Raw genomic sequence first — 127,074 nt, forward strand, 5'->3', positions numbered from 1 at the left:
TGATGAGTCTTCGTTCGTTTCAGTCGAAAGACGTCCACTGCTGGAGAAAGGCCTCCCCCAAGAATTTCCACAAAGACCGGTCCTGCGCCGCTCGCATCCAGGCACCTCCCGCGACCCTCACCAGATCATCGGTCCACCTAGTGGGAGGCCTGCCCCCGATGAGTCTTATATCTCCCTAACTATCGCAAATCCTGAACAACATAACACTATTTTACGGCAACAACTAAATAAGTCCCATAGAAAAAAAGTAGCCAGAGAGTAAAGTATGGATCAGCGTGCAATCTAGCCGTAACTTGGACTCCTTTGTCCTGATGGCAATCTCCATAAACCAGCTAAACACCTCCGAGATTCCCCTCACGGTCTCCGGGGAGGGGGCGCCACCCACTGGGGCAGTGTGGGGACATGACCAAGAGGAATCGATTGTCGATGTTCGTTTATTGATGAATAATCGATTAATTGGTAATTTTTTTTTCATGTGACAGGAGGCAAACGAGCAGACAGATCACCTGATTTTATCGATTAGATTAATTAATTATGATTTCATGTATTTCATTATACATTTATTTTTAACTTAACTGATAGTAATAAACTAGTGTGTATGTGAGTGCCAACAAAGCTGATGGTCTCGAATATTACTAGCGTTTTAAAATATTTGCGCCCAGAATACCTACCACCTAAGCTCGAAATCGTTACTTTATTTTATTTTATACAACCTTATCACACAAACGATTTCGATCACGGATAATCGTAACAAGAGCCGTGTGTAAGCCACTTGCCAATTATCGATATTTCGTACTTAGTGCTCGCACATCACTATCCTTAGTTGTGCGGGAGTTAAAGTGCCTTATGATTTCGCGACTCCGCCGCGAGGGATGGAGTGATCCCACTCTTTTATTAATCCATAAAATCACGGCCCGCCCATTCGCGGGTTTGGCGTTGACATCAAATAATTAACTTTCGCACACGCACTTGTTTGTTTATTAATTAAATTAACAAAATCTTAATGTTAAAATTTAGTTTGAGAAACGACTCTATTCGCTAAAAAAATTTTAATAATAAAATCTTACTTTAAAAAGAAATGCTTCTCAAGTCTATTGTGTGATTTTTAACGCAAAGTGTTATTAATTAATTTTAATATTCCACGGAGTCATTTTGTATCTAACAAACATTCAAATAACTTTTTAACCAAATGCATTGATTTGATAACAATAAAAAATAACTTTGATCCTTTTTTGCTCACAGCTGGATATCATTTGTAATAAAAATTAGATTCAGTGAACACTGTGCTAATACCTAGGATTTGAAATGAATTTTCAGATCGTTCTCATATTACAAAAGCTGTACGCCTATTGTAGAGCTAGAGTGAATCGAACTCGTTAGACTTTTATATCTGAAATGACACTCGAAAGTCAAATTATAACTATTGCTTTGGAAAATGCGTCTTCATCTCTATTACTTTTCCGTTTGATTAAGATGAGCAAATTTTTCTTTTTAAAGCTGGGAGTTTTTGTATGAAAATCTGGGTGAATTTTACAAGAACTACCTTTTTTACCAGACTGCGCCAGAAAGAGGGTTATGTTTTTAATGTAAGAAGTAGACTAAAGTAGAGTATTATAAATGACATCGTTATGTTTCCAAAATGATATGTGATGCCAATTCATACAGTGGCCAATTTGAGGTCACGGGTCGTTTCCGTTTGAGATCAATGGTTATTTGTATTGTTATTGTTTTTAACTGACTGGTTAGACTCATGATGAGATTATCATCACCAGCTCACTTGGTCTCTACTGTCGGATAAAGACTTTCTAATTTACCAAAGGCGTAAATCCAAACAAAGCTGTGGGAAATAACTAGTCGTGTTTAAGAAAAATTGCGTAAACATTTGTATCTTCAGTGCGATTCTTCTTCTTCTTCTTTTCAGCCAAATGACGTCCACTGCTGGACAAAGTGCGATTATGATGACTTATTTCTTGTGTTTATTGTTACAGGTCCCCCGTCCCGCCGCGAGAGTGAGTTCAAGAAGCCGTCGCACGCGCCGCAAAATGGCCGCATCCACCACCGCCCCTATAACTACAACAAGGTGAGAGATTTGTTTGTTTGTTTCTTTATTGCGACAGTTGAGGCCAAACACTTGACATTTAATATCGCGATCGCTTTACGCAGAGAAAAGTATTAAAAAGCCTTGGCCAATGCGCCGACCACTATGCGACAGAGGGTACACTTCAGGTTTTTAGTGAGTTCGAGCTATCGTGTATGGACAGACCATTTTCCAGAGTCATAAAAGGGAAATGTGGTTACGTAAAAAAGACAGATCGAAGTGATTTTGGATAAAATGATTTTAAGGTTACTTTCTCTATGGGAGTTTTTGTCAGACTTCATAAGCATGAGCTTAAAGCACTTTAAAAAGTTGTTAAGTACTTTTACTGAACATGCAATTTATAATAATCGTTCTGTAACTATTTAAGCTACGGAATTTACGTGTCACATTACATGTAATAGGATGATAGTTCTTATGTCCATCGTTAAGATCACTCAATCGTTATTTAAAAACACTGAACGAGTAACCCAATTACGGGCGGCCTTGAACCACTAAACTGGTACACTTGACCTGGTTAGTTGTAGTACTCGTGTCGGCACAAGAGATACATGCTCAAGAGATATAGCTCTCAATTATAAATAATATTGCGACATAACTTTCAATACTTATCGTTAGAAAAACCGCGATTGCACCACACGCTGTAACCGATACGAAAATGTTTTGTTGAACCTGATGATTCAGTTTATCAAAGACCAATCACCCACGGCACATTCAAAAGATCTTTACACTTACATCAAGTTGCGACGTGCATATTTTCATAATCGATTTAATCGCGATATCTCGATTACCAACTTCTGTGAGAAGACCACACGCTCTATCTCTTACCGCGCGGATATGATTGAAAAAGACAGACATCAGATACATTAAAATCGATTTGCAGAATCGATCCATAGGTATGAGGTCACGGTCTTCCAAGCTGTCAGTTAGCTATTGTGTTGCATCAATAATAGTCTTCTGATTGAACTTCTAGTGACCCAAAATCGTTTCGCTGCCAAATCATACATTGCCCATTGGCAATCGACGCGCACGCAAGCACCATAACACTCGATGGCGATAATGTTAAACAAACGTCTCAATTTAAGATGATTGTGATAGATTGCAATACTGTCAGATCAAAAATAACTTTCAAGTGCACGTTTACAAATTATCTGATTAGTTTATTGTGAGAGTGGAATGTTCCGTTCGTAACGATTCTATTGTTTTTATAGTTACAAATTATTATATTTTATGTTGTAATTGAAAGAGAATAGCTTTGCATAGATTAATTGTTTATTGAGCGTATAATTACATGCCTATCAATCTATTTTGTACTAGCTGACCCGGCGAACTTTGTTCCGCCTTAATGGCAATAAATAACGGGATAAAAAGTATCCTATGTCCTTCTCCTGGCTCTAAACTACCTCCCTGACAATTTTCAGCTAAATCGGTTCAGCCGTTCTTGAGTTATAAGTGGAGTAACTAACACGACTTTCTTTTATATAATAGATAGATTAGTTTCTACAAGTAATATTTATTTTAAAGCTCGTAAGTCCTAAGTAAACAGAACAATGAATAAATAACTTGCCATTTATTTAAGATTGTGATATATCTCCTGCAGTCCAGCTTTTGAGCACACTAAATAAAGTATGGCGCATACTCGATGTGTCGTACGGTAGCATTTCACGAGCTCTGTACGGTAAACTTAAATTTTAAACGAGCCACGCGCATGCAGTTCCGTTTGTTCTCCCAAGAATACTTTAAGTATACTCAATGTTATCATGTCTTTTTGAAAAATCGTACTTTAGGAACAACATTCGTGCTGGATACCGGCATGAATACAATAATGTCTTTGTGTATCGCTTATTCTGAAATGCAGTCGTCCTTTATCTTTTATGACTAAAATTAGTAATTATACGTTGTAGAATATTTGAGACAGTATTGATTAGTGTATTTTTAATTGACGCATTCATAAGTTTTTATAGATAATCAAAGTGACAACAATTAATTAGTATTGCATAATTATGTAATTTTTTGCTACTAGAAGAGAAAATACGCAAAGCACCAATTAAACACGGCAATAAACTCTACACTGAACGACAGTCTTGTAAGAGACTCGAGTTCACTTCAAATCCCCTAGAATTCGGGGCTCATTTTCACAAAATTAGCATCGTGATTGTGTGGCTTAACACTGTGTCAGGCTGAGGTACAAGAATGGGGGCTTATTGCTGGGAGTAATCTCTCTACAGACATCATTCTGTATTAAAGATATACAAGTGCGGGGAACAAATTGGGCCCTTTTAACTATAGTAGTATTTAAGTAAATAAATGCGAATACAGAGAAAATAAACAACAACAATATAAGTCGTGCGATAGCGGAAAACTCGACAAATATTTCAGGTGTATTCTGAATCCAATTTCGTATATGATTTTACCTCGTATATGTGTTTGGAATACAATCTAGATGTGGTACGATACAATCAGTTCATAAAACGATATTGTGGGAATGTCGTGACATCACGTAAAAGATTATCAATACAAATACATAGATTCTACTACTGAGGTCTAAGGCAACCCTACAAAGAACCAGTTTACCTGAATAACTTGAGGAAATACTTTCCAATATATCGACAAAACCCAGATTATAAGATTGATTAGCTGTTATTAGATAGCACTATCGTTAATCGTCATAATATGTGATAACTGCAGACATTATTGGCATGTACTTAATAAATTATACGTTCAATATGTGGATTCTGTTTTAATCTCGTAAGTTTTCTTTTATTATTTCTTTCTTTCTTTCTATTATTATTTATTCTCACACTCGATCTAATATAGGTACAGTCGCGGAATGAAAAGGTTCGTCACCTTAGTGTCGGTTTTCGCTTGAACTAGGTACTGTAAGAGTCAAACCTGCCAACATAACAGTGCAAGAAACAGTGCCGCTAACATTTAAATAAATATGACGTTTGCTATATAACGAATAAGGTTTTGCTTGTTTATTTTTCTATCCCATCAGTGCAATGCAATGATGACATTGACCAATAGGCTAGTTGCCTAAAAAAATTTTTTTAGTCCGTAATGTTTAATATCAAAAAATATTGGACACGTATATTTTTATTTGTCAATCTAACAAATAATTACATAGTTATGGTGCGTTGAAGTTGCGCACGACGTCACAACGTGCGGCATTTTTAAGCAAGCGTTGACGTCACGGGCCTCTTCTTATGAACTTTGGGGCGCTTTATCTCTTTAAATTTTCATTAGTTTGAAAAAGTGAAAAATACGTGTAGAGTATTTTTTGATAAGTTAACTGACGGACTAATTAAAACTCTTGCTTTTTGACCCAGGCAACATCCCCATTGACAAGAGTTTTTTTTATTTAAAAGAAATAATAATGGCAGGTTGAACCAACAAGAAGGTTTTAGTTTATCAATCATAATAATCTTCTTGACAAGATAAATCGTCAAACAATTTTGATCTGAATAATTTTGAACTTTACTGACGAACAATTAAAGATTATTTTCTCTAACTCGAGATTATTCTGTAACATAGTTTCAAAAGGTAATATGTGCTCGCGATTCGTTGAAGGAATCAATTTGAAAACTGACGAACCTTTTCATTCCGTGACTGTACATCGAAATTAGACGCCTATTTTCTGATCGGTGTGGACTGTACGCGTTCAAGCTGGAGATAATTTAAAAAGTTTACATATCGGACTATCAATTCTAGTTTGGAGGAATGGTAGTTCGATTCCCGTCGATCGCTGAAATATGAAACTGAAGTGTCCCAATCCTAACTTAGTTTACTTGTAGGGGTTAACAGGTATATTAGTTATTTATGTACGTCAAATAGCTGAGTATACTACTAAGGCCTTTAAAAAAAGATAAATATACTGATTTATATATTTTTTGTCACAGACCGAGGCTCCCGGCTCGACGGCTGCGCCGTCGCACCGACCGCCGCATCTTAGGATACAGAACGGATTCCAAACACAGGTAAAAACATTCCCTATTATTGTTTTATGGTGAGTACCTATAGACTGCAGCTTTTGACATTTCATAGAGCGGCTCGTTGTTCTGTTCTAAGTGCTCTACTCTAGTCTATACTCACGCAAGAATAGTGAGAGTTTCTTGCGCTGCTTCTTCTTGGCACTGGCCCATTTATTGTCCCGAAGCAGTGGGTTAATACTGGGACGTGTAAAAGTGATTTTTAAAAGCTTATTTGCAAAAATAAATGAGTTTGGTGAGTTTATTTTTATGAATGGTTCGATTCATCAAGAAAAAATATCGGATATGTATTAGTAAAAGCCCATTAAAAGAAAGTAACTTGCAAGGTTGTCCTGATATTCATTCATACAATGTTAGCTTTTGAATTTATTTCTTATTAAGTAAAGTTTCGCACTGAAATAAATATTATTCTGGTATTTGATAGGTAGAAGTATCAAAATACTCTAACGAAGTAAAATTAGCGAAAAGTTTTTCAAAGGAGAAAACGAAGACAATTTAATTTACTTGGAAGTATTTATGTAAAAATTACATTAGTAACAAGACATATAATATAGACGTGAGTGAGATATGACAGTATGACGGCTAGTAATTACTAACTAGTGCTAACAGCTAATAAATAAATTAAAACAAGCTGTTTCATATAACGGAGCCGCAGTGGAGAATTAGACTCAGTCTGAACTCCAAAGCTGCCTCCCACGCCTGTGTTCGGTTCACTTGGAAACTTGTTTATTTTCATATTCAAAGGAGCTTGGGTGAAATCATTTTAATCGATTTTTTGCAGCATGTGACAAGCTTATCCCAACTAATATTATAAATGCGAAAGTAACTCTGTCTGTCTGTCTGTCTGTCTGTCTGTCTGTTACGCTTTCCCGCTTAAACCTCGCAACCGATTTTGATGAAATTTGGCATAGAGATAGTTTGAGTCCCGGGAAAGAACATAGGATAGTTTTTATCCCGGTTTTTGAAACAGGGACGCGCGCGATAAAGTTTTTCTGTGACAGACAAAGTTCCACGCGGGCGAAGCCGCGGGCGGAAAGCTAGTATCAATATCAATATAAATAAAACTCTATCATCTGAAATGGGTGCGAGCTTGCTACTGAAATATGTTCTGATGTGTCTAAATGTACACAGGTGGTCCCCACACTTCAAAATGAAAGTCCAGGCTATGAAATGGTCATATTCAGTACACAATGGTCTCTAAAATATGCTTGTATCTTTCGTTTGGAATTTCCCAATAAAATTATGAAACATTGTACAGCCACGCGAGTGTAAACCACAACAAGTCTTAGTGCTATCCAAGCACGCACTTGGGATTCCTGCGTAAATTCATCCTCTCGCTCACGTTCACCGCTTTAGAAAGAGACAGGGTGTCATCAACGTTTAGAAATGTTTTCCGTACGCAGATCCTCCAACAATAACAATACTTTTACTGCCCCTAGACCGTAAATCACGAAGCATTGTAGCTATAAACGGACCCTAAATTTAATCGCTGTACTCGCTAAGGAGGTGTAATGCGTACTCGTAAAATGTGTAGTTTTATATTCGACTGTGCCAATGTGTCCAAATGCATAATAAAAACAAACGCAGTGGTCTCGACTGTGTCTATTCATAATATTTACCTTTTCAGTTACTACGTTAAAAGCTCTGAGTAGAAATATTTAAACGTGCTTTTTTTTTACCCTATTGGGTCTTTTATTTACTGTAAATGATTAATCCCTATCTTTAAACCCTCGCTAACAAATTTCAGCAAAAAAAAGCCAAGTACGCGCCATCTAGAGCATCGTAAAAGAATGAAAATTATTCATCTAACGCTATCTACATTCAGGCGCTTGACTTATTGGAGAGGGATCTTTTGATTGGTACAAAGGTTCTTTTCTGCCGCCCTTATTTTACTATGAGTAAGAGAGATGAATAGATCAGAAAATAATGAAAAGGCTCCAGTGCCAGTAGAGCTGAAAATAATGAGATGGCTCCAGTAGAGAGATGACGAGTTGTAGAGAGCCTACTGTGTGTTTTATCTATATTGTAATGGTTTACAGCTTGCGCTTATCAAACGCTACGTACACATAACTCTGCGGTAATAGAAATAAAACGTTCAACATAAACTGCTTATCAATGCAGTACCTAAATTGAAACGGTGCCACTAGCGTAAATAACGACCCAGTTAAGAGTTATTTCTTAGTATGTAAACATTTGCCCTTGTGATATTCTAGATGGTATGCACATGTTATTGCTCATAAAAATTATACTATAAAAAGCACGTTTTGTTTTTCGTTTATTCATTTATTCTTAGGTTGGCTGACGTGAATTAAAGTATCAACACAAGTATCTTGTTAAATGCACATTATTTACTTCTCACATATAATTGTGAAGATACGCAGTATAATTATTGCATGTAGTAACAATTAGTAGAGTTGACCTTCCTACCAATTATACAATAAAGTTTAACAACTACATTAGATACTTGTCGTCAATACACATCATTTATGAAAATTATTTCATCTAATATTTATACAAAAACAGTAAGAAAGAATATTACCATTTAACTTAATAAGGCGGTCATTTTAACAAATTCGTTGAGCATTCGTATCAAGCACGAACGAACTTTTGCTCGCGTAACAAACTCGAGTACGGTAATTCGCAAACAAAAAACTGATATTATGGTACTCACGACAGAATGTGCTCTTTTGACATACTCCGCTTGACGAATACTCGCAAACCAAATGCAGTGAGAACTACCGCCACCCGCGGCATCTTGCGACTTTTGTATGAGATATTATCTGGGCGTGGATTATACAATATTAATACAATCTTAAAGTAACAACTAAGCTGAACGCAAGCGATCATATCCGAGCACACCTTTCAGGTGTTACAAAAAACGTATCACCGGAAATGCCAGGCTTCTGTAGCGGTCAATGTATTCATGATAATTTATACGCGAGGAATAAAACAACCATTGAATGATATTCGATTTCCGAATAGTAATCGGATCATTTTGTTCGTCATTTGCGGTTTTGATTAGCAGATGTGTTAATGATGATGATGTATTAATAATGAAATTAACTGCTTATGTTTAATGAAATCTATATGTTTGTAGATAATGTTAATTTTGTTTTTTAAAAGTACCGATACTTAACAACAGTCTATTTATTCCATCAAATTCATAAGCCTTTGATAGAGAAACACTGACTGCTCATAAACTTTCAGTGTGTTGTTTGATTTTCAATTTCAGTTTATCAATTCGTAAAATCAAGCAAGGTTATGTATTTTCATTCTTTCTCTTAGAGCTTGACTCTATGTACAGATTTCCACAGTATTGCAACACATTCATGCAACCTTATGGCGCCTCGTAGATAAGATGAGTGTTTTATGAATTTACAATTTATTGATTTACCCGTTTTATTGTTTGCAGAACGCAATAGACAGCAGTCAGCCGCCAATAGAAAGTATACTAAAGGTATGTTACTTAATCTTTATTATAGCTTTATTATATTTAAGCTTATCTTATCATTTATGTACCTATTTACTTTGCAATCTACTTATTTACTTATCAAGATGCTCACCTTTTCTTTATCTTCTAGTATTTCTTTTTATTCTTCTAGCTTTATTTGACGCTTTATATTATTGCTTTGTTTACCAATAATGTAACTATATTATTTATCTTTTTTTACACTTTACACTGCTTATTATAGCTCAATAACAAAATGATACATAAATATATCTTATCTTTCATACGAGATAGATAACATTTTATGCAAATATGCTTGGTGGATAAAAACAGTTATTTTATTTTATGGAAGTAACTTAAAATAGAGTGGACGACATCATATCAAGGCACTTCTTTATCTACCTAGTTGTAATAGATTTTACAACAAAAATATATTGTCTGACTACATAATTATGTTGGATTTGCAAATGCTATAGATAAGAGAAAGATATGTAATGTAATTCAATATGATATTATCGTATTATCCAGATGATTTTTTTAATAAAATTTGTCCTTTTTTTGTTCGATTTTATCAATATTTTGTCCTTTTTTTTTCAGGAAATGAAGTCATTGCCAACCCCTGTGTCCGTCATAGCAGCAACGCCTCGCAAAGAACTTGAGAACAAGTTTATTTTTAACCCCTACACCAATAAGGTAATTAAATTTTATTAATAATCTTGTTTACGTATTTTTGATTTCACTTGACAGTAGTGTCAAGTTGAATGAAATTTACAAAGAACTAACTAATTGATGATTAATAATACAGCAGTAGATTAATAATACTTAGTAAATTTTTGCTTGATAATGTTTAAAAACTAAAGTCTTTAATTAAGTATACTTACTAGTATGTACTAAATAGTCAGTTTGATAGCTCTGACGTGACTATTAACACTTTGAAGGGTAGTTTAGTGTGCGTTTAGCAGAAATGATCAATTATTCAAATAGTCAATGGACTTGTATACATATTTTTTGCTATCTTTCAAAGTGTTAAAAGTTTATAAAACTTATCGGCAAATTCTAATTTGGGATTTTTCGTTAGGTGCAAGAAAACCCTCAAATAACCAACAACGATCTCAAAACGCCTCTTCCAAAACCCGGTAAGTGCTATTTTTAAGTTAAAATAATAATTATTAGAGTAGGCGCACACCGTTGATTTTTTTTTATACTGATCAACAGCCCGACTAAACTATCGGCCGACGAAAAATCAACGGTGTGCGCCTACTCTTATTCAACCTCTCCAATGATTACTATTAATAATCAATAGTGAATGCAAACATAGTTGTCAATATTATCAGTAAATTGTCTCTCTGATTGTTGTGGTATTGATTGTGCACTGTGTACGTGATAGATAAGATATCGTATCAAATGAAAGGTATACAGTTGAGATAGGACGTCCGTATCTGTTTTTTAATCATAGCGAAATGGTGATTTTCTTGTCACGTTCAATTTCTCGACGGCTGATAAATTTATTAAACAGACGGCTGAAATAAATTTAATTGTTTATCTATATTATGAGAACTATTTAAATCAGTACCCACACATGCAATTATGTTTTATGGGAGCATAAAACACGACTAATCATTTGGCTTAATCCTTAATTTCAAGACCGAACACTAGATGAACTTGTCTCACTATTAAGTTCTCGAACTGAAAAATGGTGCTTATTGCTAATTGGCTCATAACTTTGCGGTCTTGACCGCTAGCCACGAATATTGTACACGCGAAAAAACTCTACTACTCAATTGGTGCGAATGAAATTAGCTCCCTAATTAGACATCAAAGCGTATCCAATAGCATGAAATCTTTATTTCAAAGTAAGCCGATATTACGCGAAAAGGTATAATAACCCCAAACACGAGAATCTTTCATGAGTAAAATCAAACCAATAACACTACATTCTATTTTCGATGCTCTAAAAATACGTTTCAAAAACGTTGCGCGCGCGTTTTGCAGCGTTCTCGGGTCGAGTGCACCCAAATAAAAGGTGAAATGAAATATTAAGAGGCAGTTTACACGTATCGCGGCGTAGATCGTCCGTCGGCGGCACCTGTCGCCCGAGCGGATAAATAAATTGTGAAAAAATACGCAAAACAATGAGAGACGCGAGCCGCGCGCACTCGGTTAAGGTTCGGCCAAACCAACGCGTGCGTTCGCGATGGCGATCAGTCACATGCACAAATACTTGTATGTAATAGAAATGTTGAATTGTTCAATTTGATCTAGAATTGTTACATAAAGATTAAAGCACAATAAACATTCCCTGCAATGATGAAATAAATGAGTGATGTACTGGTGAAGTATCACAATTTTTTTTACCTTTGTATGTAAACCACAGTAATTTGATGATACAGCACTCATTTTGTCGGCTGTCTTTAAGGATGATTTAATACCTGATGCATTAACGGATTTGTTGCCGAGAGATTAAGTTCCTAAGATTAGGTCATTATAAGAATATTTCAGTCAATTTAAACCTTATTATCTTCATAAATTCATAGTTAAACATTTCCATATGCTGTGCCTCTTCTACAGATATAAAACAGGAGGCCGCAGTGAAAATATTCGCGCGTGCTAACTGAATAATAATGAATATTCGCAAAGCGGACATAACCGGAATTTGTTACAATGTAATGCCGCCGGCTTTGTGTTTGTAAACCTTCCATTTCGATTGGTAAATTGACTTTGTACGCGTATCACTTATAGTTTGTTGAATGAATATTTCACGCGCTAATTATTATGCATGTAATCATCAAACTAGAAATTCAATGTTTTGTGAAACTGAATGTTTCATTGATTTTGTTATTCTTAAAAGATATAAAGCTATTTCGTTAGTTAATTACTTCTTGTGCTTGACCTTGATGTTCTTGTAATGCAGTAGAAATTAGCATGATATCATCAATATAGTCCGCATATTAAAAAAGTTTCACGAGTGTTGTTCAGTCAGGGCTATTAACTCGTCAGTGTCGTATTATGCGAGGCGGCGCAACTTCTAAAGTTGAAAGGTGTCGTTAAAACTGTTTCTGTTCACGTGCAGAGTGCAGGTAGATGTGGCGACGGTAATTTGCATATACGCCATCCGCAAGTCCATCTAAACTAAAGGTTTAATAATATGAACTTTTGAAGAGGAAAACACTAGTTAATAAAATGTTTTGTTCTAAATGTTTTAACGCAAAATATTTTTGTTTCCGAATTTCGCATCATAAAATATCTGGTCATAATACACATATTACTCTCGCAAAAGTCAGTTCGTGTTGCTTTTACATTTTTCATTGTTGTGAGAGCTTCCAACGACCCTACAACGAACCGCGGCGCGACTAAAGCTTGAGTGAAAAATAAAATGCATGCATAGTGCGGATTAAAAACGTACGTCGCGATAACGAGCGAGTTGAGAATAAAACCGATGTCCTGAATAACACGGTTATTTAGTTTATGGCGTTTACAATTTAACGGCGGCTTTGTTAAATGAAGTCGTGTAAAGCCAATTGTGCCAAGCTCTATTTTAATGGTTTTCATTTAATATCTTTGAGAAATTTCTTATTTCTGTCTACATTATGTCCTATGGTTAAATCATCTACAAAATGTTCGATATTTTTCATTCCAATTTCAAAAGTGAATACAAAATCTGTTTTAGTACCAAAATGTAGACGCAGCAAACGTATTCATATTATTTTCCGCATTGTGAGTTTAATATGTACCCGGACGTCTCGGGCCCGCTGACTAAGCTATACTTATACTTACATCGGATTCTATTTCGCTCACTAAATCTAAATGTGAACACACTCAAGGAAATATTACATTGGAATGTATTTTTCTTCATAAATTTGTATTTATCGCCAGTGCTACAGTTACTTTAACCATCATATTTTCTACTGGTTGATACCTTTTTTCTGGACAACTGAAAAATGTAGTCGGAGAAATAAGTCGATGTGCAGTCAACTTCACGTTTTGTCCAATTTATTTATCCATCTGGATAGTTAAGTGGTGGCACTATATCGGGATCGAACGGGCCTGCATGTGACAAGCCCTCGGGAACTAACCTCGAATTAGATTCGTTTTGCCAACCCCCTGAAAACTGACGACTATTTCTATTTTCCGTCTGTTTGCTAACGGAAAAAAATGCAGCTGAAAAGTCCGAAAGGAATGACAATACCAGCCTTATTGCTTGTATTTTAGGGGAGTGGTGAACTCTGAATCTATTTGTCTTAAATTATAGTAATAAAGCATCTTATTTTCTAATCTACTTGCGCAAAAACTGCGAAAGCTGAATTCCAAAAGTTTAACGGCCGAATACTGAAACGCCATTTAAATATTTGACGGCTTCTCAAATAGTTAAGCAGCTCCTAAACTTACATTTCGCATACTCAAAACAATATCTGAGCAGTTCTCAATTTTTAAGCACCTCTCAAATTAAGGTGCACTCAAGGGCCACTCAAATGAATTTTCGTATACTGAAACGCCATTCAACGGTAAGCATTACTCAAACAACTGTCAAATCGTCTTAAGCAGCTGTTAAATTTGAGAGTGCTTGCGCGGTATCTTAAATCCTATTCTTATACCTAAATCGACCTAAATAGTGGTAAATAATGTGTGTCATCGTTATCATTTCTTTCGAGCTTCGAGAAAATACCTAGATCTAATCGCAGGAACGCAATAAGGCTGAACGCTATTGAAAAATATTATTATAATGACATGCAATTCCGAGCGAGATTCCGCGTCTCTAAAGAAACGGTGTTGTTTCTGGATTCATAATTTGGAAGCTCTTTGAAACCCCTCACCAAACGCCATACAACCAGTGGACCAAATACTTATTATAAACCCTACTGTTCTACGCAACGGGAACGTTATGAACGTGTACTAGGTGATATCGGGTTGTGATATGGGTATCTTCTACATCGAACAGCCAACTGTGCATCGTACTAATGCACAAAGTAACAACCAAAATAGCTGCCATGAAATCGCTTTACATAAACATGCCTATTGCTGAGGAATATGGGGACATCGCATAGCAGCATTTCCAAGAGTTGTTGATTTGTCAATTTGATACTCTGTCAACAATGATAAAATTAAATGTCAATTGTGGTTACGTTTCGGTCCACGATCGCCACTTAATAGATTTCAACAATAAAAAGTATCACCTTTAAAATTATTTTTTTAATTAAATAAAAATGCAAGCATTAATTTTTTTATATGATAAAACGAGATTTATATATAATAGAAACTAAAAATAAACTGTTCTATGTTAAGTTGATTGAGTATATTTCCATAAAAGACAATACATAACCAAACGATGCTGCGTGTAATGGATATAAAACGTAAAGTTATCATTTGTGTAAATGAAAACATACTTTTTTTGGTAAATGTTGCCAGTAGGTAAACATTTGAGAGCTGCTTAGCTGATCACGGCTTCAAATCCGTTGAGTGGCGTTTGAGATTACCATTTAAAATTGAAGGATACTTAAATTTAGGAGCCCGTCAGCTGAGTGACAGATTTGAGTAGTGTTTCAGTATTCGGCCGTAAGTCTCTGCCGTAAAAAAATTGACCAAATGTGTCAAATAAAACTCCAAAACAAATATTGCGTGCCACACTATAGTCTCTGATATAGACAAGATAAATTAATATTATTTAATCGCGCCCACTCGTATCTTCTATGTCAAGGCGAACCGAAATAGCGTCGCGGTCTTAATTCCAGATGTCAATACGTATTCATATAAATTTGTTCATAAACGTGCGAATCCGGCGAGCTGTTAGCTGTTACGCAAGCTAAATACTAATATTAGGCATTGACGACGCGTTTACGGGTTTCCCAACGCGTTATTTATTTCGTAGGACCGAGGGCTTTATGAGTGGCAGCCTGCCGTTATTAATGGCCGAATCTTTGATGTCCAGCCTTTATGAAATAGTTCCCGGCCGTACTTAACGCTGGCCTATATGGCCTAACCAGAGTTTCCCGTGTAGCTTTGCAATCATTTTCTCGGTTGACCAATAGCTAAGCTGGTGTATAATCAAGAGCATTGTTTTGGCTTAGATTTAAAGGTCCATCCCCATTCAACGGAACTGAAGTTTTATTATCTTCACGTCCCCACTTCATATTCTCTTCAACATCGTATAATGTTTTATCCTATTAAGAATTGCATCGGAGTTTCGAGTTTTGCGAGTGCTGAATCGTAAAGCGTGTGTCCGAACCCTCCCCGTGAGTTATGTCGGGGTTCGTCGCTGATAAATAAATCAGTATTTAGGTCATTCGAGAGGTGTAGCTAGTGTTGAAAATTACTATAGCGGCTGAATTTGATTTTGACTGACCGTCATTTACGGTCAAATTGGTCGAAAATGGTCAAGAACCAGCCATAAACTGTCAAAAACGGTCAATTTCGGTTAATTTGATTTCAGTTATAATAGTTTAGTACTTTTAAAGTTTTTTCTTAGATTTCGAGATTGATAAAAGTCTAAAACATCTTAATTGAAATAAACTGTGGTTTGTAATAATTTATTATAGTTAAATATTTTACAGTGAGTCTACAACTTCTGTATTGAAACAAAAAGTGTTTTGTAATGATTTATTGTGCTCTCTTTCTTTCCCTACGCAATTGCCCCGCACCCCGCTCACATGCATTATAGGTATGTAAATAGCAATGTCGCATCCGCTGCGCACGTCAACTTTGACGACGTCATATTTTCTCATAATTTATTACAAATTACAGGTAGTACAGTAATATTGAGTCAAATTGACTGAATTTGACCGTTTTTGACCGGTCATTTATGGTATTTGACCATCATGACCGGTCAGATTCAGTCAATTTACATCTCTAGGTGTAGCTACTAACTTTATGACGGGGTTTATGTATGTGCAGCAATAAATAAAGCGCCATTACATGATTAGAGCCGCTTCTCGTTCAGACAATGGCGGCCATTAGCAACATTGCCTATTTCAACACAGCTGTTTATGCGATACTGGCATTTGATATTTATGGTCGCAGCCACTGTGACGAACCGTGAAAAACAAGTAAAAGGTGGTCTGATGGACCCTGACTTGTTGAGTGCAGTCAATGTGTGACAAGTCTATCAAACAGAGGGCAACGATATGCCCTATGTGAATCGTTGTATTCTTGATTTAGGCTGAATTGCACCAACTTTAACCGTAACCATAACTGGTGTTTTTGTATGGAGTTTGCTTTGACACTTTTTATAATAAACTGCGCGTACGCGTGGACCCCGTTTTACCCCCCTAAGAGTTGAATTTTTCTCGAAAATTATTAAACATTTCTCGCCGTAAAAGCCATCCTTGGACTTCAACGAACATTAAAAAAAAAAGAAAATTGGTCCAGGCGCACATTTTGCGATTCATTTTTATATTATATATTTTATATCTAGAGTTTATGAGAGATTAATAGTAGAATCATCAAATAACAAACAATATTATCCCTTTAGGGATAGTTTGAGAACAGCAAACAAGTAATCGCCAACAACATTACCCGGCAAATAGTTCCAAAGGTATCAACTTTACGTAGCATTAACGAAGTCGGTGTATAATTAAATATTAATCGACGACTCGGTCGGAGTATTGAATTTAATTAATCAGTCAGCTCGCTCGGAGATGAGCTTCAAACGAGACAACTGAGCTCTGTAGACACCGTATTGGGCTAATTTCTTTTGTTTATTTAAATCATGCTAGATTACCTAAATATAGACTTATGATACTAGATAAACGCGGTCCAGTCAAAAGGCAAAATTAGTCCTATGATTTTTTATATGAAATGTCTAACAAACAAATCCAGATGTAACACTAAAGAGAATTGCGAAAACAGTAAATTTCAATGGCAATAATGGCACTTTCAGAACAAAAATGCAAAGTGAGGACATTAATCTGAAATATTGTGGCTTGATTAATCTAAAACCGATTGTGATATGCCAAACTCTCTCTTTGATGACATTACGGTATAAAGTTACAAATAACAACACCAACTACAAAGTACTTCTGCTTAAAAACTAGAAATCGAACCGCCCTTCCGCCACTGTAACGAATTGTAACGTTTTTCAAGACCTCCTCTCCCCCCAGATTGCATTACGTAACACTAGAACGCCCCCTTAGCAACAAATACCACTTCTCACTTTAAAAAAACGCTATTTTTGTTTTCACCCACCAGAATGGGTGATAATGGGTAAAAACCGGGTTTTTACCCAAATCACCCAGTTTAAACCCAATCGGGTGAAATGGGTTTTTACCCACTACCCATCTCTACTCACAATGTACCTAATTAATTGTATAGATACATTAGTTGCCATCTCTTTCTATTATATTATGGTGCCTTGCTCTTCTGTCTGGAGTTTTCATACCTTGTCTACTAATTAGTTTTATATCTGGCACTTAGTCAGAAGGGTATCTTGGACTTGTCATGCTCACTAAAATGTCTTTGGGGTAGTGGCGTGTGAGGCGGGTCGCTACATTCCCTACAATATGGTCGAGTGAAGCGATGGCTGGTTCACACGTCATGTCTGTGAACAGGCGCTGCCTTCGGGGACTGGTCAAGACAAGATATACCTACCTTAAATTTCTTAACATAACAATTAACAATCAACTTAGACAGTGGCACGGCACTAAATATAAGTAAGTATATACAATTTATTTAAAACTACCACACGGTTTTGTTATGGTGCCTTGCTTTTCTCTCTAGAGTTTTCTTGCCTTGTCTCCTAAATAGTTTTATATCTGGCACTTAGCCAGAAGGATATCTTAGACTTGTCATGCTCACTAAAATGTCTCTGGGGTAGTGGCGTGTGAGGCGGGTCGTTACATTCCCTATAATATGGTCGAGTGAAGCGATGGCTGGTTCACACGTCATGTCTGTGAACAGGCGCTGCCTTCGGGGACTGGTCAAGGAAAGATATACCTGACATAAAAATATATGTCTCAAAACGCAACAATTAACCTAGAAATTAGCACGGCACTAAAGAAATATATTCAAAACTGCCACGCGGTCTCGTGCTAGATGGGCGTCTTAAAGGCCACCTTCTATCAACGGGAGCGCGTGGTAAGTAACTTGCTTCTGAATGTATGTAACTTCCTACTTTTTTATATTTTTTTTTTATATTTTTTTATATTTTTAAACCGGCAGACAGTGGTGACTGAGTTTGTTGCGGCGCTTCTTCTCAGCACTTGCCAAATGTTTGTCTCGAAGCGCTGGTAGGGCAAAAAAAGAATGAGACATGTATAGGCTCCTTAAGAGCATTTGACGATTTGCAAGAACTAATTTAATTAGTCTAAACAAATAAAGATGATTTTGATTTTGATTTGATTTTGATAAATTGAAGTTAATATCAAAGTAACAACTAAACGAATTTCTTTTTATTTTCCCTGTAAAAATTCAAATTAATATTAATTATGATGAGGTGTTGCCTTCCCTCTCGGTTTATTTACCTTATTAACCGTCTATCGAGCTAAGTGGTCTGCGATCTCAATCGAGACGGTTATTAATCGATTCACTAACTACGGCGGATCGGACGGAGTTTATTCCTTGTTTAGACACTAGATACACCTGCTAACTCGCTCGGTTCAATTGGACTCGATACGATATTATCGCGTTCGTGAATTATAAGGATTTGGTATTGCAATTAATTTTAATTAGATCACATTTGAACAAAGAAAATTAGAAAAAAATTGAATGGTCCATCAACAAGTTTGCTAATGGCACTATTCTCTCATCATCTCTCGTTCTCACCGCTGCAACTCCTGTGTAGCCAGGGTCTACAGCTTGACCGCCAGTAAAAACCCAACCAGTAAAGGTCAAGTTTGTCCCGGGAAAAAGTTAAACTGTCATTGGACCCGCAACGAATTTAATCAGAAGAACATAGGAGTTCGAAGTTAAGGTTCGACTTCCCTTCAGTGCTAAACGGATGACAGGAAACAAAGGTTTAAGTAGATAGTAGGTGGCTTTATTGCTATGTGAATGTCTCTATCTTCAAAGGAACCGTTTCCCCATACGGACTCAACAATGTATTTCTTGGCCGCGTAACAAATCACCTAAAGAGGCCAACAGTTGTATTGTAGCCCTTTGACATTTTATTAGCTTTTAGTTTTAGTCTAAAGTATTGCTATGGTCCAGCGGTTCCCATATATTTTGCAGTATGCATTCACCAAGTTATAGTCCTGTACATTTGTAAAAGCCATTATGTAGGTAGATACTCAATTTTAAACCTTGGCTGTTCAGGAATAAAGTAGCTATTCATCTTTTGTGGGTTACTGTACTAAGTTGTTAACTCGAAGGCACTCGCGGCAACTAGATTAAGTTGGGGACTTTCTGATTAAGCGTCAGTTGGAATAGTTGTGCACCTAAATAAACTTTCTATGGGTGTTTTAAATTCAAGTTTAATTATTTATTAGAATTATAAAAGTTGATATTATTTTTAATCATTGTTAGTTCGTAAATTTTTTCATTCGCTTAATCTCTAAATTTCGATTAATTATATTATTTATTATGATTTTAAAGATAATTAATAGCTATCAACAAAATGGATTCCTAAATGTGGCCGCGATGGGAAACAGTTGGCACAAATTGATGGAGATTTATTTAAATTGGGATGATTTATGATTATAATGGAATGTAAAAATTGGCGGTTTAACTTTTCAAATTGAGTGATTCATTGTTTTTTAGGGGAAGAGTGAATGAGAGAGAGAGAGAGAGAGAAAAGAAAGAGAGCTTTTGGAATTGAAGGACCGACCATGTGATAGCGTATTCAATGCTTGAGAGTTTTGCCTAGTTTTGTCAGGTAACTTACCTTTACAGAGAGTGTGCGTAACTTTCAGATAGCCCCCCTACCCCCTACCTTCACAAGACAACAAGATGTACGCTGTCTACACCCCCTCACAATTGAAATGAGTTGATGTTGATACGTACAAAGGGATTTGCTGGTATGTTTATCGTAATTGGCCTTCTCTACTAATGTCTTGTCTTTCTACGGTCTCTTGTCTTGAAGTAAATTATCTGTGCACCTCAAATGACACTTAAAATTAGATGATAATAATGTAAAAATATTCCGTCTCATGTAATATTGGGGACACTGAAAATCATCGTCGTGGCCCAAGTAATCGCAGGTCATCATGACAATGCAATGAACATCGCCATTGCATCAGGGTTCAGGGTGGTCACTGCTCAGTTCTATTTGTGACGATTTCGTGTATAATAAACATAATATTATTACCTAACGTATGATTGGCAGAGCAGAAATTACAGGGCTTTTCTTTCTAATTTCCAAAAAAATATTACTGATATCTGTATGTTTTAAATCAATTTCCATACGGTTAATATTGTGAAACAATATTTGTAATTAATGCAGCTATAATGGTTATTAATGAGGCTTTTGTTTGATCATTATCAACGAACAATATTGGTTGAAACGTTTTACAGTTAATTAGTAGTTTGTAATTATTCGGTTTACGAATAAACTGTTCTTTTGTTTAGATAGATCTAGACTGAATTTTATAGATATAATAAAAACAATCCAGTAATGTTATTAATATAAATTATTTCTAATTAGAATTAAGATACATTTATCTGCAGCATACAACTTTGCATAATACGAGTATAACAGAAACGGGACTACCTCAATTCCAGTTCAGAAAAGAACGGTTAGGAATATCCCGGCGCCAGTTTTCGTGTTTCCCAAGTAATTTTCGGTACAGTCCCAGTTTAGTTTTAGAGTAGGGTCACCAAACTTCAGAATGTGTACGGACAGATTCGGGCATATTTTAATGCTTAGCTAAGATTTTAAAATCTGAGTTGAATTGTGTAAAAAAACATGTGCAGGTAATAAGATCATATGGGTAACTTGCTCAGAGTTTTACTGGAATTTTTCAGGGTTTTTCAAAAGGGTGGTAACTCTATCCGGGAGTGCTAATTTCCCTCCGCGCCGAATGGAAGTTTTATTTATTCAATAACGTGGTTGCCTTATCTTGGACAACTTTTAATTAATGTGTTTAGTTCGACAGCTGTTTCAGTTATAAATCTGGAGTGTTCGAGTAATACTGCAGTTGCTCACCGTCATGACAATCCATGATAACTATTTGTATTATTTCTGTCGAACTCTTCATGTGTTTAAAATTTGGTCTTTGTCCATTGGCCCTATTTTACGTTAAAGGATATTAACATTTTTCTCGAAAGATATTTTGTGATATCAGAGTTATTGATGAAAATGTTCATACAAAAGGTAAATTCTCACGTCCAATAAATTTTATAAAACAAAATCCGTTCTCTTATGATTTCTGTGAAGCACACCTAAAGCTTTTTTCACGAATAAATTTATCCGTCCAACTGGGAATCGACAAAACTGGAAAATTCCAATATTTCCCATTTAAATTACACGTTTTAAAAGCTCAGAATATTTCATACAGTTGTTACAGTTTTAATTGGCGTATCGTATTTAAACGATATCGACTATCGATAAAGCGTATGGATAGCTAGCGATAAATAAAAAATGAAATCGGTTGGGAAATACTCCTCGAACGGAAAGCCGAGGTTGAATTGTGAAGTTTAAGAAAAAGTCGTATTTTTCCCAGCGTTCGACTAGTGCTGCGCGGTTTTGAAGCGGCAGAAGTGAGAAAGTCTTTAGAAGTAACCCTAATGAGACATAATGACTTCTTTTATTTGTTATCATCTGAGTGACTATATTTGTGACTCTATTTTTCTATTACCTTTCCTATACATATAATTATTGATGAATAACATAAAATATAATTTCGATATGTGATAAACGGAAAATACTTTTATCTTCATAAACATTCTACATTAAAATAACATGTGCATACCAACAAATTGAAACGTATTTGTAAAGCGAGCTTTTGTAATTAAAAAACGTATTACACACAATACAGTACACAGAATAATAAATCCGCTGAAATTGTATATTTTAAAAATCATAAAACAGCAATTTAAATTTTATTTAATAGGTTCAAAGTAATAGCATATTTAACAGATTAGCAAAACTATAATATCCCAAGTATCCTGACGTGGAGTGAGCATCACTAGCGATCCGCCCGCAACGATCGGAATCTCAGACACGCGGAAATTGAAGGATACGCTGCAGAACTCCGGCGGACTTTTGCCCTGATATGATAGACCTTACGTTTCCATTACGTGTTTGTTTCTCATTTGGTAGCCGTTTCCGTATTTACTGTCAAGTATATTAGGAACAATTTCGCATATATTGTTGTTTTTTGTGATAGGAGTTTGCGCTCTTCTTGTCTTGGTGACTTTTACATAAAATACAAAGACTCTTTAAGCAAAATCTCTCATAGCACCTCAAGAAAAGGAAAATAGTTGTAATTGCGGTTTAGGCAGTTTTATCGCGATCCTTTCTGGACTAATTATGGGGCGGAAGAAAAATGTGTAAAATTATTATTCACGGCACGTCAATCTTCAATAATTAATTGTATTTTAATAACCCACATGGTATGCGATAAGAAATGCAACTCATGTATGCAGTGTAAACACGAGGGTTGACTGCATGTAGAGTCATTATGTACAGGTAATCCGTAAATAATATAATGTTTTTTGTAAAGGGCAGACTAAAGGTTCCCCTGATGGCGGACGATTACCTTATTGTATAAACACCTGTCTTATGAGCTACGGATTTGAATCCCTTTACAAAATAGCGTAATATGTTTCCTTGTATATCTTCATACAAGCCAGCTAAGTTTTTTCTAATAACCAACTTTACTAGCTTTGTAAAGGTTTGTTGTAGACTCCTGGTTTAATGTTTGCCGCAGTAAAAATATTATCCGCTTTGTTCATCAATTTTCTCTCCCCGATAGTAAACTTACTTCGGTAAAATGAGCTAAGTGATAAAGCGGCGGAGTTTAGAAATATATGACACAAAAGCTGAATATATTGTGCACAGGAGAGCGGCAGATTATTTAAATCTGAACCAGGTGCACACTGCTTACTGCTCACTCCTCGGCGCCATTTATAAAACGCCATTTGCGTATAACGCTGTACCGAGTACACTGTTTCAATTCCCGAGTACGTCGTTTCTCAATATGCCAATTTAATCGCAAAGCGCCATCTATCGACCCCATACACACACCATGAAGGCTCTACCACGGGGGTGAATGGCAATTCTGAATGTCGGAGGTCGGAACTAACGATTTCCGAGCGCCCATTCATTACGACGCGTTTCGCGGAATGCCGATTTCGATACTGATCTAATTGGACTCCACAATTTTTCACTTGAATTTTATTCAGTGAAATTCGATAACCGTTAAACCTTGAGAAGGTAAATCAATGTCGCAATTAAATGGTCCCCGATTATATTGTCAAGGAAAGGGAAGCGACGACGAATGCCTGCGAATATTGCGCATTTCGCCTAACGCCGCGAACAAAGGGAGGGTAGATGAAGTGAAATCACTTCTGAAGGTACAGTCAGCGATGTTATGTTTTATAGGTAGACGAGCCGGTGATAAAACGCGTATCGTTATGTAAGGAAGCGACCCCAACCACTGGACTGTGAACTGTAAATATTGTCAGGTTATTTTATGCTTCATATTTCCGAAGTATCGTTTAATGTTGGGGTATCAAATATTGGTTACCAGTATTATGACTATGAACTTATGAAGCTAAGTCTTCATGCTCAATGCAGTTATCGCTAGCGTGGCTTATCGTGAACCCAAGGTTGTCTCGAAGGTTCCATTGTGCTTGTGTACTCGTCCTCAGCCGCTGCACATCATTCACGGTAGTATGACTCTCGGAGGGCGGTTTTATTTGCTAGCTTTTACAGTTGAAGGCTAATGATGTCATCTGCATAATAGTGTAAGATCGAAATAGGTGACGTAGATAGACGAAGTAAAATAATTCCACTCAAAGTACCGAATGACCGGTGACAAGTTTTATTGTAAGATGTTCAAAACAGTTGAAGTGGAAACTTCTGACAGTTTTATTACAACAGCACCATTTTACTCGTAGGTATATCCATTGCTTAGTAGCGAAACAAAGAAATGTCAGCTTTTCATAACACCAGTTCCAAGTGTCATCGTCGCCACATAATGTGTTATCCAACATCGTTACATCAAGTCTAGTGATAGATAGTTGAAGCGTCAAACTCATTAATTTTAAAGTACACCAACACACTACAAGATAAAATACCTATATTTCCATTACACCTTCAGCAAGTGTCACCACATCAAGCGACTTCTTTTCCGAGTTCAATGAGGCTAGGATGAGCGCCAAGATAGATTTTATCGACGATTTTAGTCGACAAATGTATGGACTCATCAACGTCGATAAACTACAGGATAAAATACCGATATTTCCATTACACCGTCATCAAGTGTCACCACATCACCCGACTTTCTTTTCCGAGTTCAATAAAGCTACAATGCACGCCATGATTAAATCTTATCGACGATTTTAGTCGACAAATGTATGAGCTTATCGTGAAACATCGATAAAAGTTTATCCTAAACCTACAAGTGGTAGAGGTGTCGTCGGAGGCTTTCGCATTAGGATGCAGCGCGCGCGCGGCCCCACACACTCTGGGGGCTGAAAAGGGCGATCTTCCGTTACGCAACGGACACGACTACACTCCGTCAAGATTCCGTGATTATCGTCTTTGTTGGTCCCGTGACTTTCATGGCTTGGCATGTAGATCAAGTAGTTTTAGAGCTGGATGAACTTGCGAGGAAAATGCTCTGGGATCTTTCAGAGCTAGTGTGTGTATTACAGACAGATGACCTATTTTCCAAAATTACGAAAACTGCTTTGAAGGCACTGGTCGACTGGTCGTATTATTATTACTGAACTTTACCTAATAAATAATTTTCTTATATTAGTAGTAAACAGGTAAATTATAGCAGACTGCGAACTGAAAATACTGCCAGACGATATTTACAATGAGAAGAAATCATTTATTATTCGATTAGCTAACAACAAGAGTGCATCACAATAGAAAATTGAAATGTAAAGTTTAGAATAGAAACAATCTCGTATCAAGGCGCTTCTTTGTTCGTTCCCTCGCTTCCAATAAGAAAGACGATTCGTCCCCGCAAGGACGCCTATAGCCCACCACCTACACCGCTCAATGAAAAGCCACAAGTGCGTACAAATAGAAATATCAATATGCACCCTATTGTCTTCGGAAAAGACCGGATTTACCCTAACTGCTCCGTTTATGGACATTCAGTATGGACATAAAAGCGTCCCGAGCACGATGGAATTTCAACCCTACAGAACTGTCCTCAGGTCTTATTTCACATTAAAGCGATGGCCGGTGTTGCGGAATATTCCCGAAGTTAATAGGTACCGGATGAAATAATGACGTCTGAAAGCTGAAGGCGAGGCGTCACACTTCTCGCTTCCTGGTCGAAAGCTATTTTTTGTTTAAAGTTTGTCAGCTCGCTTAGCTTTTCACGTGGTTCATTGTCACGGTTTTAAGCAACCTTCATACACGTTCTAGTTGCCTTTGACGTGAAATGGAATTTTAAATATCAATTCGAAAATATTTCGCTTCTATCTATCCTGTGTGAAAAGGAACAAGCGAGCAGCCTTAACTATAGAATTTCGAATAAACGCCGCGCCGAACTTTGAGATATAATTCTCCAACTTTAACGATTTGACCTTCCGACGGTAATCGAGAGTCGTCGCTGCCAGTTTACACGTGCCCTACTTAGGAGTCTGAAAGTCTTCGCCTAGAAGTTAGTAGTCTTCGTCCTAATCGATTATGCGATGTCTGTAAACCCTTTTCTCACGCTAAACCCCCAGTCACGGTCGCGGTAAGCTGCTATAAATTATATTTTGATACTAGGGTACACACACAGGCCGGAGTTTCTATTGACCTTGCGCCATCCCCTTCTAAACACCGGATGAGGGGTGCAAGGTGGATTTCGTATAACGCAATAAAATCAACTATGCTAACAGACTACATAGTGGCAGTACATGTGGTTATTATCTACTTTACTCGTCGCATTGCCATTAAACTATGAGGGGAATAACATTAAGCGGCCGATTCTAGAGTGACGGTAATGGGTGGTCTCGACAAGGCTGTACAGTATTTATCGCGTTCGGTCGGTTCATACGAGGGCCGGCGCCAACGCGGCAGATTGTGATATGCATACGGACACAGCCGCACGTTTGGTGGCAGCGGGCCGTTTAATTTGGCCGGGTGATATTAATTTTGGGGTAGTGATTTCGCCGCTATTCGGGCGAGACCAACCCCCACCAATGTTGATGAACGTTGATTATAACGTGGACATCTCTTTTGTTAAATATTTAAGTTCATTTGGCTTAATTTTTGGTAGGTTCAGTGAAGCTTCGTTAGTGAATTCAACTGTGAAAAACGTTCTTCAATAGCTCTCTTTTCATAACTATTAAAACATTCTGAAGTATTATTTTATTTAAGTACTTGTTTACCTAATAAATTTAATAAATATTCCTACTTTTTACTGAAATTATGTAGAGCTTTTCCTTTGGTATCGTTTACGTTAAATACGAAGCCATTTTGAATTTAACTGAACACCATCGTGTTAACGCTTTGTAATTTTTCAAGTAATTAACCATCCCAGCGTTCAATCAAATTTAATACTACAACGTCAATCCCAGTTAGCGGGGTGAAACACCGTTCCTTCAAAAGTTTCTTCCTAAGGCGGGGGCGGCTTGCGTAAACGGCTGTACAAATGAAACCTTTAAAACTATGAACTCCGCTTTGTAAGCCTCCAATTTGTTTACCACGTGATTTCATTATTAATACGACGATTAATCGGTCGCACGTTTGAACGAACCCATTTTGAGCTCAACAAGTCTATTTTAACTTTCCATAAGGATAATATTACGTGATAAACTCTTGAGCAAATTACAGTATCCTCCTCAGTTTCGCTGCCAAATATACGCGTAATATTTGTTTTGTTTGTGGAAAGTACTTGCAAACGTTTATACAGTGTGAGTCACGTTAAAGTGTACATATGAAAATAAATGAAACTAGACCTATTTTTATCGACAAAAAAGAGGTCAAAAATTTTTTGAGTTTTTTTTTTAATTTTTTATAGAATTTTTTTTCTTTCAATTACTTATTGTAAAGAAAACGTAATAACTTTTAAACTAAGCGGTACATCCTGATAAAATAAAAACAGTAATAATGCTAAATAACAGGCGATACTAAAAAAATACATAAAATACACAAAAAATGCCAACAAATAATAAAAAATGATACTTTTTGAAAAAAATCTGCTTTTAAATTCGTGTTTTTTTGGTTATTTGATAAATTTCTCCAAAAAATGCCCCTATAACAGGTGGTTTTTATTACTTTGTATTATTCTCTATCGTATTACCTTTGTATAACAAAAAATCGCATGTCTCTATCCCTATCACAACGTTTGCAATGATCGTTTGAACTAAGCCTCTCCGGGCGCGCCATTCAACGCTTCGTTAAGAACGAAACTGAAAATGGCTCTAGATTTGTAATTTTGATAAGGACAAGTTAGATTTCAAATAAAAACAAAAGATTTCAACGTAAAATAAGCATTTAAGTTAACATTAAAATTGTCTCTACCTGTAGCGGAGAAAAATGTTGTTGCAGGCCTTTGTTCAAACGATCATAGCAAATGTTGTGATAGGGATAGAGATATGCGATTTTTGGTTTTACAATGATAATACGATAGAGAATAATACAAAGTAATAAAAACCACCTGTTATAGGGGCATTTTTTGGAGAAATTTATCAAATAACCAAAAAAACACGAATTTAAAAGCAGATTTTTTTCAAAAAGTATCATTTTTTATTATTTGTTGGCATTTTTTGTGTATTTTATGTATTTTTTTAGTATCGCCTGTTATTTAGCATTATTACTGTTTTTATTTTATCGGGATGTACCGCTTAGTTTAAAAGTTATTACGTTTTCTTTACAATAAGTAATTGGAAGAAAAAAAATACTATAAAAAATTAAAAAAAAATCTCAAAAATTTTTTGACCTCTTTTTTGTCGATAAAAATAGGTCTAGTTTAATCTATTTTCATATGTACACTTTAACGTGACTCACACTGTATTGTCCTTATAATTGGTCGGACGGTCATTAAGACATTAAAGGAGGAATGAAAAAACTTCGGGAATGGCCTATAATTGTGGAATACCCGCTCGCACCGGCTCGTCAATCTTTTGTCCTTACCGTAGACTCTTGGTCGGTGTTTTGTACTGACCCAGATACGCCGTCGTCAGCAAAAAACCCGCCTTTTTTAATGCCAGCCAGCGCCATGTTTGCGATATATTTCGTGTCGTGACACCGTCCTGAATTTTATTTAGGTTTCACGACAGAATATTTTGTCGGTATGAATAAATCAACATTAGATTTAGAACATAGAGCTCTGTCCTATGCGAAACGTAGGTACATTTTCAATTTGCAGACAAGTTGTTGATACTTTGAGACACTTTGCCCTTTAAAAGTTAATAAACGACTTACAAAGATGACTGATGTAGAATCACGATCCACTCGACCAAACAATTTGCTTCTAGACTGTTTAAGTTAAAACAAAAATGGTTTTACTTAAAAATGTCTAAAGGGCGCTCCGACGACCTTCATATCACCTTTTGATCGATGTCCTCAAGGCGCACACTCGATCGTAAATCAATTATGAACTCGAATATTTGAATGGACATCTTTCAGCATTAAAAAGTTCGCGCAAACTCTAAAGTTTATCATTCTGAAGAGAAAATGAGGCGCTTGCGTTTTCGGAATTAGGTGTATTATGATTTATGAACTGCACGCTTAACTTTTTAACTTATTACAGAGGGTCTTGGTGACACAGTAACTTTTTATATACCAATCATTTTGATTAAAACTTTCGAGCAATAATCAGATTTGGGTGCTTGGTGTCATTGTTGCACCTATTGTTTAAATTAATGGTGATTAGAAAATAAGCTCTTGTTTAGTATTGAATCCCATCTATGGGCTCTTAATGCTCAATCATCCTAACAATAGTAATTTAGAAGACATCAATGTTCGTAAAAGACAAATCCTTCTAGTGCTTCTGGTATAACAGCGCCTCCTTGAACCAACTCCATCTCTATCCCATAAGTCTACGTAACTAACGTAGTCTCTTTGTCCAATCGAAATATTAGACATCCCATATCGCCACTTCAGGGGAACATCTATTGACATGCCAGCTCGGATCAAGCTCAGGCAACGGAATAAAACATATGCAGCCGGAATGTTCTACGGAAATAGACGGTGTCGGCACCGCGCATCCGCGCTGCTGCGACCAGATAACGGGACATCTTGGGATCAGGATGGGAAATAATGGGATGTATCATCGGATGGGTCGTGTGGTTTAGGAATATTTTGATGTTCAATGGAAAACTATGGCTATACAAGCATGGCGAAGTTGGAAATGAAATCGTGATCTTTGGAAAAGCTCTACCGGAATGTCTTTGAAATTCTACGAGGTTTTGTTCTTATTATTCTCAGTTAAAATTAAGGTGTGTTGATATAAACAGTTTCGTCATCATAACATCATGAGACCATTTAGTTTCAACTGCAGCAGCACTTGATTAAAGATTTGACTTACACTCTCCATGTTGACCAGACGGTGGGGTTAATATCGAATACGTTAATTAATTTTGTTTTTAAATTAAATATCCTAAGTCCAAATCATGGGCACCCTCGTTGCCTAGTAATCGGCATGCGCCGATACCGCGTTTGTCTGCGCCTACGACGATCCTTCATGAGCGGTATTAATAGCGTCCTTGCTCGCTGGAGATTTACTGGAGATGCTAAGATGGATGCTCTGGCTTGTGGTATTCTAAGAATTAAAAAAACAAGTTTTTTTACAGTTGACAACACAAAATTGTAAAAAAGACGTGTTTCGAAATTTTTGGCGACTTTAGATATTAAGAACTATTGATTGACATTGACAACGCGGCTGACTGTACCATATAAAACTACAAAATAAATCAAATAGGAAAAAACTCTTCGTTGCTTCATTTAATTAGTATGTAACTTGAAAGTATCAATTTGCGAAGTCAGAGAAGTAAACAAAAGAAAGTCCATTGTTACATCAATTTCCAATTGCTCCACGTACGGCCATCAAACGCTGTGACTCGGCGAAACGACATATCAATTATGCGTTCGCATTAATTAGCGAGATTAATTGTCCGTATCCTTAGTATTCTAACGGCGGTGCATAGTGCAGTGCCGAGCGCGGTCAGTCCTCCCGCGCCCGCCGCCGCCGCCTGCCGCCGCCGGCCCGCCGGTCCGACCCACGTGCGCTCCAAAACAAATAACGCCGCGCAACGCGAACCTTGACTTTGCCGCAAGTCACAACACTAACGTTTTCCAATCGGAAAAATCTGTGCGACTAATAAACGCTAACAAACATAACGCTGCTAATTTCACAGCTGTAAAATAAGATATGTACATACACATACATGTTGAGTGTTTACAAACGTTGACTCACAAACATTGACTTTGAAAACATTCATTGACCAGAAATCGGTGTGATACGTTTCAGTGAAAATTCCAATCGGTCAACCGTGAGAATTAGTAATCAAAGGCCCTGGAGACCGGCCGTCTCGCGAGTCGAAATCGATGAAATGCAAACATGTTGATGTGCGAATATCAAACCCCTATCCAACCCCCCTAGCCGAGCAATAATAGCGGCGGGGGACGTGCACCCGCTCACGTACACCATGCATGCACTAACCCGACTGCGATTGGGATATTCTGTAAACATTCAGATGTCTCTACAAACAGAAAAGAATCAAATATTTATAACAGCAAACACCATGACTTTTATTGTTATGGGTGACTGAATCGCACTGAACATCATTTGATTCATTTGAAAATCAATACGATCTTCATGTACCCTTTATTAGTCACTTTGCACTTACGCAAGTTTATTTTTATGAGCACGTGCATGTTGATGTATTCAACAGAAAAATATTACGTCACGAACAATGGGATTCGAGAATAAGCCCGCGAACAAAGTTGAGCGATGGGTCGGCCGAGCGATCGAGTGACTTGTAAGTGAATAGAGGAGGGGAAGTTGGGGCTCCTTTGTCACCACCTGTCCGCGGTAAGCGGTAATAGCTATCGGAAGACGCAGTCGCAACCAGAGCCCGACTCGAGCGCATCTGTCTTTAGTTCGCGCCAAATGTGAACATGTGCGGTGCGCACGATACTAAAACACCTTTTATGGACCAAATGACTTAGTGCCAAATGGGAATGAAGTGAGTTTTGTGTGCAAGTGCTGTGTTGTGAATAGTGAAAATGTTGGGATTGCTCACTTCGGATTTCGGCTATCAGAACCGATTGACTCTACTCCAGCAGTTGATCGAATGCGGAGATGTATTATTGGGGAATGAACTTGTATGTGGTACGTATCTTCAAATGAAAACTCGTAATGTAGAGTTATTTACATTCAAATTGGACTCCACTCAAGTCCCAGACGTTCAACGAATACAAAAAACAAAACAAACGTTTAGCAAACGATTCAATTGCGAAGCTAAACAAACAATCAGCTTTAATAGTGTCGTTTCTTTCCACAGCGCACACTCTAAAACAATAACTGCTTATTTTTCTACTCGAGTTAACGGTTATGAGTTGGCCCTTCACTGTAATGGTTCGTCCACACCAAAACCTATTGTGTGTAATAAGCGCGCAACATCGAGCATTCCACCGATGTTTCTGTTGAGCGCGTAACAAATTCGATATCTATCAACTTTTAAACTTGAATTGGAATTTAAATAAATTCGAGATGATTCGATCATTTTTAACTTGTTGCATTTTCATTCTTATACGAGTTTCTCAAACAAATAATTTGATAATTAGGTAATATTAATACCTTATTGATCTCGAAATTTTGATCCACTTGGATGAATCATGATTGTTGTGTACATACCTACGTGGTTTCATAACATTCGTTGTTCTTGACGAATCATAACTGACAGAAGTACAAAGTGGGCACGCACCTTAACTATAAAATGAACTTGTTAATTTAAAACAAGGTGCGTACACCGAGTAGGTACATAAACTAGTAATTTCTTTTAACTGCTCAATAAAGTTCAAAGCTGCACTTTGTGCGTGCCGACACGTCGCGTTGACAACATTTATCATTCTATAACCCAATAATTAAGAATTTTTCTACTACAATTATGTTGACGATACATTTATGTGTGTAGAGTTTTTGTATATGAATTAGAATTTATGGTGTAAACAATACCCAGTAGAGTGACTAACGTGATGATGTGTTCGATCTGAAATATCTGTACACAAATGGTTGCAATTAATGCCAATGATTTATGAATGTTAATAAAATAATCCAATATCTTCTAATGTCCTATAATCTCGTTTAAACAGGCTGTTTAGATGGTAACTGTTATGTATTCATTACCGGCCCTCACTGCGCGATATTAATGTGTTATGCAAGATGGCTCCAAGCTGCGCGAATAATTGAATATTATAATTTATCGCAAACACGGATTTAATACTAAATAATTTTGCACTTATCTCGTGATGTCTATTTCAAGGCGACAATAAACATACAATGCTGTTACATTAAATTGTTGGAGGTGCTGGCAGCCATTGCGAAGAAATATGCTTTATTTGTTTACTTTGTTTAGCGCTTAGCTAACTCAGTGGCTAAGTTATGGGAGCGGCATGGAAGGGTGTTTTCGAGATGTCAAACGTCAGCAAATCTTCAGATCTCTCACAGATTTGTATAGATGACCCACGCTGAACTGTCCCACCAAACTCAATGACAAGGGGGCGCTACCATCGTTCAACTATATGGTTTCCAACATGGCAAAAATCGGAACTAGCGATCCGGTATTGACGGTGGCGCCCCACTGTCAATGTCATGCATAGGACAGTTCAGTATTTTGGAACTATATGCTATGACACGTCATAATATGTATACAGGGTGTTTCTTGTAAGGTGTCAAGCCGAAGGCAGGTGATAGGTGAGGACTAGACCTATCGATTTCACCCCCATGTATGTTCTACGATTTTTCGTAGTTTAGAAGTTATCGTTAATTTTGATCTCAAATTATTTTGGACCTATGGAAATTCTTTTTTTTTCTCATACATTTCAATTGAAAATTTTAGAATGTTCTGCTAAAAGCATATTTTTTATGTTTCTAGCAAAAATTTTGTATCTTGCATCAAAGATAGGAAGATGATTATTTTTTTCAAATATCTGCAACTAATAGGGAATCTGTCAAAAAAAAAGAAATCTGAGAAAAGTCAACCCAATAAAAAGATAAAAAAAAATTAAGCCACTGGGTCATGAAATTTGAAAAAATCACAAAATTAACGATAACTTCTAAACTAAGAAAAATCGTAAAACATACATGGGGGTGAAATCGATAGGTCTAGTCCTCACCTATCACCTGCCTTCGGCTTGACACCTTACAAGAAACACCCTGTATACCCCAGGCACTGACTTGAGTTAAGCACTCGACTTATAATATTAGGTACCCATCAATATCTTTTTTCTCTATCACGTGGACTAACGACTGTCAAAGTTTACGAGCTATATCCGCCAGACATGACTCGATTGTTTGTCGACATCAAACATTATTTTTACATAAATGTAAAAGTGCTTGTAAAGATATTCTTAACACTTTCACCACAAACATATTTATGATGTTGACTCTACCAGCGTTATCTTTCTTATCAGGAAACTGGACCCTAACTACTTGTATGTTGAGAATCACATATTCTTTATCGCTTAGCGTGCATCATATGTTTGTAAAGCTATATTTCTCGATAATAATCCTTAGAATAACCTGTTCTGAAGAAAAAACCAAGTAAATGGTATAACTGACCAATAACACAAAATAAACTGTTGCATCAAATTCCCAACGTGTTTATCATCATAAAACTGCGCGCGAGTTGATGTACCCACGGTGTATGAAGTGTGAACGTTACAATGCAATTATCGCTCCTATCTCGTACATAATAAAGGTGTTCGTAAAGATTGTTTTTAAAAGGTTGCTGTGTGTACTCGTAGTGGAAATGCCGTGACGTAGCGGCGCGGAAAACCGGCCTTTATTCTGTTACGTAATCTCGTAACTGATTTTAATTTTCACGTGGTTTTAGTAAACGATTATAATCTGACATTGTAATGTTTTCATAAAGTTCAATTATTAGTCGCTCTACTTAAGTTAGGTACTTTACAAATAAACACACCTTTTTTCGATTATATTGCTTCGGGTTAACAATTTGTGATTGCAGTGCTGAGAATAAACTCAATCAAATTAATTTATTCCTTCCAATGTGAATCTGCTGAATATCTTGAAATGAAAAGTAAAATTAAAGTCATTGACAGAACATTCATTACAGACAAAAAATAAAGAGTGCTCTCTTTACTGGTGTAACAACAACAAGTATTTTAAATAAGAATGTCTCTCTCCGATTTTTAATCCCATTAAATTTAATCACACCGCCCCATCTGGAATCGCTACCACTCGGCCCGCGTATCAGCGCACGCGCCGATGCGCCGATAGTCGGTGCGCACAATTCACGTCGCATTGTGTCGCCGGCGCATCATAAAACACCGCTAATACATGCGCGGGCGCCTCATTAGATTGCCTTTCGTGGAGATCTAGTTATACTTGTTTTACTAAAAGATGACCGAGTTTTTGCACTGCTTCTTTTCAGTATTGGCCAATTTAAAGCAGTGGTAGGGTTAAAGCAATGCTGGGACATGTAAAAGAGCTTTTTAAAAGCCTAATTGGAGATCGATCAAGTTGGTCAATTAATTGGAATGGGCTGATCAGTTGTTGAAATAACTTGAGTAATGCTCGTCATCATATCATCAGGTGAATTCTCCATTGCAAGAGCACAACTGTCTATTACTTTACCAGAGACAAATGGAAAACATGGATGTCTAAGTGCTTAGATTATTATAAAAGGACATTAGGTAGACAGCAAATTGAAGAAAAGAAATAAGTGAATATGTCCTCATATTGACAAGAACATTCTCAGTCAAAACATATAACATTACCACAATAATGTCAAGCCAAAGTCAACTAATAAGTCTTTGTTCATCCATTGTACCTATACTCGAATACACGAGTAGTTGCCTGGCCGGCTACACTACAGCATCCGATCGTAAATTACTGCGCCATTTGTTTAGGACCATTACCTACATATTGCCATTGTTTAGTTATTACACTGATTGTGAGGTTCTGTTTTGTTTACGTTTATAAGCTGCCATGTCGACAGTTTCACAAATAATTTGAATAAAATATGGTAACGATTAACAGAAGGAGTAGCCTTAATGAGAAGTAACCCTAATCAGAAGTAGCCAAAATGTGAAGTAGTCCATTAGCGAGTCGGTTGCCATAGTGAGAATTTGCCCTAAGGGCCCTCGCCCATGGCGACTTTTTGTAGCGATGCAGTCGGGATGCTGTAGCGAGTTTGTAGCGCGTTGGCATCACTTCTGTAGTGCGTTGCAAATGCGACTAACGCGCGTTAATAGCGAAACGCGCGACAAAAAGACGCCGTGGGCGAGGGCCCTAATGCGCCTAAAGGAAGTAAATTATTCTTAAAACACAAGAGAAAATAGCAAAAACGTGTCAATAGTAACTCTGTTTGACTCCGCTTTCTAATTGCGTACGGTAACAAAAAAAAGGTCGGAATGTTACCGGTAAATCTTTAACCCTTTGCGCAATATAAATTGTAAGCTTTGGGCGTGCTTGTGTAACTTTATAACCAAAACAAAGAGCCGAGAGTTGGCAACGAAGGTTGCTAATATACAGACAACGGCAATATAAAGGGACACTGGGCTCTTATGTGGTCTTAATAGATACTATTTTGGAACAGTAATGTGATGTCTCTGAACTGTACGAAGTACAGCACAGTGGTTCTACTAAAAATATTTGCTACCTGTTAAGTTTCGGTTCTAGCTTTGTTCGCGGCTTTGGTTTGAGAAATTGTCAAGGAGTACTTAGGATTATAGAGTCAGAAACAGTGTTTAGAGGCTATTATGATGCTATATCTAGAAAACATTTTTTTGGTAAAACACAATCAATTTGTAAGAATCTGTATATTTACCTAACTTCTAAGAATTTAGTAAAAATAAACTACATTTTACTACTCTACGCTTTTGATGCCAGTTATGATAGCAGTTCAATTTTATATTTAGCATGCTATTTTAAAGATCTAAGAATTCGAATGAACTATACTACGCCAAAATATTTATACCGGCTCGTAGCTATTTTCGTAGCAATCGTACTACGACATAAATAGATATTATGTTTGTTATTGAATATGTAAAGTCGCGTTCGATTGTTTTTAATCTCAACATTGATTTTAATTTTAACAAGTTGTAGGTCGCGGCTACAAACCGCATGTAACATATTCGGAAAATCCAAAACGTTTTATCTATTTATGACTGTAAAACACGTGATATCTATGTCGTTGATATAAGTGCTATTTTACTGCAAAAGTTTGCTTTCGACTGGACGTATTTTCGCATACATTTACTTAACATTTCGGGACGTTGTCATCCTGGTACCGGATAGCGGCGGAAAATTCGCGCGAGTATTTAAATACCATATCTTTATTGCATTTGCATCCGCTCATTCCTTAACGTTTTCCTCGTGGCCTCGTTCAAAATAACAAAACACACAATCCATTTACCTTTTTTGTTTATTTTCACTTTACGTTGCCTTGGGAATCCTCAATGTAAATAATTTTATTAGCTTTATCGATGGTTAACTGTTTTCAAGGCCGTGACTCAGAAGTTAGTAATTTGTAAGTCAGGGATGGTAAACCTTTAGCTACTTCTAAAGAAAGACGTGCCGTCAAATTGTTTTGACTTGGTGATTTTGATTATTCGGAAAATGATAATTTGGATTCGATCGATGCCGTGTCGTAAATTCATTGTCGCATGCCATCATTGGCACGCGTGCCATTGGTTCGACATTGGTGTCTGTATGCAATCCATGGAACTTAAAGCAAAAATTGTCCTTAAGAAGAAAAAGTGTTCAAATGTTGAGGTGACATGGTATTATTTTTAAGCTCCACCGTGAAAAATCCTTGTAATTAATACCTACACAAAATCGGGCGGGCAGAGACAAAACAAAATGACACGAAAGAGTTTGTTTCATCCCATTATTTCTTGGAGCGACAATGCATACATTAGCGCAGCGCTTTATAACCATCAGCATACAAAGGAGCGGGTGACCGCTTGACCGGCATTCATTATGTCAGCCCGCCTTCGCTAGGGCTGCCAAAAGTGATAGATGGCAGCTAAATCAAACCTATTCCTGTTCAATGGCCGTTATTTTCAAAATACTCCTGGAAAGCTTTATTTGCTTGACTTGTCAAGGTGTATTTATTTTCTTAAGGTACCTGCTTCAAAAGCCTTTTTTTTCCAAAGTGGTATTGTTCTTGATCAGTACATGTATTCATTTTCATATAGACCACAAAATCGAATCCGTCGGATAAGATCAAAATCCTAGATATTCACGATTTACTTACCGTAATAGAGATATACATACATTTGACACATTTATATTTGTAGTAGCTTAAATTGTGGATAAATAAGAAATTACTTTGACAGTCTTTTGGAAGTTTTTGCGCTAATATTTGACAAAGTAACAGCCCTATCACCACCTCACACGTGATTGAGCTTGATGCATGCAGCAGCATTCGTCACGGCAGCCCTACAGTTCCCGACCAAGACGGATTACGGTTATGGCCCTTCGGACCACGCTTTCCTAATTACTTAACCATATTGTGTTTTGCTGCCAGGTTAGGGGTCACAGTTTCGTAACCATGAGTAATTAAAAAGTTTAACAGTAGGCACTGAGAAAGTTCGATTTCCATGAATGTGTGTTTGCTGAGGAGTTCTTTCATACTACTCTACTGATAGCGTTCGAACCACATTATGGTAGAGTGCTTAAAGCGTATAGAAAATTATAAATGTTTGAAAAATGTTTGTGTCAATATTCGGTTGCTTAGCTTGTGAATAAACGGCAATTCTTATTATTCTGAATTGGTTTTGAAGTTCTATCATTTCTTATTCTGTTTTTACATTTACCGATGTTCTAGCACTTGTCAATCAAGTTTCAATAGTAATTCGTTTTCAGCCAAATGACGTCCACTGCTGGACAAAGGCCTCCGCCAAGGTTTTCCACAATGAACGGTCCTGCGCTGCCCGCATCCAGGCTCTTCCCGCGACCTTCACCAGATCGTCGGTCCACCTAGTAGGAGGCCTGCCCACGCTACGTCTTCCAGCCTGTGGTCGCCACTCGAGAACTTTCCTGCCCCAACGGCCATCGTCTCTACGAGCTATGTTCAATAGTAATAATACGGTCAAATATTAAGTGACATAATTCCCAAAACAAACACCCGTTTCCTGCATTAAACTGCAATATACGAGACTATGCAAAACGAAAAATAATTATGCAATAATGCCGTCAAGCGCCCAAGTCCCTATTCAGAGCTAAAATTTATTGGTTCCTTCGTCCACAATGCGGCGAGCGAAGCGATGGCGATCACGTTCGCGGGTCACGTGAGCAGAACAACATGGCCACCGGCGGCGACCAGTCATTTGCATTTACACGCTGGAAGGGAACAGCCAGCACAAACTGGTCTTTGTAGCCCTAGGATATAGCACTTATGGTCTAAATCGACGCCTTAGAATGAAAACCTCGTAAGTGTAAAATAAGTAATGTTTCAGGAGGAAGATTTAGAACTAATATTATGTAAGATTGACCGAAATGCATAAATGTGAGAAAAAGTGCATTCCCGAGTTTCACTCTAAGGCGACGAAATGTGACCTTATTAAGATTTAATGTGGGGGTGCACTGAAACTAGTTCGTATCGAGTCTGAAATGTAATAAGTTCATTAGATAATCCCGATTTTGTTGAAAATGTAGAGCCATTTATACAAACCTATGGCATAATATAATTCTAAACAATCTTCATAATTATGTAATTTAAAGGGCACACACAATGAGTGGACTTACAAATTAGAGAATATTATGTATCTCTTTCCGTGAACAAATAAACGTTAACCACTTGACTGAAATACCAGTAGAGAGGGTCAAGGACTTACTAGACAAACTGTTCCCCATGGACTGTGATAGAGTTCGCAACGGGGCTTGGTGACGTCACAGGACAGCAGGCCTTGGATGGTCGATAGTGTATGCGCTCACGTTGACTTGACAGCCTACTACTTAGTTATAGTTCGCAGAATCGCAGATGTCAACAATATCTAATATATTTTTAATGTTATAAAGTTGGTAGGTATATCTGATTTAAATTCTGGATATGTAAAGTCATAAATTCGTTAAGGAAGTTTATTACTCGGTTTCCTTTTAGTATTCAATTCATTACGACATCGCCTGTAGTAACCGCCACTTATAACATATCATTGCATTGGCTTTATTTTGAAGTAGGCAATAGGTACTTTTAAAGTTCAGCAGAACCCAGTTAATTCTTTTAAAAACGCCATTTGCTACGAAGGTGCTGCTAAAATTGTCATATGCACCAGCACACCGCACTCTGAATAAAATTCTTTAAATAACTTTAAAAAATCGAATAGCCTAAGGAGGGAATTGAACCCATGACCTTTCGCTTGCAGACTGCTCTCACCATCTGCGCTACTTAGACATTGGTAAATTCTAAATAAATAGTTTTATTCCATGTCCTTTTCTTATGTCAGCAGAACTTCAGAAACTAGAAATGTCGATATACAATTATTGTTAATCACACAAAATCAAGCGTCATTAAGCTTTAGTTAATTTATTTAGTAGGTACGTCATTTAACTTGGACTGCAGCGTGCAGACAAGCCAATTTGGAGTCAGACACGTATAGTGTCTAGACGGGTTTATTATACGTTAGAATCGAATCAATACGAACCTTGAACTTTTGTATCCTTTATTTTCACGAAAACATCGATATTCCCGTGTGATAAAAGTAAATAAACTCCTTCATTTCCATCTGTTAAAAGAGACTAAATTACTCAATGATGATGTGATAACTTGTAAATAAACTCAGCCTTTTATAACAGGTTTGTTATGTTACGCAGTTATGACACAAACCCAGAAGCATTAAATTATTCGTATACATTATTGGGTTGTGCATCTCGTTGATGCGTTCTTTCCCAGATTGTTAGGGTTGTCAACTAGTGCACTTTCATCCAAGTTCGTCATAGAGTTTTAAATTTTCTTATTAATCAACAATTTTTTTTGCTATCCAAATTATACAACTTTTCGGAAGTCTCTCCGAAAGTCTCTACTCCCCGGTATCACCCACCAGTTAACGCAAATATCTTCACTAAGTTAAATCTGTCCTAACGTCTACAGAGCATGGCAATCAAAGAATTATATGTTTATATTTGATAGGTAGCTGTCAAAAGTAGGAACGCAAGCATTATGCAGGTAACTGCAGCAGCCCTACATCTCGTCAATCGCTCAAAGACGTGGGAAAGTAAACACGCTATCGAATCGTGACTCGGAATCGTGAACCCTGATCGACTGCCGGTGGTCATCCAGCCATTTGAATCGATTAATTAATCGAGTCCAAATTATAGTCCTGCTCAATATGACGTTGAATGTGAACTTTAGTGATACCATGTAGAGCGAAACTTTTCGACATTAATTGAAATGAGTCATGATTTGCATACAGATATTATGTGTATGACTAAGAAATATTTAGCAGAATTTACTGTGATAGTTGCAAATACTTCGTAACTCATGTTAAAGTATGTTATTGTCAGACTGAACAAATTTCTATTCCTGGCATTAAGGTTGTTAATATGAAACAAATAACTGCTAGTTTCTCTTCTCCTCCTCTTTTATCTTTTTCCACCATCGCATTTGATATTCCATTTTTGGATCAATATTGTCTTTTATTGTTGCAGTTTTACACTATTCTGACTTTCAGTCACTTCCTAAGTGTAAAGCCAGCCGTAAAAGACGTGGGTGGTCAATACGCTTGTTAGCGCGTCGGATTCGCTTGCAGCGACGCACGCGCATCTAGCTTCCCGATACGGGCGACGGGTATGAAAACAAGGTTGATTGAATGAATGTGGTTGCACAGTTGACTGTTGCTATGACGTCAGATGTTTTCGCGAGTCAATCATGGAAAGTATAGCCTGACCAGGAACATAAAAACCCTCGCCATGTTGCGGAAAACTAATGGTACTAATTTCTTTTAATGGCAACAGTAACTGAAAACTTCATTGAAATGTCACCTTGCATGTCAGTCTATTGCTGTCAAAGTGTAAACAAACTTTATTTTAAATGTGCGCAATTGATTTTGTGAATTAAATTGTTAAAATATTTTTATAGTCGTGAAAAAAAAGTGGTTCACAATGTGTTAAAGTATTTGTCGAAGAGAAATACTAAGAGTTCGGACAATATTTTCATTGAATTATGTTTCCGACAAAGGTTGTCAAATTGACTGACATGTTTATCGTATAGTACAGTCCACTATGAAAATTAGCTGTGGTTTGTTTCAACTACCTATTTTAAAAAATTTTGTCACTTTCTAAGTGTTGAATTTTATGGAATTGGGAAAGAAGTACCGAGTTTGAAGCGTTCATGAGCAGACATTGCAGTTGAATATTCAAGTTCTGAATTTGATTATTGATGAATAATAAAATAAATCCTACTAGCTCGATTGATGGTTTCATTTAATTTATTTAAACCAGGTTATCTATAATAATATTTTTAGGTCAATTTATGAAAATATCAAATTAGCCCGTAATCCTGAATCCTGATACATAAAGTGAGCCTATTAATTTAACACAAGTACGACTGTACTCAGTGTTGCACTATCAAATGCAATTGACGCGCCTCTATGCCAGGGTTTTTATGTTCCTGGTCAGGCTATACATTGAATAAATTTCTAAAAGTTTACTGATGAACCATGATGATGAAAGTGTAATCATTTTAAGCAGACGCATGCGCATTCAAAAGGCGTGGTTCGTTTCTATCGAATCATCGCTGAAGTCTCGTGAACTTATAAACGTCAATCGCCAGGAGTGACAAAGATTATTTTGGTGTTTTCTAATTTAATTAGGACATGGTTGCTTTGTATACGCGTCACAGTCTGCTTCGAAGGGCACATTAAATCGACCTTTACGTGCTATATCAGATACTTAGTGGTTCATAAAGGATGAGTGTCATTAATATTTCAGAATAATATTTCCTTCGTGAATCTTTTTCTATTCAATCCTTTATTTCTGAAGTTATTTTTATCACAATGTAACCTTCTATAAAAAGGTCCTAATATGAAATCAATCATAAGGTCACGCTCACACTCGGCCCTAGGCCGAATGACCTCTGGTTAAGGCGATTAGAGTCCTCAATGACCTTGGGCNCTAGAAAATTAATAGCGCTATTAATTTAAAGTCACCGCAAGGATCTCAACCCGACCCAATTATTGTCTGACACACAAATAGGTCGATCCTAGCTCGCTAGAATACAGGTTGTCCCGAAAAGCAGTGTCAAGCCGAAGCCCAGAGGTCATTATGGCTACCCGAATCACCGCGACATTTAATAGTTTTCGAGTTATGTTCTTTTTATAACATACAGGATTTCAGCTAGGCCCAGTATAATAATAATAATAAAATCAAATCAGACATGTACCTTATCTATTCGCGCTACAGTGACCAAAAAGTTTTAAAACATTTTCAACTTACGAAATCACGGAACATAACATGGGAGTGATTTTTGGATAGCCCTAATGATGCTCTACCTCTGTGCTTCAGTTTGACACTACTTTTTGGGACAACCTGTATACTCGGGCGACTGAATACGCTTGCACAAACCAAGCACATGTATGCTGTTTAAACAAAGGACGTGTTTGGTAAACAAATAGGTACACAATGTGGACGCTTGTTATTCGCAAAATAATTGCGCTCTTTTTTTTCTCGACATAACACTGCTTTTTACCCGACTGCGCCAGAAGAAAGGTTGTGTTGACGAATATTGTGTAACTTCATTAAGAACTGTATTAGTTTGTTCAGTTTTTTCTTGTCATTTCCATAGATTTACGTACATTCGCGTCTTCTAAATATTTAATGAAAGTATTCAAGGTCAAAACTCAGACAAATGTGGTTTTCAAAGATACAAAATGTATTAGCAATTAATCACAACATCGCAAAATCCAATTAATCGATTAAGCACATCACTCGAAGTGTCGATGTTCTCGAATCCTGCAGTCCAGTCGGGCATCATCCGTCTGGCACGGGTCGCGGGTCGACGACCCCGCTCGAGCCCGCCGTACAATCGGAGTCTGGGATTTTCCAGAGCGCTCTGGAATTTTCTTGACATACCCACCGCGCTGGCCCATATTAGGGTTTGGAGTTTTGAAGTCTTTTTATTGGGTTATCAAATGCAATCTTAACTTAGTGTTTCAACATCTTTAATGTTTCAACATCTAAAGGTTTATTATTGAAACAAGAGTTACGATTATTGAAACTGAAAAGAAATGCTTCATTTATCTTAACTCTATGAGTTGTAGTAATTTTGTAACGGAATCTACTCTCATTAATTTTAATGAATGAAATAATGTAGCAGCTACTTAATTAATTAATTATGATGCGTTTTTAAACTTTTAATTGAAATCTCGATGTTTTTTTCATGAAAAAAGGGACAGGTGACATCTCTAAATAAAATCGAAGCTCTGCGTTACACAATACGATTTGTTTGATTGCTGTGATTCGATCGGGCGATAACGAGCGGCGCGGTGTTGTTTGCGAATTAGATTCGCGTATTGATTGACAACCCTTTGTGTGGTAAATACAAACCAACCTTTTACTACTATTAGTTTAAAAAATTAGGACGCTAAATATGTAAAGCTTTGCACTAAAACCAGAGTAGTTTTCGTCCTTCAAGCATAAGAGTCATTACTTGCAAAAAATCTAAATCAGACTTTCACCCTGTCATCATCTTCAACATCATTTCAGCCACGGACGACCACTGCTGAACATAGGCATCCTCCAATTACTTCCACATGACCCAGTTTCAACCTTTAGTGGCTCATAAAATCTGACACTAGAGAAATTAATTATAAAAACTAAATCACCAATTTAAATAGTTTAAAAACCATTCGTTTCAGTTCATTATTCCAGATTAACTCTCTTAACTCAAAATGCGATAGTTTAACTGATTGTGTAATCAATATTGTCTGATTATACCTCCATAAGCTTTTGGATTATCGAAACACTTTGAACAATACGGTAAGGTTGACCCCAAAACCTAAGTTCCAATATAAGTACTAAGTTTGCTCCAACTATGTCTGAGTTGTAGCAGACATTATTGGATCGTTAGCCCTATTGACAATGTTTAGTGGTTCAATAAATTGCTATTGCCTTAACAAAACATGGTTAGTTACTTTAAACTAAGATCATATAAAGTGTCCAGTTGATAAAATTATTTATCTACTAGCTGACCCGGCGAACTTCGTACCGCCTTAGCGTAGAGATTTTCTTAATATTTTTTTCCGTAAGAACCATCCTTGGACTTCCACAAACATTTAAAAAAAAGAATTATCGAAATCGGTTCAACCGTTCACACGTGATGCCGTGACAACGCGAAACGGGTTTCATTTTTATATATTTTATATATATAGATGTTTTGATATGCCTTTGATATTCCCAATATTTTCGTGGTCATGTTTACTTGTAGCATTAAAATCGTTTACACAAATAACCGCTGTGAACTACAGACAGATTTGTACGTTAGACACCGTGTAGGTAGACCACTAATCTATACTTTTGATAACAACTAATTATTTATAAAAAATAAATACCCCGGCTCGAAGGACCAAAAATTGCAATATTTGGTGTAAATAGAAAACGATCAATAACAATCATCATTGGACTAATAACGATAGTATGTATTTCTATATAAAGTATAAAACAGGACATTGAAGGAATCCAGGCATTGTTCGTTATTAATTACAAAAACATTCACTCACGGGGTGCCTAAACGGCTTAGTAGTCTATGACCCAGCTCGTTTGTTTACACCGCCCGGGTATTGGCCCGGAACCGAACCCGCTACCGGCCGATAGCCTAACCTCAGCGTATGTGCAATGTTTACGAGCCTCACGCCAGCACAATTAAAACTCCTATTTTAATGGCAATAAAGATTAAATCGCCTGTTCACGGCTTCACACTCGAATTGGTTCATGTGAACCGTTGAGCGATGTTAATGCGGTGTTAATAGCACTTATGTTGGGCGCTGTAAAGTTCATTTTTTACAAATAAGGTGTTCACGTTGGTGGTACGCCCAAGTAAACACGGCCCTTGGTGGAGCCCTCGCTGCACTTTACACTTGTGTTTGTTATTCATAGAGTTATTAGTGGACGGTGTCACGGACTATGAATATGAGATTTACTCTTTCGAAACGCCATCGAGCTGGAGCATTTGTCTCCGATATCTGCTGTGAGACATATGCACGAATGATCACTCCAAACGGCAAGCTATTTTGACATTTAAAAAAGGAATTAATGAACAAAACCGTTGTTATAATAATACTTAATGGCAATTCCTAATTTTTGGTCACCTATTGGTCGTAATTATAATTCCTATTTTTGACTGAATCAGAGACAATTTACTTGGATGATATTTTTGACTATGTTTGTATTATGGGTATTTTTTATGTTTTTAGATTAGCTATATGATTTTTTTCTTTTCTGTTACAGGTTTAGACAACCGGATATCAAACTCCAGGAATTCCGTATCACCGTAAGTACAAGATAGACTGAAAAATAAATAATAAATACAACTATATCAATGTTCGGGACTTGTGTAGAAGCTTTAATTCTTTTCAGTTCGTGAAAAACTTTCTCACGAACGTCAAACTTCTTTCTGCTCTTGGAAATAAGTTTCATTTTATCAAAGTATGCTAAAATTGTGAACTAGAGTTTTACTGAACTGGTGTTCAACTCAAGCGAGTATCGTTGCATACAACTATGTAGTTAATGTTACTTCTAGTAACCACTTACGCACGTATTTACAAACGATCCTTGCTTAAGTGAAGCAACAAATCGAACGCAGAGCGTTTTATAGAGCTCTATGATTGGTTCGTGTGTCACTCTGTGCGTCCACGCGCACTGTGAGACCTCATAGTAATGTTTGTGAATACGGGCGTTAGTTGAGACCACTGCAGAGTAAGGTCCTGTCACTCACCAGTGGTGTCAACAGTTGAATATAAAAACAAAATCCCTCATTGATAGTTGAGGATATTCTATGTGATTTATCATTGCAGTGATGTGGTGAACAAGGACCTTGGGTTGTCAGAAAGCGATGATGAAGTCACAGCCACCACCACTACGTTAGCGCCGTAAGTATATTTTATGCTTAGAATTATATTAATCTTTTTAATCTTTAGCTTATTAATCTTTAGAATTATTTAATAATAAAATAGTATAATACTTGAACATTTTACACTGCGCCTCTAATCCCAAACTAAGCGAAGTTTGTTTTGAGACCCTGTGCAGTTATGCCTTGAATTCATATGTTTTTGATTAACCTATTTTCAAAACTACTTGTCACCGCTCTCTTATATTAATTAACTGCATCTATTTAATTAACTGTTTTAGAACTTGAAAGGAAAATTATTCTAGATAGATAATTATAATGCAAATATTCGAGGGAAAAGCTTCGTAACGTTAGACTGTAAATCCTACTAATCCTACTAATATTATAAATGCGAAAGTTTGTGTGGATGTCTGGATGTTTGTTACTCTTTCACGCAAAAACTGCTAAACGGATTTTGTTGAAACTTTACAGTATTATTGTTTATAACCCAGATTAACATATAGGCTATAATTTATGATGATCTGTGACCAATTAAATTTCACGCGGCTTCACCCGCGGGCAAAAGCTAGTTTTCAAATAAAAATATCATTAATATTTTGTAAATCCGCAGTCTCATTTCCCCAATGGTCTCCGCGAGTCCGAGCTCCGGTAGTTCCTCTCCCTCCGACTCCGAGAGCGAGTCTTCCTCAGCGGAGTCCACGGCTGCGCCCGCGCCGGCCGCGCCCGCCCCAGCGCCACCGCCCGCCCAGCGCTCGTCGTGGAGCCTGTCCAACTTTGCGCCGCCGCCCGCCCAGCCGCCCGACCAGGCCTACGAGTCGAAGGAGCTGAGGCATGCGCTCGCCGACGTCAAAGGAAAGCCGGTGAGTGATACAGTCAAGACAGCTCCTCCCTAGGACTCTAAGAATCCGCCGCCGCCCGCCCAGCGCTCGTCGTGGAGCCTGTCCAACCGCCCGACCAGGCCTACGAGTCGAAGGAGCTGAGGCATGCGCTTGCTGATGTCAAAGGAAAGCCGGTGAGTCATACAGTCAAGACAGCTCCTTCCCAAGACTCTAAGAAGTCCGCCCCACGCCGCCGCCCAGCCTCTGCCGCCGCCTGCCCAGCGCTCGTCGTGGAGCCTGTCCAACTTTGCGCCGCCGCCCGCCCAACCGCCCGACCAGGCCTACGAGTCGAAGGAGCTGAGGCATGCGCTCGCCAACGTCAAAGGGAAGCCGGTGAGTGATACAGTCAAGACAGCTCCTCCCTAGGACTCTTAAGAGTCCGTTCCTTGCCGCCGCCCGCCCAGCGCTCGTCGTGGAGCCTGTCCAACTTTGCGCCGCCGCCCGCCCAGCCGCCCGACCAGGCCTACGAGTCGAAGGAGCTGAGGCATGCGCTTGCCGACGTCAAAGGGAAGCCGGTGAGTGATACAGTCAAGACAGCTCCTCCCTAGGACTTTAAGAGTCCGCCCCTGCCGCCGCCCGCCCAGCCGCCCGACCAGGCCTACGAGTCGAAGGAGCTGAGGCATGCGCTTGCCGACGTCAAAGGGAAGCCGGTGAGTGATGCAGTCAAGACAGCTCCTCCCTAGGACTTTAAGAGTCCGCCCCTGCCGCCGCCCGCCCAGCCGCCCGACCAGGCCTACGAGTCGAAGGAGCTGAGGCATGCGCTCGCCGACGTCAAAGGGAAGCCGGTGAGTCATATGGTGTAACATTTTGTCATACTCATACAGCTCAAGGGGAAACTAATAAGTGATAGGAGTCAAAGTAACCAATATACCAGTGCCAAGTAAGTGCTTATTCATTCTGATGGACAGGACTCATTCTTCTACCAGCTACATTATTTAAGTCAGCACAGCCTCTCATGGTGCGTATAAACAATTTTTATACAACTTTTTGTATGGTATTGGTATGTGTCGCATTAGTGCTTAGCGCGGACGAACGTCGCGTTAGAATAAGTGAAGTGACGTGCTGTATTATTTTTGCTCAAGTGCGATTTGACCTTTACAAGGATAAGAACCTCACACTTCAAAGAATCAAAGGAAACCAATATTGTGATATTGAACTTCTGGAAGTTCCGCTTCTTGGAACGAATAAACAGCTGGAAATCCCCATAAACCCCTCCTCAAAAGCAAGTTCTGAATTACCATTAGTGCTAAAACACCACTCTTCTGGGAACTAGCGCGCCTTCCCGCAAAATACCCAGTCTACCCACGCCTTGTGTGACCTTGCGACGGCTGATATACATCTTTCGCTGAAGTCGCCTTGATTTGCTCGGCGTTCGAAGAAAGACGAGTTGATGACTCACGTATATACGGTTTCATTGCTGTTATTTACTGGAAGTGGTATATAATTACATTTTCTTTTGATGCGCAATTCAATAACTGTCTATTTATTATATTTACGATTGTGGCTAAAATATAATATTTCCATCAAAAGTACTTTATTTTAATTAGATTGTGAGTTTTGGAAATCATTATACGTTAATAATACACACAAACACGTGATGTCCGTACAACCCTTCCCCCCTCTTACCCAGCAAGTACTCCAATTAGTTAGTTCAGTTTTGAGTGCTACCTACGTGCTTTATTTCTGCATCAAGGAATGTTTTGTTACATTTTCCCCTTTTGCCGGAAAGATCTCGGAAAATTGACAAATACTAAGTAGCGGTACAATCAGACCAAAGAGTTCCACATAGAGAGTCAAGATAGCAACAAAATCTATCCCTCAAATGGCGATGATCATATTTAATCCATACCTAGAAGCCGTTGAGGTCATCACATTCCGTTTGAACACCGAATCCGAATAAATATCGAAACAACACGTGCACGCCATGAACTTATGACACCGCCTCAACATAACCCGGCGCGATAGAATATCACTTCGCATGGGATCCTCCCTTTCCCAGGTGTCGTGTTCCAAAAGGTAAACACTTCTCCGTACAAGGGAACCGAGTAAGCAAAAGTATGTAGCGATTATGCTACATTGTCTCGCCGTGACACTCGGACTATCACTAACAAACACTTATTTGTGTAATGAAGACGTTTCGTGCGATATTAAAATGGAAAAAATAATAGAGGCGCTGCACCGAATAATAAACAGACGGGAGGAGGATTTGAGACAGAAATGGATCAATTTGGCAATGCTAAAGTGCAACTTGAGGCAAGTGCTCGCGGACTTCGAAGCAAGTTTGGAGTGCCGCATGCAGGGCCGCGACAGGCGCGCGGTCATTGCACAGTTCCTCCTACTGAAGGATATCTTGTGGCAAGCCGTCGGCGCCGTGCACGGAAATCTCTCCGCTATGGCCATACCATTAGAGGTTAGATCTTCATTCCGCTCCTCCATTAAAAACCTTGTTAAACGCTAGCAATAACTTCGTTTTACGTGATAAAAATATCAAGCCACTAGATATTACGCTAATAAAATTTTACAGTGTTATCTGAGTAATGGCTTGTTCTAAGAAAGTACCAACTGGGTTGTCCAAGTTAAAGAAATAAAGTGCAATTTCGTAGCAACGTAATAAGGCGATAAAAATAAATTACGAGGAGAGGTTATCTCGGATCAAAAAACTTGGTCCGCGGAAACCATACTGTGCATAAAGTTCAACGCTAACTCGATAAGATTATGACGTCGCGTCATGTTTTTATATCTGTGATGCCGCGGGTTCTGTCGAGATTTTTGCCAACTTAAATCATCTTTTGATGTTTCTGTAACGTTGTAACGTAACTTTGGACTTGCGAGTTTGTTAATTTGTCGCGAGTGGTAGGTGAACTTATTATTATTTTACATAATACCTTGAAATACTGAATAACTAAATTAAGAAAACTAATTAGGATAGTAATTCTGTATGTGCAAACAATTTGTTAACATATTGCATACAAATTCGCGTTTACACACTTGCTAAAGCTTTCGAATGAAAGTACAATATGTGAAGCTTCAAACTTTCCTCCGGTAAATCTCTCTCGCACTTTAAATGAGAATCTTCATTTAAATGATGATTCTTACCAATTGATTGTGGAAATAATGCCTTAACAGTTTCACAGTCCATGTGCTACATACATATTTCTCTTAGAGCGAATACTGTAAGTGGGTGTGCGAGCATTACTGATAGTAAAAGAGTTTTCGCTACCATATTTTGAATTCTATTGATTACATAAGTTTCAATACCAAAAAAGAGCAATTTTTATGTACGCTGGCGGTTAAAAGGTTATTCAGGTGGCAGTCCACATATTTTGTCCGTTGTCGGCCCTGTATCTGACGCGTGTCACTTTACCAGGGTAACAGTTTGTATCCGTAACGATACAATTGCTACAAATACACGTTACGCCTGCTATTGGCTGTCCGCTAACATTGTTCTCAACGTGATCACTTCGAATGTAAAGTCTAGTTCATACTTTTATTTACTCGGCGAACTATCCAGAGATTTAAATTTCGCTTGAATCAGCATTGGAGAGTCCTATTGCATGGGAGAGTCTGCCCTACACTTCAAATAATTTAAAGAGTCTCTTAGCAAGGTAAACACTATTATGGATTAAACCAACCAAAAACTTGGAGTGGATGTGGAATATGGATTACTATTTAGTAATCCATATTACTTACGTAATTTTACTGTATAAACCAACTTTAAGCTCCAACCAATTTATTTCCATTTTAATTCATAATCCCGTTTCAATTGTCCAAAGCGTGTATTCCCAGCAGTGTCCAATATCTGACATAAGAACATGAAATCAACTGCTCCAGCATTTTTAACCTTATGTCTTTCTCAACAGAGTCCAATATCGGAGTTGTCGGACTCGGAGGCGTCGTCGCCATCGCCCGGTCCCACGCGCCGGCGCCGCTCGCTGGCCCACCGCGCGTCGGCGGCGTCTAGCGACGATGAAGCGCCTAGGCACAGTCAGGTAAGCACTGTTTTAAGTTCAAATTGTTTATATCTTTATAGGCAAAGACTACAGAAAACATGATAAAACAAATTTTTGTCAAAACATTTTTTTTTTATGCATAACAAGGCAGGTATTTGACCACAATCGCACCTGATGTTATTTTCATCATCATCTTGCCATTTTGACTGCAGGAGCACTAGCCTCTTTTTTATGACGAGGCTTCTATAACAATATAATATGTAGCTTGCTCACCATCACTGCAGGACCACATATCGATATTGGTGCTAAGAAGTGACTGAATTATATCAGTTACGTAGTTATCTATCATTTGTTTTGCACTAGGGATGTCGATCCTTAACACGTTGGATCCTTGCAAGGCTTACCACTAAGCCTCGAACATTTTCTATTGTAATCCAGTTTCTCAGCACTCATAAATTTCAAAAGTCACACTTACTCGTATCGTATTTGCTAATTATACGTACGAGTAATAGTTACTGGTGTCTTCCTCATAGCGTTTATACACCTCACTATTGAGGCCATAACAATAATTTGATCCTCATTTTTCCAGGCCACCGCCTCGCCGCCAATCCAGCCGCAGAAGCGCGGCCGCCCGCCCAAGCCGCGGCCCTCAGAAGACCAGCCGGCTAAGAAGAAGCGCGGCCGCCCGCCCAAGCACCGGCCCGCGTCGCCGCCGCCCGCCCCGCCAGACAGCGATCCAGAACCCGATCCACCGCCGCACAACCCATTGCAAGACACAAAGACGCATATCTTCCGCAAGGTCTGTTAAAATACAATATTTCACTTTAACACACAGGATTAGAAAAATTTAGAAAGAAACATTTATTGCAACAGGACATCACAGAGCTATGAGAAATATCACATTGTATTTTATTGTTAAAAAGCGTTTTAAGAAAGTGCCGCACACTAGCAATATACGTTTGTTGGCATTTTACATGCATCGGACATCAACGAGGCTTCAAGCAAGGATGCTATTAATACGCATATCATAAGTGAAACAGAAGCGAATCCGCCCGCCCAAACGTGTAGTCGATATTTTTAAGTCGTAATTTAGATCTTCATACAATTTTTATACAGGAACCCTTTATGCAAGACGAAATTTATCGAAAGTTCAAAGATCAATCTTTACAAAAACAAAATAATCGCACAATTTTATTATGTTTGTAATTGTCTAGCATTCCTTTCATCCTTAGGTCTTCACGCCGAAAAAGGGCGACGAATGCGGCGGGAAGGGCGGTAAAGGGGGCAAGGGGAAGGGTGGTAAAGGCAAGGGCCAGGTCACCATAATCGAGGTGACCGCGCCCGAGTCAGGCGCTGACGATGACGACCGCGACCGCGACCGCGACCGCAGCGCCGAGAGACGCCACCAGGAGGCCATAGCGCGCGTGTCGCCGCCGCGCGAGCCTGATACGCTCACCAGGTTAGTGCAATGTGCAAATGCCTTATCGTAATGAAATGTCATTTCAGAGCTAATATAAATATGTAATTATAAACATTGATTCGTCGTAAGAGGCGACTTAGGGACTACACATCAAACAGAGAACGGGCAGCAGCGCTCTCTGAAAAACATCAATCTTTTAAACTGCGATCTCCAACCCGCCTGCCAAGCGTAGGGATTATGGCAAATCCTTCCACTATAGTGGAGGAGGCTCATAGTCCAGCAGTGGACTGTAAAGGGCTGTTGATGAAACATTGATTAAATGATTTGCATGCTATTTTTAAGTCTAAGCAAGAGCACAGTAAAAAACTAACATCCTTATACCATGTTTGAAGCAAATAAAGATATTCTTATTCTTATAATGTGTTCCAAAATAGCACGTATTATAAGGTGCTACGTTATTACTTTGATCTGTCGTCGCTCATCGTCTGTATTAATAGACAGGCAGTGCTGAACTAAAGTTGAGTCCTCACTAAGTTAAAGACACTTATTGATTAATCTTTCAATTGATTGCCTGTGTCGAAGTGTTTGGTAGCAATTCTGTATATTAAAACGATATTTTTCTCTAATTAAGGCGGCGTGAAGCCGAGCGAATCGCCAATGAGAGAATACAAGAACGCATCTCCATCGAGAGGACGGACCACAGACGCTCCGCCGACCGGCTGCAGGCCGAGCGGCCGCCCAGCGACCGGGTCCCGCTCGACCGGACGCCCAACGACCGGATACAGGTCGACCGGACGCCCACCGACCGGTTACAGGTCGAGCGGACGCCGAACGACCGGTTACAAGTCGAGCGGACGCCAACAGACCGGTTACAAGTCGATAGGACACCGACCGAGCGCTTCCAAGTCGACCGGTTGCAGGTTGACCGGACGCCGACGGAACGGTTACAAATGGACCGGACGCCCTCGGAGCGGATACCGGTGGACCGGACGCCGAGTGATCGGACGCCCAATGACCGGCCGACGGAGAGGACGAGGCCTGCCGACCGTATTCCGAGCCGGTTATCGGGCAGCATACCTGAAAGGCCGGAACGGGTTTCCGGCGAAAAGGTAATTAATATTTTCATAACTGATGCTGTAAAACTGTATACGAGTAGATAGATACTTTTTATTACACAGCGGGTGAAGCTCGCTTCCACCTTCGGCTTGATCATCACTTACCATCAGGTGAGATACAGGCCAAAAGCTTCCTCGTTGTGGATCAAAAAAATAAAGAAATACAAGACGGTCGCTATTATGATTTTTGGGTTACTTGGTTGATCAAAACTATGTACTATTGTCGTATTCATGTGTAATAACAAATTACTAATAATCTTTAAAAAAAAATGTTGGTTTAATTGAGGAACATACTTTCTATCTAGAAGATAAATAAGTCTAGTTACACTTTTTTGTCGAATTACTGAGTATCTCTACAATATTTCTCTAAGCTTATGTATTTTATATTTGATCCAGCGCCTCACTAAACGTCCCATGAGCCAATTTAATCTGTATTTGTTTGTATTCAGGTGTCGTACGAGAAAATGTCGTCTCACGATCGTCTGTCGAGTGACAAGATCGATCGCAAGTCGTCCCACGAGAGAAGCGAGAAGATGTCTCGGCTCTCCGACGACAAGATGTCCATCGAGCGTCTGCACGAGGAGAAAATTGAGAGGTAGAATAGAATAGTTTTTATTTGAAAGAAAGACATACAAGCAGGAAAGACAGGTACATAATGAAAGAGATACACAAATGGACAGATAGCTGCTTGTGCCCCTCTGACAAAAAGGCACCCGCTCAGCATACATCAAGACCGCGCCAGGGCTTGTCTCGAAACCGATTTTTTTAGTTCACTGATTTTTTTAATTCACCAGGTAAAGGTATGACCTTTACCTGGCGATGGCAGAATTCATCATCATCATTCATTTTTACAATAATTAGATTCAAATTGAACTTGTCAAAATTTTTGTGCTATAATATTCTAGTGACTTCCAACCTCTCGTTCCCACCACTGCAACTCCTGTTTAGCCAGGATCTACAGCTTGACCGCCAATAAAAACCTAACCAATGAAGGTCAAGTTTGTCCCGGGGGAAAGTTAAACTGTAAACCCGCAACGAAATTAATCAGAACTCCTTCTTCCTTCGAAGTTAAATATGAGGGGTTCGAAATTATGCTATGAGAGACGAATTATTAGTGATCTTTGTAAAAACCTGTTTGCTTAAGTAACCAAAACTGGCTGTACATACATTCTATATTTTGATAGCTATATTTGAATATGACCTTTGTACTGTTTATTTATATCTGTCACTTCTCTCTCTCTAAAAATACACGGTCTATCTCTCATTACTCTCTTCCTTTTCTTTAAATCTTAATTCTATCAGCACTCTGCACTTCTACTAGTGTTTCTAGTTCCTAGAGTTCCTAGAATCTTAAAATATAAATAATGTATTTCGTCATCGCCAGGTTATCCCACGACGTGAAAATGGAGCGGGAGTCGAAGCTGGAGCGCGTGGCTGGCGACAAGGCGGAGCGCTTCGTGCGCGCCGAGGCCGACGTCGGCGTCGTCAAGCCCGGCCGCGGCTCCGAGCGGCTGGATGACGCGCCCAACCGTGAGTACACAGCCTTATTTCTCTCTGTTTCTTTGTTTTTATCTAGCTGAGAGGTGCTGGAGAGGCTCCAAGCGGCTCGATGACGTTCCCAGCTGGCTTAATTTTTCGTGATTTTCTTTTTTTTTTCTTCTTTTTATCTCTACGGGAAGCTATAGTCTGGTCCGGGAGCATGTAGAATTTTGTCCAATGACCCCAAGCTACCCATCCTTATCGCTCACGCGTAATTATGTTGCTGTCGTGCTCGCACACTCACTGCGGGCGCCCGTCGCACAGTCGCGCATTCTACATTCTACGTGCTCCCGGACCAGACTATAGATAGGTTTTAAACGTCTGGATGACGCTTAGCCGTGAGCACCAGGCTTTATTATTATGTCTTTTGGGGACATTCTAAGGCGTCTATCTGGCGGCGTGAATCTGAAACATCGCGTGAGCGCTTAGCTTTATTCCGTTTCTTTTGTTTTTTCTTTACTCTCCGACCCATGAGTCGCTTTTGTTTTATATTATGGATTTGAGCGGATAACGTGAAACTGAAACGATTTTATGGTGACATGAAGCTGGAACGACTGTTTCGAGCACCCAACTGTGAGCACCTTTATCGTTTATTTTCGTCATTTTAGCCAAAGGACGTCCACTGCTGAACAATGGTCTCGGGACAAGATTTCCACAATTGAACAAAAGGTGCTTCACACGGCCTTCACTATAGTGAAGACCGTGCGATATATCGCCCAGTAAAATTCCTGTCCACATTGCTTTAGTCTACATAAACTAATGTATCATGAAATAATAAAAAAGATATGTTAAGAAGTCCCAATAGACATGTTGACACCACCAGTCAATTGACGTACTTTTTAAAACTGTCAAAACGAAACTCTCCCATAGATTTTGTATGGCACTACAAGCAAGTGACGTCACTATTTTGTCAACTCAATCAAACTACTTTTTACAATTACAATGCGACCAAAAATCGTAAATTACAGTTAATTTAAAATTAATTAAGTTTTTAAGACCAGAATGAAGGGTCTTTTTAAAAAAGTTGTGGTTTCGAATTATTGGGGTATGGTGTCAAACTGTCTATTGTAACGAAGTTGTTTTGTCCACAGCGCGTGCGCGGCTCCTCGTGCGCGTGCCGCTAAGCCGCCTGCGCGCGGACACATTGCGCGCGCTGCAACGCGCTCCGCCGCGCCGCGCCGCGCCCAAACGTTTGCCGACGCCGCACCAGGAACAGGTCAGTTTCTATACTTAACCGTTTAGCTTCCAGGACGGCTGCTGTGTTAAATAGGTTAACCCTTCTATTTTGGGGACGCCAGCTGCACATACATGTAGACTTTTCAGTTATGGAGCCTCACAATTTTATAGGCCCTTATTATTTAACCACAAAAAATACTTTTTGTAAAGGTTCACCGTGCTAAGTAAGGTAGCAGTTGCGATGGCATACCTAATTGCTCTAGAAATGAAATATCTTGATTTTTGTCTGCACTCCAATTCATAGATTATGTCCTCTGCGGGTCTATGGACATGTATCTGTGTTATATTTTACTTATTTATTTGTAATCTTGGGTTAAAACACCTAGACGAATAGTCTTCATACAAGTGAAGTGGCAAAAACCATGAGTATCATCTAATGTCACCTTACATATAGATGACTCACGCTGAACTGTCCCACCAAACTCAATGACAGGGGGGCGTTACCATCGTTCAACTATATGGTTTCCAACATGGCAAAAATCGGAACCAGCGATCCGGTATAGACGGTGGCGCCCGCTTTCAATGTCATGGATAGGACAGTTCAGTATATTGGAACCATACATTTTCACTAGTATTTCTCTTTGTCGACTGTCAGAACGTATGGGACAAAACTTAAACCAGCGGTCTACTTTGAAGAGCTTCACTTTTCTTGCGCTTATCGGTTTCTAAAACTCGGAAACTCGAAATTAAGGTACATGGTAGCAATCCCGTCAACAATAAATTATGTTAGTGACCATGAAAGTTTAAAACTAGACATTATCGTTATATGTTTGTAATAATAGGGAGGAGCAGTGGCCGCGACGAACCACGAGCGGTCGGGCGCGTGCGGGCAGACGCCCATCTACTACTCCTACTTCGAGCGCCAGCCCGCCGACGCGCTCAGCGACGAGGAGCGGGACCACAAGTCAGTACCACACCATTATTATTGTTTTTCTTATCACTAAGTAACATATTTTTCTTTCTGAATAACGTCAGGGATATATCGTACACGTGTTATGCCATTTTCTTTGCCAAAATCTATTACGTAACGGCAAGACGAAAATTACTAAAACAAATGCTAATGTTGCTACTTCAGCGCTATAACACTTTTCCTTCCTTAAAGAAGTCCTTAGGACTCCACTCACTCTGAGTGAATGAGGTAACAACGAATATTTACGTTCTAAATATTTTTCGACTTTGAATTGACTTTAATATCTCGGCCCTAGATAATCTAGTCTAAATCTAGGAATCCTACAAATTGATTTACAAAGCCAATCCTACCGTAGAATTGACTTTGTAAATAATTTCTTTAAAGTCTTTGGTAGCCTGTGTAGGTGCATTTTACTGTAACTAATGGGCGTGGCCTATGAAGGTACAACCTACCACTCTACATATCAGTTGTGTATCACCATTTTAACCATAGACCGTATCCTGCACAGGTATTACGTACCTTTTTAAATATCAGTGCTATAAATAACGTCCTTTATCCTGTACGTATACGTGCTTTTCAGGTATCAGTGCTATAAATAACGCTGGTATGGCCTAAAAGATAAGGAGACATGTAAAGTGCCCCATAAGGGCTACCTTTTATTTTTTATTTTTTACTACATTTTGACGTTCATAAGTGCCACTTGTGGTCTAAACTGAATAAATATTTTTGATTTTGAATATTAAATAACGTCCTTTCTCCCATACAGGTACTACCTAGAAGAAGCGACGCGCCTCCGCACGGCGGCCGAGCGCGAGCAAGGCCCACTAGCCCGCGTCATGCTGTACCTAGAAAGTGTACTATGTTTCGTGCTCACGGGCCGCGTGTTAGAGCTCGAGCTCGATACCAAGGGCGCGTTCACGGTGTACCGCGAGACCATCGAGTACATCAAGTCCATTCACTCCATGCCACAGCGCTTTAGAGCCTCGCCGCACTCTACGTTTAGCAAGCTGGATATACTCAGGTAGGTGTTCCATTGGCGTATCGAGGGCTATTTTTCAAGGTGCCTCTGAAATCTTGACATGCCGATGGATAAGTGGGGATAGAAGTCTACCTCGTTTTGAAAGTGCATAAAAATTACGTCATTAATTTGTAGTATCAAACCCTTTATTTAGAAATGGGCGTTAATAAATTTAACATGATACCACCCTCGACTAAAGCAGTGTTAAAAGTAACTGTGTTTTAGTTTCAAATAAAGATTTTAACGTTAATCTTTGTCATGATGAAAATAATAGCATGTAAGTAAATGTATGTTGTTGTTACAGCCTGCGAGTGCAAGCACTTCTATACCTGCGGATGTTCAAAATGTACAACCGCGAAGTCAAGGAATACAACAAGATTGTCACCGAATACCAACAAAAGGTATGTACTTATTTAGTCTAATTTATTATTCAATAAATTTAATGTTCGATTTTATAAATCATTAATAAACTCATGTTTCAAATCAATACTTGAAAGTGCTTTAACATGTCTCAATATAACTGCTTCTTGACAGGTTCAATTGATAATTAAATTACCACTACTTTTAACTTTTTGAGTGAGATTGATTATGAGTGTGGTCAAAAAATCTAAAAGAGCCAATTTATGTGATAAATTTTAATAGCAATACCATTGTGTATAACAACAGTAAACAAAAGCTGACATCGTCAACCAACTAAATAATCAAGAATCTAAATTAATGTTCAATTTTGCGACAAAAAATTACAGTCTGATGTGTTGTTAAGGCCAAATCCTCCATTTGCTGGTAAATTAGGGTCTTACTCCTGTATTGGAGAGTAAATTACCTATGTTATGACTTTACCATTGCAAGAATACTGTACAAATAGCTGACTCCAAACGTTTAATTTCAGCCCGCAAGCGCGGAATCAGTCTCATCGGTATCGCCGCTGTCCCCGTCGCCTTCTCCCGCCGGCTCGCTCGGGTCGGTAGGCTCGGTTGGCTCGGTCGGGTCGGTAGGCTCGGCCGGGTCGGTCGGCTCAGGCGCGTCATCAGGCTACTGTTCGTTGGCCCACAGCGTGCCGGCAGCGGCGCATAATGCCCTGTTGCAACTGACGAAGTATTACACGTTTTTGTACGTGGCTTTGGAGCTGTGGGAGCAAGCGGATTGCTTATGCCGTCTGAGGCCTAATCGAGGTTAGTATACGTTTAGTTTTGGAGATATATTGTGTATTGTATTTTGTGTAAATATTTCAGTTCGATTTGTAGTAATTCATTTAGCAATAATCTTTATAAATAAAAATGAATTGATGTTCGTTAGTCTGATTAAAACTCGAGAACGGCTGGGACGATTGAGCTGATTTTGGTTTTAAAATGTTTTTCGTAGTCCAGGTTAGGTCTAAAAGGTGAGCAAATACGCGCGATATTGTTTTTCTGTGACAGACAAAATTCCACGCGGGCGAAGCCGCGGGCGGAAAGCTAGTTCATAATAATTATGTCGATTGTTGATCGAGTATATGAAATGAATAAAAAAACTGGGTCAATGAAATGCAAAATTAATGTATCTGGTCAAGAGTTCTACTACTTTGAAGATAATACCTGGTTACGCATGACGTAGCCTAATATCACGCGTTTTTGTTAATCATTCAGCTTTTCAGCAGTTTAATTTTTTAGAAAAATACAGCAGCATATCTACATCTCTCCCATCCATACGAAATATCAAGTTCGAAAGTTCATATTCTAGAAAATCTGTTAATAAGTTCTAACAAATAATCGTTTCCATTTCAGATCTGTTCATAGCGGTGGACCGCAAGTGCGGGCCCCTCTCGCTGTCATCCACGTTCCGGCACCTGGTCCAGTACGTGCGTCACGCGATATCTCTGCTCAAGAGTTGCCCGCGGGAGTGACCGCGCCCGCTCGAACATACGCACGTGAGAATAGCGGCCGTACTATACCCTGTCACAGTTCCAAAATATCACGTGACAAGTAACAGGTTAAAATATCGAGTGACCGGTCACGTGATACCCGTACTGGCGGTTTTGTTTTGACTTCGACGCGAGATTATTTGAAACAAAATCACAGTATCAGAAATAAGGAACGGTCGCTGATATTTGACGGCGGTGCCGCGAGACCATGGATCTACTTTGAAGCCAGTTTTTGGCATAATTAATACTTCTTGACATTAATTACGATGGTGATAGATAGTTAGTAATGTTGAATGAAATGTTCTGTGCATTTAAAAATTTAAATCGGTTTTACTAACAATATCTCACAATATTGTTTCCAATTCTCTATCATTATTATATTAAATACTTATAATTTATTTCATTAATTTAATATTACCGAAATGAAAAGATATTCTTTTTTTGTATGGAAATATGAATCACCGTACATCTTGATTAATAAAATAGTTTAAGCAATACATTACCTGGTTGCCACAAACATTCGACTGGCGATTTTTAAAATCAATTGGATTGTATGGGAGAGTAATTTACGTCTTTTACATTATATTTGTGATATACATTCATGCTAGAATAGTTATTAGAAGTAGTATTTTGTCGATGTGTTTGAAACGATAAGTTGTCTTGTGGTTGTGACGTCATAACTTTTGGGACGTAAGTTCTTAGTGGATCTTTTGAATCTTTGAAGCCGAATATCGAAACATATACATATTCCTTTGAGAAATACTTATATTTTTGACGTTTAATATTTAGCGTAGCTGTGATATATTTTGTATTTTATACTATTGCGGCTATTTTGCGATATTTACGCGATTAATATTATGTGTGTTTATTTCGGTATATCGGTGACAGTGTTACGCTAGCTTGACTATGACGTCACACGTTCGCCTTACGGGGATAGCATTATTATTTTAAAACTATTTGGGGGTATACAAAGGTGATTATAGGGCCAATCGAATTGCTGTGGCGCCTTTTTCTTGCAATACTGCTTCTTAGTAAAATTAAAGCACAAGACTGGAGGTGTAATTCATATTTCCATACAAAAATATTATGAAACGGTCTCGATAGTTTGCCAACATCTAATCAGAATCCAAAAGATTGAAACTTGCAGAAAACTATTTTGTGTATATTCATTAATATGTATATTTTTCTACATTTCATTATTAAACATTTTGAAGAATACGTATTTTAAATATGTTTCTTTACACTTTCAGTATGTGTTGACACCATCTCGTTTTTTGTTCTCTGGTCAGATTTTGGCAAATGCGTGACAAATATGGTAGGAATTCAACAGAAACATCAATATACAAGAACTTCGAAAACAAATAAGCAATAGTATTCTTAATTTTACAGTTTAATAAATATTAATTTGGAATCTTAAGATAATATTTGAAGAAGGTACTTAGTTTTATAAATATTACGAGAAAAATAAGTGATAATTAATGTTAATAAGAACGCGATACCATCGGATGTAATTCCAGCGAATGATGTGAAAAGTTTAACGATCTACAAATTATGCACGTCAAAATTACTATAAAGAGTTTTTATTAAACATCAATCGTTCGTATAATTGTAGATCTCTTTTTATATCAAACCCATAGGCATCAACAGATTCCACCGTCACGTTAGTTACCCAACGTTAAGAGTAGCTCGACCAGTTGCGACTAGTCGCACGACCTGATTGACCTTTATGAGGAAACGTGGAGTCAATATCATCCACATACGTGAGCACTCGAGGTGAAGCGTATGCGACTTACGACAGCAGCAGGTCTACTCCGAAACGCTGTTTACCTAGTTTCGGATCTATCTGTCACTGTCGCTCATGCTGGGTGTCGGCTTTGCGTTAGAGGGATGGCAATATTCGAAACTCCGGGTAACGTTTTTCGGAGTAACCCTGTAGCCAACCTCGAGCGGGCCAGCTGTGCGCTCACAGGACCCGAAAACAAGTCCTCGTGCTTCGTTCTCTTCCCAAAATGAGACCAAAAAACTGTATAAATTGTATGAAAGTGTGTAAATAGCGCTTCGTTGCCTAGCAACGGGTACGCATCGGGCCCCGCGCTCGACTCTACTCGTAAGTTATAGACTTATCATATCTTAAGTGTTTTTCGTTGTAGTTCTCTTCCGTATCATTGAAAGTTCTACTGTCGGGAACACATAATACGAATTGCTCGTTTCTTAGTGTAATGGGAGCTATACGACAAAACTGTTGTACGCATGTGGGCCAATCGAGTATATTATTAATATCTCACTATGTATGGGATCACTTGTAGTTCTTCGCAATAATTTTCTGAATTTTTCGCGTATACTTTCGCTTTATTGAATTCTTGCGAGTGTGAAATTAGTATGTGAGGTTTAATTCGTACTTTTAGCTGTAATTTAGTTCGGTTCGCTATGGACACCAACGCTTACAATATCAGTTCCGAAGGATTCCGTGCATTATATGAACAATTCATGTTCCTACGTAGTCTACGGTTAGAAGCAGAACAATGATTGAGCAAAACGTGTTATGAAGAACATTTTTTATTATACATATCAAATGATTTCGGTGACAAATCAGATAGATGTTTCGCGACGAATAATACGTTATTATTATTTCGTAAGCTTCGTAAGAGATTAAAGGTGAACCGGTCGGGTCGATCCCGATCCTGATTTACTCGTATGACATATTTTGGAGTGACAATAATACTCTGTTAGGAGAGCTAGATTCGTTTACGTATAATTTCCAAAATCTCCGTACCAAATGCGGGAAGTATCAATCGACATTAATCGTATCGTAATCGAATAAATAATCGCAAATTAGAACAAATTGACATGCGTCATTTGATTAATTAATTAATTGAATTTAAAATAAATAATAAAGTGCAAATATTTTTTAAATTAATAATACATTTAAAGAGTACAATTATAACGCTGACATCAACAAATGTTCTAAAGTGACTCGGACAAATGCCGTAACACCAATAACATTATACATATAAAATATATATATTTCTCTCGGTTGTTTATCAAATTTATGTTGTGATTGTATATACATAATATTATTATATTATACATTTTGTAATGAATATACATATTAGTGCCAGATAGGTTTTTGTATGGACGTTTATATGAGACGCGACGGAGCTCCACGAAGGACGAATACAAACTGTACGTTACTAGTAAAGAGGAGTGACTTGATGCCTTGTACATAGTAAATTGTAAGAAATGTGTAGTTTTCACTCTATATTTTAATTTATATTGTAAACTGTATTTATAAGTAATCGGATATAGATAGCAACATAATAATGTTTGGTTAGGGAGTTAGGGGAGTGTATGGGCCGTGCCTGAGCCCGGCGTGGCGCGGGCGGCACTGTTAAGACAATTACTTTACGTGATTCTGTACATGTTGTTAGAGAGCTTGCAGCGTTCGAGTAGTGTAGGGCGTTACCAGCGCTGGACCAGCGCAGACTTACTCTACTTAAATTATTACCCTTTAGTTTTATTATTAAAACGAGTTCTTACATGCTTATGTCACGAAATTGGTACTTACGATCCGCACAAATATTATTTTAATTTTTTTTAGTTCGTTATTTATTTATTGTAAACAACATGTAGCTGATTTTTTGTTGTAAACAAAGCGAAGTTTACTTAAACCGATTTATTTTAAAATGTCAATATGGTATAGTAAAACAGGTGCCTTTAGAACTGGGTTCCCACGACATTAATTCACTTGATTGGTAAAAAGTTTTTGGTCGTTATCAAAAATATCAATAGAAAATGTTCAAAAATATCTTTACACATGAGTTGAACTATGTGATTTGTAAGGTATTAATATTATGTTAGCATGTTTGAGAACTTTTACTGTGATATATTTTTGATATCGACTGGACAATCACAGCTTATCGTTGTCGTGTGAGCCCGATCTTATTATTTTGTTCATCGCATTTTATTTTCTTTTTTTATTATTGTTGTAACAAATATCATTTGTATTGTTTTTATTTCTCTTATCACAAAGCATCTCGATCGAAACTCGCGTATTTGTACTTGATTTTGTTATTGTTTTAGTTCTAAATTTCACGTTATTAGTGATGTAATTACATTTCTTTTTTGTTTTGTTGCTTCTTTATTTTTAAGCCATTAGAAATTCTCGCTTTTGATTAGAAACAAATTTAAATTTTAATATAGCAATAATTCATTGCTTAGAAATTTCATTTGGAATGTTGAAATGCATTTGCAAGAATGCAAGTATGATGAATTATTTTCATGTGCCCTTTCCTTAGCGCACACATATGCCATGAATAAAAATGAAAAGTCGATTTCAAAATAATTTAAGAATATCCTAAACCGAAGCCAAAATCTACTGACATTTTTAAAATATAATTAATAGATCGATGAACAAGAAGCGCTGGTTGAAAGCGTTAGATGATTATTTAGGAAATTGTAAAAACTGTTTTCTTTTTATATTAGCATCTTGTGTTGATAGCATGTATAATTTGTTTTTTTATTCGCGTTAAGAATTATGTATAAATTTGTTTTCCTCTAATTTTATTATTTGTGTAACTATACCTTATGTTATTAAAGATAAACAATACATTAATTTTTATGTACGAATTATTTTTGTTTTGTTTCTTTTCCTTTATTATTTTCCTTTTATTTTGAGCACGGATAGTAACTGGAGGCTAGAATAGTCAATTTCGTGATTTTATATTGATATTTGAATGTCGTGAAAACAGTATTTACATCGTCGCCTTTTTATCTCGTACCGCTTAAGATATTAGTAGTAATGTAATTCAATTTGCCTTAGTCAATTTTGCTACCATAGAAATAACTGCCAGTTTTTTGGGTGGTGTGTGCAGAACTTATCAAACTGATTGATAAAAGTATCAAATTGAATTGAATCAATCTTGTAACGTTTCGTATAAGTTAACTACTATAGCGGGCACCACCCAAATAATTCCTAAGCAAAACGTACCGATCCATCAAAGGCCGCTATCGCACAAAAGCGCCTACCTTAGAGCCTGGTGTCTGGGTGCCATGTTTCTGAACTTAGAATGATTGATCTTGTCGGTAATTTTCCACTTTCTATGCCACTTCAAAAAACGTTAAATTACTAAAGCCAAAGTATACTCGATACTACTGGACACTAATCGCATGTCACATAAAGTTACTAAAGCATTGAGGAAGCAAAATAATGCGACAACAAATGAAACATTTACAGAATTTTGTGTGTAAAGGATGTTATTGCTTAATTAATACTGTTAAAATGGCTATGACCAATGCACATTGATTGTTTGCATGATGCTAAGTAAAGCAGATTGTTCTACAAAGGGATGACAATGACATGATGACCCATAAAAAAAATAACAGTGAATTCAGGTATATATTCATTAGTAAATTAAGGTGATGTGTGTGGTCTACGTCCTAGTAAACACACAGTTTAAACATTTTTTGCTGGAAAATATTTGAAAAATGCACGTTAATAATAAACTGCATTCGCTCAAAAATAGTTTTTAGAGTTTTTACCAAAAAACGATAAGATACAATCTCGAAAAAATATTTTTTTAGTTTATTAAAAAAATGAGTGAAAACTTACACTAGTACTAGACACTAGGATCTAAGATCAGGCCGCAGTGCACGGCCGCGCCGCGCGCCTGCGCACAGTACAAACGTCAAATCTGCGCACGCGCATAGCATAGCCTTATCACGTGTCTTCATTCGTCACCATATGAGCTCGGTACTGTCTCGAGTGAGAGTGGATTTAGAAGGGGAATTGTGCGATGGGTTGGTTAATTGTGTTGGAACATCATACAAGTCGAGTTAAACTGGTTAAAGGCAGCCACGTGTTCTGTGAACGTACAGACGATAGCACATCAAAGTACACTGCATCTTATGTAGTAATACTTAGTTGCTATTTTGCAACAGAATGTATGGTTTTATGTGCTATCGATTGTACAATGAAAGACGCGCAGTTGCTGGCATTTGATACTTTTCATCTACCGTTTTACCTATCTGACGGTAGGATACATTTTTTCACAGGCTTGTAATAGAATTAGATAGACCACACGGTACAAAATTTGACTTATGATAACTAATGCTTCAACCACACCAACGCATGCATATCGCCGTCGCCGCGCGATCAAAGGCCAATGACAGGTCGCTCGACCTATGACAGTTCACGCGACTTTTAGAGTATGCGCACACCGTTGATTTTTCGTCGGCCGATAGTTTAGTCGGGTAGTTGATCAGTATGGGCATGTATGGGAGTCGATTCGATTTGGCCGATTCTTCATACAATTTAAAATCGGGCACAACTATCGGCCAACTAAAAATCAACGGTGTGCGCCTACTCTTAATTTGATCGCGCCGGCGCCGATGGCGATCTGCACGCGTTGGTGAGTTTGAAGCTTTATGGCTATCATAATAAAGTCTATCAATTAAGAAATAAAGTATGCGGAATGAAATCAGTCGGATGCCTGAATAAGGATGGAAAGAATTAAGACAGAAGGAAAATACTGCCAAAAACAGTATCGAGTTCGTAAATCGGAAACACCAGATGCAACTTAATATCAATTAAAATATATTAGAACTTAGCTTAGTTGTCGTATGTTCGCTGCAAGCTCGCACCGGGCAATCTGCCAGCGTCGCTTCTGTATACGATAGGTAATGTGTTGCTGTAATATCATTTGCGGTACAGCGTAGCGGTAGTCCTCCAAAGCGACCTGTCTATAGTTGAGCGTCACTGTGATAGAATATGTACCTACTACAAGCAATAATGTTTTAACGAATCGCGTATTTAGCTTAATAAACAAATTCTTGAGCGTAAGGTCCATCGCGAATGGGAGAAACTGACTGGATTATGAACTTTTCCAATAACATAACAGTTTAAACAACGAGTAGAGATTCGAAAACTCCCCTAGGTGCGTATTACAGTACTTACAAAACTCAACTCTATTCAATTTCAAGCATAGATTAATGATTTTGATTGGTGGAATTTCGATATTTGCACCAATCACAGGACAGAATCTATGACTGACACTGAATCTAGTTTTTAGCGTTGTCTTGTAGTACTTACCATAGTATCATTCGCGGTGTACTTTACGGTCATGGACCCACATTACCAATTAGGATAGTCGAAACCAACAATATTAGCTTAGGAATAAATAAACAGTCAATAGTAGCTCGGAAAGGACCAACATATAACGTCAATATAAACTGATCGAAGAACTAGAGAGTAAGGAAAAAACCGGCCAAGTGCGAGTCGGGCTCGCGCACAAAGGGTTCCGTAGCAGCAACAGTTAAATCAACCTATCTCAAAAACTATAAGAGATACTTTGATCAAACCAAAAATCGTTGAAAGAGTTAATTAGCATGCATCACCTCTATTTTTTTTAGAATTTTATACCCCGTAGTTATAAAAATAGAGGGGGGGGGACATACTTTTTACGACTTTGAGAGCTGATATCTCAAAAACCGTTCACTTTAAGAAAAATGTTTTTTAGAAAACTTTATATCATTTTAAAAGACCTTTCCATTGATACCCCACACGGGTATGTACATCGAAAAAAAATTTTCATCCCTCAGTTACATGTATGGGGGGCCCCACCCCCAATTCTTTTTTTTACTATTTAGTGTCATAATTTTGTAGCGGTTCATACAACACATATTCCCATCAAATTTCATCACTGTAGTACTTATAGTTTCCGAGTAAATCGGCTGTGACAGACGGACAGACGGACAGACGGACAGACGGACAGACGGACAGACGGACAGACGGACAGACGGACAGACGGACAGACGGACATGACGAAACTATAAGGGTTCCGTTTTTGCCATTTTGGCTACGGAACCCTAATAAGAACTTACCGCCTATGTTAATTTATTGAGAATATAAGAGTATACACTCGTCATAATACGGTGGTGTTTATCTTTGTGTGCACCAAAATCAGAGAAGTTTAAAAGTGGAGAAAGTATGAAGTATTGCCATTTAAATTACTTCGATAAGTCAAGATGCAGTGTGCTTTAAAAACAGATCAAAACTATTTAACCGAGGCCTTATTATTTAGAGCAGTCGGCATCATATTAGCTTACAATAAAATGATAAATTTTCCCATTTGATTTTGAACTAAAGGCGAAATTCAAAATCCGTTGGGGTAATTGAATATTTTGTAATAAGTCAATGTGCTACCGACACCTTCAGTATTTAGTAATAATCAGTAAAGAGCATGTTATAACCAATTAAAGTTCGTTGTAAGTTTTATATACAACAGATAAATTATTTGCCAAGTTACGCTAGATACTGTTAATTTATTAGACAAATTTTGGTGTGTAGATTTAACTAGTTACATTAAGTATTACACTCAACTATAGACACGGTCGTGGCTTTGTTAATAGCTTTAAGTGAAACGAAACAGAAAATGCAATAAGCAATAAAATTTGCCATTTTGGTAAACAGGCTATAAACAAATATTATATTATACATTACTTAGAATAATAAGCTATATCGCTACTCACGGGCATAGGATACTAGTGGCTTAGCATTTTTATAATTCTTTTTTACATGTAACTCAAGGAAGTACCCATTTCATAAATAGTAAAGGGCCGTATGAATAATTCTAAATCTCTAACGCAATTCATATTCTAAAAGAATGTATCTAAAGTAAACCGTAATCTGATAGTCAATGTGTAGGTACGCATTATAATAAGTATTACTATTTTTGCAAATTTTTTAGTGGAGCGTATCGTTTAGGTGTGTTTGTATCGATGCTACTCATTATCGTCTCGTGGTCGGTACCTGATTACCTGCTTTTGTGAGTCCTGTAGTTGCTGAAAGTCATGAAAGAATCGGGCGCATTTTTCAACAACTACAGGATCGACACACGAAGCTGGGACATAGGATCATGTCGATTGTTTGTATCCACCGCCCTAATTTTGTTCAAACGACGAATAACTTTTAAAACCAGTGGTAAATACTTAGGACTCCTAAGTATATGACAGGTGACACTCCTAAGTTAGGAGTATCACCTGTCGTATATCCAAGCATTCATAGATGACTTTCAGTTTTGCTATTGTGTCGGTTTGGTTGTTTTCCACTGTTTTTAAAGAGTAATTCATCGTTTGGACGCGAATAGTGCGATGGACGCAAACTGGCGATATGACCCTACACATTTTGCGTAAGTAGTAAACGGCTAGCCATCAGCCTCCTTCGCGGCGTAGAACCCACATGCCAATCACAGCTGACGAACAAGGAGGGGAATTGAAAATATTTATTTAGATAAAGTTCAAAACGGAAATTTAAATTGTGCCTTAGTGATAAATCGTTTAGCCTCTCATTTCTTTCGGGATCACAACACCGAACGCGGTTCCGATAATATCAAGTCGATTTCTCCTTAGGATTGGAAGTATTACTCAGTATTTCAATTTCTAGCACTGTACACTTCTGCACTGGGTAAAGACTATACGATCGGTTAAGCGAAAACCCCCTCTCTGAGTTTTAGATGAACTTAAATAATGCAATAATGTTTAACAATATTTTGTTTTATTGGATGTTGTAATTGACTATATTTACATTATTATATAAATACGTAGAGCAGTATGTATATGTCGTAGCAATAAAATAAGTGTGGCAATAAGGTCTAGTGCATTTGCTTTTGTGTCTTTAACGATAATCGAACGTTGTATAGAGCCTGTCCTCACTACCCCTCTCGCTGTATACTGGCTTCACACAATCTACGTACAATAAGTTCAAATTCTTGACGTTATCAAAGTATATATTTTATAATAATGCGAGTAATTAGTTACGTAGATCGAGGTGTATTTATTACGTAGTACTTGTATGTTTCATTTCGCTATTGGCAACTGCGCGTTATAGTGCGTTATAACGTAGCAACTGCGCGTTATAGTGCGTTGTAACGTAGCAGTTGCACGTTATAGTGCGTTATAACGTAGCAACTGCACGTTATAGTCCGTTATAACGTGACAGTTGCCAATAACGGTAGCACTCTTTCTGAGCTTGGTATTTTGACACTTTCTTTGAATTTGCGTGTCGTATCACATGGTTAGCATAAGATAAAGTGCCAAGAGTCGCTAGTCCTTTCCTAACTGCAATTCCTTCTACTGTGTACTTCTGTCTTCGCGGACTACGGCCCTGCCCAGTCTTGCGTCTTGCTTAGCCAAATAACGTGTAAGCGTTGCAGGATATCTTTAAATATTATCTCATCGGCTTAATTGATAGTTACCTATAAATTACTTAAGTTAATTCGTCTTAATTTAACATGGCTATATTTACATTAATATATTTATTAATAATTAGCAATAAGCGTGGTCTTAATAAACTAACAATAATGTAATTTATTTATAATAACTCAATCAAACACAATTAATATCTCCATATTGTTTTCCATAAAATTAATAACTGATTTATTCATTGATAATAAAATTGATTGCCAGTCCATATTAAGTCTTCCTTTAAAATGTTCTACGACTAAATTAATACTATTTTAAAGAACAGACAAATAAGTTGGATTAAATTAATTTTATTGATATAAGTTATTGTAATAAAAGTGTTCGTTTACTTAACAAATGATACAAATAATAACAATAAGATTTATTTTTAAGGAAATTGATAAATTAATATTACTAACTTAGTTAACTTTTTTCTCTGTAAGATATTTAATATTTATTGTTATTGACTCCGTACGATTGATTTGCTAGTTGTTGTTAACTTGCAAAATTAAAATAAAATTGTTGAAGTGAAAATACACAAAAAATGGCAAACTTCCATACTCAACAAATATTTATTGTTATTGACTCCGTACGATTGATTTGCTAGTTGTTGTTAACTTGCAAAATTAAAATAAAATTGTTGAAGTGAAAATACACAAAAAATGGCAAACTTCCATACTCAACAAACTCTATTTAAGGACAACTCTCTCTTTTGTTCACATTTGTAAGTTGACTAAAGTTTCAACCACACCAACGCGTGCAGTTCGCCATCGGTGGCGCGATCTTAAGGAAATGACAGGTCGCGTGAACTGTCATGGGTCGCGCGACCTGTCATTGGCTTTACAAATGTAAACCGGTCCAAAAAGAAAGGGTAGTCTCATTTTTCCGTTCCGAACCAGTCTTCAGTTAATCTCCAAAATGATGCCAATAATTATCTCCATTTCAAACATAAATTAAAGGTATCCTGCAAGCGCAACAAAGTGAGAAATAGTGTAAACGAGAAACGCATAACGTTTAATATTAATAGCGGCTAATGTTACGATATTCTGTATTGTTTTGTAGTGGATGTTTTATTCTATACTAGCGTAAAGAAGACGTCAAGAGGAAGTGTGGGCGCATCGCAGCGCCTTAGCTCCACGCCGGCGTCAGTAGGCGTGTTAAACTAAGGACAAACAAATTATAGTATAAAATTGTTTACCAGACGCCCGGCGGGTGTTAGACGAAAAATATTATTTTTCTTAGATCACAATATATTGTAAAGGTAATATAGAGGCGGCGCGGGCGGGGAGCGACACAAGATCGTTATTTTTTTATGATGCGCCCGCGCCGCGCCGCCGCGTATTTGTTATGTTTAAGAGGAAATATCTATTGTCTATTCCAAGGGTTGAATAACTACCAACACTTTTTTATATTACAATAATTATAGAAATTATTATTGAACTCGTTGTTTTCTTTAACCTTCCTTTAATTTTCAAATGAACATTAATATTTTGATAGTTAGACATTATAATATGAATAAGTTATTACCTAAACAAGGTTTGGAAATCAATTAATTTTTTATCAATCTTAAGTTATATTTGAAGTGTAGGTATAAAGGAAAAAATATTTAAGAGACATTTTTACTTCTCAATTTTAAAAGAAAAGAAAAGAAAAGAAAGAGTAACATAGTTAAGCATTTATCAAACGCAGTTTATCTATTGCAGTGTGGATTTGTATTGTGTTATGTCAAGTGTGTACTTAACTGACAGTAAAAGACAAAATAAAAGGCACCTTTGATCAGGATCATTTATTAGTTTCTAGAGTGCTTCTTTTTCTTCTTCGCCTTGTTGTTGTGTGCGTCTATGAGGTCATCGATTTCTTTGCTGTCGTCGCCCAAACGCTTCTCGCCACTGGAAATAAGAAAGGAAATAAGTTACACAGGAGTTAAGGTAAATTTATTTATTTATTAGAAGATACACCAATAAAGTCACATACATAACTTAAAACTATAATTTTATTAATTACATCTAGCTGTACCATCGTCTATCTAAATAACATAACAGTGGAATATGCGATAAAACTGTACTTATGTACAGTTTTATCTTTATTTAGTTTTAGTAACTGTATTTATGTACTTATGTACAGTTTTATCGCATATTCCACTGTTATGTTATTTAGATAGACGATGGTACAGCTAGATGTAATTCCTAAGCAGTTTCTTAGGAAAATTGTCCCGAAAGTACCATATTTTATTTCAAATTCTACCAAGTAGTTAAATATTTCCAAAATTTTAAGCAATCCCCGGGACTAATCAACTTACCAGTCGTGTTTCATTAACGTTCATACAGTAGACCCTTGGGAGGTGGAATTTTACCACAATCGCACCTGGTGTTAAGTGAGATGCAGTCTAGGATGGTACACATCTGCCCTGAAGTGCCTATTCACTCTCGCCTTGAAAAGGCCCGGATTATAGTCTTCGGGCGGGGCACATAGCTCGAAGAGCTGATGGCCGCTGGGGCAGGAAATTTCTTGACTGGCGACCACGAGCTGGAAGACGTAGCGTGGGCAGGCCTCCCACTAGGTGGACCGACGATCTGGTGAAGGTCGCGGGAGGTACCTGGATGCAAGCGGCGCAGGACCGGTCTTTGTGGAAATCCTTGTGGGAGGCGTTTGTCCAGCAGTGGACGTCTTTCGGCTGAAACGAACGATAGTCATCGGGAAAGACAGCAGCAGGCAGCGAATTCCAGTCCCTCCCTAGCTGTTCGCAACGCTTTGACGTTTAGTCACTGTCATTCGATTCAACCAAACTTCAAAATATGTAATAGGTGCATACCGCGGAGACATAAAAACGAAATCGAAACAAAATCGGGTGAATAACACGTGCATACGAAAAGTGACTCCAGCGATCAAATCGCTTGCATGTTGAAGTTTTGTTACGTGAATTAGGCCACAGTTTCTGTAAAGACTATTAGAACTTGAAGCCTCACCTCTTGACAGAGACCAAGTGTTTCTGCTTAGATGCAGCAAGCGACTGCTGCCAGTCCACCTCGCTGCCCTTGATGCTATGATATATGTACTGAGCTATATCCTCGCCCATTAGATTGAATGAATCATCATGATTTTCCAAAATATTCTTTCTAAAGTCTGACACTAGTTTTGTTGCTACAGCCCTGAGTCGGAATCCATTTTCAATTGAGCAATATAGTACCTAGGATAGCTAGCTTGCGTCAATAGTTAAGACTATTTTTTTTATCCACAACGAGGAAGCTCTTGGCCTGTATCTCACCTGATTTGTATATTTTAAAGACTGTAATAAACCCTTGAAAAGAAAGCTGACAATGCACAGGCCTTTTTATTGTCCCGAAGCAGTGGTAGGGTTAATACTGGGACGTGTAAAAGTGCTTTTTAAAAGCCTACTTGCAAAAAAAAAATACTTTTGCCTTACCTCTTGACGGAGACCAAGTGTTTCTGCTTGGATGCAGCAAGCGACTGCTGCCAGTCCACCTCGCTGCCCTTGATGCGGTACTGCGCCAGGTCCTCGCCCATCAGGCGGGACAGCTCCTTGCGTTGCTTGCGCTCCAGTTCCTGGAAAAATTTGGTTTATTTACAATTATTAATTTGAAGACATAAAGGGAAATACTGGCCATTTTTTCTTTAATAGATTTTTTGTAATCTATGGTCACAAAAATACTTGTTCATCATTTATAAGATCATACACAAAGACTTATTAACATAAATAATGAAGCAGAAAGAATATTTAGTGACAACCCTCTTATTTCCTCTGAATCACAAGGGCAGCATTTCATTGGTTTCTCTTAAACCATTTGTGTATGTTTGTCAACTACATTCACAAGCTTTGAGGCTTCTCATTAATCGACTAAATTATTTTTTTATAGTCATCAACATAATTGGCAATATCTCATTTCAGCATATAATTTCTAGTAGTGCACATAAATAAAAAAAGCAATTCTTTACTCGTACTCAGATTTTTTCGATGTGCATTCTAATCATTATTCTAGTCACTGCTTTCTCTGTATTAATTTTTTTAGCATAATACATACCAGAGACTTTTCCACTAAAATATAGTGTACAGTTTGGAAGTCAATAAAGTAACTAGGGTATTTTTACTAACTAGGTATTTTAATAAAAACTACATACTCAATACACTAACCAATAAAACTACTGAGCTAAAACATCAAAGTTTATTACGTTTCCACAACACAAATCCAGCGTACGCTAGCAAGCATCCGAGCATTACCTTAGCAGCCTTCGACAGTTCGTCTTGCAGGCTCTGCTTCACCGGCCCGTCGGTTTGGGCGTCCTCGGCGCTCTTGTCGTCTATGCCTGAAATTAAATTTAATGTTTCAATACAATTTTCAATAATATTTTTTCACTTATGAATATCAAAAAATAGCCTTTAGGGTGCCTCTGACTAAGATATAAAAAATCCACCAATAGAATTTCTTAAAATCTCCATTCTTCTTCAGTGGACAGGGAGTTACGAATTTATTTTAATTTTTTTTTATCCACAACGAGGAAGCTCTTGGCCTGTATCTCACCTGATTGGAAGTGACAATCAGGCCGAAGGTGGAAGCGAGCTTCACCCGGAATCCTCAACCACGGAGGAACTGGCTATCTTACCTCTAACTGCCGGAACACAACAATGCTGTTAACATTGTTGTTATGGCGACAGACTTAGGTAAGATGGTGGTAGCTAGCCAGGCGGACTTAGAACCAACCAAACCGAACAGAAAATTCTGCCCCCACTGGGAATCGAACCCGGGACCTCTGCGTTTGAAGCAGGTGGTCTTACCACTAGACCACAGAGGCGGTTGAAAATCAGTAAAAAAAGAAATATTTAAGTATGTTTACTTTATATCCGTAGTCTAGTGCCCATAGTACAAGCTTTGTTTAGTTTGGGACTAGAAGCGTAGTGTAAAAATGTCCAAGGATATTTTTTTATTTATTTAAAAATTTTAAATCGGGAAACGGAGCGAGGACGCTTGCCGTGGAAGCGGGCCTAACGCCTCATATAGAAAAACAAAGTACGCAACTCCTCTCCGCGTACTTTCTCCGCTACATAGCTCCGCGTTTATAAACAGACATAGTCCGCAACTCTGCTCCGCGTTGATCCTCTTAGCTCCGTTAGGCAGCCTTAATTGCTTCTTCTTTACAAGTTTTCTTATCTTTTTATCCTATTGCTGAAAAGAAATGTCGAAACGAACCTATTTCTTTAGCCACAGTGTCTTCTAGCACAGCGTTGATGGCGGCGTTAATCTTCTTGCAGGCCTCGTAGAACTTGGCCAGGATCTGAGACCCGGGTAAGCCGAGCTCGCCCGCTATGTCGTCCACGTCCTTCATTTGGAAGCCCATGGCTATGAGGATCACCTGTTAAATGAATAAGTAAATACACAAATGCGCTGTAGTACATAGCTAAACTAAAAGCCAAAGTTTTCAAAAAGTCGTTCGTTCGTTTCAATTAAATGCGGACGGCATTTGATTGCTGTACAAATTGCCTTCTCTACGGATTTCCACAACGACCGGTCTTGCACTGTTCGCATCTAGTGCGTCAAAAAAAAACTATGAAGATTTTAGTTCTTGAAAGAAGCCGCTAGGGGCGCTGTACATCTGCCATATAGTTTAATGTAATTTTTTTCGATCGCTAGAAAGCGTATCTAACGTAAACTCAAGCATAAATATCGTTGGTACACCGAGTGGAAGAAGCCTGCCTGTCAACTTTTTCCTGTCCGTGGTCGCTACTCGAAAACATTTTGAAAATTGTTTCTAAGAAAAAAAAGCAATTTCCACAGCAATATTAAGGTGACATGTCAAATAATGGTGTCACGACAAAACAACTGATGTTAAAATACGTCACTAAAGCCAAGTTTTTGACGCTAGTTTGCGACGTACTTTGTGTTTATTAATGTCAGCAGTTCTCACTAACGCCCTCAAAAATAGAACTGTCATCACCTGTTGGACCGCGTCCAGCTTGACACTGGCCTTGCAGTGGAACACCAGCTCCGCTACGGGCTGTAACAAGTCGCAGACGAGGCGGTAGTCTACCTACTGGCTTATCCTCTACTTGGCAAGCGTTAAGAAGGATATAAAGACTTGGGAATAGAACTATCACCTGTTGTACTGCGTCCATCTTGACATTGGCCATTCAGTGGAACACCAGCGTCTCTTTACTGGCTTATTCTCTGCTTGGCGAGCATTGAGAAGGATACACTCAAGAATAGAACTATTACCTGTTGGACCGCGTCCAGCTTGATATTGGCCTTGCAGTGGAACACCAGCTCGGCTACTGGCTGTAACAAGTCGCTGACGAGGCGGTAGTCTCTTTGCTAACTTATTTTCTGCTTGGTGAGCGCTGAGAAGAAAATAAAGACTCAAGAATAGAACTATTACCTGTTGGACCGCGTCCAGCTTGACATTGGCCTTGCAGTGGAACACCAGCTCCGCTACGGGTTGCAACAAGTCGCTGACGAGGCGGTAGTCTACCTACTGGTTTATCCTCTACTTGGCAAGCGTTAAGAAGGATATAAAGACTTGGGAATAGAACTATCACCTGTTGGACCGCGTCCAGCTTGACATTGGCCTTGCAGTGGAACACCAGCTCGGCTACCGGCTGCAACAAGTCGCTGACGAGGCGGTAGTCTACCTACTGGTTTATCCTGTACTTGGCGAGTGCTGAGAAGGATATAAAGACTCGAGAGTGGAATTGTCACCTGTTGGACCGCGTCCAGTTTGATATTAGCCATTCAGTGGAACACCAGCGTCTCTTTACTGGCTTATTCTCTGTCTGGTGAGCGCAGAGGTTTTACGGACTTAAGCCCAGACCACCGAGTTTTAGTCGGCCGATAGTTGGCTCGGGCTCACGCACATATTACACCGATTTGGTATCGGTAGATTCTTTATACAAATTAGAATCGGGTCCAACTATCGGCCAACTATAAGTTGGTGGTCTGCGCCTAGGCTAAGAGTGGAACTACATATTACCTGTTGGACCGCGTCCAGCTTGACATTAGCCTTGCAGTGGAACACCAGCTCGGCTACCGGCTGCAACAAGTCGCTGACGAGGCGGTAGTCTACCTAATGGTTTATCCTCTACTTGGCAAGCGTTAAGAAGGATATAAAGACTTGGGAATAGAACTATTACCTGTTGTACTGCATCCAGCTTGACATTGGCCATTCAGTGGAACACCAGCGTCTCTTTACTGGCTTATTCTATGCTTGACGAGCGCTGAGAAGGATATAAAGACTCGAGAATGGAATTGTCACCTGTTGGACCGCGTCCAGCTTGACATTGGCCTTGCAGTGGAACACCAGCTCGGCTACTGGTTGCAACAAGTCGCAGACGAGGCGGTAGTCGGCCTGCTGGCGGCAGTAGGCCTCCAGGCGGCCCAGGTCGTGCCCTGAGAGGTACTGGGCTATCCGCTGCTTGGTGATCACTGGGAACAAATATGTGATTGGTTTGGAAGGATGATGGTATATCGAGTTAAACACTGGGGCGTGTTAGTTGAAATAGGTGGTATTTTGCGAAAAAAATATGTGGTTTGACGATGATTTAACTTAACCGCCTCTGTGGTCTAGTGGTAAGACCACCTGCTTCAGACGCAGAGGTCCCGGGTTCGATTCCCAGTGGGGGCAGATTTTTCTGTTCGGTTTGGTTTGTGGTAGGGCTTGTTCTAAGTCCGCCTGGCTAGCTACCAGCTTACCTAAGTCTGTCGCCATAACCACAATGTTAACAACATTGTTGTGATCCGGCAGTTAGAGGTAAGATAGCCAGTTCCTCCGTTGTTGAGGATTCCGGGTGAAGCTCGCTTCTACCTTCGGCCTGATCATCACTTACCATCAGGTGAGATATAGGCCAAGAGCTTCCTCGTTGTGGATAAAAAAAAAATGAATTTTGGTTTGTTTGCCTCCCCCAAGATTTTCTACTATGAACGGTCCAGATGAGGCGTATCGTAATAGGCGACAAACTCCTGTAGCACCGGACGGGCAGTAGCGTATGCGTGCGAAATCAAATAAAAAACTGCGATCGCCAACCCGCCTGCCAAGCGAGCACAGTCGTCAAATACACGTCCGAGGTTTTTTGCGCGTCGGTGTTGGTACTAACTATTGCATTTGTGTCGCATGTGATTTGTGGCGGGCATTTTGCATTACTATAACACGCAGATGTTCCACGCTCGGGTAATGTGGCGTCACTAAGCGGAAATCTTAAGCTAAGTAATTAATTTATCATAGCTAAGTAATTTTATCTATTTTAATAAAAATAGATAAAATTACTTAGCTATGATAAATAAACCAGATCGGTTATTACCAATCTGGTTTATCAACAGCTACGTTGTCGTTAACCATTGTAGTCAGTCAGGCTAGTAGGCGGGCCAGCCGGCGCCGTTAAGTCTCTAAATTGGGATTAAAAGGTTATTTATGAATAAACGACAATGTTAACCAACCTGGTCTGTCCACAGCCACATTATCATTAACCATCGTAGTCAAAGCTAGCGCCGCCGGTAATTTCCTTAGAGACCGGGCCAGTAGGCGTGCGAGGCGGCGGCGAAAGTCGGCGCTGTAGGCGGCGAGCCAAGCGCCGAGCCCGAGCGCTCGCAGCATGATGCACGAATGCTCGCCGGTCAGCTCGTTGGCTTTTTGACTGTGGATTGAAATGTTTTTCTTTGATTGATTCTGATTCTTTTGAAAAGGTATTATTATCTTCTCTTTGGTCTTTGATACAATAAACGTTCCTGTTGTGTTACCACAGGGGTCACTTAAAAATTAGGGATTGATGGTGAAAACGGGCATAAGACTTTTATTTCGCTTTTGAAATATTAAAGATCATCCCAAAAGTTTCATAAGTCTCAATATTTTTAAAGGAAATAAAAAAAAAACAGTTTTTTATTTCAAATATCTCGCTTCATATGAAACTCCTCGCTAATACAAAATTAGCATAAGACCAATGACCTCCAAATGTAGCAGGAAGGCGCTGGATGTAGGCTGCCATTATGAAAATCATTGGACGAGGCCTGTGTTCAGCAGTGTACGAAATGATGACGATAATATGATAATTTACACCTAAAACAATTTATTATGCGATTTTTGAGAGCGCAGCGCTCAGAAATGCAATTAAAATGATTTCAAAAGACAGTTAACTTTTCCTTATTAAACTCACCTAAGATAAACAGGCACATATTTCTGCGACTTCCAGAACTTGATCAGTTCCTCAGTCAGACCAAAACTAGTTCCAAGGTAGTCTAGCTCTTCTGCTCTGACCTCTGACAACCGCTTCAGTAGTGTCGGTGGCTTGGCTCTGAAATAAAAAACCATAGGGTCAGAAAGTCAGAAAACCTATCTGAAAATTTCGTTTGAGTTTCACCTCCGTGTATGTATTGTGATTAGAATTCGTATAAACATAAATTTTTAACTAACTTTGTTTGCATCGACCACAAAAAAAACAATTACTACTATAGTCTTAATTATATTGCTGTCGCGACTGTGCGACCGGCGGCCGCAGTGAGTGTGCGAGCGCGACAGCAACATAATTACGCGCGAGCGATAAGGATGGGTAGCTTGGGGTCATTGGACAAAATTCTACGTGCTCACAGACCGGGCTTTAGTTTGTAAAATAAAAAAATAAAAGTTTATTTAACAACTTTAACATTTTACATTGCATTGTTGTACACATAATTTTCATAATAATTTAAATTTTAATATGTATGTTTTATCGTATATTAAGTCGATTGATTTTTGTTTTGACTTCTTGTAATGCAAGTACCTGGATGCAGGCAGCGCAGGACTGGTTGTTATGGAAATCCTTGGGGGAGCCTTTGTCCAGTAGTGGACGTCATTTTGCTGAAACGTATGAACGAAGTGTCTATCTAATTGAAAAAGAGGGTGGCAAAGGTGGCTTACGCCCGTGTTCACCTTCAATCCCTAATTTTTAAGTGACCCCTAAGCTATGGTAACACATAACAGGAATTTTGTTTTCAAAGGGGTCACTGAAAATGGGCATTAGTTTTTTTCAGCATTTCTTCTCAGTATCAACCCATATGTTGTCCCGAAAAGGTAGTAGGCTATAGCGCCTTGGAAAGGGCATAAGTAGGGGAGACCTGTACAAAACCGTATACCGGGGTAAAACCGTACTGTATAGATTTCTCCGTTATTATTTAAAAGCGTCGACTACATATAGCATCCCAAAATCTACTTTGCAGGACCGCGTAAATAAGTTCAGGTCATCTGGTGAAAATCTTTCTACAAACAAAGGATTAGGGCGTTTCAAAACCCGTATTTTCATCATCTGAGGATATCGTATATATGTATACGGTTTTGTCCAGTCCCGGGTCAAAACCGGAAATACTAGAGGTTTTGTTTTTGTTTAAAAAATAATATTTCTGTTAAATTTAAGTGTTATTTCATTGTTGATTTTTCTAGCTAATGAGAACCTTTAATAAAGAAGTAAATTACAAATACGTAGTTTTCTTTGTTTCTATTCTATGGGTATTTATTCTTAGCTATACGGCTTTACCCCGGTCTCCCCTACTGAATTATACTATAGCTTTGACTTTGACTATTATAACTAGAGGATTCGATCCCGGGATTCTGGATCCCGAGATCCCAGACGATATTTAGTCCCGAAAATTTCGGGACTGAATTTGACTAATCCCGGGTTTTACGGGATTGAATACAAAATAATAAATAAATCCCCGGATCGCCTATACAGGTTGGAAACGTTAAGTGATCTCACTCAATTATTTCTAAACTATACAAGATATCAAAAAACTGATTACTGATCCTGAAAGTGCTTCACTAGCTCTATCCAACGGTACCAATAATAAGTTACAGAATTAACTCGATATCTTGTATAGTTTAGAAATAATCGAATGAGATCACTTATTGTTTCCACCCCGTATACAATCTCGTAATCCCGGGATTGGAAAAAAGGTCCGGGATCGAGTAACTCGTTACCTGGGCACGATGGTTTCTGTGTGTAATGTATCATCAGGCCGGCAAGCTTGATCTTCATCGTCGGACGCAGGCTCATCAAGGCACGGGATGTCTCCGCTATAGTATGAAGCTAATTGTTGCAGCGCGCGTTTACCGTAGCCCATCTGTTTGTAAAGGAGTCTTTTAGGTAAACTTTATGTTAGCGTGAAATTTTTATTTATTTATTTAATTTTTATTTTTTATTTTATTTGCTTAACAATGTTTCAACAGCATTAAATTGTACATAAATGTGCAGGAAGATACAACTTGAACATAAGCCAATTAAAGAAACACATTCTATTACTAAAACATTTTTAAATAAGTTAACGTGGGTAGTTAGGTGAACACTAAAACAATTCAAAACTAAGTAAGCAAATTACATGTGAACTTGGTGTGAAATTCCGAGTCACTAATCAAATAATAATTATGTATTTACATAAACTTTATAAATGTGAAAAGAAATATTATAAATAAAATTTGACTAGATTAGATTAAAGTGAATTAAATTGTGAACTTGTGAACTCCGTCAGTTTATAATATAACGCGTGAGATTGTAAACTAATAGTGGGTTAGATTATTTATTTTTCTCTAATGTAATATACATAAGATTATAATCTGACGTAATTCACAATTTTACGGTGACATTTTACAAGACGTGTATTTGAAACACAAAAATACAATGCATAGGCACAAAGTAATAACACAATTAGATTTTTTAAGTTATTTAAAATTTAGTTTGAGATGCGACCGTATTTTGTAAAGGCATAATTTTTTTTTGGCTCGTGAAACAGTTTTACTATAGGAGCGATACGGGAGGGGTGACATTGACATATTATGACGTGATACAGTCTCGCTGACGTTTGGTTGACGTTACAAAAACACCCTGCTGTGCCGCTCCCACACCACTAACAGAGTTTAGCTAGACCTAGTTAGGGAGTCAAGGAATCAAATAATTAGTGAAAAATGATTGTTTAATAAGTATTCTCAACGAACTCACTCTCTGATAAGACGGATGCGTGGCTATCCTCACTATCCTGGCTCCGGATAGCTTAGGGAAATCTTTGTCTCCGAACTGCTCACAGATGTTCCATGGAATCAAGTCACCAGCCGCCTTGCGACCGCGACCGAGGCTGTCTTTAACCGACCTGGTGGAATAAAGTAGAGTTAGTAATTAATTTTAGGCACGTGTGATTTGTCGCCGACTTTTTTGTCACCTCCATATGTCAATACGGACGGTACAAAAAAAATCCTGTCACTGTGACGTCGCTACGTGTGCGCTCTCCATACATCTCCATGGACTTGGTATAGTGACGAAACAGTTAAGGCAACAAAAATCACCCGTGCGTGCGAGCCCTTTGGAGTCTAATTTGAAATGAGGAGATCCGTAGGAGAGCCAAAGTAAATGACATGCCCAACAGAATTGTCAAATTAAAGAGAAAGTGGACGACGCACATAGCTCTTAGAAGTTCAGATTGTGGTCACTACTGGAGAACTTTTCTAGAGCTGAAAAGTTCTTGAATGGTGACCACGGACCGAAAAACATAATGAAGGCTTCCCACAAGTCGCTGGAAGCGAGCAGCGCAGGACCGTTCTTTGTTGAAATCTTTGAAATCCTTGGCCTATTAAACATAAGTCTCCTTCGGTCATTTCCAGATTGGATATACATAGTACAGTCGCGGAATGAAAAGGTTCGTCACCTTAGTGTCGGTTTTCGCTTGCACTAGGTACTGTAAAACCTGCCAACATAACCGTGCAAGAAACAGTGCTGCTAACATTTAAATAAATATGACGTTTGCTAACGAATAAGGTTTTGCTTGTTTATTTTTCTATCCCATCAGTGCAATGTTACAAAATGTAGTGTTTTTTATTTAATAGATAATGGCAGGTTGAACCAACAAGAAGGTTTTAGTTTATCAATCATAATAATCTTCTTGACAAGTTGAATCGTCAAACAAGTTTGATCTGAATAATTTTGAACTTTACTGGCGAACAGTTAAAGATTATTTTCTCTAACTCGAGATTATTCTGTAACATAGTAAATCAGTTTCAAAAGGTAATATGTGCTCGCGATTCGTTGAAGGAATCAATTTGAAAACTGACGAACCTTTTCATTCCGTGACTGTACATACAGTTGGTTCATAATATTGCTAGTTTTGCCTGCTGCTGGATGTCGCTTGGACTGTTCTGGAATGTGGACTCACTTCTCGGATATGCTTCCTTCAAGGCACAGCTGTATCACGCAGAGCACTTCTAGCATGGAGGTGGCATTGGGCGGCGTGGGCGCCAGTAGCACGAACAGGCAGTGGGCCGGCGCGTCCGCTAGTAGCTGGATGTCGCTTGGACTGTTCTGGAAAGTGGACTCACTTCTCGGATATGCTTCCCTCGAGGCACAGCTGTATCACGCACAGCACCTCTGGCATGGATGTCGCTTGGACTGTTCTGGAAAGTGGACTCACTTCTCGGATATGCTTCCCTCGAGGCACAGCTGTATCACGCACAGCACCTCTGGCATGGATGTCGCTTGGACTGTTCTGGAATGTGGACTCACTTCTCGGATATGCTTCCCTCGAGGCACAGCTGTATCACGCACAGCACCTCTGGCATGGATGTCGCTTGGACTGTTCTGGAATGTGGACTCACTTCTCGGATATGCTTCCCTCGAGGCACAGCTGTATCACGCACAGCACCTCTGGCATGGATGTCGCTTGGACTGTTCTGGAATGTGGACTCACTTCTCGGATATGCTTCCCTCGAGGCACAGCTGTATCACGCACAGCACTTCTGGCATGGATGTCGCTTGGACTGTTCTGGAATGTGGACTCACTTCTCGGATATGCTTCCCTCGAGGCACAGCTGTATCACGCACAGCACCTCTGGCATGGATGTCGCTTGGACTGTTCTGGAATGTGGACTCACTTCTCGGATATGCTTCCCTCGAGGCACAGCTGTATCACGCACAGCACTTCTGGCATGGAGGTCGCGTTGGGCGGCGTGGGCGCCAGTAGCACGAACAGGCAGTGGGCCGGCGCGTCCGCTAGTAATTGGATGTCGTTTGGACTGTTCTGGAATTAAAAATTATTCTGGAATTAATTATAATAATCTGTATTGCCGCAAAAAAAATGCCAAGTGCACATGCTACAAATTCTGCACTATAAAGTGGCAGTTATGTATCGCAGTGATTGGGTTGAGTGAACATTATTAATAATAATATTAACAAATCAATAAATTACTGCGGGACGGAGCGTACTTATAAAAAACACATCCACTGTGGACCTTATTTTTTAAAGTCAAAAATTAACCTTATTATGACTGGGGGTCAGAGCCAAAAGACGTCCACTGCTGGACAAAGGCCTCCCCCAAGGTTTTCCACAATGAACGGTCCTGCGCTGCCCGCATCCAGGCTCTTCCCGTGACCTTTACCAGATCATCGGTACACCTAGTAGGAGGCCTGCCCACGCTACGTGTTCCAGCCCGTACGCCACTCGAGAACTTCTCTACCCCAACGGCCATGCATAAAAAAACGGATGGTTCTTATACAAACCTTATAATGACTGGCCACGTATATAGCGACTAATCTATGCAGGAACGCCTCTGCAGCGCGATGATAGCAGAACAGTGCGTCTCTATTAACTCAATAAGAGTTCACAAAGGGCTAAATGGAAAGGTTACATTAAAATAGCTTGTCTATATTCTTATACAAACCTTATAATGACTGGCACGTATATAGCGACTAATCTATGTAGGAACGCTTCGGCAGCGCGATGGTAGCAGAACAGTGCGTCGCTATCGACCAAGTAGATTTTGCAAAAGCCCTAACCTTTTAGGAAGCCACTAAATGGTAAGGTTACATGAAAAAGACTTGTCTAACTGTGGTAAACACTACATAGTATAAAACAAAATCGCTTGCCGCTGATGTATGCTTACATCCTTAGAACTACGCAACGTATTTTGATGCGGTTTTTTAATAGATAGAGTGACTTAAGAGAAAGATTTATAGGTATAAAACATGCATATTATAGAAAAGCCGGGAAATTCCATTGCAACCGTGTGAAGCCGGGGCGGGCTGCTAGTATATATTATACAAACCTTATAATGACTGGCCACGTATATAGCGACTGATCTATGCAGGAACGCCTCCGCAGCGCGATGGTAGCAGAACAGAGCATCTCTGTTGACTCAATAGAGTTCACAAAGGGCTAAATGGAAAGGTTACATTAAAATAGCTTGTCTATGTTCTTAAACAAACCTTATAGTGACTGGCCACGTATATAGCAACTAATCTATGCAGGAACGCCTCCGCACCGCGATGGTAGCAGAACAGTGCGTCTCTGTTGACCCAGTAGATTTTACAAAAGCCTCAACCTTTTACGAAGCCACTAAATGGCAAGGTTACAATATGAAGAACACTTTTCTAACTGTGGTAAATGACTACATAGTATAAAACAAAGTCGCTTGCCGCTGTCTGTCCCTATGTGTGGTTCTTTCTTTTGAACTACGCAACGTATTTTGAAGCGGTTTTTTTAATAGATAGATTGACTCAAGAGAAAGGTTTATAGGTATAAAACATGCATATTACAGAAGAGAAAAGCCGGGAAATTCCATTGAAACCGTGTGAAGCCCGGGCGGGCTGCTAGTATATATTATACAAACCTTATAGTGACTGGCCACGTATATAGCGACTAATCTATGCAGGAACGCCTCCGCAGCGCGATGAGAACAGAACAACGCGTCTCCATTGACCCACCAGATTTCACAAAGGGCTGGGGAGTAGAGCCACTAAATGGCAAGGTTACAAGAAAAAGACTTGCCTAACAATGTTCTTATACAAACCTTATAATGACTGGCCACGTATATAGCGACTAATCTATGCAGGAACGCCTCGGCAGCGCGATGGTAGCAGAACAGTGCGTCTCTGTTGACTCAATAAGAGTTCACAAAGGGCTAAATGGAAAGGTTACATTAAAATAGCTTGTCTATATTCTTATACAAACCTTATAATGACTGGCCACGTATATAGCAACTAATCTATGCAGGAACGCCTCGGCAGCGCGATGGTAGCAGAACAGTGCGTCTCTGTTGACCCAGTAGATTTTGCAAAAGCCCTAACCTTTTAGGAAGCCACTAAATGGTAAGGTTACATGAAAAAGACTTGTCTAACTGTGGTAAACACTACATAGTATAAAACAAAATCGCTTGCCGCTGATGTATGCTTACATCCTTAGAACTACGCAACGTATTTTCATGCGGTTTTTTAATAGATAGATTGACTCAAGAGAAAGGTTTATAGGTATAAAACATGCATATTACAGAAGAGAAAAGCCGGGAAATTCCATTGAAACCGTGTGAAGCCGGGGCGGGCCGTTAGTATATATTATACAAACCTTATAGTGACTGGCCACGTATATAGCGACTAATCTATGCAGGAACGCCTCGGCAGCGCGATGGTAACAGAACAGAGCATCTCTGTTGACTCTGTACAATTCGCAGGCGGCCGGGGGCGGAGCACCCACGCCTATAGACGGCGCCGGAGCCTCCAGACATAAGAGAGAGTTTAGCCAGGATTCCACCGGGTCACCGGCACGGTATCTGATCGGCTCTTCTAGTTTGATCTGGGGGAAATGGAAATTTGTTAATTTAAGATGTATAAATTATTGTAGGAAATCATTGGGGGAGGCCTATGTTCAGCAGTGGAAAGTGGCTGAAATAATACAGGTATTTTTATGAGACAGGAGGCAAACGAGCAGACGGATCCCTTATCGGTGGAAACGATAAGTGATCTCATTTGATTTATTTCTATGCCATGTGGTACTATAATACCATACATTTATGTATGGCGGTTGGAAATATTGAATTTTCGGATAGATCCAGTTAACTCTGTAACCTATTTATTAATTACGTTTGACAGAGCTCGTGAAGCACTTTTAGGAGCAGTAAACAGTTTTTAGATATCTTGTATAGTTTAGAAATAATCGAGTGAGATCACTTATCATTTCCAGCCTGTATACACGTCAGTTTACGCATATTATTGTAAAGTTTATTACAATATTTAAAAATATACTAACAGTGTTTTGACTAGCCTCAAAAATAAGTAAGCTAAAAAAAACATACATATTTTAAAATCAAAATTAACAGTTTAAAATTATTCCAAATATTTATTTTAATTTTACAATAACTATAAAGTAAAATAAATCTTTAAACGGAAATTGAAATATTTGTACGACGCTAGCGCCGCCATCTTTAAATGGGGAGAAGAAACTTGTCAGTCTGTATCATGCTCTTGAACTGTGCAGTCGTGCGTGAAAGTGTGTGAAGACGGAAAATAAAGAGTGTTATCAACAAGTTGGTGTAAATTATTCATCTGAAGCAGCATTTTCTTACATTATCAACAAACTCTCGAAGTGCTGGTAGGGTCCAAAAGATCGGGAGACATTAATAATATGTAAGTGCCCCTTAAAGGCCTTTTTAAAGTTATTTTTGACGATCATAAGTGACAAAATACTGGTCAAAATTGAATAAATATTTTTGATTTATGATGACACGTAATGGGGGCGGTGCGTTGTGTTTGCTCTGCAGCTGTGCGAACAGTTTGAGCGATAGCGCGCGGCCCGTGCCCTCGTATCCTGATACTGTTGAAGATAGAAGCACCAGCGGGCTGGAGTGACGTCAGCAGCGAGTTGGTGTGACGTCAGCAGCGAGTTGGTGTGACGTCAGCTACACTCACCGGGGGCGGGGCGTTGTGTTTGTTTTGCAGCTGTGCGAACAGTTTGAGCGATAGCGCGCGGCCCGTGCCCTCGTATCCTGATACTGTTGAAGATAGAAGCACCAGCGGGCTAGTGTGACGTCAGCATCGAGATAGTGTTACGTCAGCAGCCCTTGTGACGTCATCAACACTCACCGGGGGCGGAGCGTTGTGTTTGTTCTGCAGCTGTGCGAACAACTAGAGCGATAGCGCGCGGCCCGTGCCTTCGTATCCTGACACTGTAGAAGACAGGAGCGCTAGTGGGCTGGTGTCACGTCGGCAGCGAGCTGGTGTGACGTCAGCAGTGAGCCGTGTGACGTCAGCAACACTTCTGATACTCACCGGGGGCGGGGCGTTGTGTTTGTTCTGCAGCTGTGCGAACAACTTGAGCGATAGCGCGCGGCCCGTGCCTTCATATCCTGACACTGTAGAAGATAGAAGCACCAGCGGGCTGGTGTGACGTCAGCAGCTTGTTGTTGTGACGCCAGGAGCGAGTTGGTGTGACGTCAGCAGCACTCACCGGGGGCGGGGCGTTGTGTTTGTTCTGCAGCTGTGCGAACAGTTTGAGCGATAGCGCGCGGCCTGTGCCGTTGAAGATAGAAGGGCAAGCGGGCTAGTGTGACGTCAGCAGCGAGTTGGTGTGAAGTCAGCAGCGAGTTGGTGTGACGTCAGCAACACTCACCGGGGGCGGAGCGTTATGTTTGTTCTGCAGCTGTGCGAACAACTTAAGAGACAGTGCGCGGCCCGTGCCTTCGTATCCTGACACTGTTGAAGATAGAAGCGCAAGCGGGCTAGTGTGACGTCAGCATCGAGCTGGTGTGACGTCAGCAGTGAGCCGTGTGACGTCATCATCACTTCTGGTACTCACCGGAGGCGGGTCGTGTTGTTGTTCTGCAGCTGTGCGAATAACTTGAGCGATAGCGCAGGCTGATGGGACGTCAGCAGTGAGCTGGTGTGACGTCAGCACTGAGCCGTGTGACGTCAGCAACACTTCTGGTACTCACCGGGGGCGGGGCGTTGTGTTTGTTCTGCAGCTGTGCGAACAACTTAAGAGACAGTGCGCGGCCCGTGCCTTCGTATCCTGACACTGTAGAAGATAGAAGCGCTAGTGGCGCCTTCTGTGCGGCGGCTGATACGTGCGCTAAAGGAATGGCGGCCGCTTCGTCTACTAGCACTAAGTCTGCCGCCGCCAGTAACGAGTGGTCGTCTGGTGTGATGTACTGGAATTGAGGTAAGATAAAATATTTATTGGACTTTATACTTATACCCACAACTGATATGCAAAATTGTATGTTCTTATTGCCCTCACAATACCTCTGACCCGAACCTCTGGTATAGTAGTCTATTCGACATTCAACGACAGTGGGTTCGCGACAAGATTTACGTAATATTGGCAGCTTGGAATTTGGTTAAAATTTTCTAAAATTGACTCCATTTGCGACAAGAAACACCCACACAAGAACTCAAGAACCACTTTGATATTGTAAAGACATTTATTTGGTACCTTCTGTTTCCTTCGGGGGGAGTTTTAATTAGCTAGTTAAGGGGTTCGCTGTCACCTGGAAACTTTAACAGGGGTTCGTGGAGCCGAATGTTTGAGAAACCCTGAATGCTTAGACGTTGCAGCTCATTTACATAGTCAGCCAATAATATCACGATGATTCAATAGGCTTTTTATATTTTTTAAATTCTCTTGAAATTCGACTATATGGCAATGTTACATAGCTTTGTAAATATCTCTTAACAATGTGATGTAAAGGTCAATATTGCTTATGTTCGCTTACCTGAACAGTCTGCCTCGAATTCCTCGCGATATTGATCCTCACAATTGCCTTCTTGAAATCGGGGTTCGTGGACCTCACGATGTTATAATCTATGTGCTCCTGGTACAGACACGCATCCAGACCTTTGAGTACGAACTCAAAGAGCGTGATTAAATTCTCAGGGTGAGGGGAAGTGACGTAGATGTTGACGTAGCCTAGGGCAACCGCGGCGGAGACTGCTAGGCCGAGACACGCGGATTTGCCCCGACCTCGGGCGGCGGTTAGGCAGTGTGGAGGCCTACAAAGAGATATTGATATATTTATTCCATTTATTTTTATAACTGTTTCATTTTCGGATAAGTAGTGTCTTAAATCCTATTGAGGTTTGCCATACACTATTGTTTTCTAGATAATTACCACAGATTAACATTTGGTTGTTTCAATCATAGTTATTCAGTATATTCATTGCTAGATAGTTCAAGAGCAATATTGAGGTACAGTTCATAAGCAATATTGGTGTATATAGCTCCTGAGCAATATTTGTGTATAGCTCATGAGCAATATTGGTTTAGAATTCATAAGCAATATTGGTGTATAGCTCATGAATGACACCAGTTTAAAGTTCATGAACAATATTGGCATGTAACTCATGAGCGATATTGGTTTGAAGATCATACGCAATATCAGTACATGTCTTATTTACTTCATTTCCTTTACACAAATAAGCTCTTTAATAGTTTAAGAAATGTCACCATTTCACTTAATGTTTAATTAATTAAATTAATTTAACTACGATTATTTATTAGTTTAAGAAATATGACTGTTTCTCTTAAAATTTAATTAATTTACCTGGATTGTTTATCAGCTAAGGTGTTGATAAGAGCTACTAGGGCAGTCGCTTGATCGTAGGTCCGGCAGAGAGCCACCAGTGGGCCGGCGGGCGGCGAGTCCGACAAAGATGACACTAGCTCTGTCAGCTTTGGGTTTACACGCTAAAATAGAGAACACTATATTAAGTCATGAGTACAGTGGTACCTACCATTGGGATGGGGAAAATTGGGATAGGAATGGGACAACAGATTGGACGAACGATCTGTGACCAACTAAATTTCACGCGGGTGAAGCCGCGGGCTAAAGCTAGTTTAATTATAAGGGGATTTCAGAATAAGATTAAAAAATAAAAAATTTGAATTTGATTTTCAGACTATTATAAGAAGTAAGTGGGGGCAAAGCCTGATTGCTTTCTTAAATTGCCCATAGATATTTAGTTACCAGGACACATTCTATTTCTAGTAAAAACTTTACTAATTTTCAATACTATCTTTTTTATTGGTAAACCTACCTCTGGTGTAGCATGAACAGGCTCCACTTGTGCCGTCTTCGACGAAATAGGCAATACAGTCAGATTGTCGTCTAAAATGAGACATCTGGGGTTGTCGGCCAGTGATAACAGAAACCGCTCATTGAATCTGTTCACTACTGCATCGTGAGCTTCCGTTTTGAATCTGAAATTTTAAAGTGATTGTTCTAGCACTTAACTCTGGCAGTGCCTGAGGTATGAGGAAGCGTTAGAGCGCTTGTAGACGTCCGTTTTTTTCACCGGACAACGACCCGATTTTTTCACCGGATTTAGCGGTGGCGTATGGTTTATAATGAACGTGTGCACATGCATCGGACATAGGTCCGGCGAGAAAATTGACAGCAAACAAAGGATATCCGTTTTTTGACGGTCCGTCGTCCGGTGAAAAAACGGACGTCTACAAGCGCTCTTAGGAGAGGGTGTTTTTGAGACGTGAAATGTCAGCAAGGCTTCAGATTTGTATGCTCTGTCACATCATGATATGTCAATGTTACCCCTCTCATGTACGTATGTGTCAACTTTTTAGTTGTATACTTTATAAATGTTACTTGTATTAAAAGTATTAGTAGTTTCCATACTTTACCTTGAATGAACATCCATGGTAATTGAATGTAGCTGCCGTAAAGAGTCCATAGTTTTGAGCAAGAATATGATCAATCCACCGCCTTCGACTGTCTCTATAGTGCGAGCCATTAAATTTGGAGTCAGGGCTTCGAAGTCCTAGAAAAAAAAAGTCATTAACATTTTACGGTAACAACATGCATGATTTATATAAATTATGTCTATTGACGAACCTGCAGAACACAAACACCGTACGTTTGACCCAGCATGGCATGACTCTCTGAGTAATATCTTCCGTGGATTGTAGTAGCTACTCGAAATGCATCAAATAGTGACTCTTCTGATACCTCCAGCTTTCCTGCTGCTATTTTCTTTGCTCTTTTACGACCATGACTATAATTTGAGAGTAATTTTATTAAATAGAGAATTATATGAAAAAATATCCCAGTAGAAAACTGAATCAGGCAAGTATCTGACCATAAGAGGATGATAGATATTGTTTTTGATATTATAAGGGCTTAAAATTTTATATAGATTTACTTACTTGCTAATAGCTTCGTCTTTATTTTTATAGCACCACAGCACAGTAGGCCTCGCTTTTACGGTGGATTTTAACAACATATCGTACAAGATTGGCACCTAAAAGGTAAAGGGAATATTAAATCATAGGAAAACGTTCCTTAAAAGTTTATTTTAACGTAATAAACTTACCTGGTCCCTACTTTTATCTCCCACAAGAAGAAACATAGTCCTATGTCCCAACTTGACTCCATTCTCAATCATAACCCTGATACGGTTGTCGATCTTCTTCTTCACCATTTTCACTAATTAATAAACTATGTATTTCTGAGAAAACTGTTAAAACTTAACGCGTGTCATATTTTTTAGTTTGGCTAAAAGTTTTTCTAACCTAAAAATTACGCATGTTATTTGTTTTGACAGATAGATTTTTTTTCTGCCTAATTTAGTGAAGTGGTAATTATAATCGATAAACATATCCAATTAATTGAATATTTGCGATGCTTGTGAATAGATTAAAACCAGCGTAAAGAACCTTATCTATGAAAGAAGCCAGACAAAAAACCCAGTAAAAATGATTCATTCATTTATTTAAAAATTCCAAGTACATGAAACACAGTTCATAAGGCTTCGAAGTTCGATTCGAAGTGACGATAGCTGAACGGTTAAGGTAAGGTAAGGATGTGTCAGACTGGCTGATTGAGCTGATTCATAATCCAAGGAAATGCGAGTTTGAATCTCGCTGCTGCAGCAGATTGACTATTGTAGTTTGTAGTGAACCTATTCATAATCTAATATTGTAGCTTACCGCATATATACTTTTTTTGCAGTTTCTTTTTATAGAATTACTGCTCCATGAATGAAGCGATTCTATAAAATGTAAATGCCACGTTTTGTATCTTGCCTTGGAGAGAAGGCTGGCTGTACATTTTATGCTACACCGCACTCCGCAGTGCTTGTGCTTTGCGATGTGAATCTACCCAGCCTCGACTCGAATCTTTTTGGGACCTCCCAAAAAGGCAAAACACGTGCTGGAGAAGTGGAGACCCGGCACAACATACTCATAAAATTAATGTTGTCATTTTAAGCTTTCAGCTGTGCAAAGTTGCAAACTGTGCATAAAAATAACGGTATTAAGATATTAAGGATCACTTGACGTTAAGAATATTTTTTATATGGCAACAAACATCTATCCGCGTCCGCCGGCGTGCTGTCAATGTCAATAGCAACAAGAAATTTTTTAGCTAAATTTCGAGTTTTCTCAATTAATTCTTATAAATAATTGAACCAAAAACAATTATGTGAATCCTTTTCATCTTTAAGCTTACCCTCAACGCTTTACGCTAAGCTAAAGTGTTACATGTTACAATTTACTGCCCTTATTGGTTACGGTGGTAGAAATCGTGAAAATGGCAAAATCTCAAATAAATACTAAATCCAGCAGCTATATAAAGGATAAAGACGCATTTCTGAAGGAGCTGAAGCAGTTTAATGAGTCTAAAAAGTGAGTATGGACCTCCTGTGAGCCTACGTAACTAGCTTCCGTATGTACTTTTATTGAGTTGAATTTACTATCATCAGTAGAAGCTATTGGACGCTACACACTCGATGCATCGTTATATTTGCTAAAAATATTATTACAATTTTTTTTCAACATATACCTACCTAATTCAGTTAACCATTTTGTAAAACATGATGTTCCACTTGAATATTTTAGTGACAGAACAATCATAGAATTATTTTGAATAAGATTCAAATTCTAAATACTAATAAATTCTATGTTATCTTTTCATTTCAGCATACCATTCAAAGTCCCAATAGTGAATGGGATTGAAATAGATTTGTTTCACTTATATTCACTGGTGCAGCAAAGAGGCGGACTCGGCAAGGTAAATATTTCAACAAGCTACAATATTGTGATTATTTGATGATATTACTATAGGTTTAGTTAGCACTTAATTCAGTTAGTGACTGAGATAAGGTAGTAGCACAGGAGGGTGTTTATGATGTCAGGTTTGTATTCTCTGTCACGTCATTATTCGTCATGTCACCCATCCTGTGCCACTCTCATACCTCAGACACTGATTAAATGACTGAGTTAAATGCTAGAACTATAGTTTTATTACTGTACTTACCCTCTACATATCAAGATAAACACGTTATATTGTTTTAGGTCAACCAGAATGACACGTGGGAATCATTTCTAAGGCCATTGAGGCTGCCACATCCCTGTGTGAATGGTTCCACTTTACTCAGAAGACTGTACGGAACTTATTTAGAAAAGTAAGTATTTAAGATATTTAAGGCAACACAAACATTTTTGGAAACCCTTGGGGGAGGCCTTTGTCCAGCAGTGGACGTTATTTGACTGAAACGAACAAAACAATTTTATGTGCTCTCATTTTAAAAAGACTGTCTTCTTCTTACAAATGTGGATGAGAATATTCAAAATGTTTTTTTTTGTAAAATGGGTCATAGGCTTCTAAGATTTTGTGAATAAGGGGTGAAATATTTTTGTGTTCTTAATATTATCTAGCTTTTTAATAGATTATTAGCTTTCTCGTTGTGGATAAAAAAAAAATCCAGTAGGCCTAAGATGCGCGCCGCGATATGCGGTTATCACGCCATTTTATCGATTTTGCCCATACATTTTGACGTCGATAAAAGTTATCACGGAGCGCATCTTAGGCCTACAGGTAGTATCCATGTTTAATGCAATTAGAATCAAATTACATACATTTTTTTAACTCACTTTAATTTAAACTGTTTCAACCATAGATATGAAAGAGCCAGAGGTCCTCCTGGACGTGACGATGACATGGACTTGGACGAAGACCCTCGGAGAAGCCGAGGGGGCATGCCAAGAATCTCCTTCGGCGGAGGCAGCGTCTACATTTCAGGTAGCTTGTTTATTATTCCATGTCTTTGATATGTCATTAAAGTTAGGTCTCCGAGCAGATAGAATTTCGTCCAATGACCCCAAGCTACCCATCCTTATAGCTCGCGCGTAATTATATTGCTGTCGCGACTGTGCGACCGGCGCCGGGCGGCCACAATGAGTGTGCGAGCGCGACAGCAATATAATTACGCGCAGGCGATAAGGATGGGTAGCTTGGGGTCATTTTACGATATTCTATGAGCTCGGTGACTGACGACTTTAGCTTTATTTAAAGGATAATCAAGATTAATATTGGAATTCCCAATCAGCTTTGATAAAAGAAAGACTAGATCTGTTCTAAGATCTCATGATATTTTTTAATATTTAAAAATATTTTCAAAAAGTACCTAATACTTATTATTTTTGAAGAAATGTTAAATGAACATTAGTCCTGTTGCTAAATAATAATAATAATGATGATGATGACACTACTATGGTGTCCAGGTATTTTTTGCACCAACTATGTTCATTGAACAGCCAAAAAATGTGCTTACATTATGACTGTTTCTAATACAGACTACAGTCATCAATTTCTTTCTATTTTTGCTATTACCTATTTTAACATCTTCAAATCACAAAGTTTATGTGATTAGCAATGTCATTGTTGGCGTTTTAAAACCGTAAGTTATGTAAATACATAATTCAATTCAGTATTTTGATTTCATTCTTAGCTGAGTTTAGTTTTAGATTAGTTTATTGTTGATTTTACCTGACAGCAACTATTACTAATTTTACAAACCAACCAATAAAAATCCATGAAAACACTTTTTCGGGGCCAAATTTCAGTAATATACTAACAAAAAATATTTGCTGTCTGGTTATACAAAATATTTAACTTGACTAGTAAGCTATCTCAGCACTCAGCACTTCTATTTCTATAGCACCTGAATTTTATCACATATTTATATTTTGTATTGCTATTTAGATTTCGATAGCCCTAATGCACCTTTCACCCTATTAGGTTAATAAATTGTAGATTACTGTAGTTACTCATTAAATCATATCTTTTTCCAAATAAACATTGGCACCCTGTACTCCACAAATGTATTTATTCCAATATAGCAGTCTCTTTTCCATTTGTTATATTTTAGAAAGTAGTTCATTCCTCATAATTTGCGTACATTTAGCATCCTTTTCATAAGTTGCTTGCTATACCAATTCTTTCCCACCCATATCAATCTTTCTAGAATCTCATTTAGCTAGTGTTCAAAATAGCACACTTGACCTTATTTGTTTCATTGTAGAATTAGTGTCTCTATTGCATATCTGTATCTCTCTCTTCTTCCCACTCTTAGCATTCCTTGTCACCTATTAGCTAGCACCCTTAACATTAGTTACTTGTTATAGCATCTCTTTCTTCCATTAGTATCCTTAATTCTCTCTCACAGCATCTCATGGCTCCTAGAAAGTAAGCCACGCCTCCTCCCGTCTTAGCTCCTCCCCCCGTCCGGTCCTAGTTTCTATTCTCTCGCCATAACTGCCCCACCCCGGCTATACGTAGTAGTTTGTGTACATTAGCACCCCCCTTAAGGTAGTCTTTAGAACTAAGTGTCACAGACGCAGCGTCTTTAGCTTTGATCTTAAAGGTAGTCTTTGGAAGCGAGTTAGTGACGCGGCGTTGGTGGCACAAGACCAAAGCTAAAGACGCTGCGTCTGTGACGCTTAGTTCGAAAGGCTACCTTTAGTTACACTATCTCTTTCTACCATCCATATCATTATCTCTAGAATGAATTTATAGCTGGTGTTCATAACCTTTACCTTATTAGTTTCTTTGTAGTTACTTGCTATAGCATCCCCAGCATCCACCCGTATCATTCTCCCTGCCTAGGTTACGCCTCCTGTCACTTTAACCGACTCCCTCCGACTCGCCTTAGTTTTGATTCTCTTTCTCCCACCCCCAATCTTTCTCTCTCTCTCTCTCTCTCTCTCCATCTCTGTCAGCATCTCATGCCTCCTAGAACGTAGGCCACGCCTCCTCGCCTTAGCTCCTCCCCCCGGCCGGTCCTAGTTTGTGTTAATGGCACCGTCAGCCATATCATGTCCTCTAGAACGTATTTGTCGCCCTGTCACGTAGCTAATGTTGGACACAGCATTCTTTAGCCTATTAGTTTCAATGTAGAATTAGTGCTTTTCTCTTCTTCCCACCCGTATCATCCTTGCTGCCTCCCCCCGGCCGGTCCTAGTTTGTGTTAATGGCACCGTCAGCCATATCATGTCCTCTAGAACGTATTTGTCGCCCTGGCACGTATCTCATGTTGGACACAGCATTCTTTAGCCTATTAGTTTCAATGTAGAATTAGTGCTTCTCTCTTCTTCCCACCCGTATCATCCTTGCTGCCTCGCCCCGGCCGGTCCTAGTTTGTGTTAATGGCACCGTCAGCGTCAGGTGAGGCGATCCGCGCGGGCTCCCGCGTGGCCGGCCCGTCGGAGCGGCTGGCGCTGTCTTTGCTGTCTCCGATGCCGAACGAACAATACTAGCATCTTTCATTCATTCACGAACATTGACACTCTTGTTCCATGCGTCTAATACTGTAGCACCTTGTCCACCATTCATATCATTCCAGACAGTACTCGAAACATACCTCTCGCCATAACTGCCTCTCCCCGGCCTGTGCGTCATGGTTTGTGTACATTAGCACCCTCCTTAGTTACAAGCTATCTCTTTCTCCCATCCTTATCATATTTCTGGAATGTATTTGTAGCTAGTGTTCATAATAGCACTTTTAACCCTATTTAGATACATCGTAGTTACTTGCTATAGCAGCCCTAGTTTCCACCCGTATCATTCTCCCTAGCTAGGTCACGCTTGCTGTCACCTTAACCGACTCCCTCCGACACGCCTTAGTTATGATTCTCTTTCTCCCACCCCCAATCTTTCTCTCTCTCTCTGTTAGCATCTCATGCCTCCTAGAACGTAGGCCACGCCTCCTCGCCTTAGCTCCTCCCCCGATGTTTATAATACCATTCTTTACCTGTTAGTTTGTAGATTTAGTGTCATTCATTCCACCTCTCTTTTCCTTCCACCCTTATCACCCTTACTGCCTCCCCGGCCGGTCCTAGTTGTGTTAATGGCACCGTCAGCGTCAGGTGAGGCGATCCGCGCGGGCTCCCTCGAGGCCGGCCCGTCGGAGCGGCTGGCGCTGTCTCTGCTGACCCCGATGCCGAACGAGCAAGACTTCGCATGTCTTTCATTCATTCACGAACATTTGCACTCTTTGTTCCATGTGTCTAACACTATAGCAACTTGTCCACCATTCATATCATTCCAGACAGTACTCGAAACATACCTCTCGCCATAACTGCCTCTCCCCGGCCTGTGCCTCGTGGTTTGTGTACATTAGCACCCTCCTTAGTTACAAGCTATCTCTTTCTCCCATCCTTATCATATCTCTGGAATGTATTTATAGCTAGTGTTCATAACAGCACTTTTAACCCTATTTAGATACATCGTAGTTACTTGCTATAGCAGCCCTAGTTTCCATCCGTACCGACTACCTCCGACACGCCTTAGTTTTGATTCTCTTTCTCCCACTCCCAATCTTTCTCTCTCTCTCTCTCTCTCTCTCTCGGTCAACATCTCATGCCTCCTAGAACGTAGGCCACGCCTCCTCTCGCCGTAGCTCCTCCCCCGATGTTATAATAGCATTCTTTACTCTATTCTCCCACCCATATCATACTCTCTAGTATTTGTCGCCCTCCGACCTTTGAGCCTCCTTTGCCCTTAACCGCCCTTAAAGGAATCTGCTGCCTTGTCCATTTCCATATTATTTAGCACTCTTTAGTTACTCGTAGAACATCTCTTTCTCGCTCTTTCTCACCAGCGCCTCCTAGAAAGTAGTCCACACCCTATTTCCTTTCTACCTCCCCCCGGCTGGTCCTAGTTTGTGTTAATGGCACCGTCAGCGTCAGGTGAGGCGATCCGCGCGGGCTCCCGCGTGGCCGGCCCGTCGGAGCGGCTGGCGCTGTCTCTGCTGTCCCCGATGCCGAACGAACAAGACTAGCATCTCTCATTCTTTCACGAACATTGACACTCTTTGTTCCATGCGTCTAACACTCTATTAGTGTCTATAACACATTTTCCCCCCACTCATATCATTGTAGAAAGTACTGGCATCCTTACCTCTCGCCATAACTGCCCCCCACCGGCTATACGTAGTAGTCTGTGTACATTAGCACCCTCCTTAGTTACAAGCTATCTCTTTCTTCCATCCTTATCATATCTCTGGAATGTATTTATAGCTGGTGTTCATAATAGCACCCTCTACCTTATTAGTTTGTTTGTAGTTACTTGCTATAGCAGCCCTAGTTTCCACCTGTATAATTCTTCTTGCCTAGGCCACGCCTCTGTTACCTCTCCTTAGTTTTTGAACACCAGCACCCTTAACTGTATTAGTTATATTGTAGTTATTACTTACTATAGCAGCTCTAGTATTCACCCGTATCATTCTCCCTAGCTAGGTCACGCTTGCTGTTACCTTAACCGACTCCCTCCGACTCCCTCCGACACGCCTTAGTTTTGATTCTCTTTCTCCCACCCCCAATCTTCCTCTCTCTCTCTATCTCTCTCTCTCTGTGTCAGCATCTCATGCCTCCTAGAACGTAGGCCACGCCTCCTCGCCTTAGCTCCTCCCCCCGGCCGGTCCTAGTTTGTGTTAATGGCACCGTCAGCGTCAGGTGAGGCGATTCGCTCGGGCTCCCGTGTGGCCGGTCCGTCGGAGCGGCTGGCGCTGTCTCTGCTGTCCCCGATGCCGAACGAACAAGACTTCGCATGTCTTTCATTCATTCACGAACATTTGCACTCTTTGTTCCATGTGTCTAACACTATAGCACCTTGTCCACCATTCATATCATTCCAGAAAGTACTCGAAGCCTTACATCTCGCCATAACTGCCCCTCCCCGGCTATACGTAGTAGTTTGTGTACATTAGCACCCCCCTTAGTTACAAGCTATCTCTTTCTCCCATCCTTATCATATCTCTAGAATGTATTTTAGCTGGTGTTCATAGTAGCACCCTCTACCTTATTAGTTTTTTTGTAGTTACTTGCTATAGCAGCCCTAGTTTCCACCTGTATCATTCTTCTTGCCTAGGCCACGCCTCTTTTACCTCGCCTTAGTTTTGATTCTCTTTCTCCCACTATTTCTCTCTCTGTCATCATCTCATGCCTCCTAGAACGTAGGCCACGCCTCCTCGCCTTAGCTCCTCCCCCCGGCCGGTCCTAGTTTGTGTTAATGGCACCGTCAGCGTCAGGTGAGGCGATCCGCGCGGGGTCCCGCGTGGCCGGCCCGTCGGAGCGGCTGGCGCTGTCTCTGCTGTCTCCGATGCCGAACGAACAAGACTTCGCTGTCAACGTGTGCACCGTGCTTGCTGCGGACCATTCGAATCGATTGCCGTTGGCGTCCACGCCGCATATACTGGACTTTCTGTTGGCGCATGCGGGCGTTTATAATCATTGTGAGTATTATTTGATTTTTTTTATTAAGTTTTAGAGTACGATTTTATCTAAGGATTTCATGAGCAGCCACTGCTTCTGATCTATCCAAACAATGATTTGATTTACTCCAAGTCAGTACGTATTCAACTAAAATAAACCGCAGCAAAGTTGTCATTACCTGTATTTTAATGAATAAATTACGCTGTAGCGGTAATTTAGGGACTAGGCCCTAACCGTTTGTAGACACTGGGCAATTTCCGCCAGTGGGCGATACATTACTAATGCCCATTTTCACCATCAATCCCTAATTTTTAAGTGACCCTTAAGGTAACACATTAAAGGAATTTTGTTTTCATAGGGGTCACTAAAAATTAGGGATTGATGGTGAAAATGGGCATAAGTCTTCCAGTTGGCCTCCCTACCTACTGGGAAAAATGAGTTTCTTGTTCCTCAGTGTTGGATTTCTAAACAAAAAAAAATCCAACTATTGGTTTTGTTTTAATTTCCACTTCTCCACAGCGAGTCTCCGCGACACAATCGGCCGCTCCTACTTCGAAGCCCGAGGCCGTTACCCCGACGAGTTCTGGAAGATGAGAGCCGGGGGCGGAGGCGCGAGAGAACTAGCTGACGAGACCAAGTTCATGCAGCCAGGATTGGAACAGCCAGAACTGATGGTTCAGGCGTTGGCAGCACATAACACGCTGACTGACTGCCTCATGCAGGAAGATGCAGAGACTGATGTCTTAGAGAAGATGCTGGAAGATGTAAGTACCTTCTGATACTGCAGGTCATGTTCAAGATCGAGACTAAGTTCATGCAGCCAGGATTGGAACAGCCAGAACTGATGGTGCAGGCGTTGGCAGCACATAACACGCTGACTGACTGCCTCATGCAGGAAGATGCGGAGACTGATGTCTTGGAGAAGATGCTGGAAGATGTAAGTACCTTCTGATACTGCAGGTCATGTTCAAGATCGAGACTAAATTCATGCAGCCAAGGTTAGAGCAGCCAGAATCAGTTCTGACAAGAAATCTTAATGTTACTGCTAGGTTTGGGCTGTGCGTTGATAGATCACTATGTCAGTCAGTCAGTCACCTTTGAGTTAAATAAATTAAGATTGTATATGCAAACCCTAACGTGTATGGCCACCATTAGCAGCCCATAACACGCTGACTGACTGCCTCATGCAGGAGGACGCGGAGACTGATGTCTTGGAGAAGATGATGGAAGACGTAAGTACCTTCTGGTGTAAGACTGAGATGCAGGATCAATATGCTGAATTATAAGTGTTCGAAAAACATATTCGTCATAAGCGAATTCCTGTCCCTAGCTGTTTAAAGAGTTAGCAAAACGATTAGTGCGAGTTAATAAAATGTCGAAAATGTAGGATTTGTTTACTATTGTAACGTTGTGAACTATGGTCTTTCTAATAAAAATAAATACACATCTCTAAATTACATCCATCTCCTCAGGACATGCTAGAAGACTGGGTGACCGAGCCGTCCGAAGAGAAGCAGCTTTTCGCACCGGTACTACCAGGTGGCGCTATGTGTGTTTACACACAGCGGGTGCTACAGATCGCTTCGATCGTCCGCTCGCTGTCCTTCCACGAGGAGAACGTGCAGTATCTGGCGAGAAATACTACTCTGATAAGGTGAGTGACATGTTTTTATAATACGCTGATAAGTTATGTATGTGATAATTTGTTGACACCCCACGGAAATTATGACAACATCAATAAATATCTTTGGACAATTTCACACAGCGCCATCTAGCCCAAGTAAACAACTAATATGCTTGTGTTATGGGTGCTAGCTTAACGAATAAAGAAAGTAATCACGTCTGGAGGGACTCTTTCAACAGATAGTAGCGATATAGTTATTTTAAATCTTGTTGACTGGTATTATAATCCAAAAATTATGAGAAATTTCAATTTGTCGACGCGTAAAAGACGCTTGTGACTAAACTTAATTTGAGGTGTTTATTTGTGATTGTAGTTTATTGATTTCCTTTAATCAGAAATTGCGTTACATGCGACATAGTGACTAAACAAAACATGCAACTACTAATTACCACGTGCACCTCGAAAGGTATAGCAATTACTAGGAGAGTGGCAGACATTCTACGATTGATGTTTGTGGTATCATAACTTCCAAAATCACGATAACCAATCTTAACAACTAATATCTGTTGGCGGTTTCCATTCAGCAAATTGTTTTTACAGATTCCTGCTCCTCTGTGCCAACTGCTGGGTTGGCTCCCTGAGGCAATCTGGACTGGACACTCTTGGGAATGTCTCTACAGAACTCGTAATAAAGGTAAGCGAATACATGCAGTCTGTTTTTGATATTTTTATGAAATATGGAACATTTTTGTTTCGTGAGTCGATCGTTTTTTGTTTCATTTCTCTAACAATCTAAGAAAGACTGCATATCAGTACTGTGACGTCACCGATAGGTCGCTTAACAAAAGTTGAGGCGGACACGTACTTACACTGATATAAAATTTGAAAGCAGAACACAACCTCACTCTTGTTAAATGTATCAAGTGAGACAGAGAGCACTTGTCAGCTCGACTATGCAAGACGTTAGAGCATACAGTGTATACCATAGAGATATAGAGAGATGTCAACTAATGCGCTGAGTTCGAAACTCAGTGTCGCATTAGAAATTCACATACACAAAAAAATAAAAATATGTGCTCATTATCCACTGCGGTATCAGTACTCAACTTCGAATAATCTTTAGTACTATGCAAGAAATGTAAGCTGTTTACATTATGACGTCGCTGCTGTCATCATTGCTTTCACGAGCAATGTGTTCTGTTTTTGGGCATATTGCTGCTACACCGGCCCCGGCCCCTTGTCATAATTACCTCCTTTTAGTTTCTGTGATCTGTGGTATATACAGATACAAGTCTTTGCTTGTGTTGATTACTGTTGATGGCCTCAACTCTCGTTGGGCAACCCCAAACGTTGGGTGACCAAATAGGTGCTATTTCGTACGTAACAAATGTATTTTTTACATGTAAGACAACATACGTTTTTTTTTCAGGATCCAGCGACGTGTCTGATATCACGGCACGTGTTGTCGACCATACAATCGGCGCTAGTGTCGCCGGATCGTGCGAGGGTACTCGCCGCTTTGGAGCTGTTGAACAAACTCGCGCAAAACGAGGTCAATGAGGACGCGCTGCTGAAGGCTTTGGAGGCCAAGGTAAAATACATCTTATGTCTTTAAGTAGATTCTAATTTGATCCGACGTGTCTGATATTACGTCACGTGTTGTCAACTATACAATCGGCGCTAGTGTCGCCAAATGTCGCTTTGGAGCTGTTGAACAAACTCGCGCAGAACGAGGTCAATGAAGACGCGCTGCTGAAGGCTTTGGAGGCTAAGGTAATTGGCATCTTATGTCGTTGAAATAGAGTCTAATTTGATAAGACATTGATGTCACGTCACGTGTTGTCGACTATACAATCGGCCTAGTGTCGCCAAATGTCGCTTTAGAGTTGTTGAACAAGCTCGCGCTGAATGAGGTCAATGAAGACGCACTGCTGAAGGCTTTGGAGGCTAAGGTAAAATGCATCTTATGTCGTTGTAATAGCTTCTAATTTGATTCGACGTGTTTGATATCAAGTCACGTGTTGTCGACTATACAATCGGCGCTAGTGTCGCCAAATGCCGCATTGGAGCTCTTGAACAAACTCGCGCAAAACGAGGTCAATGAAGACGCATTGTTGAAGGCTTTGGAGGCCAAGGTAAATGGCATCTTATGTCGTTGAAATAGAGTCTAATTTAGCTTAGTAATGTGTCTGATATCACGCCACGTGTTGTCGACCATACAATCGGCGCTAGTGTCGCCGGATCGTGCGAGGGTACTCGCCGCTTTGGAGCTGTTGAACAAACTCGCGCAAAACGAGGTCAATGAGGACGCTCTGCTGAAGGCTTTGGAGGCTAAGGTGAAAGACGTCTTATGTCGTTGAAATAGAGTCTAATTTGATGTGTCTGATATCACGCCACGTGTTGTCACTATACAATCGGCCTAGTGTCGCCAAAAGTCGCTTTGGAGCTGTTGAACAAACTCGCGCAGAACGAGGTCAATGAGGACGCATTGTGGAAGGCTTGGAGACATCTTTGTAACACCTACTGATCAAAATTGTAACACCTACTGATGTAAACCCATTTTCGCAAAATAAATGATTTGATTTGATTTGATCTCATGTCGCTGTAATACATTCTAATTTGATGAGACGTGACTGATATCACGTCACGTGTCGCCGACCATACAATCGGCGCTAGTGTCGCCGGACCGAGCGTGGAAGCTCGCCGCTCATATGTCGTTGTAATAGGTTCTTATTTGCGAAAAAAACATTGTTTGAAGGGCTATGAACTGTAGAATATTTTCGTGAAATATTTTGTACACGTAGTCCCGAGTTCAAATGGGCATACTTTTAAAATGCTGTTTTATACTAGTTTGTTTTTAGTGGGGTGAGCATGAATCGGGATGATTTCAGTCCCGAGAAGTTACTTGATTTATATTTTCATACCTATGCTTTGTTCGATATTGTATAAGCGCCGTGGAAAGGGCATATAAATACTGAATACATGATTTTATATTGTTGATGAACAAGTGATTGTTTCCTTCAGGTGTACAGCGACGTGTGCTCGCTACTTACGCTGCGAGACATCATGGTGTTAGTGTGTACGCTGGAATGCGTGTACGCTCTGACGTCACTCGGCGACCGAGCGAGCGAGGCGGTCGCTAGAGTACCAGGTCTTGTCCACACTCTGGTGTCTCTGGTCACAGTCGAGGTGAGAAAGCTTGTCCCGAGTAGTGAGCGCGTTAAAAATGTCATTATATTGTCATCAATAGTGACTGAGTTTCTTGCGCTGCTTCTTCTCAGCACTGGCCCATTTATTGTCCCGAAGCAGTGGTAGGGTTAATATTGGGACGTGTAAAAGCGCTTTTTTAAAGCCTATTTGCAAAAATAAATAAATTTTATGAATTTTATTAAATGTATGACGGATTGTACAGCGCCCCTAGCGGAAACTGAGGAACTAAAATTTTCATGTTTTTTAACACGCTCACTAGTGAAGACGTTTGATGTAAACTCACACTAAGCCCTCCGTTGGTGTAAAATCAACTATTTGTCACACCCAAAGTAGCCAAAAAGTTCGCAATACGTCTTTGTTACATTTGGAATAAGGTTGTATTGTCAACTTTTTGCCCATTTTGGCTAACTATTTGATGCTGACTGAACAAATGACTGCTGACGCTGCGAGACCTCGTGGTGGTGTACAGATGTTTTTACAATAAATTTACTTTTAAGTTGATTGTTAATAGCTTGCATGCAACCGCTCAATTAGAAATTTTATTCCTCAGTTTTATCTTTTGGTAAACAATACAATTATTAAGATGGCATACTTCCGAAACATTATAGCATTGTATAATCGTTTTATCTACGAAGACGCGCCCCACCAATATAGCGGGGAGTTTGATCCGAGGAATCCGAGCGTCATTATTGTAGCGTGCGTGTGCACTAATGGATATTTAGCGTGTACCGATAACACTCAAACATTCGTGGAAGAATAGTGGGTCACGTCTTCGTGGATGAAACGATCTATATGTGGTTGTCATAGGTGCTATTTTACAACGAATATACTGTCCCCAGGCTCAAAGCTACGGGCCGCGCGCGTGCATTCTCATGCGCGTAGTTGAAACGGTGAGCGGGCCGAGCGCGCTCGCCGCCGCCGCCGAGCGCGACGCAGACAGACACCCGCCGCACCAGGTAACGTTGGTTAGCGGAGAACGGAGACTCAGCAGGCTCCGAGCTACTCAGTGGCGGAGACGTGAGCGGGCCGAGCGCGACAGACAGGCACCCGCAGCACCAGGTAACGTTGGTTCGCTTCGGAGAACAGAGACATCTCAGCAGGCTTACTTGCATAGACTGATTAAACTAGTTAGTACAAATCGTCGAATGCAAATCCTACCAGCAGCACTTTTCCCAGCCAGGTTGACAGGCTGCTGGAAGTGGGTAGGAGTGGGAGAACATCACAGGTTTTCACAGGCTTCTGGAATTGGCCAGGAGCCAAATAATGAAAAATATCGTGGCACTGGACATTTAACCCACGACCGTTTAAGGTGGTCAGAGGGCCCAGTGTTAGTTTACATCAAACGCGCTCACATATCAGGGATTGTACAGCGCCCCTAGCGGGAAACGTTCAAAATCTAAAATTTTCATACATTAGTGAGCGCGTTTGATTTAAACTCAGTCAGCCCACAGAAGTGAAAAAAGATTAATTAGTAATAAAAATCGCCTGCATCAGGTGAATAATCCCACGACTTTTTGTTAGCAGGGCGACGGTTCTGACTGAGCTGCAGACATATGCTTGTCACGTTCACTTAGATGATCCTGTATGTATCTGAAATCATAATAGAGATGGATTGGTTAACTCATAACTTTTTAAGTGTGCTATTACTCAGCGAGCCAGCGTTTCATTGTTTTAAAACCAATAGAATTTCCTGGTTTCCTGGTTCTAAAAATATATGAAACGACTGACTTTGATCTCAAATACTACGACGCACAGTGGTGCTACAGCTTTGGTGTCATAGTAACAAATGCTAAGGCGGACGTATTCTGTCAGAATACAGCACTTTTTTTTTGGCTGACATTTTTGATTTTGAACAAAAAATGTATGAATCTTCGACGAATTTTAGATCTCAAATACTCGACGCACAGTGGTGCTACAGCTTTGGTGTCATAGTAACAAATGCTAAGGCGGACGTATTCTGTCAGAATACAGCACTTTTTTTTGGCTGACATTTTTGATTTTGAACAAAAAATCTATGAATCTTCTACGAATTTTAGATCTCAAATACTCGACGCACAGTGGTGCTACAGCTTTGGTGCCATAGTAATAAATACTAAGGCGGACGTATTCTGTCAGAATACAGCACTTTTTTTTTTATTGGCCGACACTTGATTTTGAACAAAAAATGTATGAAAGTCGATGACTTTTAGATCTCAAATACTCGACGCACAGTGGAGCTACGGCTTTGGTGCCATAGTAACAAATGCTAAGGCAGACGTATTCTGTCAGAATACAGCACTTTTTTTTTTGGCCGGCATTTTTGATTTTGGACCAAAATTATATGAAACGTGGATGATGTCCTTTGATTATTTGTTTATTTATTCAAAACACTTCTCTGCTCCATGCCACCTTGGTGGAAACTGGGCCTAAATGACCGTCGTTCACAGGCTCAACCGCAGCCGAAGCAGCCAGAGCCGGCGCCGCCGCCCGCCGCGCCCGCGCCCGCCGCCTCCCCCGCGCCCGTTAACTCGCTACAACAGTCGCATATGCAGCAGCGGACAGTACAGGTACGAACAGCTGTTTATTCATTTACATAAAGACAAATAAAATTTATGATAAAATAATTTAAATGTACACTTGTATACCTTAACTAACTTTAACACTATTTTATGATGAATGTCATGCAGTCATAGCGTAACACTGGCGTCTTGTGTATAGTCTGGTCGCTGAGCACGTAGAATTTCGTCCAATGACCCCAAGATCCTTATCGCTCGCGTGTAATTATATTGCTGTCGCAACTGTGCGCCATGCGGCCTCAGTGAGTGTGCGAGCGCGATAGCAACATAATTAGGCGCGAGCGATAAGGATGGGTAGCTTGGGGTCATTGGACGAAATTCTACGTGCTCGGAGACTGAGTTTATTATGAGTTGGAATATTCGTAGATGTCACAATAACAATTGAGGCGACAACACCCGAACGGTAAAAGTGTCGGACGCCCAGACTCGTTATCTGAGGAATGTAAACTCGAACTCCGCTACCGCTGGAATATTGTGGTGGACCAACTCGTAACAAAAGCATATTTTAGCGTGCAGTCAGCGTCAGGTATTTCGTGACGCCCAAAGTAGCCAGAAAGTTCTCAACGCGTCTTTGTTAGAATAAGGTGGTTTTGGCAGCTTTCTGACCACTTTGGGTGTCACGAACTGTATCACGAGGGGTTTAACGGGACTATTTTTTTTAAAAATATTAGGAATTTGTATTTTTTTTTCTTCGACCATATTTCACATTCAGCACAATCTCTTGACAGGAGAACGAGCACTTCGTCCAAGCGTGGCTCCGTTCCACATACGAGCCGCTACCGCCGAGCGACAACACTGCGTGCGAAGCGGCCGAGCTGTACCGGCAGTACCTGGCGTGCTGCGGCAAGCTGGGCAGGAAGGGGGTCATCGCGCCCGCACACTTCCCCCGTATATAATTATACGTTTACCTACACAATCCATATATAAATAAACGATTAATAAACGCACTGTAATATATACTTAGGTACTTATGTGATCATGAATTTTAAAATATTCCAATAGCGTTTCAATAAAAATAAAATAAAAAACTAGTAACACAGGATCTCCGGAGCCTAGCACGAGCACCATCTCTCCACAACTTCGTGTATATTGTTTTACAGAGCAGCCCAGAAGAAAATTCACTTTTGAAAATTCAAGGAAACGATAACTGTACATTTTTGTAGAACTTTAGCTATTGCAATTTAAAGGAAATTTAGTGCAATTTATTTTAAAATTTACTTTCTTTTATAAATTTTATCGTACATGTGATTCCCTTGACGTTTACAACATTCGGTCAACATACATCAACATTTTGGAAAACTTTCGTAAGCGCTCCTGCACACGACGCCGCTACCGCGCCGCCGCCGCGCCGTCGCCGCGCCTTTGCACTGTTTATACGCGCCGCGTGAACAACGCTGCCGCGCAGCCGCCGCGCCGCGCGCGAAATTATACTTTGATGGCGCGGTGGCGGCGCGGCGGCGGTTTTACTCGGTGCTTATGAACAGTGTAGCGGCGCGGTGGCGGCATCGTGTGCAGGAGCCCTTAGGCCTCAGCCTCGAATTTAGCGGGCAGCGGTGCGGGAGCGGGGCGGGCAACGTAAGACCGTTCTCGAAACAAGCGGGCAGCTCACGCGGCGCTTTAGCGGCGAAGTGTTGGGTTCGGGGTTGTGTTGTCGAGATATTTGTTTTTATTCGCAAACGAAATGTCTGAACAACGGCGACAATTTTATTTCGATTCAAATTTATTCCTAACGCTCGATTTATTGTGGGCAAAAGAAGGAGTGCGCTCCCGCGCCGCCGCCGCTCCCGCCCCGCTGCCCGCTAAACTCGAGGCTGAGGCCTTACTCCCCTACCCCTTGGACCAGGTTGCCTAGTAAGAAAGTGGATACGCCAATGGCAAGTGGGGCGCCGAACGATGACAGGGAACTCTATTCATTATTTCAGGCAATGACGTAAGCCTCCTCAAGGAACGTCACAAAGTAACCAGTGTTTAGCACTATCTCTCGCTATTTCATCCAGCCTCTATAAGATATCTTATTGAGATTGTCAGGCAACCGAGCAGGTGGATGTTTTGCATTACTGCTGCCTGAAACGTGGAAACCTTTCATCGGGCTACTGACAGATATGGCCGTGCTACTGCCATTATTATTATTTTTTATCCACATGAGGAAGCTCTTGGCCTGTATCTCACCTGATGGTAAGTGATCAGGCCGAAGATGGAAGCGAGCTTCACCCGGAATCCTCAACCACGGAGGAACTGGCTATCTTACCTCTAACTGCCGGAACACAACAATGCTGTTAACATTATTATTATACATACTTCCTCCATTAATGACCTAATGGCCTATTTGTACCCGACTGCGCTAGAAGGAGGGTTATTTGTTAGACCATTCTGAATCTTATGTCCATTATTTCAAAGATACCGTTTGCATACAGGACTGTGTTTGGAGGAACAGTGGGCCCGAATAACGTGACCACCTCGACGGGAGAGACTCAGCAATGTTACATCGGGATTAGGGCAAGAAATCCACCGCCTAGGACCAATCCACCGGCTGGTGAGTTACTTCATAATTATAATGTTCTATTAACAAAAGAAGGAAGGCAAGAGAGCACGCGGTCAATCGCCAACCCGCTGGATAGACGCCATCACAAAGACCTTTGAGTCCACCATGGTCCAGTGTACTCGCGACGCCTCTAACCGTCAGAAATGGAAGCACATCGCCAGGAGAGCTACCCTCGGAGATGACATCACCCCACCATGTACAGTCGCGGAATGAAAAGGTTCGTCACCTTAGTGTCGGTTTTCGCTTGCACTAGGTTCTGTAAGAGTCAAACCTGCCAACATAACAGTGCAAGAAACAGTGCTGCTAACATTGAAATAAATATGACGTTTGCTAACGAATAAGGTTTTGCTTGTTTATTTTTCTATCCCATCAGTGCAATGCAATGATGACATTGACCAATTGACAATAGTTTTTTTTATTTAATAGAAATAATAATGGCAGTTTGAACCAACAAGAAGGTTTTAGTTTATCAATCATAATAATCTTCTTGACAAGATAAATCGTCAAACAACTTTGATCTGAATAATTTTGAACTTTAATGACGAACAGTTAAAGATTATTTTCTCTAACTCAAGATTATTCTGTAACATAGTTTCAAAAGGTAATATGTGCTCGCGATTCGTTGAAGGAATCAATTTGAAATCTGACGAACCTTTTCATTCCCTGACTGTACCTCGTCAGCGCAACCACGACCACTCTGACAAGAGTGCCTGAATAGAAGAAGAAAAGAGACGTTGCAAAAAGTTACAGCCCTCAGTAATCCGTATCAATCTTTTACATCTCTTTCACATACAGCACACATTGTTAATAGTCATCATCATCATCATTTAAGCCATAGGACGTCCACTGCTAAACATAGGCCTCCCTCAATGATTTTTGGCCGGTTGGTAACGGCCTGCGTTTAGCGACTTCCTGCTTCCTGCTACTTGATGTCGTCGGTCCATCTTGCGGGTGGACGTCCCACGCTGCGTTTTCCGGTACGTGGCCTCCACTCCAGAACCTTGCTGCCCCATCCCCATGCCCCATTTTTATTAGTATTTGAAATTAAACTTTTGTATCATTTTCATAGGTCCAGCGTCGCCAATACTCAAAGCGCAGTTAACGAACAAACCCACGGGCACAGCTGAAGTGAAGCAAATAGTTGCCACACCACAGGTAATTCGATTGATGTTTGTAAGCAATGTTTTATTGTTTATTTAAATGACTATGCCATCTAATTAGATTAAATAATTACCGGACATTTTTATGTATTTACAAATACAAAGTTTTTAAAATGAGTCCCGCTGCTTTCCCATCCTGAGTTGACCCTTAATAACCTTATTGTATTATAAAAAAACACTAAATGTTAAACAATTGAACTCACTACTAGTCGCTACACTTGCCTAAAGGTTAAGAAACCTTACAGTTGTACTATACTAACGCCCGTATTCACAAACATTACTATGAGGTCTCACAGTGCGTGTGGATGCACAGGGTCACACACGAACCAATCACAGAGCTCTATTCAACGCTATGCGTGTGTTCACTTAAAGATCGTTTGTGAATACGGGTGTGAGTCTAAAACTGTTAGGCTGGTTTTAGAGTCGCGCTGACCGCTCGCTGATCGTCGGCGCTGACAGATCAATATGTATGTAATGAGGGCTATCGTTTTTATACTTAACAGTTGGCACCCTGGCGATTGACAGGACCTTACTCTACAGTGGCGCCATCTTGATGAGTGCAAATGCGATAGTCCTCCTACCACTTTAACGCTCACCAGTTGGTGCCACTGTCTTCGCTACTAGCAAGTGACAGGACCTTACTCTACAGTGGCGCTAACTGGTGAGCGCTAAAACGATAGCCCCCATTGAAGGGAACGTTCCTGAGTGACGCTGATCGCTCGGCGCCGACGCTTCATACAATTCAGCTGTCGACGTGCGTCAGCGTGACTCTAAAACCAGCCTTGGTCTTTCTCTTTCAGTTTTCTAGTTTTAAAAGATAACCTCCTCTCATTGAATACTTAAAATAATTCGCCATATCTTCTAGCCTCAAGCCCAACAACCAGCTCCGACGCACCCACATCTCTCCCAAGCGCTGGAATCGAACCCGTCCAACACGACCCTCATCAAACACCTGCTCGCCCACAAAGTAAGCCCCGCCCCGCCGCCGCAAGTAAGTGCCTACTAACAGTACTAACGGTTTGGGTTTGTGAATGACGTGTGGAGGATAGGTGTGTTGTATTGTACAGTCAGCGACAAATAGTTCGTGACACCCAAATGACTCAGAGTAGACAATAAGTTCCCAACATGTCTTTGTTACAATAGGCTAGTTGCCTAAAAAAATTTTTTTAGTCCGTAATGTTTAATATCAAAAAATATTGGACACGTATAATTTTATTTGTCAATCTAACAAATAATTACATAGTTATGGTGCGTTGAAGTTGCGCACGACGTCACAACGTGCGGCATTTTTAAGCAAGCGTTGACGTCACGGGCNTTAATATCAAAAAATATTGGACACGTATAATTTTATTTGTCAATCTAACAAATAATTACATAGTTATGGTGCGTTGAAGTTGCGCACGACGTCACAACGTGCGGCATTTTTAAGCAAGCGTTGACGTCACGGGCCTCTTCTTATGTACTTTGGGGCGCTTTATCTCTTTAAATTTTCATTAGTTTGAAAAAGTGAAAAATACGTGTAGAGTATTTTTTGATAAGTTAACTGACGGACTAATTAAAACTCTTGCTTTTTGACCCAGGCAACATCCCCATTGGAATAAGAGCGGAAAATAGCGCTTGTAAGTAAAATGGCGTCCTTTCAGCGGTAAGTGCTGCCACTGTCAAAAAAATGTATGGGAAAACGTCACTTTAGAAGTTTAGCAAACGTGTCCTATACAGGGTGGAAACGATAAGTGATCTCACTCGATTATTTCTAAACTATACAAGATATCCAAAAACTGGTTACTGATCCTGAAAGTGATTCACGAGCTCTATCCAACGGTACCAATAATAGGTTACAAAATAAACTGAATCTGTCTGAAAATTCAATGTTTCCAGCCTCCATACATTAAGTAAAACCACATTATATTAAAAACTGTACAAGATATCTAAAAACTGGGTACTGATCCTGAAAGTGCTTCACGAGCTCTATCCAACAGTACCAATAATAAGTTATAAAATAAACTGGATCTATCCGAAAATTCAATGTTTCCAGCTTCCATACATTTAGTACTGCCACATTCATGGCACTCATATCTTGATAATATTATAGCAAGTAGAGCCTTAAACCAATGTTGTCCATGAATAATTTTAAATAAGAGTGCAATTTACGAGTTAATTTTAAGTGTTTATTATTTTAAATAAAAAAATTTAACACTCTAATATTGTGTGGCTGGCATAGTGGCATACATTTAGTATGGAGGCTGAAAACATTGAATTTTCGGATAGATCAAGTTAATTTTTTAACCTATTATTGATATCGTTTGAAAGAGCTCATGAAGCACTTTCAGGATCAGTAATCAGTTTTTCGATATCTTGTATAGTTTAGAAATAATCGAGTGAGATCACTTATCGTTTCCACCCTGTATATGACCCACGCTGAACTGTCCCACCAAACTCAATGATAGAGGGGCGCTACCATCGTTCAACTATATGGTTTCCAACATGGCAAAAATCGGAAGCAACGATTCGGCATTGACGGTGGCGCCCCACTGTCAATGTCATGGATAGGACAGTTCAGTATTTTGTAACTATAGCAGAAAACATGCTAAAGTTTCGGCGGTAGCCATGGCGATCGCCATTTTCCTAACAATTTCTAACAAGCGCTATTTTCGGCCAAACGCAGCCATTGTGTAATCATCTTTTTTGGCCATTTTGGGTGACATGAATTATTTGATGCTGACTGTACAGTTCGCGAGACCTAAGCTGAGCTTTGTATTTGTGTGAGTAGGTACACATGGATAGTGTATGTTTGACAGTTTATATTATTCGTCGCGCATCTGTCACACTTCACCTCTTGTACTGGTTGCATCGTGACGTATTTAATTCTATTCTTAGGCTGGGTTGTACCATCTTACTTTAAATTTGACAAACGTCAAAAAGCTGTCAAACTCCATACAAAATACACCGGTTATCGTTAAAGTTACGGTCAAAGTTAGGTGGTGCAACTCACTCGCCTTAGTATTTTGTTATTGTATTCAATTTTTCTATACAAACATTTTAGCGATTTTTAAAAAGTTTTTTGTCTACTTTTTGTGATCACTCACACAAATACAAAGCTCAGCTTATGCCTCGTGAACTGTAGCTCGTCTGGAATAGGGCATATTTGTATTACAATTAGCGTAGCGTGGGCAGGCCTCCTACTAGGTGGACCGACGATCTGGTAAAGGTCGCGGGAAGATCCTGGATGCGGGCATCGCAGGACCGTTAATTGTGGAAAACTTTGGGGGAGGCCTTTGTCCAGCAGTGGACGTCATTTGGCTGAAACGAACGAACGAACGTATTACAATTTGCAGGACTATCTCATAACTGTGTCAGTGCCTGAGGTATAACGGGAGTGTGTTTTTGAGACGTCCAACGTCAGCGGAACTTCAGATAGAGACCCAATATACTGAACTGTCCTATCTGTGACATTGACAGCGGGCCGCCACCGTCAATACCGAATCGCTGGTTCCGATTTTTGTCAAGTTGAAAACTTTATACACTCGACAGCAAATAAATCGCACCACCCGCGACAAGCATTTTCAAACGTATGCATCCCTACTTCCCACCAATATTGGCACCATTTAAAAGCCTAGTTCTAAACTTCATTTTATTAAAGGAAAGGTTTAAACCCCAAAAATGTGTCTTTACAAGGATCCAGAGTCACTTCTTCAAAAAATAGGTAGTTACGCTATAGCCATTTTTTATGACTATAAAACTGTTAAGTTGGGATTAATCGCTATCCATCTGTTAAAGAGGACACGTGTGATCATTATTTGGTTTTATAACCATAAAATTTGGTCTAATTGATCCCAGAGGTGAGCCCAAAGTGAGGTCTTTTTTCAAGTCACATTTATGGTATATGTTAATCATTTATTAAGAAATTAAATGTGTTTTTCTTTAAGGATATTTATTGGGCTTTCAAATAACACCAATATTGTTGGGGCACCGTTATTGTGTCAAAAGAAAATCTTTAAAGTTCGCGTCGCGGGTGGTGCGATTTATTTGCTGTCGAGTGTAGTTGAACGATGGTGGCGCACCTCTGTCAATGAGTTTGGTAGGACAGATCAGTTTGGGTCATCTATATCCTTTATATTTACATGTTTTGTCACGTCATATGTCAATGTCACCCCTCCCGTGCCGCCCATATCTCAGTCACTTACTGAGTTTAGTGCTGTACCTATAGTTCCATTTTGTATTACGTCACGAATGTATTTTTTATTGTGATAGTCACAGATATGTGTTCTTGAAAAAACACAATAACTACGTGTTCTACACGTAGTCAGTTATTGGCAAATGTGCAAGTGTATGTAACTGAAAAGATAGACTTACGAGTACAATATGTACTTGAAAATTTCAAAAAGCGCATACATCTAATCTTGTGCCATATTCCGGACGAGATTTTGGGTTCACTAGGTTAAAGAAAATTACGTATGACTATTTCTTTTAGGCCCGATTCGACCAAACTTTTATCCGAGAATAACTCCTGGTATAACTGGCACATTGACAGTTTCAGTATGAGAAATATGTCAAAACTGACGATTTATTCTGAGATTAATATTTACTCTTGTTTGGTCGAATCCACCCTTAGTCATAAATTATAGTTATAAGTGTTCTCTCACTTGAGAGTATTGGCGTGTAATCCTACAATGAGAGATTCGCTTTTGTTTTCGAGTGTTTGTGACGTAACATTCCCGGTCGAGTTAACTGTCCACCTGACTGCCGTGACGTCACATCGACGCTCTGTTACGCGGGGAGGTGCACGGGTAAGTGCGAGGGAGAGTCGCATTAAAGCCAGGTGCGCAGTTACTTTTGACCGGGTTGTACTCGCGAATGCTACGTGTGAGAGAAACTTTAGGTTCCATACAGGTTTTGGTAATGGAGTTTTGAAGGAGGTGTTTTGTGTCCAAATCTTTCTTATTGTTAAGACAGTGGAATAAAATTTAGTATATTTTATTTATATTTAGACTATACGATGTACCTATTCGTGTCTTTTGTATGAGTTTATTTTGATACATCTCAATAATGTTACTTAGTAGTTATCAATTGTGTGTTTGTCATTTCCTGAGCGGTTATTATTTTATTTAATTCATAATATAGTTAGTTTATTTATTACAGTGCACAAAAATATTGTTTTGTCCTTTTGATAAAAACCTGTCAACTGTTTTTAGTTTGTTTGGTTTTTATTTTATTTTAATTTGAGTTATCTTAAAGTTTTATTAATTTTAGATGATTTTTCGAGCGAGTATTACAGATCACGGTAATATAGATTTTTTGTTGTTGAAAAACATGCATGTTGTATTGTTCTCGTAATGGAGTGATTTTCGTAGTGGCAGTATTATGCAGTAAAAAGCATGTCAAAGTTTAAAGGAACTAACATGAGTAGGTAATAACAGGATAAAAATGGCATGCTTAGTTGCATAAAGCTTTTTGAAGGCATGCGAAATAAAACAGTAATAAATGTTACTTTAGACTCTAAAGTCTAAAGTTTAGAGTTATACTTTAGTCTGACAAGTGTAGTGTTGTGAAAGTAACTTCAAAATTATACTAAAAAGTTCATAATAGTCAATACGTAGATTTTATTGCTATATTTCTTGTGTAGGTTGCGCAGAGACAACAAAGTCAGCAGAGAGTGACCCCTGCAGCTAACACAGTTGTAGTTCAGAATAATCAGGTGTGTATACAAACAAATTGCTTATTTTTATAGGTCCTATTATCTACAAAATAATTTATTGACAAAGATATGAAGGGTAGTTGATACCACCAGTAACTGCTGTCAAAATGATACGCTCCTATAGATTTGACAAAGACAAGGTAAGACGTCACGTGGTTCGCGAATTAAATTGATTACTTATTGATTATTCTATGTCACTAAAAATGAGTTTTACAGCTGCAATTGGGGTACTTAACTAGGTTTTTAAGCCTAATAATATAGTAACTCACTTAAATTATTAAAGTACATTTTCAAAGTTGTGTTATTGGTTAATGGTGTCAGCTACAAAATTAATTTCTGACGATGTGTGATACCTGACGATAGATATTCTGATTCCCAGGTATTGGATGTAGACCCAGAAGCCCTTATCAAGTGCACGACCATCACACCAGGTGGCGTCGCGAGTAGCACACCACCTGCTGAAAAGGTAAATCGAGAGTAAGATGAAGCAAAAAATTTATTGGGAAAACGCTTGTGGTCGACTGTACGTAATTAATTGAAAACTTCCTGTTTTCTTACAGGTTTATATTAACGCTGCAGATGATTCTTTAGGTAAGTATTTCTCAAAGCTTCAAAGGAATCAGACATCTCGAAGTATATTTTGTTTTACTTCATTAGGAAAACAAAGTGAAAATACAAAATGAAAAAAAACAAAATTAATTTTAATTTCAGTCATAAAAGAGGAACCAGTACAAATTCAAATCGACGAGCAAACGCAGTTGACAATCGTAAGTAATTTGTATCATAATTTTATTTCCATTTTTTATTTGGTATTGTTTTTATTTGTTTAACATTATACGTTTGAACAGAAAACGGCTCAGAACAAAATGCTCGCCGACTTGCTAGAGAAGAAATCTAACCCTCCAGTGCAAGTCGTCCAAATGGGTCCCCAACTGAACGCTCCAACTATACAAATAACTGAAACCGGCCAGATAGTGCAAGTGAAGACAGAAAACGAACCAGTATTACAACTAAACGACCCCATGGTCCCTCAGACTAATCAATTCTTCCAAATAAAGAACGATCAAGGTCAATTGATCCAACTCAAGAACGACCAAGGTCAATTGATCCAGCTCAAGAACGATCAAGGTCAACTGATCCAGATAAAAAATGAGCAGGGTCAGTTAATACAATTGAAGAGTGACCAACTACCGGGAGCCATGTTGCAGTTCAAGAATGACCAGGGTCATATAGTCCAGGTCAAAAATGATGCACAGATAAGTCTGCAGAGCGGTCAGATTATACAGCAAGCTGTGATGCAAGCACTGAAGACTGAAAAGGACATGATTGTGGACACCGTCGTCACCGACCACTCGTATACAGAACCGCCGACCAAAAAGATCAAGCTTGAAGACAAGAAAGATGTAAGTACCCTCATTTTACTCTAGATGCACCCAACTTGACTGTGCACTATTTGTAAAATGCAGTGTTGCCTTGCGTAGATTAGTCTGCTTTTGTGGTAAAAATGACTTTTTTTAAAGGGTAACACCGAAAGCGTTTCGAAGACAGCGGCAAATCTTTATGCTGCTCTCGCTGCATCTGCTCTTGAAGATGAAGACTTGGTAAGTTTTCCTGTCATGATACCTTGGGCTTATAGTAGATTCGGTCGATATCTAGGTGTTACCCTTTCTAGCAGCTCTAGGGTTGCAACTATAGTCCACTCGGTGTTGCCCGATGGAAATATTGAAATAATAATTGTGAATTTTATCATTTTTTCATGTCTGTACCTTTAGCGGCCAACAGGAATCGTGATAACTGGAACGTTACGAAAGGTCATATTTGGTTTTATTCTCATGTGTAATTTGTTTTCTTAGTTTTCTTTGAATTAGTTTTTTAGTTTATCTAGATTGTTCATTAGACAGAAACATTATTTAGCTATTCGATGTTTATGAAAATAAATGGTTTCTTAGTTGCTTAATTCGGACGAGTTCAATCATATTCAATGATAAAAGACGTTGTTGATCAATACATGTCACGATAACTTCAGTATACAGATCCCATATTTAGATAGCTTGACCAGGATTGTAACACCTATAAAAATTGCTGCATAATCAATCAATTAATGAACACTGAAATAAGCCTTTGGGTATCACCTTATAATATTATAATCATGCTATGCGAAAGTTTTTATATAAATGTGCCAAAGTTATTTATAAAACTAAAAGAAGTTGCTAAGGAAGACGCGTTTTGTGATAAAAAGTAAGAATTGAAGGAAGCCAGTTAACTGAGTATAAATGTGAAATCTTCGTGATTTATCCAACAGATACCTCCAAAAACTGAACCAGATATCCCACAATCTGTTTTAGTAGCAGGCACTGGAGAGAATGCCTCTCTCATTATCCAGGAACCCATTTTACAGGTAGGTAGTTTATTAAAAAGATATAACAAATAACAAACTTACTAACTATGTCGATATTAAGCAACTAACATCCCTAACAAAAATAAAACGCTTCTTCCTATTTTCACTATAATATAGTTTTGTTAATCGTTATTAATTTATCAAATTTTAAATGTAGGTGCAGCAACCATCGCTGCAAGTGCAGCAACCGACGATGCAGGTGCAGCAACCGACTCTGCAAGTGCAACAACCGACACTGCAAGTGCAACAACCAACATTGCAGGTAAATTTTGTTTGGTTCTCTGTCAGCTTCTTTTAAAAATTGTTGTACATCAAAAACGGGACTATTCCCACCGCTCGTTCCCACTGCTGCAACTCCTGTGTAGCCAGGATCTACAGCTTGACCGCCAATAAAAGCCCAGCCAGTGAAGGTCAAGTTGTCCTGGGGGAAAGTTAACTATCATTGGACCCGCAACGAAATTAATCAAAAGAACATAGGAAGAGGAGTTCGAAGTTGTTGCACATCAGAGTCAGAGACAGATTTTGTTGCAAATGCGCTCTTATTGCAAGTGCATAAGATGTCAGTATTTAGTTTGATGTGCCGTCGTCTGTGCATCTAATATATAAGTATTTCTTTCATCAGATTAGTTTGGGTCACACGATTATTTTTCAGTAATGTTCGGGGACAAATCATTTGTACAGTCAGCGTCAAATAGTTCGTGACGCCCAAAGTGGCCGAAAAGTTGACAACAGAACCTTATTCCAATGAGGGTTTTCGCGAATGAAAAATTCGCCAGATGGCAATACGTAGACGCGAGGTCCAAATGCTACATGATTGGTTATTTTTGATATGACATTGACAGATATGTCAAAATCCACCAATCACGCACCAGTCAGACCCCACATCCACGTCCCGTCATCTAGCGGATCTTTCATTCGCGAAAACCCTCATTGTAACAAAGACGTGTTGCGAACTTTTTGGCTACTTTGGGTGTCATGAACTATTTGACGCTGACTGTAATATACACTACTTTTATAGTAATTTAGCACTTCAATTTGTTTTCATTGTTTGTTTAGGTGCAGCAACCGACATTGCAGGTTCAACAACCGATGCTGCAGGTACAGCCGATGGACGTCCAAAACATCATCGCATCGCAATCTGGACAAATCATCCTGCAAGGTAATTGATTCTTTTGGTTACATAAAAATCGTTAACCGATTGAGTCCCAGACGGCATTAATTAATGTCATAACAATTGAGAATCTAGACACAATAGATAATTATCTATTGTGTCTAGATTCGCGGAGCTTGAAGGATTAATATTGTTTGTATTCTTGTAATCTTTCAAATTAAAATTGACGGCCAATCATTTTTTTTACAGAAAAATCCATGCCAACACAACAACCGCAGTTTGTCCAGCAACCGATGCAGATTATCGCTACACCAGGTGGCTCGCAAGGTAAAAATAATACGACATTTAAAAAATATAACTTAAAATATTTACCCTGTGTTGCTCGGGGAAATAGTTTAATTTTGGGTCAAAATAACTTCTTCGGTCATAAAAAAATCCAACAAATATTTTCAATAATATAAGGCTTAAACGTTCTCGAGTGAGTGGCGACCACGGGCTGGAAGACGTAGCGTGGGCAGGGCTCCTACTACTAGGTGGACCGACGATCTGGTAAAAGTCGCGGGAAGAACCTGGATGCGGGCAGCGCAGGACCGTTCATTATGGAAAGCCTTGGGAGTCTTTGTCCAGCAGTGGACGTCATTTGGCTAAAACGACGGTCTAAACGACGTGTGAACCGAAACATGTCTTTTCTATCATCATCTTATTTGCAGGAGGTTTGAGTTACATAACTCAAAATTTGCAAGGCAACATACAAATGCAGAAAACAATCATCATAGTACAAGGCCCTGCTGGTGGAGGTCCCTTAACTTTAACGGTATGTATCAATCAAATATCGTCTTATTTTTCATTATAATAAGATTCAAATTCGGTTGTCAAAGAGAACACAGCATTTATCGACCTAAAATGACTTAAAGGTATTCGAGTTACGTTGACTATGGAAATAAGATATTCTTTAGCAATATTTGTTCCGAAATAAATGTATAAACTTTACAAAGGTGAACAACCCCGGGGGCCTGGACGAAGCGACGTTAAACAGCCTTATTACCCAGGCGACAGAGGCTATAACGCAACAGCAAATAATACAGGTTCAACAATAGTGCTATTCACGCTTGACACTAATTTTGTTTGGGTTATTTTCTCACCTCATTGTTTTTCTAGCTAATTAAAAACTTTATTAAAAAATTTGTGAGGTTCAATCACAATTTAGCCTATAAATAACATCATTTCACTCATCTTTTTGTTACTAATAAATTTAATATCGACTCTAAGCAGTAACTAATAAGGTTAAAATTTGGTTACAGCTTAAATAGTTTACCTACTAACACCGACATGGTCGCACGTTCCTTTTATTTCTTTGCGCAGCCTTTGGTTGTTACGGGTTCACTTATGCTTTACTAATTTTTGGTAAAACTACCTACAATTTTATTAAATAATTTAATATATTATTGTCTAGTTATTGGCATTTTAGTGGTATACCTTATTTCTTATTAGTTGACATGAATTAACGTTTGTGACTTGCGATTTTTCTGACATTAACTGTCAACCGAACACGTGATATAGTTCGCGCAACATGAGTTGAGGCGATCAAAGCAAGCAAAGATTTGTATCTGCTGCTGACATTTTACGGATTCTGTCTGATTTCTGTGTTCTGAATTCAAATATTACATCAGTGTGAGTAAGCGTTCGTCTCAATTTTCGTTGCGCGGTCTATACATAGTGCAAAAAAGAACCATTAAAGTGTCAAGGAATTTAGCAACGCTAGAGTTCAACCCTCAACCGAATTCCGATCTTACGTGCAAGGTGTTAAAGCTGTATGTTGCGTACAGAACTCGGGCGTGATACAGACCGCTCAGAGGGTGATTGTGAGCCAGCCGACCCTTGTGAGCACGTCCCAACCGATCACTGTGGTCAAAACGGCCATAGCTCAGGTTCAATGCACATGATACTAGTTGTGCTTGGTAGATGTTGGCCAGTTGGTTGTTCTGGTATCTGCGATAAGTGTTGAAAGGCGACAACGGGGATATTTTCATACAAATTCTTAATTTCTTTTTTTTAAGGCTATATGTGTTGATCACCTTCCGAGTAAGCTAAAGACACACTTGTGTTAGGAGTGGTGTCACCACAATAACAGCCGTCGATGGCGCTCCTCCAATCTCGAGTTGGCAATCCAATCTCAACGCCTTAATAGAATTTGAGGGCTGAGTGTGAGTTTACATCAATTAGACATAGATGCGTTAAAAATATGTATGAAAATTTTAGTTCTTGAACGTTTCCGCTAGGGGCGCTGTACAATCCGTCATACATTTAATGTAATTTTTTTACGAGCTCAGGTGTTACTTTGTGAGTGTAGTGAAGTGAAATAACAAAAGTACGATTAAGTATCAAGACTCGTTTTATGCAATGATGCTCAAAATATACATTTAGATTCCCACGGTACCTCCCAGATACAGATATTTAATTGTTTAATTACTCGAACATCAGCTAAAATACATTTTGTAAAGAGATTATGTTGCCATTAATTAAAAAGATAAAAAATACAAACTAATTTCTTTGGAATTTGTTTGAAGATATTGTCGCTGTCGCCGACGCCTGTCGCAGGTCTAGAATGAAAACCTTTATGGAGCTCGTACACTGAATGGCAAACTATACGGTGCAGGAAAGATGCATTTTGCGTTCCGATGTTTTCACCTCAGTGTACAAGTACCTTTATGTTTGAAGCATGGTTGTATGAGGTTACTTCAAATTGGTTGACAATCTTTTGGGGTTAAAGACTTTTTTTGGGTTGCTTATTTACGAAAATACAAGCGAAATTTTCGCACTTGTATGGCTGGCTAATTTATACTGGCGTTTTATATCAAATTTGAAGCAACCATGTGTAGTATATTATTGAAAAGAAGCATATTTATTTTAAAAGATAAATGTATTTAGAGTGCTAATTTATTTTCTTATGTATACTTTCTTCTTGTGATAATGGTTATGGGCTAGATTTTTTATGGATTTTTGAGTTTCTTTAGAAAGTTTGTTACATTGCTATAGAAATTTATTTATATTATCGTTATACCGATTTTAATAAATTAATGTTTGAATCGTAGATTTTGCTATATTGAGTTTACAATAGAAAACAAAACACGTCTTAATCCATATTATTGATATTAATTATTCTCTAATATTCCTACAGAACACGCCCCAAATAACGCCAAGTCAGCAACCAATAATAACTACACAACCGCAACCACACAAGGCGCAAATCGTCAACCAGCCTCAAGGTCAGCAGATAGTGGTTACACAGAAACAACCACCAGCGCTGATCAGTACCACATCTAGCAACCAAATAGGGAACCAGCAGATCATACAAGGCGGTCAGCAAATTATACAGGGCAATCAACAACTGATTCAAGGTGGTCAGCAAATTATAACTGGGAACCAACAGATTATACAGGGGAATCAGCAGTTGTTACAGGTAATCAAATCAATTTATTAAATATTGATATACACTTATAGAAATAGAAATTGAGAACGTTTATTTGATACTAAAGCCACAAGCTGTGCGAGCGCGATAGCAATATAATTACGCGCGAGCGATAAGGATGGGTTTCTTGGAGTCATTGGACGAAATTCTACGTGCTCGGCGACCGGACTATAAAAACATCTTAATATTCACCATTAAAACAATAAATTGGGTACATGTCCTAAAATGGTATCCGCTCAGTATAAGGCTTTATTATTTATCTAGGCCCAAACTTTTCTGCTTTGTTAGAAATAACTAGGGTACTTACTCTAAAAAGGGAACATACTCCTTTCTCTTTCTGGCAATCGAATCCAAGACCATTGGAATGAGAACGCCTCTGTGGTAAACTAGTCAGAGAGTGCATTGTGAACAGAAAAGTTTTCGAGTAGTGACCACTTGGTGGACCAACGATCTAGTGAAACTCGCGGATACCTGGATGCGGGCAGGGCAGAAACCGTCGTTATAGAAATCCTTGAAGGACGCCTTTGTCCAGCAGTAGACGTCCTTCAGTTAAAACGGAAATTAATATTTATGTCAGTACTAGCGGCCGACCGCGACTTCGTACGCGTGGATCCCGTTTTACCCCCTTAGGGACAGAGTTTCGTAAAATCCGTTCTTAGTAAGCACCTACTTTCTAAAAGGAACCCCCATGCAAAATTTGAGACTCCTAACACTTGTAGTTTCTGAGATTTCGTGATGAGTGAGTGAGTCAGTAATTCAGTGACCTTTCGCTTTTATAAATATAGATTGTAATTTAATCACACTTATTTCAGGGTAACCAGCAAATCATAGCTGTCTCCAATAACCAGCAGATCATAGTAAATGCTCCCATGAAGCCAGGGGTCCATAGAGTGGTCCAACAACCGCAGAGGAGCCAAGTGGTGACCAACGTGCAGCCGACCATAGTGCAGACTTCGGTTGTGCAGAGCGACACCAAAACTAGTGTTATACAGACTAGTGCGGTAAGTAATACAAGAGTATACAGGGTGTGGTTTTGTAAAACAACGCCATTCTCAGTGGTGGTAATACACGACACTGATGCCAAAAAAATTTTTTTTTTTAAATGTTCATGGATTTTTGGTAAATGGTATTACTACGCCTTCTCGAAAGTTTTAGGAGACTTTTGAACAAGGTTTTTTAGTATTAAAGTAGGATAGTTAAAATTTTATTTATATTTTTCTTGTAATTACTTTCATGTGTATTGCCACCCCTGAAATAGGCGTTGTTTTACAAAACCACACCCTGTATAGACGACAGTACATCAGACTATACTTTTGTTGCAATATCGCCCCTATTCCTACTGCATAAGACGTCACAGTGTTTACCTTTATGTGCTGTTGTCTGTACAAACATGATACGAACATATCAACTGCCAACTTTTTAGTTAGACTACACTGATCGACGACAACAAATCGCTGAGTTGCGATCCTATCGATTAATCGTTCTATCGAAATGACCCTTGTGAATGCGGATTAAGAACTGTTTTTCAATCGGACGACATCTGAACGTCAGCGAGATCTTGACTGTCAAAATACGTGAATTAGGCCACTGAGAGTGAGCACTGAGCTACTAAGCTAAAGACCATTCGAAAATTTAAAGTATTCGCTTGGCATTATAAAATAAAAAACCATGACCATTAAAAACAATTAAAATAAAAATGAATTACAAAAAATAAAATGGTTTAAAAATTATAAAATTGGAAAAAAACTCATATTCACGTTGAAGTTAAAGATTTCCCCCTTTTCAGAAATTAATTACTTGCAACACTTAACCAGTTAATGTTTGATTACAGCAGAAACCACAGCAAGTGATGAGACAAGTCATCACCAGGCAACCAGTTATGGTGGGAAACACCAAGATCGGCGAAAAAGAGATGGTTGTGACGCAGCCCGTTACAGAGGTAAGATTATTATTAAACTCTAAGGCTGAGTTGCAATCTTACTTTATTTATTTATTTATTTATTTT

At 39.3% G+C, this 127,074-nt stretch overlaps 3 protein-coding genes and 1 non-coding gene across 8 annotated transcripts; 2 read left to right on the plus strand and 2 right to left on the minus strand.

The window, feature by feature from the left end:
- The first annotated feature begins 1,991 nt into the window (after window positions 1-1,991).
- Window positions 1,992-61,253, plus strand: LOC114360276 (AF4/FMR2 family member lilliputian). Of its 3 annotated transcripts, XM_028314919.1 has the most exons (21): window positions 1,992-2,080; window positions 5,995-6,072; window positions 9,497-9,541; window positions 10,130-10,225; window positions 10,611-10,668; window positions 46,210-46,252; window positions 46,776-46,850; window positions 47,439-47,634; window positions 47,787-47,840; window positions 51,567-51,695; window positions 52,246-52,455; window positions 52,889-53,115; window positions 53,708-54,185; window positions 54,641-54,786; window positions 55,576-55,721; window positions 56,822-56,946; window positions 57,749-57,870; window positions 58,643-58,897; window positions 59,199-59,295; window positions 59,784-60,066; window positions 60,658-61,253. In XM_028314919.1, the coding sequence occupies exons 4-21, from the start codon at window positions 10,133-10,135 to the stop codon at window positions 60,774-60,776; spliced, it is 2,856 nt and encodes a 951-aa protein (XP_028170720.1). In that variant the 5' UTR covers window positions 1,992-2,080; window positions 5,995-6,072; window positions 9,497-9,541; window positions 10,130-10,132; the 3' UTR covers window positions 60,777-61,253. The 3 variants fall into 3 exon arrangements, with proteins under 3 accessions (XP_028170720.1, XP_028170709.1, XP_028170713.1); XM_028314908.1 differs by lacking the exon at window positions 1,992-2,080 and having other exon boundaries at window positions 47,439-47,657; window positions 47,810-47,840; XM_028314912.1 differs by lacking the exons at window positions 1,992-2,080; window positions 5,995-6,072; window positions 9,497-9,541; window positions 10,130-10,225; window positions 10,611-10,668 and adding an exon at window positions 31,013-31,908.
- Window positions 61,254-72,748: 11,495 nt separating this feature from the next.
- l(1)G0020 (RNA cytidine acetyltransferase l(1)G0020) lies at window positions 72,749-93,362 on the minus strand. Of its 3 annotated transcripts, none has more exons than XM_028315520.1 (20): window positions 93,127-93,362; window positions 92,960-93,054; window positions 92,649-92,808; window positions 92,438-92,574; window positions 91,837-91,999; window positions 91,344-91,486; window positions 90,516-90,792; window positions 89,836-89,951; window positions 89,074-89,173; window positions 87,374-87,601; window positions 84,909-85,054; window positions 82,990-83,137; window positions 81,975-82,117; window positions 80,182-80,319; window positions 79,469-79,665; window positions 78,291-78,460; window positions 76,235-76,397; window positions 75,268-75,353; window positions 74,455-74,594; window positions 72,749-72,919 (listed from the first exon to the last, which is right to left on the minus strand). In XM_028315520.1, exons 1-20 carry the CDS (start codon window positions 93,232-93,234, stop codon window positions 72,820-72,822), a joined length of 2,958 nt encoding a protein of 985 aa, XP_028171321.1. In that variant the 5' UTR covers window positions 93,235-93,362; the 3' UTR covers window positions 72,749-72,819. The 3 variants fall into 3 exon arrangements, with proteins under 3 accessions (XP_028171321.1, XP_028171329.1, XP_028171316.1); XM_028315528.1 differs by having other exon boundaries at window positions 89,074-89,141; window positions 89,804-89,951; XM_028315515.1 differs by lacking the exon at window positions 89,074-89,173 and having other exon boundaries at window positions 72,750-72,919; window positions 89,736-89,951.
- TRNAL-CAA (transfer RNA leucine (anticodon CAA)) lies at window positions 75,768-75,839 on the minus strand. The gene has a single exon. It is a non-coding gene; the product is annotated as a tRNA-Leu (tRNA).
- A 773-nt stretch (window positions 93,363-94,135) lies between the features above and the next one.
- Bap170 (Brahma associated protein 170kD) lies at window positions 94,136-127,008 on the plus strand (the record flags this gene model as incomplete). Its single annotated transcript, XM_028315154.1, is given in 31 exon segments — window positions 94,136-94,438; window positions 94,733-94,823; window positions 95,108-95,217; window positions 95,713-95,834; window positions 101,116-101,325; window positions 101,825-102,069; window positions 102,778-102,959; window positions 103,530-103,623; window positions 104,359-104,520; window positions 105,954-106,118; window positions 106,979-107,095; window positions 108,566-108,685; window positions 109,423-109,596; window positions 111,092-111,227; window positions 112,306-112,391; window positions 113,262-113,387; window positions 118,020-118,091; window positions 118,471-118,557; window positions 118,652-118,682; window positions 118,803-118,858; window positions 118,940-119,494; window positions 119,612-119,692; window positions 120,394-120,489; window positions 120,647-120,751; window positions 121,546-121,648; window positions 121,850-121,927; window positions 122,311-122,414; window positions 122,596-122,685; window positions 124,779-125,060; window positions 125,882-126,070; window positions 126,901-127,008. Coding segments are annotated over 31 exon segments (4,272 nt in total), but the record flags the coding sequence as incomplete, so codon positions are not given.
- Between the last annotated feature and the right edge of the window lie 66 nt (window positions 127,009-127,074).

Source organism: Ostrinia furnacalis, unplaced genomic scaffold (genome assembly GCF_004193835.3).
Source record: "Ostrinia furnacalis isolate ACB-3 unplaced genomic scaffold, ASM419383v2 OfSCF0322, whole genome shotgun sequence".
Taxonomy (NCBI): Eukaryota; Metazoa; Arthropoda; class Insecta; order Lepidoptera; family Crambidae; genus Ostrinia; species Ostrinia furnacalis.

Excerpts from the sequence above, each read along its gene's own strand:
- LOC114360276 (XM_028314919.1), top strand. The coding sequence starts at position 10,133 with ATGAAGTCATTGCCAACCCCTGTGTCCGTCATAGCAGCAACGCCTCGC. Across the intron at positions 51,696-52,245 it reads AAGCGCCTAGGCACAGTCAG|GCCACCGCCTCGCCGCCAAT; the intron begins GTAAGCACTGTT and ends TCATTTTTCCAG. Across the intron at positions 59,296-59,783 it reads TCACCGAATACCAACAAAAG|CCCGCAAGCGCGGAATCAGT; the intron begins GTATGTACTTAT and ends GTTTAATTTCAG.